At 43.6% G+C, this 124,123-nt stretch overlaps 4 protein-coding genes and 1 pseudogene across 9 annotated transcripts; 3 read left to right on the top strand and 2 right to left on the bottom strand.

The window, feature by feature from the left end:
- Positions 1–37,701: 37,701 nt before the first annotated feature.
- On the bottom strand, positions 37,702–50,714 carry LOC106601272 (calmodulin-1). The gene is made up of 6 exons (XM_014193357.2): positions 50,492–50,714; positions 46,081–46,111; positions 45,485–45,628; positions 42,776–42,882; positions 39,432–39,567; positions 37,702–38,685 (listed from the first exon to the last, which is right to left on the bottom strand). Exons 1-6 carry the CDS (start codon positions 50,492–50,494, stop codon positions 38,657–38,659), a joined length of 450 nt encoding a protein of 149 aa, XP_014048832.1. The 5' UTR covers positions 50,495–50,714; the 3' UTR covers positions 37,702–38,656.
- A 1,100-nt stretch (positions 50,715–51,814) lies between these two features.
- LOC106601253 (epithelial cell adhesion molecule) lies at positions 51,815–75,090 on the top strand. Of its 6 annotated transcripts, none has more exons than XM_045717250.1 (19): positions 51,815–52,560; positions 52,920–53,022; positions 54,284–54,431; positions 56,749–57,080; positions 57,292–57,683; positions 63,991–64,190; positions 67,324–67,447; positions 67,933–68,109; positions 69,574–69,799; positions 70,052–70,328; positions 71,848–72,629; positions 72,947–73,120; positions 73,353–73,593; positions 73,695–73,766; positions 73,867–73,930; positions 74,032–74,133; positions 74,347–74,529; positions 74,628–74,684; positions 74,769–75,090. In XM_045717250.1, exons 11-19 carry the CDS (start codon positions 72,551–72,553, stop codon positions 74,829–74,831), a joined length of 1,035 nt encoding a protein of 344 aa, XP_045573206.1. In that variant the 5' UTR covers positions 51,815–52,560; positions 52,920–53,022; positions 54,284–54,431; positions 56,749–57,080; positions 57,292–57,683; positions 63,991–64,190; positions 67,324–67,447; positions 67,933–68,109; positions 69,574–69,799; positions 70,052–70,328; positions 71,848–72,550; the 3' UTR covers positions 74,832–75,090. The 6 variants fall into 6 exon arrangements, with proteins under 6 accessions (XP_045573206.1, XP_045573205.1, XP_045573203.1 ...); XM_045717249.1 differs by having other exon boundaries at positions 70,052–71,986; positions 72,107–72,629; XM_045717247.1 differs by having other exon boundaries at positions 70,052–72,629.
- LOC106601249 (26S proteasome regulatory subunit 4) lies at positions 75,039–89,245 on the bottom strand. The gene is made up of 11 exons (XM_014193312.2): positions 89,162–89,245; positions 88,851–88,904; positions 88,556–88,652; positions 88,242–88,366; positions 87,834–88,019; positions 87,571–87,699; positions 87,209–87,305; positions 86,434–86,623; positions 76,837–76,988; positions 75,625–75,779; positions 75,039–75,459 (listed from the first exon to the last, which is right to left on the bottom strand). Exons 1-11 carry the CDS (start codon positions 89,162–89,164, stop codon positions 75,325–75,327), a joined length of 1,323 nt encoding a protein of 440 aa, XP_014048787.1. The 5' UTR covers positions 89,165–89,245; the 3' UTR covers positions 75,039–75,324.
- Positions 84,277–86,254, top strand: LOC106601264 (intelectin-like; annotated as a pseudogene).
- Positions 89,246–91,135: 1,890 nt separating the features above from the next.
- On the top strand, positions 91,136–98,506 carry LOC106600833 (melanoma-associated antigen C1-like). Its single transcript, XM_045694728.1, has 6 exons — positions 91,136–91,198; positions 93,722–93,900; positions 94,134–94,898; positions 95,302–96,314; positions 96,364–97,427; positions 97,505–98,506. The coding sequence occupies exons 1-6, from the start codon at positions 91,136–91,138 to the stop codon at positions 98,504–98,506; spliced, it is 4,086 nt and encodes a 1,361-aa protein (XP_045550684.1).
- Positions 98,507–124,123: the final 25,617 nt, after the last annotated feature.

Genomic DNA, 124,123 nt, shown 5'->3' with positions numbered 1-124,123 from the left:
AGAATTTGGCAGTACGTCCAACTGGCCTCACAACCGTAGACCACGTGTAATCACGCCAGCCCAGGACCTCCTCATCCGGTTTCTTCACCTGTGGGATCGTCTGAGACCAGCCATCCAGGCAACTGATGAAACTGAGTATTTCTGTCTGTAATAAAGCCCTTTTGTGGGGGGAAAATTATTTCTGATCGGCTGGGCCTGGCTCCCAAGTGGGTGGGCCTATGCCCTCCCAGCGCCACACATGGCTGCGCCCCTGCCCAATCATGTGAAATCCATAGATTAGGGCCTAATGAATTTATTTCAATTGACTGATTTCTCCTTTGCCAAGATAATCCATCCACCTGACAGGTGTGAACTGTAACTCTGTAAACTATGAACTGTAACTGTAAAATCGTTGAAATTGTTGTATGTTGCATTTTATATTTTTGTTCAGTATACATGGTGGGGAGAGGGAGGGGGGGGGGGAGTTAGCTGTACAGGCTGGCTACTCACTTATCCATCTGTTTTCTCTGGCTGTTGATTGATGGGAGAGGAGACGGAGGGTGCAGAGGGACTTTCAGGCAGACGGAGTTGCAGAGGTTTGCATTCCAGATGACATGGACAATGTAGTGCTATGCAGCGGACAATGGCTGGCCACAGTGGTACATACCATCACCAGACCCTGCCCCATGTCTGTGCTGGTGCATTGTTGTAGCGTTCAACCCAAATTATGCTGACTGTGTTTAACCTGACAATGCTTGTATGTATGTATGTATGTATGTATGTATGTACGGTATGCGTGTCTGTGCGTGTGTATATATGCACTTGTTTGTATGTGCGTTTGTACATTTGCGTGTTCTAAAGGCTTTTCGTTATTTGTTCACGGGGGAAAAAAACTGTTAAAGAAGTTACACACTGTCACTTGAAAGATGTATATTTTATGGTGAAACTATAGTTTACATGATATCCCACACTCTGAGTGTGGAAGGTCTCACGCGTGTGTCGTGAGGTTGTGTCCTTTTGCTGTTCCTCTGCATCCCAAAATGCAACAGTTTAAAAACAGGTGATGCTACTGTGTTTGAAATGAGCTCCTCCTCCTCGATAAACTTCATCAGATGCACCCTCAGCGGGTTGGTATAACCGGAAACATCTGATTTACCGTATCTTCAACTTAGCTTTCTTTTCCCCTGGAAACAGGATGTGGGGACCCCATTCAGGCATGTGTTTTATGCCTGCTACATTAGGTTACATCAGATGTAGTTATTTCAGTTACTGTAACCTTAAATCAGTTAGTTAGGTCACCAGCTCACTGATGTGAATGCCAAAAACAGTGATTCTAAAACACTTAATGTCTTGTCTATGGTTTCTTTCTGTCAAAAACAAATGAAATATTGTTTTTTGTTCACATTAACTTTGATTATAAGTGCAGATGATTATTGTTATTATTTCTGACTGATAATTATTAGCTGTTCATTATTTTAGACGTTTAAATTATATTTTACAGTGAATGACATTACGGAGGCGTCACAAACACTGCAATATGTTTCTTTGAGTAGATTGTACTTGAAGTATACAGCGGAGAGGAGCTGACTGTTTTCAGCTCAGTTATAGGGTAAATATATAAATGTTTCTAGTCTGCTGTAGTACTTCTCCGAATGCAGAATCTACCTAGCAACCACAATAGGAGCCTGCATGGCATGTCCCGTTGTGTATGGCCAGTATGCCCCAGGCCTCTGGTTTGATATGGTCCAACCAACAGCAGCATTGCGGAAGCATGTCTGTCTGTCTGGTCCTATAGCACATATATGATACAACTGGACAAACTATAATGATGTCAATAAAAAGTGATTGGAATAAATACAGTGACGTAATGTGATCAGGTATGGTTATGTATCGGGCACACAAAAATTCAGGGTATCATCCATGTTGAGAATCCCTTGCCCTTTGAAACACATCAGAGAGCAAGACACTACTTGGGCCTGTTGTTACGGTAACATCCAGTGATGTAAGACATTTCCAGGACTTCAGTTTTGTGTGTTGCTGGAGTAAGAAGACGAAGGCCGTGTGTGTTTGGGAATCTAGTGGCAGCCAGGTTCTGTCTGCGCTGTTGTCTGTTCTGTACTAGAAAGACCAGAGCAGTCAGTCTGGATAAGAACAAACAGTCAGTCTCACCAGGGAATGAATGGCTTACATGTTAGATGGTGATGGCAGAGTGAGTTTAATTTCCCCTAATCTTTACTCTTTCAAGAGAAGCCTCATCACCATTCATGAATATTGGATGAGTTCTGAGTCTCACTGATTTGTTGTGTGTGTGTGTGTGTGTGTGTGTATGTACTGTATGTGTACGTTTGCACATACCTTGTTATAAGTTCTCAAAAATATCATAGATTGATGTAGACATTTCAGGAGTTCAAAAATAAGTACAAACCGAGGGGAAAGACGAAGTGCTTCCAGAAAAAAACAACGAAGGAGGAACATAAAGGATGAGGGAGGGTTATAAAACCATAAGGGTTGACAGGTGAAAGGAGGGAGGGAGTAGAGGAATGAAGGAAATGGGAGGAAGGGTGTGAAGGGGATGATTTAATGCACAACAGCCCTGCCTTAAACTTATGAGAGTTCCCTGCCTGGCTCGACTCTGCTCAGGACGGAGCATGCGGCGTCGCGCTGTGTAGTAAATCTCCAGGGGAATGCCGGGCTGTGTTCTGTAATTGAAAATGTATAGAAGTGATTGAGCAGGAGGTTATTAAGAACATTGAGAGAGAGAGTGCGGTGGCGGTGAGGACAGCAGCGTTATTACAGTGCCAAGGCCCCTGGGAGACCCCACTGCCTGGCTGTTTGCTCTAAATCTGATACGGCGACACAACACACACACACACACACACACACACACACAGAGCAGTGCGGCAGTGCAGTGCAGTGCAGCACTCTCGTCTGCCCAGAGTTACCCAGGACTTCAAACTCAGTCACCTCACAGCTCAACTCACACTGGAATAGACTCAGTGGGCTGAGGAGACTCGGCAGCAGCCTCAACCATATAGACAGCCCATTTAGTGCCACTGAGTCTCTCCTCTCCTCCCTGGCTGCTCTTGCTAGGTGAGAAGAAGCACCCATGCACCTGTCTGTCACAGCAACACTCAGTCCTCCCTCCGCTCCAACCCTCCTCCTCCTGTCGTCCTCACTCTCCCTTTCCCTCATTCTCCTTCCTTCCTTCGACATACCAGACAGGGTTGCAATGCAGTTCAGTTCAGAGGTAGCTAGCTCTTTCTCTGTAGCTAACACATGCAGCTACATTTGAGCTGGACAATCATCTGTTCATTTATTTGTAAGTAAGGAAAGGGGAAACGAAGAGTAGTGACCTTGGGTTTATGCTGAGGTAACAACCTAAAAACACAAAGAAGGAGAGGGTGAGGAAGGGGTAGAGAGAAAGACTGACTGAATGAGAGGCCCTGCTGCAGTCCCCCCTCCTATCCCCACAGGTCTTTGCTGCTAACAGGGAATGGTGAGTGAAACATAGACCGGACTCTCCTCCTCCCCCCTGACCCCCATCCCTGCAACATACACATACCCCTCCTCTCCCCACCCTGCAGTCCAGTCCACATCACTTCTGCTGGCTCATCCCTTTCTGTCAGCTGCCACTCTCTCCCTCCCTGCCTGCCTCCCTCCCTGCCAGCCTCCTTGCCTGCCTCCCCGCTGAACCAACGCTAATGCGGCACGGCGGTCTCCTCCAGCCACACAGCCAATTACACACACACATACCCACCCACAAACACGCACACCACTCCCCCATCGTCCGTCCCTGACCTGGGCACCTGCCAACTACCTCTCTCAGATGTACAGCTGAACTGCTTACCCACCAATCACAGCTCTTTCACACTGCTGCGTTACGTCCCGACCAATCACAGTGATTGGCTGTAGCCCTGGACTGTTTACTGGTAAACCACAGCTCAGTCTCGTGAGTTTGCCAGCCAATCACAGCGTTCCACACTGTGGCATGCTAAAAACCTCTTGCCCAATCACAGTGCTCCACAGTGGAATCTGAACTGGGTTAGCAGTGCAGTGACAGGCTGCTCTACATACAAGCCCTCTGGGATAAGTTCATTACATATACTTAGAAAGAGAGAAGTCGGTACCACTTACCCTGAATGGAGAACTCTGTAATAAAAGACTGATTAAATCTCATTGACATATGACACACACATGGCCACGGTATATCCTCAGTCATAATGTACTGGATCTCTATATATGGCTCTGACAGGGTGGGTTAAATGCGGAAGACATTTCGGTTGAATGCATTCAGTTGTGCAACTGAATAGGTATACCCTTAATATTCTCTCATCATGTTTGTGGAATGTCAATGATTTATTCATTTCTGGATCCATTGTGGGTGCTGTGTGCACCAGAGTCTTGTATTGAGATGGATATAACTGTGGTGGGTTCTGTTTGTGTACCATCTTGGGAATTCCCATCTGTATGTATGGAGCAACTCACCACTACCCGTCCTCCATGTTGGTCCTCCTTTGTTTGCTTGTTAGTTATCTCAGAGGGCCAGGTCTGTATGGAGAGAGGGGCTGGACGGGCCTAGTATTTTTTTGGCAGGGGCTGGTGTTGTGTTGGAGGTGCCAGGGGCACCCTGGGATACGGAGTGGGGAGCTCAGAGGACTTGGCAGCTGTCTTGTGATCACTCCGTGGCAGTCTGTTCCTGGTTCTGTTTCCACTACCCCCTCAAAAACACAAATTATCAGATCACAGCAACAATGCATCCTGGCTGATGAAAATAAACGAGAAACCTGCCCTTGACACTGACAGTACTGATGAGAATGTACTTTATTTTTTATGGTGATGTTCTGTGTCAGGCTGCATTAAAGACATTGAGATCTTGTCTGTAGAAACAACCCACTGGGCACAAACAGTGTCATTTGTCAACGTATTGTGACGTGGAATCTATGTGGAAAATACATTGGATTTGGAAAAAGTCATCAACAGTGCAATCTGAGCTGGGTTAGCAGTGTAGTGTCAGGCTGCTCGACATACAGTGGCAAGAAAAAGTATGTGAACCCTTTGGAATTACCTGGATTTCTGCATAAATTGTTCATCAAATTTGATCTTTATCTAAGTCACAACAATAGACAAACATAGTGTGCTTAAACTAATAACATACAAATTATTGTATTTTTCTTGTCTATATTGAATACATCATTTAAACATTCACAGTGTAGGTTGGAAACAGTATGTGAACCCCTAGGCTAATGACTTTTCCAAAAGCTAATTGGAGTCAGGAGTCAGCTAACCTGGAGTCCAATCAATGAGACGAGATTGGAGATGTTGGTTAGAGCTGCCTTGCCCTATAAAAAACACAACATTTGAGTTTGCTATTCACAAGAAGCATTGCCTAATGTGAACCATGCCTCGAACAAAAGAGATCGCAGAAGACCTAAGATTAAGAATTGTTGACTTTCATAAAGCTGGAAAGGGTTACAAAAGTATCTCTAAAAGCCTTGATGTTCATCAGTCCACGGTAAGACAAATTGTCTATAAATGGAGAAAGTTCAGCACTGTTGCTACTCTCCCTAGGAGTGGCCGTCCTGCAAAGATGACTGCAAGAGCACAGCGCAGAACGCTCAATGAGGTTAAGAAGAATCCTAGTGTCAGCTAAAGTCTTACAGAAATCTCTGAAACATGCTAACCTCTCTGTTGATGAGTCTGCGATACGTAAACACTAAACAAGAATGGTGTTCATGGGAGGACACCACAGAAGAAGCCACTGTTGTCCAAAAAAAAACATTATTGCACATCTGAAGTTTACAAAAGTGCACATGGATGTTCCACAGCGCTACAGGCAAAATATTCTGTGGACAGCTGAAACTACAGTTGAGTTGTTTGGAAGGAACACACAACACTGTGTGAAGGAAAAAAGGCACAGCACATCAAAACCTCATCCCAACTGTAAAGTACGGTGGAGGGAGCATCATAGTTTGGGGCTGCTTTGCTGCCTCAGGGCCTGGACAGCTTGCTATCATCAACGGAAAAATGAATTTCCAAGTTCATCAAGACATTTTGCAGGAGAATGTTAGACTATCTGTCTGCCAATTGAAGCTCAACAGAAGTTGGGTGATGCAACAGGACAACAACCCAAAACACAGAAGTAAATCAACAACAGAAGAAAATACATCTTCTGGAGTGGCCCAGTCAGAGTCCTGACCTCAATCCGATTGAGATGCTGTGGCATGACCTCGAGCAGTTCACACCAGACATCCCAAGAATTTTGCTGAACTGAAACAGTTTTGTAAAGAGGAATGGTCCAAAATTCCTCCTGACCGTTGTGCAGGTCTGATTCGCAACTCCAGAAAACATTTGGTTGAGGTTATTGCTGCCAAAGGAGGGTCAACCAGTTATTAAATCCAAGGGTTCACATACTTTTTCCACCCTGTACTGTGAATGTTTACACGGTGTTTTCAATAAAGAAATGAAAACGTATAATTGTTTGTGTTATTAGTTTAAGCAGACTGTTTGTCTGTTGTGACCTAGATAAAGGTCAGAAAAATTGAAACACTGATCAAATTATGTAGAAATCCAGGTATTTCCAAAGGGTTCACATACTTTTTTTGCCACTATACAAGCCCTCTGGCATAAGTTCATTACATACAGTACCAGTCAAAAGTTTGGACACACCTATTCATTCAAGGGTTTTTCTTTATTTTGACTATTTTCTACATTGTCGAATAATAGTGACGACATCAAACATATGGAATCATGTCCTAACCAAAAAAGTATTAAACAAATCTAAATATATTTCAGATTCTTCAAAGTAGCCACCCTTTGCCTTGATGACAGCTTTGCACACTCTTGGCATTCTCTCAACCAGTTTCATGAGGTAGTCACCTGGAATGCATTTCATTTAACAGATGTGCCTTGTAAATTTGTGGAATTTCTTTCTTAATGCGTTTGAGCCAATCAGTTGTGTTGTGACAAGGTAGGGTTGGCATACAGAAGATAGACCTATTTGGTAAAAGACCTAGTCCATATTATGGCAAGAACAGCTCAAATAAGCAAAGAGAAATGTCAGTCCATCATTACTTTAAGACATGAAGGTCAGTCAGTATGGAACATTTCAAGAACTTTTAAAGTTTCTTCAAGTGCAGTGGCAAAAACCATTACATTTTACATTTTAGTAATTTAGCAGACGCTCTTATCCAGAGCGACTTACAATAGTGAATACATACATTTCATTTTTCATTTCATGCATTTTTTTTTAAGATAAGTTCATTAGAGTTACCAGCATCAGAAATTGCAGCCCAAATAAATGCTTCACCGAGTTCAAGTAACAGACACATCTCAAAATCAACTGTTCCGATGGGACTGCATGAATCAGGCCTTCATGGTTGAATTGCTGCAAAGAAACCACTACTAAAGGACACCAATAAGAAGAGACTTGCTTGGGTCAAGAAACACAAGCAATGGACATTAGACTGGTGGAAATCTGTCCTTTGGTCTGATGAGTCCAAATGAGAGATTTTTGGTTCCAACCGCCGTGTCTTTGTGAGACGCAGAGTAGGTGAACGGATGATCTCTGCATGTGTGGTTCCCACTGTGAAGCATGGAGGAGGAGGTGTGATGGTGTGGGGGATGCTTTGCCTTTGACACTGTCTGTGATTTATTTAGAATTCAAGGCACACTTAACCAGCATGTCTACCACAGCATTCGGCAGCCATATGCCATCCCATCTGGTTTGCGCTTAGTGGGACTATAATTTTGTTTTTCAACAGGACAATGACCCAACACACCTCCAGGCTGTGTAAGGGCTATTTGACCAAGAAGAGAGTGATAGAGTGCTGCATCAGATGAACTGGCATCCACAATCTTCCGACCTCAACTCAATTGAGATGGTTCGGGACGAGTTCGACCGCAGAGTGTAGGAAAAGCAGCCAACAAGAGCTCAGCATATGTGGGAACTCCTTCAAGACTGTTGGAAAAGCATTCCAGGTGAGACTGGTTGAGAGAACGCCTAGAGTGTGCAAAGCTGTCATCAAGGCAAATGGTGGCTACATTGAAGAATCTAAAATCTAAAATATATTTTGATTTGTTTAAAAAAAAATGGTTACTACATGATTCCATGTGTTATTTCATATTTTTGATGTCTTCACTATTATTATACAATGTAGAAAATAGTAAAATAAAGAAAAACCCTTGAATGAGTAAGTGTGTCCAAACTTTTGACTGGTACTGTATACTTAGAAAGAGAGAAGTTGGTACCACTTACCCTAAATGGAGAACTCTGTAATAAAATACTATTTAAATATCATTGACATATGACACACACAGGCCCACAGTATATCCTCAGTCATAATATACTGAATCTCTCAAAAAATATGGCTCTGAATATCCTTTCATCATCTTAGTGGAATTTCACAGCTACACATCGTAATGATTTATTCATTCCTGGATCCTCTGTGGGTGTTGTGTTTTGAGGGTGAAATTTCAACCACAGGATTATGTCATCATGGTAACCAAATTTCAACGTAGACAACCCTTGTGTAAAATATGTCGAATTTTCTACCTTTAAAACAACTTCAGATCTTCAACGTTATATCCACAATCAGAATTTTGTCTGGGCAGCACCTCCTACTAGAAAATTGATCGATCTACAGGTACCCTTTGATCTCTAATGCAGGGTTTTAACCAAGCCCAGCCCTTATTAGCTATGATATTTATCACTGACTATTACCAATGTGATATTGTGAGAATGATTGTTGAGAGATCTACACTTAAAAACTAAATAGAGTCACTATTGCTATCTAAGTCATTCCAAAGGGTAGGTTTAACAGAGAAAAGGAAAATGTAACCATAATTTGTCACTCATATATCATCAGTGATGCTACTGAGGCCTATACAGGGCCTTCAAAAAGTATTCGCATCCCTTAAATAAATCGTTTAAATAAAAAATAACTTGGCTACTCAGGAACATTCAGTCTTCTTGGTAAGCAACTCCAGTGTAGATTTGGCCTTGTGTTTTAGGTTATTGTCCTGCTGAAAGGTGAATTAATCTCCCAGTGTCCGGTGGAAAGCTTAGCTTGTGCTTAGCTCCATTACGTTTAGTTTTATCCTGAAAAACTCCCCAGTCCTTAATGATTACAAGCATACCCATAACATGATGCAGCCTCCACTATGCTTGAAAATATGCAGAGTGGTACTCATGTGTTTATTGGATTTGGCGCAAACATAACACTTTGTATTCAGGACAAAAAGTAACATTTCTTTGCCACAATTTTAGCAGTATTACTTAAGCGCCTTGTTGCAAACAGGATGCATGTTTTGGAATATTTTTTATTCTGTACAGGCTTCCTTCTTTTCACTCTGTCAATTAGGTTAGTATTGTGGATTAACTACAATGTTGTTGATCCAGCCTCAGTTTTGTCCTTTCAGAGCCATTCAACTCTGTAACTGTTTTAAAATCACCATTGGCCTCATGGTAAAATCCCTGAGCGGTTTCCTTCCTCTCTGGCAACTGAGTTTGGGAACATTTAAAAAACAGACTAAATGTGTTCTGGGAATGTTATTGTAACATCAGGTGAATGTTTTTTGCACACTAAAAGAAACATTGTAGAGTCATCCACACAGTTGTACAGTTTTTGTGTTTTGAGACCATATCTTTTGTGATGTCCCCACAATGTTTTCACCAGACTGTTCCCACAACTCAATACAAACATTCTATAATCATTAGCACAACTGGACAGCTTTTGTGTCATGAGAACATTTGCCACAACATAACGAATGTTCTGGGAACTTTTACAGAAACAATTTTGGTTTGTTAGGCTGGCACTCTGGAAATATATCACGGGCACAATTATGGAATCAATCTTCAAGCTGCTGAAATATTCCCACAGTCAGAGGCTGCCCCCTCTCTCTCTCCTCCCTCCCTCTCCTTACTCTCTCCTCCCTCCCTCTCACTTCTCTTTTATTTGGTTATAAAGTACCCAATGTACTGTAATTGAGTGACAATCAAAGGGATGTCATCTTGGCCTTGCAATGTTAGCGGTCTTCACAAAATGGTTCAACAGGGAAATGGCCCTGCAGAGTTTATCTTTATGAGGAGAAGGCAGGGTTCGTGCATGTGAGCTCAACCATAGTGGTGCTAGTACTGTGTGTCACTGATATTCTACATCTCAGATCCCATCAATGTGTTTAAAGGGAATTTCTGATCAATATGTTCTCTCCCGGGAACCCCATACAGCCTTCTTAGTAAATGTCTCAAAATGGTGTGTGTTTTGTATTTGTTTGTGTGTGTGTGTGCGAGTGAGTGCGTGTGTGCGCATGTGGACGTGTACAATGTGCGTATCTCTGCTTGGGGACACTGCAGTGTCACAGTCTGTACTGATGCCTCAACAGTTCACTACTACCATCAAGACAAGTGATATGGATAACACCGCTTACAAGCATTTAGACTCTTGAATGTAGACTGAAGATATACAAGTATACACATAGCAATCATTGTCAAAGACTTCTACAGAGCAAATGTGTATTATGATCTTTGGCCTGTGAAGTGGTTTAAAGATGAGCTTATCTAATGACAGATGGGCAGTTTGTGTCTTTTTGAGAGAATAAAAGCCAGGCTCTAATGTAATCTCTGTGTGAAGCCAGAGGTGAACTAAGAATAGAGCTGAGCCAGGTATTAATAGAGCTGTTCTATCTGGGCTTCTCAGAGCAGCTAGCCGCAAAACCAGGAGAATCCAGGAGAGACCTCTATTCTCTCTTTATTTACTCTCTGTCTCTCTCTTGCTTGCTCTCTTGTTTTCTCTCTCGCCGTTTGTCGCTCTCTTTCTATTCTCGCTCACATTCTTTCTCACTTTTCTCCTCTCTCTCACACCTCTCTACCTTTCTCTTTCTTTTTTCTCTATCTCTCTCTCACCTCCTGTAAGTGCTGCTTTCTAAGATATCTGACAAAGTGGCTGCCTAGCAACATCCCTCTGGATGGACAAATATATTTTTCTCAGAATGGAAGTTAACATGAAAACCGGGTTCATTATTACACCAACTTAATTACCAGTAAAGTACAATTATCTCATTTAAAAAATGTCCACCTGAGTTGGAAGCCTCTTCTTTTAGGTGATAATAGATATTGTGCCCTGTTGACAACAGAGCAGTGTGTGTGTGTGTGTGTGTGTGTGTGTGTGTGTGTGTGTGTGTGTGTGTGTGTGTGTGTGTGTGTGTGTGTGTGTGTGTGTGTGTGTGTGTGTGTGTGTGTGCGCGCGCACGTGCCTGTTTGTGTGTATGAGGTATAGTAGATCCCCCCCAGACCCCATAGTTCATGACCCAGCGACCTGAGGATGGACAGGGGATGGCACCTGGCCCTGGCGGTCGCTGACGCTGTCATCAGTGGATTAGCACGCTGTTTGTGACGGTGCTGACGTGACGCCCATTGTGCGGCCGTGTGACGGCTGTGACGGCCCCCACTGTAGCCACATTGGCTGGTTCACCACCACCTAGGATACAGCCTCATCAGGGAGACAGGGTCAAGCTGGGGCCACACACACTGCCTGCGTGCGTGTGTGCCACAGCCCTGACCACCAGGCCCAGGTTTTAGATTTCCCCCTGAGCACAGTGACACCTGGGGGCCATGAACTTTTCACACCAACCAACCCTACCCTGCATCCTCTTAGAACCACGTCCTTAATTGCCCTCCCGCCTCTCGAGACTGATTACAGACAGATTGAAGTGTACTGGATGTACGTACAGTCAGGTCAAAAATGATTGGCACCCTTGATCAAGATTAGCAAAAACACAGTATCTAATAAATAATACAAATACTGAGTTATTTTGTATGCAATTTTGGGGGGGAAATCATAGAATTTTATACTAATACGATAAATATTTTTTCCCAAAAAAAACATAGGGGTTAAAATTGTTGCCACCCCTGTTTTCAATACCTTTTAATACCTCACTTTGCAAGGATAACGGCACTGAGCCTTTCCCAAAATGTTTCATGAGTTGGAGAACACATTGGGAGGGATCTTAGACCATTCCTCCATACACAACCTTTCCAGATCCTTCATATCCTTCGTCTGTGCTCATGGTCCCTCTTCAAATCAAACTAAAAACAGCATCACCCTTTCACTATCCCTCTCCCCCGGCCCTGTAGAGAGTGACCAGTGAGTTGTACAATAACACTTAAGAAAAGCCACAAGCTACAATAAAGCTGCCACCCTTTTATGTCTATAGCCCTATGGATGTGTGCCCCATGTATAGTCCTCTCTATCTCTCTAATACACATGCATACATTACACACACACACTCACACATTCACGCAGACATACTCACACTAGGCCCTTTTAGACACCGAAAAACCAATTGTTTTCAACACTTGCATATTGCGGTAAAATGTCAACAGACAGGTTTTATTAAGGTAGATGTGAGTTAACTTGTTATGGATAGGGGGCAGTATTTTCACGGCCGGATAAAAAACTTACCCGATTTAATCTGATTATTACTCCTGCCCAGAAACTAGAATATGCATATAATTATTAGCTTTGGATAGAAAACACTCCAAAGTTTCTAAAACTGTTTGAATGGTGTCTGTGAGTATAACAGAACTAATTTGGCAGGCCAAAACCTGAGAAGATTCCAAACAGGATGCGCCCTCTCTGACTATTTCTTGGCCTTCTTGATCATCTCTATCCAAAACAGGGGATCTCTGCTGTAACGTGACATTTTCTAACGCTCCCATAGGCTCTCAGAAGGCGCCAGAACGTTGAATGATGACTTTGCAGGCCATGGCTGAAAAACAGTAGCGCATTTGGATAGTGGTCGATCTGAAAACAATGAGACTGGGGGCGCGTGCACGAGACGACTCCATGTTTAAATTTTTTCGTCTTTGAACGAAAACAGGGTTTCCCGGTCGGAATATTATCGCTTTTTTACGAGAAAAGTCGCATAAAATGTGATTTTAAACAGCGTTTGACATGCTTCGAAGTACGGTAATGGAATATTTTGAATTTTTTTGTCACGAAACGCGCCGGGCGCGTCACCCTTCTTTACCCTTCGGATAGTGTCTTGAACGCACGAACAAAACGCCGCTATTTGGATATAACTATGGATTATTTGGAACCAAACCAACATTTGTTATTGAAGTAGAAGTCCTGGGAGTGCATTCTGACGAAGAACAGCAAAGGTAATCCAATTTTTCTTATAGTAAATCTGAGTTTGGTGAGTACCAAACTTGCTGGGTGTCAAAATAGCTAGCCATGATGGCCGGGCTATCTACTCAGAATATTACAAAATGTGCTTTCACCGAAAAGCTATTTTAAAAAAGGACACCGCGATTGCATAAAGGAGTTCTGTATCTATAATTCTTAAAATGATTGTTATGTTTTTTGTGAACGTTTATCGTGAGTAATTTAGTAAATTCACCGGAAGTGTTCGGTGGGAATGCTAGTTCTGAACGTCACATGCTAATAAATATGAACTTGATTGAACAAAACATGCATGTATTGTATAACATAATGTCCTAGGAGTGTCATCTGATGAAGATCATCAAAGGTTAGTGCTGCATTTAGCTGAGGTTTTGTTTTTTGTGACATTATATGCTAGCTTGAAAAATGGGTGTCTGATTATTTCTGGCTGGGTACTCTGCTGACATAATCTAATGTTTTGCTTTCGCTGTAAAGCCTTTTTGAAATCGCACAGTGTGGTTAGATAAAGGAGAGTCTTGTCTTTAAAATGGTGTAAAATAGTCATATGTTTGAAAAATGGAAGTTTGGGGATTTTTGAGGAATTTGTCATTCGCGCCATGCCTATCATTGGATATTGGAGCAGGTGTTCCGCTAGCGGAACGTCTAGATGTAAGAGGTTAAACGGTAGGAACCATGAGTTTTTACTCACCAATGTAACAAACCAGTGTAGTCAAAGACTCGTAACTTAGTTGTAGTCACGATCTGTTACCTATAAGTACAAACATAATAATGTTTTGGGGTTTTTATAAATATTTATTAATCTACTTCTGGATATCTTCAAAACTAACCACAATGCACTATTTCTCAACGTCATATGGAGAATTTATTCTGTGCTACCGAGTTCGTATGCTACACTACATGACCAAAAGTATGTGGACATCTACTCTTTGAACATCTCATTCCAAAATTATGGGCATTAATAGGGAGTTGGTCCCTCCTTTGATGCTACAACAGCTTTCGCTCTTCTGGGAAGGCTTTCCACCAGATGTTGGAACATTGCTGCGGGGTCTTGCTCCATTCAGCCACAAGAGCATTAGTGAGGTCGGGCACTGATGTTGGGCAACTAGGCCTGGCTCGTAGTCAGCGTTCCAATTCATCCCAAAGGTGTTTGATGGGGTTGAGGTCAGGGCTCTGTGCAGGCCAGTCAAGTTCTTACACACTGATCTCGACAAACCATTTCTGTATGGACCTCGCTTTGTGCACATGGGCATTGTCATGCTGAAACAGGAAAGGGCCTTCCCCAAACTGTTGCCACAAAGTTGGAAGCACAGAATCGTCTAGAATGTCATTGCATGCTGTAATGTTAAGATTTCCCTTCAGTTGAACTAACCCTTATTCCTCCTCCATCAAACTTTACAATTGGCACAATGCATTCGGGCAGGTAGCGTTCTCCTGGCATCCACCAAACCCACAGGAGTTTTGTAACTTTTTCCACCTTGGCTTAGTGCTAGTGCACTAGCTGATGGACATCTATTTTGGATTTCCCTGACTCTCTCTCAGCCCGGCGATGTGCCTGCCTCCCCCTCACTTTGGTAGCTAACTCTGCCTGCACTCTTTTAATCTGTAAATCTGCTCTCTCTTTGATTTTAATCTGCAGTTATGTTTTGATTGTGTTGTGTTCTAGCTGGTCTCCAATAGTTGGGCTCCAGCTTGCCGACCATAACAAGTACGGGTAACTGCATTCGTGGAGTGTGTCTGAAAGTGGGCATGTCTGCAGAAGTGGGAGGATCAACAGCGATAGGCGTTACACCAGCGCTCTGTAATTGGTTAGATGGTTTTGATTGAGCATGTTCTTTTTCGTTCCTTAACACATTTTTGGGTCAGTTTCCGACCATGTGAAACAAGACTGGGAGAGCTAAAAGGCGATCTATTCTTGATAGAGAATCATAATGTGGCATTTGAATGTTAACAAAACAAACAACAAACACCTCCCTTATAGCCTAAATATGATATCTTTATTTACCAGTTTTTCATTTACTACCAATAAATCTGAATTATTAGGCCAAAACGCATTATGGCGTCTGTTCGGCTGTCAAATGATGATGACAATAAATGTGTGTTTTGTGAATAAGGCTTATTAAAATGACTCTTGTATAATTGGGCAGCAAACAGCCTTCAGTTTTTTCATTTACCAATAAATGTATGTTTGATTATTATAACTCATGGCATCTATTTGACTATCATCATGACAATTAATTGTGTTTGGCTCAATATAATTACTCTTGTAGAATTGGGCAGCAAGCCAGCTTAGAATGAAAAGTATTCAAGGACAAGGGTTAACAATTAAATCCATTACTAATATAACTCCCACCAGAAAACAGACGAAAACACAACTGCAAAAGAACTTAATGACTTTTAAAGTTTGACTGACATTACTTCTCTGACAAGTGTGTTAACATGCTCAACACCATTGTTATTGATGGCTGTGACCCCAAGTTAGAATTTAACCCTAGAGAGGCCACAAGAGTCTTTAAGCAAACTGGCAACAGGCCCCCTTGGCGTCTCTACTTTGTGCAGAGGAACTTCCACCAGCCTGGTCTGTACATTCCCACACAGTTCCACTCATGTGGAAGAAGGCGATCATCACCCCTCTTCCCCAAAAGCCTTCTCCCAAAGAAAACAAAGACTGTAGACATGTTGCTCTGACCTCCGTTATAATGAAGTGTCTTGAAAAAAATCAAGCTTCCTACATACTAAACACGCTGTTGGACCCGTATCAGTTTGCTTACAAACACAAATGTGGCACTGATGTATCAATCCTCAGCATAGTGCATCTCATGCTCCTCATCTGGAGAACCCCAAGGTCGACAGCTATTTGTGGATTTTAGTTCAGCATTGAACATCTTGAAGACACACATCCTCCTCAGTAAACTCAGACAGGTGTCAGTGAACCCCTATACCATCAGATGGTATCACTCATTTCTGACCAACAGGACCAAGCAGGTCCGAGGGAACGAGACCTTGTCTGAGCGCAAGGTCATTAAGGTCCCCCCAAAGGCTGAGTTCACCCATCCTATTCGCACTGTATACAAATGAATGTACAAGTGCACACGCTGATAACTATATTGTCATGTTTTCTGATTATACTGCCATTCTGGGTCTAATGTATAGACCCTGACAGTACTGTGTAGAGGTCAGAGGTCAGAGATACAGAGGTTTGTGCAGTGGTGTGATGACCACCACCTCATCCTAAATGTCAAGCAAACAGAGGAAACAGTTTCTGACCCCAAATCTGTTGGTGACCACTCACCTGTGGTGGTCTATAATGTAGACATTACTCAGGTCCTCTCTTACAAATGCTCTAGGGTCCAACAACGCCTTTATTTTCTGCGTAGGTTCAGGGTTTCAAACAGAAGGTCATGCTCCTATTCTGCCAAGCTGTCATAGAGCGCATTCTATTCTATGGCATTTCAGCCTGGTTTGGCAACTTGTCTGTTACCTTAAATTCACAAATGAATCGCCTGATCCAGACAGCCATGAAGGTGACGTGTGTGAGGTAGCCCCCATCACTGCAGACTGTCTTTGAACAAACAGTCATGAGACAGGACAAGAAAATAATGACAGACCCCTCCCATGTACTCCACCTAGAGCTTCTCCCCTCAGGCAGACGGAACAGGGTTCCTCAGTGTAAGCTGAACAGATATAAGCACTCATTCATCCCCCAGTCAAACTCTTAAATAGCAGTATGTTGGGGGAGACCATGTACAATGTGATATATACAGAATATATTGTATACAGTATATATAGTACCAGTCAAAAGTTTGAACACACCTACTAATTCCCCCCAAAAATTTTAAACTATTTTCTACATTGTCAAATAATAGTAAAGACATCAATACGATGAAATAACACATATGGAATCATTTAGTAACCAAAAAAGTGTTAAACAAATCCAAATATATTTTACATTTGAGATTCTTCAAAGTAGCCACCCTTTGCCTTGATGACAGCTTTGCACACTCTTGGCATTCTCTCAACCAGCTTCATGAGGTAGTCACCTGGAATGCATTTCAATTAACAGGTGTGCCTTGTTAATTTCTTTCCTTCTTAATGCGTTTCAGCCAATCAGTTGTGTTATGACAAGGTAGGGTTGATATACAGAAGATAACCCTATTAGGTAAAAAAAACACGTCCATCAAATAAGCGAAGAGAAATGACAGTCCATCATTACTTTAAGACATGAAGGTCAGTCAATACAGAACATTTCAAGAACTTTGAACGTTTCTTCAAGTGCAGTGGCAAAAACCATCAAACGCTATGATGAAACTGGCTCTCATGAGGACCGCCACAGGAAAGGAAGACCCAGAGTTACCTCTGCTGCAGAGGATAAGTTCATTAGAGTTACCAGCCTCAGAAATTGCAGCCCCAATAAATGCTTCACAGAGTTCAAGTTACAGACACATCTCAACATCAACTGTTCAGAGGAGACTGCATGAATCAGGCCTTCATAGTTGAATTGCTGCAAAGAAACCACTACTAAAGGACACCAATAATAAGAAGAGACTTGCTTGGGCCAAGAAACACGAGCAATGGACATTAGACCCCGTGGAAATCTGTCCTTTGGTCTGATTTTGAGGTTTTTGGTTCCAACCGCCATGTCTTCGTGAGACGCAGAGTAGGTGAACAGATTATCTCTGCATGTGTGGTTCCCACTGTGAAGCATGGAGGAGAAGGTGTGATGGTGTGGGGGTGCTTTGCTGGTGACACTGTCTGTGATTTATTTAGAATTCAAGGCACACTTAACCAGCATGGCTACCACAGCATTCTGCAGCAATACGCCATCCCATCTGGTTTGCGCTTAGTGGGACTATCATTTGTTTTTCAACAGGACAATGACCCAACACACCTCCAGGCTGTGTAAGGGCTATTTGACCAAGAAGGAAAGTGATGGAGTGCTGCATCAGATGAACTGGCATCCACAATCACCCGACCTCAACTCAATTGAGATGGTTGAGATAAGCTTTACACCTGATGAAATGTTGTTAAAATGTGTCTGTTGTTTTAAATGTCTGTTTGTCCATAATGTTGTCATGTTTATAATGCCTATCCAGCTTAAGCTGGACAATCCTGAACCACAGATTTTGCATGTAGTAAAAATAGATGGACTCTCAAAATCACACATACATTATTAGCTTGGTCTGATGGTTTCCCATGTGAACAGCATCTAAACGTATCATGTAGGACAATAATGAAAGACAAAATTAAATTACGGAAGAGGGCATTTTAATGGGAGATATTCATCAAACAAAGTACCGTCCCAACAGAATGGCATTTAGAGTATATTTGAGGAGGTACTAGGTCTTGACTTGGAGGGGTGTGTTATTATGTCAGTGTTATCATCATGACTAAACCAGTTCGTAGATTACAAGCGTCTATGCCTAAACTGAATCCTAAAGAAACCCACCCCTCGTCACAGACCTCTTTTTATACACTTGACATTTCTGACAATACAATGTACAAATTCTAGCTTGGCATGGGAACATGACAATAATGAACGCCAGAAATGAATAATGAAAGAGATTTTTTTTTACTGTGCAATATTTATAGCATTTCCATGACTTATCAACACTTGTTCTTTCTTGTCCCTCTGCAGCAGACATACAGTATAGTGTGCAAAATGTTTGGAACATTGAATCACAGTATTGAATCACAATACATATAGAATCGCGAGAATCACAATACATATTGTATCGGCTGTCGTGATATGGTATTGTGAGGTCCCTGGTGATTCCCAGAAGAATGCCATGATTTTCCCCCCTTTTTTCCTGGTTTGACACAAACTGTATTCCCACATACACGTCTTTTAGAAACAACTGCTCTAAAATATGGGCATTGTGTGTGTGTGTGTGTGTGTGTGTGTGTGTGTTTATGTTTGGTTCCACAAATGGGAAAACATTCCTTCTAAACTTAAAGGATATTAAAGTACAAAAGAACAGAGAACAGTCTCCTTCGAAAACAGTCTTTAAACAGTCTTTAAGCAGTCTTTAAACAGCCAGACTGTCTAGAGCTCCATTATATCATCTATGCATGACGTCTTCCTCTCGCTGGGGAGGCCAAAAGAATCCTCACCATGTTCTCCTTTATGGAGTCCTTCACTATGAATTTAGTGATGACAACATCTCTCTTCTGGCCAAGGCAGTGACAGCGGTCCACACACTGGTCCTCTGTTGCTGGGTTCCAAGCTTGGTCCATGAGGAAGACGCGCAAGGCGGCTGTGAGGTTTAGCCCCACCCTTCCGGCTTCGAATGACAGCAGCATGATCAATGGTCTTCCAGGTGCATCGCTCTGGAACTCCTGGATCACCTGAGCCAGCCTCTTCTGGCTCAGTGCCATCCAGACTCACAAACTTGAAACCCTCCTCCCTCAATGGGACCTCCAGTTAGAGTGAGGAAGCATGTGAACTGAGAGACAACCAGACTCTTGATGCAGTTGTCCTTACTGTGCAGTCTTTACACTGTTCCTGGAGAGCTACCCTCCTGTAGGTTTTTGCTACAGCCCCAGTTGTAACTAAGCTGATTCAGCTTATCAACCCAGCTAATTATTAGAATCAGGTGCACTAGATTAGTGTTGGAGTGAAAACCTACAGGACGTTAGCTCTCCAGGAACATGGTTGGATAGCCCTGCATTAGAGCCTCCACCTTGGAGCTGCTCCTCCAGTTCTCTGAGAGGTTGTTCTCCTCCTCTTCCTGAGGAAACTCCACCAGCTCACTGGGCTTGATCTGGCCTCTGCACAGAGGGCACACCTGTGCCTGACCATGCAGCATGACCTCTGCGATGTGATGACGGACAGACAGACAGTCCAGACACACAGCACACTCCTCATCAGAGCCACTGCCCAGCACCAGCCTCAGTCTCTCTATCAGACGTTCTCTCAACTCTGCAGGAGTCACAGCTACCACACCTGTGTGTAGTGGTCTTGCCCCGTAGGTCAGAGTGGCAGCAGAACTACCTCAGCCTGATCAGGATGGCCAGAACATCTGCACAGTTCCTGACGCCGGTCCCCTCCGCAACATACCTGCTGATGGTGGTGCATCCCTCTGTGCGTGCCAGCTCATATTCCTCCCTCTCTTTGTCAGCTTCACCTCTTCTACACTAACGCTCTTCTCCGGCAGAGAGACCAGAGGCTGCCCACACACACAACTGGTCTTCGTACAGCGTGATACACTTCACCAGAGCTTGTAGGTTCTGAAGGCCGGTCCTGTCCCCCTGTGTGACAGGTCTCTGTATGACTCTGTCCCACCACTGTCTCATGTCGAACGGCTTCAGACGCAGAAATGCCACCAGCATCCACAGATCCCTCTGAAATTGAAAAAACCCCACTAAGTAAGTGTTCATGGAAGGGGATGCAAATAGCCTGGCTAGCCTGTATTAATCATGGTATCATGTAATGACAGGTGCTGACCTAGTCTAATGGTCGCCTTTATGTGGCTGGTAGGCCTATGTGTAGCTAGCTATCTGTAACAATATTATCCTCCCCCCCCCAACTGGGAAATCCTAATTGTTTTATACGATAGCGCAATTACTGTTGCTTCATGTGCTTACCTCTACGCAGCACAGCCTTCAATATGTGAGACTCAATGTGTGCCCACAAATGGGTATAGTCTTGGGGCTTGATAATGGAGAAATTATACAATCAGCACTTCTGGCACTGGGATAAAACCATGCAGCCAAGAGGCGGCTTTAAAAACTGTGATATGCTGTCAAACACAAACATAAATGACAAATAGTTTAGTAAGCTAGCTAGCTAGTTAGTTAGATGAGTTAATCATGTTGGCTAACAGTCACTCACAGCAAACAGGACCCTCTGTGATGATAACTACTTTAACAGACTAGGTTAGCTAACCTTAGCTTGGTAGATTATAGCCACATCAATGATAGACAGCAATAAAAAGCTAGTATACTATGAATATCTACGAATAACTTAGGTAGCTACACCAAAGACACAGCTCAAAGTGAATGGAAAAATGTTAGCCTAACTGAAATTCCATCTCTGCTGACCAAGACCACACTCAGCAGAACACAGCAGCCACGCAAAACGTCTTGAGTGGCAACAAATCTGCCCAATTAGCTGGTTTGTTTTCCATACACCCACTACTTTTGATCCTTCCACTTCTGTTGACACGTCCAAAACTTTTGGTTTACTTAATTGTAGCTATAAGCTAGATGTTGATAGCAACTGGCTGACTCATGCACAGACTGGTAGGGCTTGTAACAATAAATATTGGCTGAAAATGTAATTGAAACCAATAGTCATCGATACAAACGATTTGGTTCAATTTGAAGTTATACATTTGAAGTCATTTCTGTTGGAGTTTACATTATAGAGAATAGGCTGGCTTACCGGGTCCTCTATATTACATCACACCCGGGAAAATATTTTCCGACATTACTTTGGCATTCTTTGGAATTTTATGTAATAACTTGAAAATTGAAGTGAACTTTGCATTGGGACTTTTGATGCGTATACTAATGCAAATCCATATGTTACATGTGGTTACGTTTATGCTACCTACCCTTTAAGGACACTGACACACATGTATGTCACAGCCCGGTCTTCCCTCCTTAACTAACCCCCTTCCCTGGGGGGCTATGGTGTGCTGGGTGTGGGACTGCCCTTTCCAGGCATATGTGGGTTTGGTGATGCGGAGCGACTCAAGCCCTAATGCCTATCCCGGAAAGACGCCGGGGGACAGGGGAGGAGGATGAGCAGATGGACGAGTAGGGGGATGGGAGGAGTACAGGGAGGGATATGAGGAGGGAGGGGGAGGGGCAAGGGAATCCTATGGGAGCCCAGACAATGGAGAGAGAGAGGAGGAAGGGCTCTGAGCAGTGAGCACAGCCCAGATCAGCAGAGTAGTGGAGAGCAGAGCTGGAGATAAAGAAGAGAGTAGGAAAATTTGAGTAGGCATAATTCATTTAAACCGTATTCATTTTAATTTGACGTTAGTAACAACAAGGGCTTTGTGTTGGAGCCTATTTTTTCCTTTTTAAGAAATAAGAGGTAGGCCTACCTGTTTGACAGACGGAATTAGGCTATAAACTGCTATATCCAAATTTGTAGGTAAATTCCTCCACCCACCATGCACTCTTTAAATAGCCTACCTCCATGTGAATGTCTGTTAAAACCAAGACTTGAATTGAGGGAGTATGAGAGAGTATGCCTACCTTTTATTAAAGAAAATGGCAAAAAGCACAGGCTAGTGTCTGGCTAGACTGTAAACTCTCCTTCCAGACTCACATTAAGCATCTCCAATCCAAAATTCAATCTAGAATCGGCTGCCTATTTCGCAACAAAGCTAACTTCACTCACGCTGCCAAACATACCCTTGTAAAACTGACTATCCTACCGATCCTCGACTTCAGCGATGTCATTTACAAAATAGCCTCCAACACTCTACTCAGCAAACTGGATGCAGTCTATCACAGTGCCATCCGTTTTGTCACCAAAGACCCATATACCACCCACCACTGCGACCTGTATGCTCTCGTCTGCTGGCCCTCGCTACATATTCGTCGCCAGACCCACTGGCTCCAGGTCATCTATAAGTCTTTGCTAAGTAAAGCTCCGCCTTATCTCAGCTCACTGGTGACCATAACAACACCCACCCGTAGCACGTGCTCCAGCAGGTATATCTCACTGGTCATCCCCAAAGCCAACACCTGCTTTGCCCGCCTTTCCTTCCAGTTCTCTGCTGCCAATGACTGGAACGAATTGCAAAAATCGCTGAAGTTGGAGACTTATATCTCCCTCACTAAATGTAAGCATCAGCTATCTGTGCAGCTTACCGATCGCTGTAGCTGTACATAGCCCATCTGTAAATAGCCCATCCAACTACCTACCTCATCCCCATATTGTTTTTATTTACTTTTTTGCTCTTTTGCACACCAGTACTTCTACTTGCACGTCATCATCTGCACATATATCACTCCAGTATTCATTTGCTAAATTGTAATTACTTCGCTACTGTGGCCTATTTATTGCCTTACCTCCTTACTCCATTTGCACACACTGTATAAAGATTTTTCCTATTGTGTTATTGACTGTACTTTTGTTTATCCCATGTGTAACTGTGTTATTGTTTTTTGTCGCACTGCTTTGCTTTATCTTGGCCAGGTCGCAGTTGTAAATGAGAACTTGTTCTCAACTGGCCTACCTGGTTAAATGAAGGTGAAATTAAAAAATAAAACAAGGCCTAATCCTTGTTATTTTAATATTTTGAAGAATATAAAACATCTGATCATATAAAGTGATCTAGAACTTTATGCTAGAAACAAGCTGTAAAATACCAGGGAAAAACTTGACTCTGATGCGTAAGGGGATATCATTGTTTTGATTCTTTGACATTCAGAGGCTGATCTACAACCTTCTATAGCCGAGGAGACTTTGCTTGGAAAGTAATCTAATTTTGTCACTATCAACTGATTAAGCTATTCCCTTTCTGTACAATAGAATATGTTTAAACCCATAAATATTTTAGGGAAACACTTGTGACCTTCTCTCGTTGGGTTAAGCCACGGAAGAAGAGAAGCCAGCAGTTAAACCTTACATTTTACTGCCTACGCCTGGCCCACCACGGGAGTCGCTAGAGCGCGATGGGACAAGGACATCCCGGCCAGCCAAACCCTCCCCTAACCAGGATGACTCTAGGCAAACTGTGCCCCTCCTCATGGGTCTCCCGGTCGCGGCCGGCTGTGAAACAGCCTGGGATCAAATCCGGATCTATCACTGCCTTAGACCGCTGCACTACTCAGGAGGCCATGCTCAGATTCTTAATGACATCTCAGATTTAATTATTTGCAAACAGGGACAGTTTCATCGCAAACAAGACACACTGATGTGGCATTGGAGAAATATGAATAGATGAACACATAGGCCTATCTCTCTGTCCATTCTTAGCCTGGAATTGGTGTGCTATCAAAAACGATTCTGCTAATATGTCAAATTAAGTAGAATTGCATGAAATGTTTATTAAAGGCACATTTTTTTCTCTGACCTGCAAATACGATGATAGATTCATGCAATGCTTTTACTATAAACGAGATCTTTCCACCCCTACTTTTGTCCACAGTGGTCTGCAAACCCTCAACGACAAAATTCCTTTATTGCCATGCTATGCTTAGTTTCTAAAACTGCATATCTAAGGCTCTGGTCTGTCCAAGACGTTAGGGTAAACAGTAGACATGTTCTCTGCTATCCACTTTGTTTTAATTATTATTTTGAGAATAGAGAATGGTCACTTATTTTTTTTTAAGCATCCAGGGAGGGTTTATAGAAGTCTGTTTTTCTCCATGTAACCCTTATTATAAATAAAGTTCACTCCCTGATTTTCTTTTCTTATATTAAGCACTTTAACATAGCACTTACTTTTGCAGCACTTAATCCCTTTTTCCCTTGGTATGATTTTTCATTATTTACTATATTATTTACTTATTAAATAATGTATCTATTAATTTATTGATCCAGCCTGCATGCTTTATTATTATTTATTTGTTTCTACTTGTTTCCCCCTCAGCACTTATTTAACCCTGGTCTTCCTCTTTTTGTTGTTTCCCTGTCATTGAACCGTTGCCGGTGACCCCTCTGAGCTCTCATGTCCACACCCTGGCTTAACCCTATCCCCTAGCTAACAGCCTTAGTTTCCCTCATCGGATTGACCCATTTTGGTGTGGTAGTAGGGGGTTGGGGGCAGCAGGGTGCAGGGGGGTTTTAAGGAGGGGCTAAGTGCAGGGGGGAGAGGCGTGGCAGGCGGAGCAGCTGGAGTTAAATAAAGCTGTCAGCTGGCATTCCTGAAATTCTCCCTCTCATCTATGATCAGTTAGTCTACATGAGTGTGCTCCCTCCCTTCCAACATCCTCATTTCAGGACATGAAGTCATGCGGTGCGGTGTTGGTGTGTGTGTGTTTGTTGGCTGACAAGATAGAGAACCCGTGTTGAGGGGTCAGAGGTCAAAGAGTTGGGACGGTGTCAGAAACAGACCTGACAGACAGACTGCAGAGCTAGGGGACAGTTATGAGAACAGGGAAATAGGATGGAACTGTAACCTCTGTCTTCTCTGTCTCTGGAGTAGGAACCATTTAATTTCCCCTGAGCCTCTTCAATCATTCTTATTGTGAGGAGAGAGAAAGGAAATAATTAATATGCTATTCTCCACTGATCACTAACGTAACGTCCTCTGCAACCCAAGCAAAGTCATGCCCCCTCTCAGGTCGGCTCATGGTAGCTCATTTGTTTATCAGATATACAGTACGAGGGAGACTTTCAACTAGGGTGTTTATGAACTGGAAAAAGAGATTTACCCATTGTGCCCTAGGAGTTCAGCTCAGGCTAGCTACGTGAAATTTGTTTATCAGATATACAGTATGAGTGAGTTGATGAACTAGAAAAGGAAGACTGAGTTTACACTTTTTGTCCCAGTTTACATGGTGTAAATAATGTATGATACATACAGTTAGGCCTGGTGTATGGCTCTAAGGGATTTACAGTAAGGCTAAGGGGTTTTGTTCTACCACATTTGATGATAGCGTGCAGTTATTTTCTCGTGGCCAATGTATGAACTGAAGTTGCATGGTCAATATGCTGTGTCTGTAAAATAGCTCGCAGTTGTTAGCCACTTCATGTACCCTACATGGCCAAAAAATGTTAGATTTGGCTATTTCAGCGACACCCGTGAACTGCACACAAGCCTAAGATAACCGTGCGCAATGCCAAGCGTCGGCTTGAGTGGTGTAAAGCTCACCGCCATTGGACTCCAGAGCAGAAGAGACACCTCTGGAGTGATGAATCACGCTTCACCATCTGGCAGTCCGATGGACGAATCTGGGTTTGGTGGATGCCAGCAGAATGTTACCTGCCCGAATGCATAGCGCCAACTGTAAAGTTTGGTGGAGGAGGAATAATGGTATAATGGAAATCTTAACGCTACAGCATACAATGACATTCTAGATGATTCTTTGCGGCAACAGTTTGGGGAAGGCCCTTTCCTGTTTCAGCATGACACGGTCGCCAGGAGTGCGGTGTTTCCTCCGACACATTGGTGTGGCTGGCTTCCGGGTTAAGTGGGCATTGTGTCAAGAAGCAGTGTGGCTTGGTTGGGTTGTGTTTCGGAGAACGCACGGCTCTTGACCTGCGCCTCTCCCGAGTCCGTACAGGAGTTGCAGCGATGAGACAAGACTAACTACCAATTGGATACCACGAAATTGGGGAGAAAATGGGGTAAAACATTTATTTTTTAAAGAAATGGTCTGTTGAGATCAGTGTGGAAGAACTTGACAGGCCTGCAGAGAGCCCTGACCTCATGCCCATGGAACACCTTTGGGATGAATTGGAACACCGACTGCTAGCCAGGCCTAATCTCCCAACATCAGTACCCGGCCTCACTAATACTCTTGTGACTGAATGGAAGCAAGTCCCTGCAGGAATGTTCCAACATCTAGTGGAAAGCCTACCCAGAAGAGTGGAGGCTGTTATAGCAACAAAGGGGGGACCAACTCCATGTTAATGTCCATGATTTTGGAATGAGATGTTTGACGAGCAGGTGTCCACATACTTTTGGCCAAGTGTATGTAATAAATGGCTTATATAAAACAGCCTGCAGGTGTTTTGTTGTATTACAGTAAAAGCTTGCTGTGGTTTGCAGTGTGAAATGTTTGGCCGACAGCTGGCATTTAATAAGAGTAATTTTGGGGGTGCTTATACTTGTCCTATTTCACACGTATGTATTTATACACCTGTGTGAATTGGAAATTAGTTTTTTGCATATCCCAACTCTCCGTGAGAGTGGGGCCACAGCCTGCCATTATCAACTGTGACCCTGGAGCAATTAGGCTAAAGTGCCTTGCTCAAGGGCACATTAACAGATTTTTCACCTTGTTGACTCAGGGATTCAAACTAGCAACCCAACGCTCTAACCGCTAGGCTACCTGCCACCACCATTTTGCAATGGGATCGTAGCTCCCATTTTATGTCTTTGGTGTGTGTGTGTTGGTTGCTGACTGTGCTCTGTGTGTTGCTGTGTGTTGTAGCTCCTACAACATCTCCTGCAGCTGTGATATGAGAGTAATCCCTCTCCCCATACTGCCCCTGCTGTGCACCGCTATGCATGCATGCATGCGCGCGCACACCACACACACACATCTCCGCTTACTGCCCCCACTGCGCTGAGCACGACTGCCCTACATGTAAAATATTGATGTCTATCTACCAGGCTTAATTTAACCCTGGGTGGAAGGTGGGTTGTCACTCATCCAACGGACCCCGCCCACCTCCCCTCTCCTGGAATCGGAGCAGCAACCTTTCCCGGACTGACTCTCTCTAGACATAACACCAAGAAATGGACAGGTTACTGGCCAGCTGGATTAGAGTATCTGTAAATACTCTGTCTCTGTCTCTGTCGGTTATAATTACTTGGCCATTGCTGTAAACAACAACCATTGTTTCCCACTTCCCACATTGGGTGTTATTGTGTGTGTGGTCTGAGCTTTCCAGCTTGGTCATATGGTGTGAATTAAGTGGGGTGGCAGGTAGCCTAGTGGTTAGAGTGTTGGGCCAGTAACTGAAAGGTTGCTGGATCGAATCCCCGGCTGACAAGGTAAAAATCTGTCGTTATGCCCCTGAACAAGGCAGTTAACACACTGTTTCCGGTAGACCGTCATTGTAAATAATAATTTGTTCTTAACTGACTTGCTAGTTAAATAAAGGTTAAATATATATTTTTAAATTGGCTGGTTACAATATTTATCCCAGTTTCTATGAATAATCCAGTAGGGATGGTTTCTCCCACCATGGAAAATAAGGTGAGGATGCTCCTTAAGTAATCTGAACTCAGCCTGACTCCTTTAGGTTATAGTGGAACTGAGGAGCGTTTGTGTGTGTGCTGGTGCGTATGTGTGTCTGTGTGTGAGGATGGTACTATTCTGAGGTCTTGCTCGGTATGGGAGATACTGATTGATCAAGGTGGTTTGTGAGAGAATGTAGTTTCCAGCTATACTGTAAACTGCTGATAAATAATTGATCCATTAAAGGTGATCAATAATGAAGAACATGCATTTGTGTTGTGTACATTTGACCACCAGGATGCTTCGATTGAGTGTTTTCCCTTTCACTAAGATTAAACATTAAGCCTAGTGGTACTGCTGTACCCTATAGGTGTGTCAATGGAAACAATGTCACTGTGGATTTTTGTTGAGTTATGTACGTACATTTATTCATAAACGCTGGAAATGTCTAAATTTCACAAGAATAGTCACTAGACATCATGCTTTGTAAACAACAGGTGTAGACAAACAGTGAAAATGCTTACTTACGGGCCCTTCCCAACAATGCAGAGAGAAAAATGAGTAATGATAACTTGGCTATATACACGGGGTACCAGTACCGAGTCCATGTATAAGGGTACGAAATAACGTAGTTATGTACACATAGTTAGGGGTAAAGTGACTAGGAAACATGATAATGAAACATTAATTAGCAGCAGTGACTGTGATGAGTCAAAAGGGGTCAATGCAGATAGTCGGGGCAGCTATTATATAACTATATAGCAGTCTTATGGCTTGGGGTAGAAGCTGTTCAGGGTCCTCTTGGTTCCAGACGTGGTGCATTGGTACAGTTTGCTGTGCGGTAGCAGAGAAAACAATCTATGACTTGGGTGGCTAGAGTCTTCGACAATATTTAGGGCCTTCCTCTGACACCGCCTGGTATAGTGATGTACTGGGCCATTCACACTACCCTCTTTAGCACCTTGTGGTCGGATGCCATACCAAGGAGTGATGCAGCCAGTCAAGATGCTCTCAGTGATGCTGCTGTATAACTTTTTGAGGATCTGAGGGCCCATGCAGCCTCTTGAGGGTGAAGAGACGTTGTCATGCCTTCTTCACGACCGTGTTGGTGTGTGTGGACCATGTTAATTCCTTAGTGATGGGGAAACAGAGGAACTTGAAGCTATCGACCAGCTCCACTACAGCCCCATCGATGTGGATGGGAGTGTGCTTGGCCCTCCGTTTCCTGTAGTCCACGATCAGCTCCTTTCTCTTGCTGACGTTGAGGGAGAAGTTGGCACCACACTGCCAGGTCACTGAACTCCCTATAGGCTGTCTCATCGTCGTCAGTGATGAGGCCTACCACCATCATGTCATCAGCAAACTTAATGATGGTGTTGTAGTCATGGGTGAACAGGGAGTACAGTACTTATAGTACTCATGTTGAGCGTCAGCGTGACAAATGTGTTTTTGCCTACTCTGACCATCTGGGGGCGGCCATCTGGTGGTCAGTCCCAGGGTTCTGAGCTTAGTGATGAGCTTGGAGGGCACTATGATGTTGAATGCTGAGCTGTAGTCAATGAAGAGCATTCTCACATAGGTGTTCCTCTTGTCCTAGTGGGAGAGGGCAGTGTGGAGTGCAATAGAGATTGCATCATCTGTCGATCTGTTTGGGCGGTGTGGGAATTGGAGTGGGTCCAGGGTGTCTGGGATGATAGTGTTGATGTGAGCCAATACCAGCCTTTCAAAGCGTTTCAGGCTACAGATGTGAATGCTACTGGCCGACAGTAATTTAGAGAGGTTACCTTTGCGTTCTTGGGCACAGGGACTATGGTAGTTTGCTTGAATCATGTAGGTATTACAGACTGGGTCAGGGAGCAGTTGAAAATGTCAGCACTTGCAAGCTGATCACAACTGCTCTGAGTACACATCCTGGTAATTTTATTTTAACCTTTATTTAACTAGGCAAGTCAGTTAAGAACAAATTCTTATTTTCAATGACAGCCTAGGAACAGTTGTTCAGGGGCAGAAGGACAGAATTTTTTACCTTGTCAGATCAGGGATTCGATCTTGCAACCTTTCGGTTACTAGTCCAACGCTCTAACCACAAGGCTACCTGCCGCCCCGTGGCCTTGTGAATATTAACCTGTTTGAAGGTCTTCCTCACATCGGCTATGGGGAGAGAGAGCACACAGCACACTGGTGCTCTCATGTATGGTTCAGTGTTGCTTGCCACGAAGTGAGCATAAAAGGCATTTAGCTGATCTGGTCCCATTTCGACAAAATGAACCCTCCTACCATAAGCACACGCGCACACAATATATATAGTATAGGCCTAGTGCACACTGAGTGTACAAAAACATTAAGGACACCTGCTCTTTCTATGACAGACTGACCAGGTGAATCCAATGATCCTTTATTGATGTCACTTGTTTAATCAACTTTAATCAGTGTAGAGGAAACAGATTTAAGAAGGATTGTTAAGCCTTGAGACAATTGAGACATGGATTGTGTATGCTTTCCATTCAGAGGGTGAATGTGCAAGACAAAATATTTAAGTGCCTTTGAACGGGGTATGGTAGTATGTTGTGTCAAGGACTGCAATGCTGCGGGTTTTTCACACTCAACAGTTTCCTATGTGGATCAACAATGGTCCACCACCTAAAGGGCATCCATCCAATTTAACACAACTGTGGGAAGCATTGGCGCCCGTATGGACCAGCATCCCTGTGGAATGCTTTCGACACCTTGTAGAGTCGTACCTCAACGAATTGAGTCATACCTCAGCGCATCTCAATATTAGGAAGGTGTTCCTAATGTTTTGTACACTCAGTGTATATGCCTCTTCAACAGGAATTGGCAGAGTTTCAAGCAACAGAAAGTTCCATCTTCTCCCCCCCCATCATGCACCATGCTCTTCTGCTCTACTGGACACCAACACACAGAGATCTTTAAATAATGATTTTGCATGGGCCGCTGCCTGCGCCTCGCATCCAGGAGAGACGGGAGAGAGTGCTTTAATTGTCCAGTGCGCTCCAGCGGCTCGAATACGAGAGGGGAGTTAAGGGTTCGCAACCTTCAATCATTTCTGAATTAAATATGCCCTGGAAGCACACTGTGCACGCACACACACAGACACAGCGCAGAGTTCATTCAGGAGCCAACGGTATCAGGTGCTATATTTCAGCACTGTGGTGTTAGAAAGGGAGGGAGACGTTGAGTGACAGAGTTATTCACCCACAACCACAGAGAGGTGACATACCAGGGTGACCAGGGCTGCATACCAAATGAAACCCTATTCCCTATATAGTGGACTACTTTTCAGGGCTCTGGTCAAATGCAGTGCACTATTTAGGGATTAGGTTGCCATTTAAGACACTAGGGAGGTCCGGTCAACAGTATGCTTTACACTACCTCTACGTCTCCCAGGCCAGAACAAGAACTAAACCCTCTCAACCCTTTCATTTCTCTGACTACATCTTTCACTGTGTTTTTGGTGCCTACTTGTTGTGCTGTTTTGTTCACAAAGCGCCTCTGTCATTGGGGATTACTGTTTCCTTTCCTTGGCTGGGTTAGCACTGGGCATATGAGGGAGGGAGTGAGCGATGGATGCACAAGAAGAGAGGGGAATAGAGGTAGGCAGAGGGAGGAATGCAAATGAAGGAGATAGTAGGCAATGAACCTCCAGCGCTGAATGCCAAATCGGGTGCATCTGATTGGTGCAATCACAGTCAGTCTCAGCGCAGGGATGAGCTGTCTTCTGAGCATGCTTTCAGCCAAGCATCATAAACTGTCTGGGGTTGGGGGATTAAAGCATGTGGGATTGAGTGTGAGGATAGTAGTGAGGCCTGCAGGTCCCGGGAAATGGAACAGGTTCCCTCTTAGCCCCCCAGTAAAGGAAATGGGACAGGTTCCCTCTTAGCCCCCCAGTAAAGGAAACGGGACAGGTTCCCTCTTAGCCCCCCAGTAAAGGAAATGGGACAGGTTCCCTCTTAGCCCCCCAGTAAAGGTCCCCTCTGTGGAATGGTACTTTTACATGACCGCCCGTGTTGCGTGCGCAAGCGTAAAATAAATGTACTGTACACATACATGTTAATCAATCATTTCACTCGTCAACGGGCCTCTGCGTAGCCAGGGGCTAAAATAGAACTTGGTTGTATTTTAGACGCTTGTCACACTGCAAGTCCTGCCTCTCCCATCTACTCATTGGTTTTTACGAGCATGTGCCCACGGGGGTGATTGCAGTAGCAGTGTGTGGGTCAAAATAACTGGGGAAGCCAAGCAAAAAAACTAAACATATTACAACCTATGTGTTGCGATAATTGCATTGTTTGCTCTATAACCTGTTAGTTCATATGCCTTAACACCGTGATATATAGGCCTAAGGCCTAGACAATAAGAAGACAGTGGCATAATAAACTCAACTACACATTTCATTCATTACAAAACCAGAGAGCAACATCTGTCTGGTGAAGTTCACAAAGCATATTGCATGTAACAAACAGTTATATGACCTACAGCGTGGTCAAGCATGGTAATATTTCTGACATTTTCGGACTACTAAACTATTGATTTAGAACCACAGAGAGTTACCGCAGGTCTCAAAGAGAACAGGAGCTGCCTCCACTATTCCAGCACCATTTCAACAACATCAAATCACCTCTGCTTACTCTAATACAGTGACAACTAAAAGATACCCCAAAAAATTTGGTCAACCAACGTAAGCTAAATATGATGTCTCTGTCCATGGTGCTGATTTCTGTGTGTGCGTGCAAGTAGAAAAAACATGTTGACTCACCCTACTCCTAGAGAAACGCCAATGCCATTTCTTCTTTCATGTTGCCTAAAGGGTCTATGACTGTCATACAGTACACACTTTTAGTTTTTGTTATCCTAGGCTAGGTGGCAAAAATGCTTGCTTGCTAGCCTAACTGCCTTTCATGCAACGATGCGCCAGGCCAGCTACTGTCATTAACATTAGCATAGTCCATCTAGCTACATATTGAACTTCCATCCTCTCAGGCCAGGGGCACAATGTATGAATTAATGGTTGGATCAGAATCGCCTTTATAATCATTAGCCAGTACGGAGAATTAAGTAAAAGTCCAAATCCCTATCTCCATCCATGGAAAATTTAGGAAAGGGACAACTTTAGCTAGCTAGCTATCCACCGGAGGACAACACCACAAGGAGATGCAACAATTCAAGTTTTTTTATGTCAATGATGTTTGGCTTCTGAGGTGATTGTTCTGAAGCCAAATCCAAACTGGTTTCCCTTGATACTTTTTTTTGGGTGCGCCAGGACACAGCTGAGCTCACTCAGTTTAGCTCAACGCCATTTGGCTATTATTGAATTTTTTTAAATAAAGGGAGGCCAAATGCTCACTGGCTTCCCTTGCTTTCAATGCTATGGGCGGCAACAATGTCATACTCTTTTTGACCAGAGAGCATCAGATAGATACGCTACACATACTGAGACAGAGGGGCGCTGTTTTGTTCGCTTGGACGCTTTCTCCGGTGAGTTACATTTCCAAGAGGCTGAATGTATGAAACACAGAGAGACGAAAGATTATTATTTAAAAATATATATATTTTTAATGTTTTGGGGAAGCCTGGCTTCCCTTGACATCCATGAATACACACCACTGGTTGATTGAAAGAGGAACGAGGTCCATACTCCAGTCCAGTTGGTGATGGTAATGCACCTTAAAGTTGGTTGCCAACCGCCATAAAATCCACAGAAGATTAATGAGGAGAGATTTATGAAAGAAAATGAACTAAAAACAAACTAGGTTTCCATTTTTTATCTATGTATTAATTGTCGGAGTAGAGAACACACGATTTTGTATGACTCAACATGGGTTCTACAAAGAACCACAAAAAAAGGACCATATGCATTTCAGGTAAAATAACAACCCAATTATAAAATACACTGTCTGTAAAATGTATATAGTATGTATAAGCTGGAAGTAGAAGCCTAAGTGTTGTTGTCTATTAGTCTACTCCAATTAGGAGAGGTAGGGTTAGGTGAAAATAATAAAGGAATATATATTTACAAAAAATATATAATGGGGGATTGGAAATGCAGACAATTACATTGATCAAAACTACAATCAGTAATGTTAAAGCTAATCTACTCCCTAAAAAAAATATATACACTACCGTTCAAAAGTTTAGTTTTGATGTCTTCACTATTATTCTACAATGTAGAAAATAGTAAAAAGAAAACCTCTTGAATGAGTAGTTGTTCTAAAACACACACACACACCCGTTCAAACATTTGGGGTACTTAGAAATGTCCTTGTTTTTGAAAGAAAAGCTATTTTTTTGGCCATTAAAATAACATCAAATTGATCAGAAATACAGTGTAGACATTGTTAATGTTGTAAATTACTATTGTAGCTGGAAATGGCAGATATGTGTACAGAGGCCCATTATCAGCAACCATCACTCCTGTGTTCCAATGGCACATTGTGTTAGCTAATCCAAGTTTATCATTTTAAAAGGCTAATTCATCATTAGAAAACCCTTTTGCAATTATGTTAGCAAGCTGAAAACGGTTGTGCTGATTTTAAAGAAGCAATACAACTGGCCTTCTTTAGACTAGTTGAGTATCTGGAGCGTCAGCATTTGTGGGTTCAATTACAGGCTCAAAATGGCCAGAAACAAAAGAACATTCTTCTGAAACTCATCAGTCTATTCTTGTTCTGAGAAATGAAGGCTATTCCATGCGAGAAATTGCCAAGAAACTGAAGATCTCGTACAACGCTGTGTACTACTCCCTTCACAGAACAGCGCAAACTGGATCTAATCAGAATAGAAAGAGTGTGAGGCCCTGGTGCACAACTGAGCAAGAGGACAAGTACATTAGAGTGTCTAGTTTGAGAAACAGACGCCTGACAAGTCCTCAACTGGCAGCTTCATTAAATAGTACCCGCAAAACACCAGTCTCAATGTCAACAGTGAAGAGGCGACTCCGGGATGCTGGCCTTCTAGGCAGAGTTGCAAAGAAAAAGCCAGATCTCAGACTGGCCAATAAAAAGAAAAGATTAAGATGGGCCAAAGAACAGACACTGGACAGAAGAAGATTGGAAAAAAAGTGTTATGGACAGACAAATCTAAGTTTGAGATGTTCGGATCACAAAGAGGAACATACGTGAGACGCATAAAAAATGTAAAGAAGCTGGAGGAGTGCTTGACGCCATCTGTCAAGCACGGTGGAGGCAATGTGATGGTCTGGGGGTGCTTTGGTGGTGGTAAAGTGGGAGATTTGTACAGGGTAAAAGGGATCTTGAAGAAGGAAGGCTATCACTCCATTTTGCAACGCCATTCTAAGTACCCCATCCTGTTGACGGCGCTTAATTGGAGCAAATTTCCTCCTACAACAGGACAATGACCCAAAGCACAGCTCCAAACTATGCAGAACTATTTAGGGAAGAAGCAGTCAGCTGGTATTCTGTCTATAATGAAGTGGCCAGCACAGTCATCGGATCTCAACCCTATTGAGCTGTTGTGAGAGCAGCTTGACAGTATGGTACATAAGAAGTGCCCATCAAGCCAATCCAACTTGTGGGAGGTGCTTCAGGAAGCATGGGGTGAAATCTCTTCAGACTACCTCAACAAATTGACAACTAGAATGCCAAACCTCTGCAAGGCTGTAATTGCTGCAAATGGAGGATTCTTTGACAATAACGTTTAAAAATCATTATTTATAACCTTGTCAACATCGACTATATTTTCTATTAATTTTGCAACTCATTTCATGTATGTTTTCATGGAAAACAAGGACATTTCTAAGTGACTCCAAACTTTTGACTGGTAGAGTATATATATATATATATATATATATATATATAAAATCATCAAGGACAAATTAGTTAGCAACAGCAAAAAAGCCAATTGCCCATGAAAGTTTGTGTTTCAACCTATCCCCAAATGAATATAGTTGGTTCACAGTTTTGGTATTTTAACCGGCGTGTCATGAACACATCTGGGCGCGATGGCGCATGCGCGGAGCCAGTCTGGTCAGCATGTTAGGTGTAGCTTAGGTCGAAACATTTTACAATAAACTACAGGAGCATTCATCAGTGTATTGGTCTCCATCTTAATTTTTAATTTTTTTGTACCCAGCGCCTGCAAGTTATCGGATGTGCGTTCTCTATATATTTGTGTTAGGACCAAATCTAGTGAGAGTGTTGTCTTCAAGTCATCTTCCATAGGAGGATCTGATCCTGCTTGAGCCAAACAGATTAATGGACCTGTTGTTGTGCTTTTCTGGGAAAAGAATGGCTAGTACACTCCTTTCGACCTTTCAGAAAATAAATGTTTCCAGTCTGTCAAACAGCCATGGTGGAGCTCATTAGGGCCCACGGCAAGGCTGTAGTGTGTGTGTGTTCAGAGGAAGACATTGTTAGTGCCATCATAACCTCTCATCATACCTGCTTTACGCATCTGAATTCTCTCCCTGGGTTTGCTAACCTGCCTCAGACAGGAAAGCTGAAATGATCAGTTGACACAGACAAATGGCGGGTCACGTGCTGCTTGTCAGAGGGGCCAAGAGGTGTGGGCCGCCAGCACGCCACGTTGAGAAACCCCCCATGCGCCTGTCATTGCGCTCCGTTCCCCACCACTGAACAGCAGCAGCCAGTACACACGCTACAGCAAAGCTCAAGTGAACACTGACACAAGGCAGAGAAAATGCCCATCCATGGTTGTCTACATCTTCCCTAATTGGCCAACTGTATGTAGCTGTCTTCAAGCCTTTGCCACACTCAGCTACATGTTGAGGAACGATGACTGGGGTTGAGCAGTACGTAGGGGAGATTACCAGCAGCACTTCTGAAAAGGACGTTAATAAACCGGTCTGATTACATCACTGGAAGCAGGGAGACATATGCTTCCCTACATCACTGGGAGGGGTGGGAAAATCTATTGATTCTGTGGCTTTACGTGCCGAGGGCCCTATACAACAGCAGATACATATTCTCCATTTCGCCCTTTACAAACTCCCACGTGCCTTTTCAAATCCGTCATCCCAGCCCCATCATGCGCCCTCCGCTGCTGTTGCTTGGCAACCCACGGTCTCGCTCTCTTTCTGTGAAGGAAGACGCTCTCGACATCCGACCGCTCTGCTTGGAAAAGTGACACAACATGTAATCATATTGAGTAACACAGCTCCCAAAAAAGATACGTGTTGCTATGGTGATCCCAGTCTAGCTCATTCTCTGCTGTAAGTGGTTCCTAGAGTATAGGCAGCAGTGAGCGGTAGATTTGGTTGGCTGGGAAGGGAAGCAGGCTCAGCTCAGGATCGTTGCAAGACTTTTAGGACAGCCATTAGTTTCAAGCTAACGTGTCGACATCTGGTATAGGGTGGAGAGGGTACTGCCAAATGAACAGTGGGGGGTTCGCACCAATCCATTCTGCCACTGTTAACTTCCTGGATAGTGATCTCCTTCAGGTTTCTGACAGATAAAAAGAAACAGCCCACGTTTCATGTTATCTAAAATTAGATGCCAGTCATCAAATCATAGGTCAGGCAATTATCAGAATGGGTAATTAATGTCAGTGAAGAAGCAGGGTGAGCATTAATAAGTTGAAGGACAGAATCGTCAAGAATGAGATATTTGGGTTAGCAAACCAGTCCTATTCTAATGTAATACAATTCCTTCACAACAGACAGATCCGCACGCACCATGCACACACACACACACACACACACACACATAAAGGAAAGGGAGGGAGTTAAAGGTTAAGTTCATGGTCTTTTATTGGAAAAAAAAATTAAAAGACTAGCATGTACAACTTGGAATGAACTAAACTGAACAAGATGAACAGTCTAAAGACTCAGGTGTTGAAGACCCTAGATGCGCTGTAGATCGATCAAAACCCACACTCAACCACGGTCAGAGTCGAGAAACAGAAGATAAAAACATTGACGGTACAACCGCGTTTCCTTGCCAAAAAGACTTCCCCTAGCAGGTAAAAAGAGTCCAGAAAAACCAGACTCTCCAGCTCACCTCCCACCCCCTCGAATCATACCCAAAGTTCAACGCATAACAAGGAAACAGAAATCCAAATATTCCCAACATGCCAAACAGTTCTAAAATGAGAATTTTTTTAAATGATAATTTTCTTAAAAATATATTTTTGTAATTAAGCAAAGGTCCCATTCATTTCATCTCTATGCGAGTTTAGTATGACCCCCCCCCTATATCTCTTATCTCTTTCTCTCAACATAGACTGTACCAAAACCCCACGGCGGTACCCTCGACACCGCTGTGGAATCAGAGTGAGCCCATTGGCTAGACTGCGTCGCCAGTCTCAAGCTGCATGCATGAAGAACAGAAACAGGAAAAGAAAAGAAGACGATTGGCCAGCCCAAACGTTACCATTAGCAACTGGAACCAATAAGCAGGTCGCCAAGTGCTTTCTTTAGTTGTTGACGGTTTTGTTTACAGGTATTATTTCTGTTATTACTGATGTCTAACTCATCTTTGGGGACAGGACCACTAACCAGTACATGCAGATAATGTTTTTTTAAATTTGTATTTATTTTTACGTGGACTGATTTTTTCATTTTTCAACATTCAGTTATGTTTTCTATACAGAAACAGTATGAATAAATGTATATTTTTGCAAGAGGTAAGTAAAACATTTGACTGATTTTTTTTGTCTTCTAAGGTCAGGAGAAGGGTAAGGGAGCTTCATTTTGCTGTCATCATTTGTACAAATTCTGTGAACAAAAGAACAAAACAAAAAGACATTAGGAGAATGAAAAGAAAACAGCCAACCACTGATCAAGGCAGCAATTTCATGTCAGATCCAGACAATAAAAAGAAAAAATTCCAAAGACAAATCATAATACAATTAAATTAATTCTCATGAAGACTGTTTACGTAAGCCAAATATCCTATTACAGAGAGATGTACCAATTCTATAAGAAAGGGATGAGAAAAGAAAAGGGATCAGGATGACAGAACAGGTGGATCGGGCAGTGAAAGGATGAGAGAAGAGGGGCAATCGGGCAGTAGAAAATAATGAGAAGAGGGGGATGAGAGTGGAAGAGTGAAGAGGGACCAGGCAGCAGAAAATTAGAAGAGAATCAGGGCAATAGAAAAGGGATGAGGCGAGGGGGAGAAATTAAAAAAAAAAAAAAAAAATACAAAAACAATAATAAAAAAATAAAAATAAATAAATAAATAAAAAAAAAAATCGGGATGGTAGAAAGGGATCAGGGCGCTAGAAAGTGAGAGAAGAGGGGGATGAGAGTGGTAGAGTGGGATCAGGTAGTAGAAATGGATGAGAGAAGAGGAATTGGAGCTGTAGAAAAGGACGAGGGGAGCGGCAGAAAACCAAGACTGGCTGTACAGTAGCATGGGAGTATGAGACAGCTCTACTGACTACAGGCCCCCATAGGGACACTGCTGAGATCTACTATACACTCCTACACAGCAGAACGAAGCACTGTCCTCTTCTTACCTTCATAGTTGACCTGTCCGTCTCCGTCAATGTCGGCTTCTCTGATCATCTCATCGACCTCCTCGTCTGTTAACTTCTCTCCCAGGTTTGTCATGACGTGACGGAGCTCTGCTGCACTGATGTAGCCATTCCCATCCTGCAAGGGAGAGGGTGTGAGTGTGTGCCACCTCACAGCAAACACACCTGCCTTTTCCATACTAATGTAATGTATGCTTGCAGTACGCTCACTCTAGGACTGGCATGCATACTACATGTTACAGTACACTAGTGTGGATATTGGAACAAAGCCATGATAGTCCCTTTGTAAAAAGATAATACCTTGTAACTGTATGCAGGAAGAGCAACCATACAGGATATCACTGATCATTAGGGATAACCCCATTTAGTCGACCGAGATCTTTGGGTCAAGCAGTGGGAATTTTTTTTTTTTTTAAATAACCTGAGCAACTAGTAAACATTCTGCCGTTTCAAATGCATTTCTCAAGTCCATTTTGCTGTCACGTTACGGTTCAGAGTTTGTTATAACCAATTTATTGATGTGATTATTATACGCTATAGGACAGGCCCCATTGGTGACATGCATGAGATACATACATGTACAACATAAAGGGAGTAAGGGTTGAGGGAATAGAGAATGTTTCGCATGGTACTTCGCACCGTTCATCTGTCCCTCGAGCATGACTAGTCTCCCAGTCCCTGCTGCTGAAATACATCCCCACAGCATGATGCTGCCGCCACCATGCTTCACCGTAGCGATGGTGCCAGGTTTCCTCCAGACGTGACGCTTGGCATTCAGGCAAGAGTTTAATCTTGGTTTCATCAGACCAGAGAATCTTGTTTCTCATGGTCTGAGAGTCCTTTAGGCAAACTCCAAGCAGGCTGTCATGTGCCTTTTACTGAGGAGTGGCTTCCGTCTGGCCACTACCATAAAGGCCTAATTGGTGGAGTGCTTCTGGAATGTGCCCCCCCCCTCCACAGAAGAACTCTGGAGCTCTGTCAGAGTGACCATCGGGTTCTTGGTCACCTCCCTGACCAAGGCCCTTCTCCCCCGATTGCTCAGTTTGACCGGACGGCCAGCTCTAGGAAGAGTCTTGGTGGTTCCAAACATATTCCACTTAAGAATGAAGGAGCCCACTGTTCTTGGGGACCTTCAATACTGCAAAAAGAAATGTGGTACCCTTCCCCAGATCTGTGCCTCGACACAATCCTGTCTCGGAGCTCTACAGACAAATCCTTCGACCTCATGGCTTGGTTTTTGCTCTGACATGCTTTGTCAACTGTGGGACCTTATATAAAACAGGTGTCCCTTTCCAAATCATGTCCAATCAATTGAATTTACCACAGGTGGACTCCAATTGAGTTGTAGAAACATCAAGGATGATCAATGGAAACAGGATGCACCTGAGCTCAATTTCGAGTCTCATAGCAGAGCATCTGAATATTTATGTAAATAAGGTTTGTTTTTATACATTTGCAAAAATTTCTAAAACCCTGTTTTTGCTTTGTCATTATGTGTTGAGGATATTCCATTTTAGAATAAATCTGTAACGTTAACAAAATGTGGAAAAAGTCAAGGGGTCTGAATAATTTACGAATGCACTGTACATAGTTGATATTGTATGAGATGAAGCTGTGTAAACATGTAATCCCTCCCACAAGTACAGTAAAGACTGTACACACACTATACCGTATTTTATGATATACCGGTATTGATGCAGGGACCGGTTTGGTTTTTACTTTAACTTCTATACCATTATTTTAATGTTTGGTTTGTTAAATGTGAAATGCCATCTGTAATGTTAATTTTTACTTTACTTCGCTACTTGACTCATCTCTGTCCACTCTCTCTCCGTGCCACTTTCCACACAGACCTAGCCACACCCCCTGTCACTCGAGCGCATTTGATGTTCCTCAACCAGGAGACACTTGCGTTCAGTCTGCCTGGTCAATGCAGCACATGCAACAATGTTGATGACATCAATGCTGTTTTCACTTTGCTTCTTAATATAAATCCACCAGCGTTCTATAAATGACACTATTAGTTGGTGTTTCTTACATCAAACAGATAGCAAGTTGCCCTAAGAAAAGACAAACTAAATCTTGACACAAATTGTTAACCACTAATGCTAATAGCTAGCTAATAAATGTACTGAGTAAGAGCAAACATAGCTAGCTAATACCAGTGATGGTGTAGACCTAAATCCGCATGTTGTTTGTGCAACAGTATCGTCTAAATCAAAGAGGAATATGCAAAGCAAGAATATGTTAGCTACATGGAGTAGCTAAGAGAAAACATGCAATGTAGCCAAAGCTTATAGGGTCCCCTAGGAAACGAGTATCAACACTAGTTTCTACCCTGTCAACTCCTCCCTGGCATTTTAATTCGTTGTCATCTCAAACACTGTATTGAAAGTGCCCACTATTCTATCTATAGAATTAGAATAGTCATTCTATTTCCATGATTCCAACATTGTCTAATTCGCAAGTGAAATCGCAATTGCAACATTTGGTTAAAAATAAGTCCTAGATTATTTGCCCATATCGTGCAGCCCTACGTGGCAGTGTGGAAATTCTCAATTGAGCAGTGGTGTAAAGTACTTAAGTAAAAACACTTTCAAGTACTACTTAAGTATATCTTTATTGGTATCTGTACATTACTATTTTTGATAACTTTTACTTCACTACATTCCTAAAGAAAATACTGTACTTTTTACTCCATAGATTTCCCCCTGACACCCAAAAGTATGTTACATTTTGAATGCTTAGCAGGACAGGAAAATGGTCCAATTCACTCACTTATCAAGACAACATCCCTGGTCATCTACTGCCTCTGATCTGGAGGACTCACTAAACACAAATGCTTTGTTTGTAAATGTCTGAGTGTTGGTGTGCCCCTGGCTATCCGTAAATAAAAAGAAAAATGATGCCATCTGGTTTGCTTAATATAAGGAATTTGAAATGAGTTATACTTAAGTACATTTACTCTAGTATTTTACTGGGTGACTAACTTGAGTAATTTTCTATTAACTCATCTTTAAATTATTCTCAAGTATGACAATTGGGTACTTTTTCCCAGCACTGCAATTGGAGTGCAGGAAATGCAGAAATGATAAGTGCTGAAATTTGTTTTGGTTGAAGTTGAACAGTATAAAAGAAAAGAATGAAGACTCATTGAAATCACTTAGAATGCATGTTGCCACCCTAGGATCACTCACTACTCAAAGCAAATGTACAACTTTTATTATTCCAAAACAAAAAAATACCGTATCTTTAAAAAAAAAAATATTTAAACGTGATATAATATTTGGGCCATGTCGCCCAGCCCTAACACACACTATCCTTACCTTGTCGAATACCCTGAACGCCTCGCGAATCTCCTCCTCGCTGTCTGTGTCCTTCATTTTCCTGGCCATCATAGTGAGGAACTCTGGGAAATCAATGGTGCCGTTGCCTGGGGGGAAAGAAAGAGAGAAGCTTTATTTTTTTAAACTTTGACAGAAAGAATTGAAAGTTGCTTATCAGGGATTTAAGCCCCTGTCGCAATGGGCCTTGCGTGGTCCAGAGTGGGCTGTGTACCACTACAACAGGCTCTGGAAGGGGTTGAGTTGCCTCTAATGCAAAGCAAAAGGGAGCCATGAAAGGATCACAGAGAGAGGTGAAGGCCACTGGATCAGAACTTCAGGGGGCCTGGCTAAACCCTTTGGAGCAGACACTCACACCACTACTGATCACATATAACCTGGATTAGTCGTGGCTCGTCAAGGGTGTGTGTGACGGCAGTGGCGGTTCTAGACCATTTCAACTGGGGGGGGGGCCAAGCTGGGGCCAGTTGTACTGTTAGAGGGGCCAGTTACATTAGACGTCATTGTTGTCATATCGTTTCCTTCACTGCATTGCAGGCAAATGACCATGTTCCATGTTGCCACTGTCTAATAACGGATGTAAAAAAAAAAGAACGATAGCAAAATTTTGTTATGTAAAAATTATTTCATACTCCACATTTAGGGGGACCACAAGCGGGTCCAAAATTGTCGTCACAGGGGCACTGGCCCCCCCGGCCCCCTCCCCCAGAACCGCTAGTGTGTGACGGGGAGGCAGGGCTCCAGGTACAGCGGAGTGAGTTTGTGTGTGAGATCATGTGTGTGATTCCTGGTTAAGACCATTCCTCTGAGCACAGAGCTGTTCCCTCTGACATACAGTTCCCCAGTGAATGAATGCATGTCTGTTCTGCACATGTCCTCGTTCGCCCGGTCTGTGTGTATGATATATACAGTTGAAGTCGGCGGTTCACATACACCTTAAACTCAGTTTCACAATTCCTGACATTTAATCCTAGTAAAAATTCCCTGTTTTAGGTCAGTTAGGATCACCACTTTATTTAAGAATGTGAAATGTCAAAATAATAGGAGAGAACGATTTATTTCAGCTTTTATTTATTTCATCACATTCCCAGTGGGTCAGAAGTTTGCATACACTCAATTAGTATTTGGTAGCATTGCATTTAAATTGTTGAACTTGGGTCAAACGTTTCAGGTAGACTTTCACAAGCTTCCCACAATAAGTTGGGTGAATTTTGGCCCATTCCTCCTGACAGAGCTGATGTAACTGAGTCAGGTTTGTAGGTTTGTAGGCCTCCTTCCTCACACACGCTTTTTCAGTTCTGCACACACATTTTCTATAGGATTGAGGTCAGGGCTTTGTGATGGCCACTCCAATACCTTGACTTTGTTGTCCTTAAGCCATTTTGCCACAACTTTGGAAGTATGCTTGGGGTCATTGTCCATTTGGAAGACCCATTTGCGACCAAGCTTTAACTTCCTGACATGTCTTGAGATGTTGCTTCAATATATCCACATAATTGTCCGTCCTCATGATGCCATCTACTTTGTGAAGTGCACCAGTCCCTCATGCAGCAAAGCACCCCCACAACATGATGCTGCCACACCCGTGCTTCACGGTGTTCTTCGGCTTGCAAAGAGGCACTGAGTTTGAAGGTAGGCATTGAAATATATCCACAGGTACACCTCCAATTGACTCAAATTATGTCAATTAGCCAGTCAGAATCTTCTAAAGAGGCACATCCTTTTCTGGAATTTTCCAAGCTGTTTAAAGGCACAGTCAACTTAGTGTATGTACATTTCTGCCCCACTGGAATTGTGATACAGTGAATTAAGTGAAATAATCTGCCTGTAAACAATTGTTGGAAAAATTACTTGTGTCATGCACAAAGTAGATGTCCTAACCGACTTGCCAAAACACACACACACACATAAGATTCCATTACGTATATAGGGCAGTATAGTACAGACTGACTATTCCCCAGTGTGTGTTACTGTTGCATTCTATATACAGGGCAGGCCGAGTCCCACCTCATGTATAACGCAGACTGGCTGTTTCAACTTCCCCATTGAGTGAATGGACGGCTACTACTGTGTGTAAACAGGGTGTACCACGGCTGCTCTGAGCTCCTTCCATGGGCACTCAGAGAATGTGCATCCCAGCAGAGCAGAGCTCAGAGTGGATTATGTCATGGATTTCACTAGGCCATTATTACCTGCTGCCATTATTCAACTGGCTTTGTTGCAGGCAGTCGCTAGGTCTGACTGACCTAAATAGTGCCAGTCAGTCATTATAATCAATGCAAGTACTCCCAGTCCCAGCACTAAGACAAGTTAGGCCGTGGCTAAACTTGTCAATAGCGCTATCAATAAGAATCAATGTTCATCACTGTTGGGTTGACTTCCAGAAGGGAGAGCAGGGAAGTGACTGAACACACCCACATTATAACATAACCCAAGGAGATGGAGTAGTACTTCAGTCTTGCTTAAATTCACAGCTTTTACAGAAATTCCTTTCTTGCTTATTGCCTCCAGTTTCCAGGAATCCACCACACGGGGATTTCTGGGAACTTCACAACCCTAGTTGGATCCACAGTGATGTTTCCCCATAGGTACATATCTAGGATCAGCTTCCTCTAACCTTAACTATTAGTGAGAAATATCCGCGTTCTGGTGCAACGTCACCCTACACCGTAGCAGGTGGAACTAACTCACCATCAGCGTCGACCTCGTTGATCATGTCCTGCAGCTCTGCCTCTGTGGGGTTCTGTCCCAGCGACCTCATGACGGTGCCCAGCTCTTTGGTTGTGATGGTGCCATCGCCGTCTTTATCGAACAAGGAGAACGCCTCCTTGAACTCTGCAAAGACAGCAACAGTTGGTTGTATCCAAAATAAGGAAAGATCACAGCTGAGCTCCATTAATCAACTTGATTAGACAGTCACTGACTTCATAACGTATGCAATTTAGCAGACACTTCTATCCAAAGTGACTTAGTCATGCGTGCATACATTTTACTAGGTTACATTTGTTCATTGGATTGAGTTAATTGTCAAGCAATAATAAATCACACCTCAGTTTGACCTCGTGGGCTATGACATGGCCTCGGCTTGAAAGGATTACATTTGTTTATTGTGAAGGTGAGTGGACAAAACATCTGGTCAACAACAGGTATGTCTGATAGGTCTCGCTCTGCCATTATGTCCAGAGTAAGATTCAAATCAGCCATCCGGAGCTAGCTAGCCGACATGCCTCACTCATGAAATATTCATACACAGCTGAAAAGTGAAATGTGTGCGTTGAACTGTTTACCGGCAATCTGCTCCTCTGTTAGTTGGTCGGCCTGAGAGGGAGGGGGGGGAAGAGGGAAAAAAAAATTATCAAGAAAAAAGATCAATGGCTTTGTATTGTGACTGAATACAAGCAGTACTACAGAAAAACGGACTTATTTCTTCCTTTCTCCTTCCCAGTCCACCTCTGAGCAACAGTACGTACACAGTGATCTCTGAGCAACAGATACACTACTACGTAGTCTAGGCAATGATCCAGCTAAGGCAGAGCAGAGAATACAGTGACCTGATGTTGAAAACACACGGTCAGGCTGCCTGCCTCTACTCTGTGCTGCTGAGCTACACTGCACATTAATGCCACGGAGGAGAGGCCAGGCATTTACCACTTGAATTTAATATAGTCCTGGCTTACATGCACACAATGCAGGAGTACAGTTAAGACACTGACAGTCACCTACACAGAATCATATAGACTTCAAGCCAAACCAGCCATGTTTCCCCACAAAATCTGATATCACTCATGCAACTACACAAGGGTAGTGTCCAAAATGACCTACAATAAGAAAGCAACAGAAGGGTAGGCTAACTGGTTAATCTAGACTAGAGACTGTTTTTCTGCTGACACCACCGGCATCCCTCCCCATCACACAACCAGTTTCAGCTCCCCTATCATTTATACAGAGGGCATAGTAGAGCTTGGGGACCTGAAACTCGCCAAAGTGCAGGTCGGTGAGGTCGGCCACCAGCTTCTTTGCCTTAGGCTGGTCCTGCCAGGTGTCCACCTTCCTCGCATCTGGCTTGCCGTCCAGGCATAGATTACCCTTCGGCTTTCCATTGAACACCCCAGCCTTGGAGGAGAGGGCATCCATGGCCTCCCGCACAATCACCAGCCCCTCGGCCAGGCACTCTGCCCGCTTGGCATTTATGTTGCCTTGGCGCCTGACGTCCACCAGTTCAGTCTTGGTAATATGCAGGCCGTTCTTCATGTCCTGGACCTCTTTGACCACGTTGTCAATGCGACTGTTGAGGGAGTCCACCAGCATCTGTAAGAAGGTCTTGAAGTTCCTCTCCTGCTGCTCAATCAGCTCCTTGTAGAAGAACTGCTGCTGGTCCAGAAGCTCATACACCATGGACAAAGAAACCAAGTCATCATCCTGGTAGCAGGATGCCTTCTTGGGCAACATGGTTCTCTTATGTCTCCTCAGCCTGCCTGTTGGTCAGGTCTCTGGCTCCTAGATGTGGGGAGCGGTGTCAAGCCTCTGGGAGTGGGGCTCAGCTGGCTGAACTTAACACCAGACAGAGGAGGTCTAGACTGACCGATAGTGAAGCAGGGTTTACCTGACCTGAAGCAGGCTATTGTGGCAGTGATGTGACTGACTGGCTACCTCCCACTGTAGTGGCAGCCTAACAAGCATTGGGGCTGCTGTCTGTATTGGATATCTTTGGGAATCCTAACTTCCACATGGGTCGTGTCAACAGAAGCTCTGGGGTTGATGTATCGTGTTGTGCTTTTCGCCACCTCGCAATCTGGGCTGTCAGCGTGGTGGTATGGTTACAGAAACCAACAAGGGACCCTGAAGGATCGTTTCCATGATTAAAGCCCGGTCACGTAGTGCTTAGGGCCCCCCACCAGGTTGGTTGGACAGAGAGAGCATCTAGGGTCTGAGGCTAGATGCTGATGGCTCCTTGTCTGGCAGCCCCCCACACACACGCTGAACACCCAGAGCCTGGCAGTGGCTGACTGTCACATCAAGGTGTCAGGTCTATTGTACAGTCTCTGTCAACTAACCTCTCTGATATATTGGCTTTCATCAAAGCTGTACCTTGGCTTTGTTTCTCTGAACCATCAGCAGTATTCTTTGGCAGTGTCCCCAGAGGAGAGGTCCTCCTCCTTACCCCTGCTGGCTCCTCAAGGCTAGCCCAGTACAGCCCCAGCCTACAGGACCCCAGCCAGGAACACCCTTCTTCCCTCCAGCACCCCAGGCAGGGAACAGGACCACTAACACACACACACGCCACTATACGCACAGCCATCTGCCAGGAATCTGACCTGGATTCACAATCGCCACACAACCTCCCCAGGAATCTGGCCTCGATATGAGAACTAAAAACAGCATAGCTGCTGATCAGCGTGGTATTGCCACTTTCACACAACATTGACAAGTGGTCCCCGAGGGCCATGTGGTGGTAGTGTAGTGCCACAGAGAAAAACATTTGTGAGTGATAGGCTTCTTGTCACTGCCATGTCCCGTTTGTGTGTCTGCCCACATGACTTGAGCTCCACTTTCCTCCTGAACACATCACATAGGCCTGTAGCAGAGGGATGGAGTTCATCAGACACTACCACATATGAGCGTGTGATATGTGCAGTGATATCATGGGGCATAGTAATACTCTAGGCTATATGATCACATACACCAATCCCACCCTTGCTCATCTGTCTCTTGCAGAAATATTCAACACATTGGTTATTGCTGCTTATTATTGAATGGCATGACCATGGTAAATGTGCAACTTATTGTCACAGAATGGTATATAGCAAAGGCTTTTTTCATGCATTAGAATCACCCTACTTTGGATAAGTAATATAATTTGAGCTGGTTGTCCGCACTTGAGTTGGGAGGCACTGCTAAGACAGTCAGTCACCCTGCATGTACACTAACAAAGCCTGTGGCCATTCAATGCCAGTAAATCGAGAGAAAAAATAAATAAAAAAAAGAATCCAGTCACAGTGCAATCGCATTTTTTTCCTACATGGTGTCAAAATACTAACTAATAGAGCAGATAATCTCAGAGTGTGTCTTTTAGCCATTTCTGCATGGAAACACACATTCATTTCCTGGTGATGGCACACAACAGGACGCCGTGTAAGGGTCAATGACTCCACAACTACAGCAGAGAGCACAGAGGACCCACAATCTTTCCGTTCACGCCTTCACAGCACAGCAGCACACAAACAAACACACACATCTAAAAAGATTTCTGATTGCCCACCACACCCAATCAAACATCCGAGCAAGGGCCAAAACAGTGGACCCAATGTAACCAGGCCAGTGGGCACACTGATGTGCGTGTCCATATGAAAGGCTTGATTCAGAGTCTACAATCAATAGCTTTGTTATCACCACTTTGGTGGAGACATTCCTTCCATGCTTTCGGAGAAACAATGTGTGCATTGAGCACACGAGCATAATTTACTTAGAGATGAATGTTTCCACGCTGTCCTCCCGCTGCTTAAACAACACAATTAAGCCCTCCCATTTAGGCAGGCGAGAGAAATCTCATGGACGTTGATCCTCCTGTGACAACCATAAAGTTAATTACTAACAGAAAAACACATAATATTCAATACATTGTTCTCCATCCGTGTATAAAAAAAAGGTGATAAGACCAAGGCATAAGTCAAGCATCTGCAGGTCCTGTCAGAGACAGGGCAGCTATTCTAAAAGTATTACCATGTAGGCTAGATCGTCACTTTCGATCTCACACAATGGCGCAGATGACATTTTCGATTAAATAGAGAGTCCATAAATGACCAGAAACCGTGATAAAAATAACAAAGTTCATAAATGATTTGTAAGCATTGATGAACATTGAAAAGTGGGATAAGCAGATTGAATCAAACGCCATTAATATAGCACCAAGTAGCCTATAATTCCATAGATGGGGTTCCCCTGCTGTCTCCTGAGGCCAAAAGACACATGAAACGACACATTTACATCGTTCAGACTAGTAACAGAACCTGAAAAAGATTGATAATATATCAAATGATACGATCAAGTGCATTGCTGAATCAGATCAAAGTCGCCTAATCAAAAAAAAAAAAGCAACATCGTGTCAAATGTATTTAATCATTGATATAATTCTGAATGATAGTGATTTTCTGGGGGGAGGGGGATGTGCGGTAGGCACAGCAGCATGCACTGGTCCCTCGAACAGCATCAACAGATAGCTACATTCGTTCGTCTGCCTGTGCATGTGGAAATGACAGAAATCTCAAGGGTTTCACAGCTTCCGTTTGATCAAAATTGGATAGCTCACATTCTGTTACATGACCTTAACACGTAACATTACCGGCCATAACACCGATTTTGTTAAACATTAAAATCACAAACTGCGCCTGATTCACGGACGCGTATAGTTAGGTCTGACTCGCTGACATGTGAAGTCATTGCATCGCTTATCAGCCTACAAATCTACTTTTTAAAGAGTTATAATGCGTCTTATATCCGACCAATATGAATTGTAGCCTCCGATACTCAAAGATATGACACCCAACAATCTGACAAGCCAGCACCGACGCATGATCACTCGAACCGTTCAACGTTTCACGCGAATCCTCCTCTGCAGGAAAACTTTGCATTCCTGCCTTTCATTATATTTGACTTAAAAAGGATAACATTTCGAATTGCATCACAAAATACTATACTTACCATGTCTGACGGCGCTGGATGGGTTGGTTTTCTAAAACTAGACTACGAGACTGACCAGCTCCCGTGGACCTCTAACGATGGGCTGAAGTTGTGTATCTCTCGCGATCTGTGTCTATATAGCTTGGTGTATTCCTCCGCCGCTGAAAACCGTCCTCACTCACTTCCGCATTTTCCCACTGCAGGACAGGCAGCCTGGATCCCTCACTCCTCAGCATCAACTTGCCTAGCAGAGATTCATTGCCACTAAAAAAAAGCTATTGGCCACAGACAGCACAACAGTGACACTTACATGGTCAAAGTAGGCTACTTACACACTCAACTATTCATACATCTACATTTGACCAGCCATTCCTTTATTTTTTTGCATTGTAGATGAGCAGCAGCAGACAGAGATTTATATTCCAAACGAAAAGGCACACATATGCTTTACATTATTTTATTGGTGCATAAGGCGATAATGATCATCTGAGAATAATATAGATTTATTTTAACAGATGATAGAGCTGGGAAAGTAAAAACACATAGTGATTCAAAGTTTTCATGACAAATTAACAATTTAAACCTCTGCAACAGAAGTAGACTAGTGTATTAATATTGAATTAATAGTTTTTATAGTTGGAGTCCTTGGTAATAAAACTGGTGAAAATAAAATATTTATTGCCAATGTTTTGCAAACTCAGAACCAACTTGTTCCAGAAGATTTCATTATATCCCAAATCTGTAATTTCTTCTAATAATAAAATTATAGTGAGCATGCCTTAGTAGGGGATCCAGATTCAATATAAATAGCCTATTCTTTGTTATTCTCAAATAAAGTGAAAAGCATATACTCAGTTCATGCATTTGTATTTTGATCAGTGTATGCAAATGATTACTAGGTTGTTTATCTCAATTCTGCATGCTGTTTGTGATAATAAAAAACCCAACACATAAGGTATCATAGTTGCAACAAAAAAAACAGTAAATTGTTGACATAAGCAGAGAATAGGTTGTGGCGGCGGCTTTGGTCATATGGCAAACAGTACAGATTGTAGTTTACTTCGACACATTTCTGTCTGTGTACTGTAAAGTACTCAATACAACCCGTGCCTTATGAATTGACAGATTTCTGATGAGCTCGAGCTAGAACACGGGCGCTCTACTTTTTGCAACGCACTGTTTTATCTCTGCGGAAGAACACTTTAAAACACACGGGCCTGTCTCTTTGTTGACGCTGGAGAAATTGCGGTTGTTTTTGAGACGGCGCTCGTCATTGGCTACCGTGGACCTGCAATATTCTGTTCACTGTACGAGCGCCTATGATTGGCTACGTTGGATCTGCAATGCGTCAAGCAATGGCACCTAATGTTACCTCCGTTGTTTTGGAAAACGGTGTAACCGGACAGTCTACATTGTAACACAGAGTATTTTTGCAATACTGTAATAATTGCTTACGGCAAGACGTTTCTTTCAGTCTTTGTAGTTTCTCAAAATGTTTCCTCCTCACCTGGCAAGGGCTCGATTTGAGTTTTTCGGGAGGAGTGGTGGTGATAGGCGATTGGTCACCGCAAACATACACGGAACATGTAGTCGCGGAACTTTAAATGACGGGTTTCGATGAAGGAATAGAGAATTACAATATTAGAAAGCTTGTGCTGATTACAAGTCTAATTTGTAAATTAGACCAGTACTGGATACAAAAATCAAGATTTACTATGGCTAAACAAACTGTTTAATAGTAATAATGATTGATTTTAGACAATTATCTCGCAGCCTGCAACAATCAATGGACTGGCAAACCATTGAATTAACGATGAGTCCCAACAATATTCACGCTTTAATCAGTCTATGGAAGTGACTGATTGATTCATGCTCAAAGATGAATAGGCTAAACTGAATCATAAAATGTGCAATCAAGATAAAATGATTTAGCCTAAAATTATAGCTACTACCCCCTCCAACAAACCACAGTCGCTTCCGAGATGACGTCATATTTATCCGACTGTTTACATGCAGAGGAGAACAACACATGGCTCTATTTCCAGCTTTTGCAGGATTATCAAATACAAAACCTGAGAATGCACCTAAAGGTAATACCAAAAATGTTTATTTAGGCTTAGTGGATGTGTGAACCAGCTAGCCCTCTTTCTGTGATGGTCCGGCACTTCGAAAGAGAGATCTAGTGAAAGTAAACGCAAGTGCAACGTTTCTGCCTTTGACAGAACATATTAAAAGAGCTGTCAGTGTCAGCTTGATAGTTTCTCTAGTTTGTTAGCTAAATAGCTCACAACACAGTTTTACTAGAGCTAGCTAAGTGTCTTTGATATCGGTAACACAGTCTGCTCGTAACATAGCTAACGTCCCCCCAAAATGCAAAACCCAAAACCCATGGACACAGTGCGAGAACAAATTGCGATTGATTAGACATGCCTCCTCTGTCTCTCATCAGAACTAGAATGGCTGAGCAATCAACGTTTCTGCACCGACGATGTTCTTTCTGTCCACCAGCGAGCCACTGAGAAAGCCAATGATACACAACCAGCAGAAACAAGGTGTTGTGTTATTATTATAAAATTGTTAAATCGTTATTCAGTTACTTCCCTTTCTCTGTGACGGAATAGTATTTCATGCTCCATTGTACAGGAGACAGGATAAGGCATTCCACCCTCTTTGAGAAGCACTGGAGGTTTTATCTAGTGGCTTTGAATGTTTTTGCACAGTCTTGTTGTTATTACACAATTATAAGAAGTTCACCTCAAAATATCTCATACTTTTGTGGGATGATATGATCTGAGCATTGACCGTTGTTGAGAGTTTCACCCAAAAGTCAACGGCTTGTGGTATTTGTACTTAAATGTTTACTTCTAACATTTCTGGACAGACAACAGATAGGGAGGATAAGAATGAAGTCCCATCCAAGAAGAATAAAAGAAGGAGAAGAACAATAATAAGAGGAATCACAAGAAGAAGAGTGGAGAACTCTCTACAGCAAGCAGTGGCTCATATTCAAATACTTTCTACCCCAGTGATCTCCTGAAAAATGCTGAGAGCACTCCTCACACGTATGACCTCACTCCCTTTGTTCCCAGTGAGACCCAGTCAATCAGGTCTACATGCTCTGGTAGAGATTTCAGGACTGGGCTCAAATGTATAAAGCATCTCAGAGTAGGAGTGCTGACATAGGATCAGTTGGACAAGGGGCGAACTGCTCCTAGACCAGCACTCCTACCCTAGGATGCTTTTTAAATACTCGCCCATGACTGGTAAAGCTGTACTAGTTGTTGCTGGGTAGGAGTGAGATTCAGTGTCTGTGGCTCAGTGCGTTACAGGAGGTCTACTCTGGGTGTCTAGGCTGACTGCCAGTTGAAGGAGCTCTTCTTGACATACTCTGAACTAACTACGACACACACACACACATACACACACACACACACACACACACACACACACACACACACACACACACACACACACACACGTCTCTATACTTCTCTTTCAGGGACTGACTCCTAAACAGGAGACTTGTGTAACTCATCTTTGAAGCTACAGTTAAATTAGCCTAATGTTAGGATTATGTTTTGGATCTGTTCTGTACTGTACTACCAATATTTTACAACTAATCTGTGCTGTACTATCAATGTTTTCTGACTTAAAGTACACCATTATATTTGAGCTCTGTACTCTACTCTTATTGTATTTGTATTGTATTTTTATACAATCATGAAAACGCTAACTTGCTACATGTCACCCAACCCTTCTTTAGAGGTGTATACTCTGCATTGATCCTAACGGTGTTGTTCTTTCTGTCTATAGTGAGGAGGTGCAGTGTCAGCTGGAGGGGTCTTTTGTGTGGCTGGACGACCTCTAGACCCTCACCGATTGGCCCTTCTGCGTGGACAGAAGAGCAGACCTCTCCAACGGGGAGTATAAATTGCTCTACAGAGAAGACATCGCTAGGCAGGTAACCTCCCTTCCACTGCACCACTGCACCACCTTCCACTCTCCGCCTCTCCCCTTCACTCCCCCCTTATCTCTGCACCACTACAGCCATATCAGCTCTTGTGTAGCCACTCATCAGCCATCATCTGCCCACTCTTACCCTGTCCATGCTAGTGAGCTGAACAGAGCTGAGCCAAGCTAAACTATACTGCACTGGCCTGGCATAGAAAATATCTAAGCCAGCACAGTCCGGTTCAGGTTGGCCAAATAGTGTGAAAAGGGTATCTGTTGGCCAGCAGCCTGGTTCTGCTCCCAACTCAAGGTCAGTCAGAGAGGGAGTCAGTCAGCTCCAGCTCCAGCTGCAGGTGCCAGAGCCTTCATTACAGTACGCATCATCACGGGGGGGGTTGATAATAAATGCTGCACTGAGAGTTTTGGGTCTGCAGTCCTGCAGTAATCCATATCTCACAGACGGTTTTACTGCTTCAGCCCTCTGCCTGCCTGCAGCCCACAGTCAGGGTGCAGAAATCAAAGTGTTCACCTGCTGTAAATTCCTTCCTTTCTGTCAGAGCGCTTCTTAGATATAAGCTCTCTATGCCCTAGTGAATTTAATAATAGGATGTATGCTTGTGGAGGGGTATATAGAAAGTCTCTATGGAAAGTCTACACCCCCTTGAACTTTTTTCACATTTTGTTGCGTTAGAAAGTGGGATTAAAATAATAGATTTAATTGTAATTTGTTGTCATTGAGCTACACAAAATACTCCATAATGTCAAAGTGAAAAGACAATTATACAAATCTTTACAAATTAATACAAATGTATTAACTAAAATATAATTGTTGCATACTGTGACTATTCACCCCTTCTGTTTAGGCAAGCCTAAATTAGTTCAGAAGTAAAATTTGGCTTAACAAATCACATAAGTTATATGGACTCTGTGTGAAATAATAGGGGTTGACATGATTTTTGAATGACTACCCCTTCCTCTGTCCCCTAAACATTCAACATCTGTAAGGTACCTCAGTAAAGTATTGAATTACAAGCACAAATTCAACTGCAAAGACCAGGGAGCTTTTCGAAAGCCTCATAAAGAAGGGCAGTGATTGGTAGATGGATAACAATAACAAATCAGACATTGAATATATCTTTAAGCATGGGACCATTGGAGATTTTAATAGCTATAGAGTTCATTGGCTTTGATAGTAGAAAACTGAGGATGGATCAACAACATTGTAGTTACTCCACAATAATGACCTAAATGACAGAGTGAAAAGAAAAATACAAATATACAGTGCCTTCAGAAAATATTCATACCCCTTGACTTATTCCACCTTTTGTTGTTACACCCTGAATTTAAAATAGATTAAATAGATTTGTTTCTGAACCAGCTCCAAAGTTCCTCTGTGGTGTTGGGAGAAAGTTGTCCTTCTGGAACGATCTCTGCAGCACTCTACCAATAAGGCCTTTATGGTAGAGTGGCCAGATGGAAGCCACTCCTCAATAAAAGGCACATGACAGCCCGCTTGGTTTGCCAAAAGGCACCTAAAGGACTCTCAGATCGTGAGAAACAAGATTCTTTGGTCTGATGAAACCAAGATTGAAATCTTTGGCCTGAATGCCAAGCGTCACGTCTGGAGGAAACCTGGCACCATCCCTGCGGTGAAACATGGTGGTGGCAGAATCATGCTGTGGGGATGTTTTTCATCGGCAGGACTTGGGAGACTAGTCAGGATTGCGGGAAAGATGAACAGAGCAAAGTACAGAGATCCTTGATTATGCTTTGAGTGGCCCAGCCAGAGCCTGGACTTGAACCCTATCGAACATTTCTGGACAGATGTGAAAATAGCTGTGCATCGATGCTCCCTATCCAACCTGACAGAGCTTGAGAGGATCTGCAGAGAAGAATGTGAGAAACTCCCCAAATACAGGTGTGCCAAGCTTGTAGCATCATACCCAAGAAGACTCAAGGCTGTAATCGCTGCCAAAGGTGCTTCAACAAAGTACTGAGTAAAGGGTCTGAATACTTATGTAAATGTGATGTCCACTTTTTTATTAACTTCTAAAGGGCAACAAATAGAGCTCCTGGCACATGTCCAGTTGATGTCGGGTTTAATGCGCTGTCGAAGTGGCATCTGTATCTTAAGAGACCTGCAATCAATACCTGTTAATACACTCACTCACTCACTCACAGTAAGCTAAGAGAAATGTGATCAATATAGCCAATGATTGGACTGGTGCTTGGTGTATAGCTGCAGGGGGGACTTAGGTTTTACCTTTTGGATGAGGTCAGGTGATGCAGCACCCCTTTCACAACTTTTCTCCCTCACCATCCGCCAGCTGCTGAGGTCAAATCCACGCTGCCTAGACCACCACCAGAGGTCACTACCACCCTACCCTTCATCCCTGTGCCCCCCTGCCTGGAAGATGAGGCTGAGGGGGGTGGTTCTGCACCGGGCCAGGCCCCCTGGGTCAACCCGCTGGGGGTGTATGACTCCTCCACCTCCCTGTGGCTTCAGGGGAAGGCGGAGCAGGGCAAGGCAGAGGAACAACCCTCTACTCCCAGAGACAATGTTGCCGCCCTGCTGGCTGAACAGGTGGAGGACTTCAACAGGAGGCTGAGGGAAACTCCCACAGACACACACACCTGGCTGCAGTTTGTCCACTTCCAGGTACGGTATTCAACGTTAAAACCCCACAATTACACACCACACCAATCAGTGTCATCATATCACATGAGACTTCACTAGGATTTCAAAAGAGTTTTTGTGGGCCTTTTCACCAGGACAGGAAATGTGTCTTGATCCAAAAAAAATCACATGATTATGTACTAGCTACTATCATGACTTTTAAATTATAATAACTTCCCGATCTGTATTACAGGACGAGGTGGCGAGTGCCCCCGGGGTGTTTGGTGACATCTCTGAGAACGAGACAGAGCGCCAGAAGAGGTCTGTGAGGGCAGTGAGGCCATGCATTTTGGATTGAGAGGTGGACAGAAACCCCAGCTGTGTGGAGCTGAAGCTGGAGCTACTGTGTCTGTGCAGGGAGCTGTGGGAGCCAGCAGCTCTGTTGAAGGAGTGGAAGAAACTGGTATTCCTGCACCCCAACAGCGCCCGCCCACTGTGGAGGAAGTACCTGCTGTTTGTGCAAAGCCACTCAGCACCTTCTATGTGTCAAAGGTCAATATGGTGTACGGGAAGTGTCTGAGCACGCTGGCGGTAGTGCAGGACGGGAGTATGTTGTCTCACCGGGCACTGATGAACACATGCTGGGTAATGGTCCAAGCCACATGCAATATACACTACATATTATTATGTTTTAAATTCAATTTAGCATGAATAACTTCTAACTCATTTAAGGTAGACTCAGCGATATGGCGTCGATGCAGAAAGTAAACGGCATAGTGGGGCAATTTCCGCAGCAACTAAGAGCGTTGACGCGTGACGCTCAATTTCGCCGCTGTTTTGGTGATCTGGCTACCACACTGTGAACAGCGCGTAGCGAACCCGTGCACGTACAGATACTGTGTGAGAGGGAAGTCTTGCATCTTATTCATCTCAATAGCTGCGTTGCTGCTCGTGGCAACATAATTTCTCACTCACTGCCTGCTCTGTGGACATAATACTGTACGTTCAAGCCTGTTTTCATTTTCTGTTCTTCTCATCCTTAGTTCGCACAGGGCCGTCCTGTAGAGGGGCTGACACTTTAGATGTATATATTTGTAGAGGCGAGCAGAGAGCGAGAATTATGGTTCAAGTTTCTCCTCGTCAGTATGTTATGTGCTGGTGCTGTATTGAACTGTTTGTGGTTCATTCTGCATGTTTGGACTGTTACCGTGAGAGTGGAAGAGGAGTTGATGAGTCGTCATTTTGGTGGAAGAGAAAGGTGCCGTTGTCTCTAATATCATGGCGTAGGGATGGTTTCGATGGTCTAGACATGGAGAGAGTGATTGAGAGCTATGTCATTCTTCTACCGGGGTCAGCTAATAGATGACGTGTGTGTGTGTGTGTGTGTGTGTGTGTGTGTGTGTGTGTGTGTGTGTGTGTGTGTGTGTGTGTGTGTGTGTGTGTGTGTGTCTTTCAACTCCTTTCAGAAGCCTTTGGTATGGATTTGATGAGCTTGTAATCTCTCGTGACAGACTAAATTGAGTTAGCTGGCTAGCTGGGCTCCCGGGTGGCTCAGCGGTCTAAGGCACTGCATCTCAGTGCTTGAGGAGTCACTACAGACACCCTGGTTCGAATACAGGCTGTATCACAACCGGCCGTGATTGGGAGTCCCATAGGGCGGCGCACAATTGGCCCAGCGTTGTCCGGGTTTTGGCCAGTGTAGGCCGTCATTGTAAATAAGAATTTGTTCTTAACTGACTTGCCTAGTTAAATAAAGGTAAGAAAAAAAAGAAGAAAGCTAGTTACATTATTGTGGTTATATGTCTATCATGATGTCATTGCCAGATGTCTATGGGTGTAGCAGAGCCATAGTACCAGGGCCTCAGCAGCAGGCGAAAGTTGTGGAATGGTGCAGATAGACATCATAAATAGAACTGACATGATTCCTTCTACATGACAGTTATATCTGCAACTTTCTGTAACATCTTTCACCTTCCTGAAAAGAACCCTAATCAGGTTTGTGCTGTGTCATGTTTCTGACCAGTGACAGGAGAAAAGGACCCGAGAGGAGAGGGAGGGAGGGAGAAGGAGAGACGAGAGAGGGAGTGGGAGAGGCAGAAAGAGGGAGGATAATGGATATCCAGTGTCCATGCTGCTGATCCATGATATGAATACTGCAGCGATGGCTTAGCCTCCTGGCCCTCTGGCAGCTGCCCCTCAATTTGTCTAATGAAACTATTATCTAGTTAGACTGGCTGGCCATCAGTCAGTCTGGGTAGGGCTGCCACTGGGCTGATCCTGGAACTATCCTGTCAGGGCTTTAGCCTGTTGAACAATGATAAGGATTGGACGCACTCCAGGAACAATGCAAGCCTTTTCCCTCCCAGTCTAAATAATAAGATTTAAACAAACAGAAGCCAGGCATTCATTAGCCTACTGGAACAATTTGTCTGTCTACCACAGCTTACTGTTATTACAACAATGACTGGTTGTCTAAGGGTGGAATAACATGATATAGATGTGATGTTATCCAGTGATGCCTCGCTTATTCAAATCACCTGGAATTTTGTTTAACATACTGGAACTATTTGGTTGACAGATCACCTGCTGCAACTCAGAAAACAGGCTAGCTGTTTCCGGTTCGACACATGTACGTAATCACTTGTGGAATCTTTGGTATTCTCAACTCGACTTGATAGGTACAGAAAGCTCTTTTATTTGAGTGATTCTCTTATAATATGATGGTCACAGACTCCCTCTTGTGGTTGGATAGTACATATTTGAGCATTTCTGCAGCTGCACTGTTGACAGATTAAACAGTGTGGGAGATCGAAGCATGGAATAAGCAGCATGTGCTAAAACTGGACCATAGCCTCTGCTTACATAAGAATGCTGGTCATATATCTACACCGGGCTCCGTGCATTCCGCTGAGGGAGACTGTCAGTATCTTTGACTGTTTGTTTCCTTTTAGAACATGCTGACGGCAGGTAGCCTGGTACCAGATTTGTTTGTGCTGTCTTGCCAACTCCTATGGTCATTGTCATGCCAATGATTATAGGTGTTGGGCAAGACAGTACAAACAGATTTGGGACCAGGCTACAAGCCAGGGCAATGAAAACCCCAAATTGTAGGGAACATCTGCAGGAGATGGCAGCATTAATTATAACTTGATAAGGATTTAATGAATAATGAAGACCGCTTTTGAGAAGCTGACTTTTCATGTGACCTCAGGGTGTGTACCTTTTAATTCGCCTACTGAATTTTTCATTCAGGAAAGATTAGCTATCTGTTATTACTTTTCAAACATTTTTTCCTGCCATCTCTCACTTTATTTTCCTCATCCTACTCAGTTTTTTCTTCACTCAAAGTCTGAGGATACAGTCATCTTTAAAAGCTCGTACTAAACTAATGGACCTGTGCTGGTTCTAATAGGTGGGATTGAAGTGGGTGCTTTGTGTGACGGCAAGAGTCAAAAGGCCTCCTGTGGGGCAGGGGGCGAGAATACAAAAAAAGTAAGACAAGACGGACAACACAGACGGAAGACACTTGGCAACAGCACAGATGCCTCAGCAGACAGACAGTGGAAACAGCACTTCACGACAAGAGACATCATCACACTACATGAAGGGAGACCTATGACAACAAAAAGATACATGGCACAAACAACGTTAAGGCCAGACAACAGCACGAGGGAAAAAGACTGTCACACCACAGTACAAGCAACATAGCCCTACTGAACAGACAAATAGACAGACCGCACCAACAAATAATGGCAGCGCAAGCGGACAGACAGCAAACAGACACCACAATCAACAGTATAGGTTATTGGCTCGCGTAACAGCTACAGCTGTCAGTGAGAATGTCCACCATTGAGTCTTTGAAAGCTGAGACAGTGACACAACTTTCCAGCTTTATCATTTGTTGCAGATGGTTCCAGTCGCTATCTGCAGCGAACTGAAAAGAGGAACGACCCAGGGATGTGTTTGCTTTGGGGACTTTTAACAGAAGGTGGCAGATCGGTTACTGTATATAGAGGAGGATGGTTGCAATAGGTATCTCGGGTAGGGGGGAGTGAGGCCTAAGAGGGCTTTGTAAATGAGTATCAACCAGTGGATTTTCCATCTAGTATAAAGAGATGGCCAGTTTACAGAGGAGTACAGTGTGCAGTGATGCGTCCTATAAGGACGTCATTCTCAGATCGGCAGGTAAGGGTGCACTTGATCGGCCAGATGTTCTGTACCATTCTGCTATCCGATTTGCAATGGCAGAAAGGTACAGAACATCTAGCTGCTCAAGTGCACCCTTACCTGCCGATCTGAAAATAACATCTCCATAATCTAACATGGGTAGGATGGTCATTTGATTCAGGGTTAGTTTGGCAGAGGTGCGATTACAATATAGAAAACCAAGCCTAGATTAGATGGCCTGGTTAATGATGTGGTATTGAATGTTCTCTGTCTCTGTCTTTATCTCTGCAGTCATCTTCCTCCAGCATTGTCATTTCCTCAGGCATGCAGGCCACTCAGAAAAGGCTGTGCCAATGTACCAGTGCCTGCTGGACTTTACCTTCTTCAAGCCAGACACTGTCAAGGACCTATCCACCAGACAACAGTCATTCCCCATGTACCTCTGCAAAGAACACACATGCGTCCAGCTGGTTGCTCTCTCCAGAATAGAGTCATGATGAATTTGGGGTCTGTGTTACCGTACTGGCTGTTTATCCAGAGCCAGTGCCCCAGTGGGATGTGTTTACCTTAGACTAGGGCTGTGTGTTTTCCGTCACAGGCATTAAAGAGCTGTGCTGGGGACCCATCCAGAGAGTGCCCTTCAGGCTATGGTCTGGGCCTTGTCACTTTACTTTATGCTCTACATGGAAACTTTGCTAGGGGGGCATTTAAAATGCATGACCAACTTTTAATAGAGGCTGTTTACCAGCTGTGGTGCATTCTAATTCCTATCCAACTGAGCCCTGGCTTTCTCAGCCAAATCCCTTTCTGCTGAGAGAAAGGTAGAAGAAGGAATATTAACTTTATCAAGTACTGGGAGAGACAGGTCTCCCTTTCCTCTGTGAGTTTATACTGACAACTAGCTGGCCAAATAGAGAGGTACAATAGAAATCATTTTGAGAGGTTTCATATTCATGGAATATTCAAGCATGGAATACGAATTAGTGTTTAATAATTTAGCTACTATACATGCTGAATTATGAACAATGTTGCTTGCGATCCTCCGAAGGAGGTGTCTGGGCGCTAAGCTTCTGCGCACTGTGGCTTCTGTGTCTCTCTCTCTCTATGTGTGCGTGCGTGCGTGCGTGTGTGCGTGCGTGCTAATAATGGCCTGTTTGCAGTGGCTCACAGCTCACTCTCCCCCCAGGACATGTTGCTGTGTGTGTCTGCATGGTAAACACAGCATTAACTGTTTTAATTGATCAGAGATTCTTTAGTGGATATTGGAACATAGTCTAGGTCAATTGAGCTTTGTATAGTTAAAATGTAACACCATATAGGATCTACAGGTAGTGATATTTCTCAACCAGATTTGGAATTACTGATACCCAAAGCCCCATGTTCAGGGCCCGTCTGTCTTTTGTCTCGGAGACACTGAGATTTAATAACAATATGAATGGGTTGGATCCCAACGCTGCAGCCAAACGTAAGATGGCTACGGTGCATTCGGAAAGTATTCAGACCCCTTGACTTTTTCCACATTTTGTTACGTTACAGCCTTATTCTAACATTGATGACATTTTTTTCCCCCTCATCAATCTACACACAATACACTATAATGACAAAGCGAAAAAAGATTTTTAGAAATTGTTACAATTTTTTTTTTAAACAAAACAGAAATACCTTACATAAGTATTTAGACCATTTGCTATGATACTTGAAACTGAGCTCAGGTCCGTCCTGTTTACATTGATCATCCTTGAGATGTTTCTAGAACTTGATTGGAGTTCAACTGTGGTAAATTCAATTGATTGGACATGATTTGGAAAGGCACACACCTGTCTATATAAGGTCCCACAGTTGACTGTGCATGTCAGAGCAAAATCCAAGCCATGAGGTCGAAGGAATTGTCCGTAGGGCTCCGAGACAGGATTGTGTCGAGGCACAGATTTGGGGAAGGGTACCAAAACATTTCTGAAGCATAGATGGTCCCCAAGAATAGATTGTCCTCCATCATTCTTAAATGTAAAAAGTTTGGAACCATCAAGACTCATCCTAGAGCTGGCCGCCCGGCCAAATTGAGCAATCGGGGGAGAAGGCAGTGATGTAAAGTACTTAAGTAAAAATACTTTAAAGTACTTCTTAAGTTGTTTTTATAGGTATCTGTACTTTACTTTACTCTTCATATTTTGCCATCTTTTACTTTTACTTCACTACATTCCTAAAGAAAATGATCTACTTTTTACTCCATACATTTTCCCTCACACTAAAAGTACTTGTTACATTTTGACAGGAAAATGGTCCAATTCACACATTTATCAGGAGAACATCCCCGGTCATCCCTACTGCCTCTGATCTGGCGGGCTGCTTCATTTGAAAATGATGTCTACAGACCCTGACACTCCTCAGTAATAGGCATATGATAGCCTGCCTGGAGTTTGCCAAAAGGCACCTAAAGGACTCTCAGACCATGAGAAACAAGATTCTCTGGTCTGATGAAACCAAGATTGAAAAAACCCTTACCAAAGTCTAAAACGAACATAAACGACACAAAATGTCTTCATATTATATGCACAAACTCTTCCGAACTGTTTCGGCTGGGAAGCATGCGGACGCCTTTACTGCCCTGATGACACAGATGGCTTCAACACACGTAATGTGTTATGTGAAAAGTTGTATTAAAAGAAATACCAAGCTTGATAAACTAGTGGGCTAGTTGTGAAGTGCATTAGCAGAAAACTTTGTCTTTTATGTAGAACAAAATGCAATTTACCACTTGGCTGTCTATTATATCACCCTGTCACAGGCCTTCCCAGTCAACACCACCTCATAAGATTGCCTGCTGCAGTTGTTCGAGAGATGTCCAGTTTGCAGCCGAACATGCAGCATAGAGAAGTCCAGAAAGGGGGCCTTCATCAGCCACATGTTGGCAAGTATCTGGCCAGCAACCTTCACCTGTCAGCAGCAAAAGCTTTCACAGGCTCATCATTTGTACAAATATAGAAGGTAACCCACATCATTACTTTGATACATTTGTAAACCCAATTGTGAAACATAATTTATGTAAACTGACATTATTTGTTGACACATACAGTTGAAGTCGGAAGTTTACATACACCTCAGCCAAATACATTTAAACTCAGTTTTTCATAATTCCTGACATTTAATCCTAGTAAAAATTCCCTGTTTTAGGTCAGTTAGGGTCACCACTTTATTTAAGAATGTGAAATGTAAGAATAATAGTAGAGAGAATGATTTATTTCAGCTTTTATTTCTTTCATCACATTCCCAGTGGGTCAGAAGTTTACATACACTCAATTAGAATTTGGTAGCATTGCCTTTAAATTGTTTAACTTGGGTCAAATGTTTCGGGTAGCCTTCCAGAAGATTCCCACAATAAGTTGGGTGAATTTTGGCCCATTCCTCCTGACAGAGCTGGTGTAACTGAGTCAGGTTTGTAGGCCTCCTTCCTCACACACGCTTTTTCAGTTCTGCACACAAATTTTCTATAGGAATGAGGTCAGGGCTTTGTGATGGCCACTCCAATACCTTAACTTTGTTGTCCTTAAGCCATTTTGCCAGAACTTTGGAAGTATGCTTGGGGTCATTGTCCATTTGGAAGACCCATTTGCGACCAAGCTTTACCTTCCTGACTGATGTCTTGAGATGTTGCTTCAATATATCCACATAATTTTCACTACTCATGATGCCATCTATTTTCTGAAGTTCACCAGTCCCTCCTGCAGCAAAGCACCAACACAACATGATGCTGCCACCCCGGTGCTTCGCGGTTGGGATGGTGTTCTTCGGCTTGCAAGCCTCCCCCTTTTTCCTCCAAACATAAAGATGGTCATTATGGTCAAACAGTTCTATTTTTGTTTCATCAGACCAGAGGACATTTCTCTAAAAAGTACGATCTTTGTACCCATGTGCAGTTGCAAACCGAAGTCTGGCTTTTTTTATGGCGGTTTTGGAGCAATGGCTTCTTCATTGCTGAGCGGCCTTACAGGTTATGTCGATATAGGACTCGTTTTACTGTGGATATAGATACTTTTGTGCCTGTTGTACCATCTTCACAAGGTCATTTGCTGTTGTTCTGGGATTGATTTGAACTTTTCACACTAAAGTACGTTCATTTCTAGGAGACAGAATGCCTCTCCTTCCTGAGCGGTATGACGGCTTCGTGGTCCCATGGTATTTACACTCGCGTACTATTGTTTGTACAGATGAATGTTTGTAAATTGCTCCCATGGATGAACCAGACTTGTGGAGGTCTACAATTTTTTTTCTGAGGTCATGCCTGATTTCTTTTGATTTTCCCATGCTGTCAAGCAAAGAGGCACTGAGTTTGAAGGTAGACCTTGAAATGCATCCACCGGTACACCTCCAATTGACTCAAAAAATGTCAATTAGCCTATCAGAAGCTTCTAAAGCCATGACATAATTTGTTGTTTAAAGCTGTTTATAGCCACAGTCAACTTAGTGTATGTAAACTTCTGACCCACTGGAATTGTGATACAGTGAATTATAAGTGAAATAATCTGTCTGTAAACAATTGTTGGAAAAATTACTTGTGTCAGGCACAAAGTAGATGTCCTAACCGACTTGCCAAAACTAAACTTTGTTAACAAGAAATTTGTGGAGTGGTGGAAAAAGCGAGTTTTAATTACTCCAACCAAAGTGTATGTAAACTTCCAACTTCAACTGTACACTACCGTTCAAAAGTTTGGAGTCACATAGAAATTTCCTTGTTTTTGAAAGAAAACCTTTTTTTTTGTCCATTAAAATAACATCAAATTGATAAAAAATACAGTGTAGACAGTGTTAATGTTGTAAATGACTATTGTAACTGGAAACGGCAGATGTTTTTTTAATGGAAAATCTACATAGGCGTACACAGGCCCATTATCAGCAACCATCACTCCTGTGTTCCAATGGCACATTGTGTTAGGTAATCCAAGTTTATAATTTTAAAAGGCTAATTGATCATTAGAAAACCCTTTTGCAATTATGTTAGCACAGCTAAAAACTGTTGTCCTGATTGAAGAAGCAATAAAACTGGCCTTCTTTAGACTAGTTGAGTACAACGCTGTGTACTACTCCCTTCACAGAACAGCGCAAACTGGCTCTAACCAGAATAGAAAGAGGAGTGGGAGGCCCCGGTGCACAACTGAGCAAGAGGACAAGTACATTAGAGTGTCTAGTTTGAGAAACAGACGCCTCACAAGTCCTCAACTGGCAGCTTCATCACATAGTACCCGCAAAACTCCAGTCTCAACGTCAACAGTGAAGAGGCGACTCCGGGATGCTGCCTTCCAGGCAGAGTTCCTCTGTCCAGAGTCTGTGTTCTTTTTCCCATCTTAATCTTTTCTTTTTATTGGCCAGTCTAAGATTTGGCTTCTTTTTTTTCAACTCTGCCTAGAAGGCCAGCATCCCGGAGTCGCCTCCTCACTGTTGACGTTGGGACTGGTGAACAAGGGTGGGCAAGGTTCTGACAAGCTTCTGGGTTTTGTTGGTGGTGGCAAGGACACACCCAAGAAACACTCACATCAAACCACTCCCCCAAATCAACTCACGTTTGGCTTCTGTCATGGCCGCCAGCATTTCTTGAGGAGCGAGCCAAAAACTATGCCAAATCAGCGGGTGCAGTTCCCCTTTAATGAGGAAGAGAGAGACTCCCTATGGCTTTACTCTGTAATCATCTGATTATTAGAAAATGATCTGAGCAATTTGTTCAGAAATTAGAGCAGTATTAAACAGTACCACCTTAAATTCTACACTAATGAGTTTCTGCTGTTCTCCATGGAGGTCTGGTTTGCTAATCACTGCAGCACTCTGTTGATGGCAGCCAGAGACGTGCACTGGCAGCATTATGTTGATGGCAGAGAGACACATGCTGTCCTGCAGTGCAGCCTAATGTTCTTCCTGTCAGGAGAACTGCTGACCTCAGCGCAGACAGAGACAACTGCCCTCAACCCATGAAATGATTACATTGTTGAAATAACCAACATTCCCACTCCTCCACCCACTCTGTGATTGTGCTTAGTGTTAATTACTGTTTAGGAATTGATTGATATAAATATATGTTTTGTATTGTATTAAACCATACCATTGACCTTTGCCCTTTGTGGTCCCCTAGGTGGAGTTCTTTGAGCCCTTCTGGGACAGTGGGGAGCCCTGTGTCGGGGAGAGGGGGGTCAAGGTGTGGAGAGCCTAGATGATGCAGCAGGAGAGAGGAGGCTGGCTCCAACCCAGTGAACAAGGTCAGTCACATTATAGCTAGCCTATATACTAAAACCTGTGGTAACACGTTACATGAAGTTGGCTTTCAAAACGACTTCTAACTTCCTTCATACTGGACACAGAGACATACAAATGGTATCCACAAGTGTCCCTTTAACCTTCCTGTGTTGTATCACTAATTACAGTAGTAACATCATAGTATAAGGACATTTTGGCGATATAAGTCATAGTGTTGTAATGTTAAAGGAATACTTCAGGATTTTGGCAATGAGGCCCTTTATCAATTTCCCCAGTCAGATGAACTCGTGGATACCATTTTTATGTCTGCATGGGATTTGAAGGAAGTTGCTAACTAGCCTTAGTGCAATTGCTAACTAGCGTTAGCACAATGCCTGGAAGTCTATGGGTATCTGCTAATGCTAGTTAGCCTTGGCTCACAAAGCGACTTCTAACTTTCTTCATACTGGACACAGAGACATACAAATGGTATCCCTTTAACCTTTAGAACCGCTGTGTGACGGATGATGAAGATGATAAAGATCAGGAGGAATCAGAGGTGAAGGATAAGACCTGGCTCAAGTGGAGGATCTGGTTGGACGTGGAGACGTCACATGAGGCTATCTATTGGCTGCCGTGGAGGGCAGACCAATCGGTGGAGGACTGTGAGGACCCGGACTGACAGGTATTGGCTGTAATCACTGGTGATAGTGGTGCCAAACCTGGGATATATCTACCATTAAAAATGGGTCCTAGCGTTGCTATTTACAGTGCATTCGGAAAGTATTCAGACCCCTTGACCCTTTCCACATTTTGTTATGTTACATCCTTATTCTAAAATGTATTAAATAGTTTTTTCCCCTCATCAATCTACACACAATACCCCATAATGACAAAGCAAAAATAGGTTTTTAGAAATGTTTACAAATGTATAAAAATAAATAAAACTGAAATATCATATTTACATAAGTATTCAGACCCTTTACACGCTATTTTCTTGAAGCACCTTTGGCAGCAATTACAGCCTCGATTTGAGGAGTTCCTCCCACTCTTTTCTGCAGATCCTCTCAAGCTCTGTCAGGTTGGATGGGGAGTGTCGCTGCACCGCTTTTTTCAGGTCTGTCCAGAGATGTTTGATCGGGTTCAAGTTCGGGCTCTGGCTGGGCCACTCAAGGACATTCAGAGACCCGAAGCCACTCCTGTGTTGTCTTGGCTGTGTGCTTAGGGTCGTTGTCCTGTTGGAAGGTGAACCTTCAACCCCCGTCTGAAGTCCTGAGCAGGTTTTAATCAAGGATCTCTGTACTTTTCTCCGTTCATCTTTCCCTGCCGCTGAAATACATCCCCACAGCATGATGCTGCCACCACCATGCTTCACCGTAGCGATGGTGCCAGGTTTCCTCCAGACGTGACGCTTGGTATTCAGGCGAAAGGGTTTCATCTTGGTTTCATCAGACCAGAGAATCTTCTTTGTCATGGTCTGAGAGTCCTTTAGGTGCCTCTTGGCAAACTCCAAGCAGGCTGTAATGTGCCTTTTACTGAGGAGTGGCTTCCGTCTGGCCACTCTACCATAAAGGCCTGATTGGTGGAGTGCTGCAGAGATGGTTGTCCTTCTGGAAGGTTCTGCCATCTCCACAGAGGAACTCTGGAGCTCTGTCAGAGTGACCATCGGGTTCTTGGTTACCTCCCTGACCAAGGACCTTCTCCCCCGATTGCTCAGTTTGGCCAGGTGGCCAGCTCTAGGAAGAGTCTTGGTGGTTTCAAACTTCTTTCATTTAAGAATGATGGAGGCCACTGTGTTCTTGGGGACCTTCAATGCTGCAGAAATGTTTTTCTTTGACCTCATGGCTTGGATTTTGCTCTGACATGCACTGTCAACTGTGGGACTTTATATAGACAGGTGTGTGCCTGTAATTGTAATTTACCACAGGTGGACTCCAATCAAGTTGTAGAAGGATGATCAATGGGAACCGGATGCACCTGAGTCTCATAGCAAAGAGTCTGAATACTTATGTAAATTATTTCTGTTTTTTATTTTTAATACATTTGCAAACATTTCTAATAACCTGTTTTGGCTTTGTCATTTGGGGGTATTGTGTGTAGATTGATGAGGAAAACATTTATTAAATCCTGCTGACACTTCCTGTTATAGCCTACAGTTCCTGGAGCCAGCTGCTGGACGACCTGGCTCTGCTGGGAGACGTTCATAATCCTGACTCACCTCTGACGACCTTCCCGTCAGCCCCGTGGGTCACATGACTTCGCTGCAGGGCACCAGGAGGGGGGCTTGGCTGTGCAAGCAGGGGGAGGAGTTTCTGTTCTCTACTCAGGAGAGAGCCGTCTTCTCACTGCACTGGATCCAGTATGAGAAGCTCAAGGTAACGCCAGGTTACCCTAGCTACAAGCTTTAGAGTCTGGCAAGCATATGCTCAGCCAAGGACAATTCCTTTTGGTTTGAAAGGCTTTTTCTAATTGTGAAGGAAATAACAGTAATTGTAAATGTACATGTCTTCAGTCCTTTTTAATGCCGAACTATGCGTCCTTCCCCCTCTCATTCTCCACTGAGATTCTCCCACTAATGCTCATGTCTCTCTGTGTCCCTTCTCCTTCGCTCTGTATGTAACATGAAGGTGCTGAGGTACGTGCGTGGAAGAAACAAGAAGCGTGTGAAAGCCCAGGGAAAGAGAAGCAAGTGCCTGGCCGAGCCTGTTGCGGGAGTACGCCCACCTGGAGTGGCTGCTAGGGAATCTGGACGAGGCCCACAAGGTGTTCGACACGGGTCTGGGCGTGGCAGGGGGGCTGGCAGACCCTGCCCTGTGTGACCTCTGCCTGCTCTACGCCCAGCTGGAGGTGGAGGAGACCTGGAGAGGGAGTACGGGCGGAGCAGTGGCAGGGAAGACTCACTAGGTTTACATTTACATTTACATTTAAGTCATTTAGCAGACGCTCTTATCCAGAGCGACTTACAAGGTTAAGTAGGCTCTAGTTTTGTCTAATCTTGATTATTGTCCAGTCGTGTTGTCCAGTGCTGCAAGGAAAGACCTAGTTAAATTGCAGCTGGCCCAGAACAGAGCACCACGTTTTGCTCTTAATTGTAATCAGAGGGCTGATATAAATACTATGCATACCAGTCTCTCTTGGCTAAGAGCTGAGGAGAGACTGACTGCATCACATTAATCTGTTGAAAATCCCAAATTGTTTGCATAGTCAAGTTACACACAGCTCTGACACACACACTTATCCCACCAGACATGCCACCAGGGGTCTTTTCACAGTCCCCATATCCAGAACAACTTCAAGAAAGCGTACACTATTATATAGAGCCCTTAATGCATGGAACTTCCTTCCACCTCATATTGCTCAAATAAACAGCAAACCTGGTTTCAAAAAACAGATAAAGCAACACATCGTGGCACAACGCCTCTCCTCTATTTGACCTAGATAGTTGGTCTGTATGCATTGATATGTAGGCTACGTGTGTCTTTACATTTTTTTATGTAGTTCTGTCCTTGAGCTGTTCTTGTCTATTGATGTTCTGTATTATGTCATTCTGTATTATGTTTCATGTTTTGTGTGGACCCCAGGAAGAGTAGCTGCTGCTTTTTCAACAGCTAATGGGGATCCTAATAAAATACCAAATACCACTACCGCCATGTCTTCACCAGCGGTCTACATCCTCACCAAGCTAGCAGAGGGTAGTTCGTATGCCCCCTTCACTGGACAGGTGGCTCCAGTGGCCGTTCTGAAGCCCAGGAAGGCATATGAGCAGGCGGTGGTGAGCTCCCTGCCGGGCAGGTCAAAGGTCTAGTGGGGTGTTATGCCCTGTTCCATTACCTGACTGTGGGGGGTTGATGATGCAGTCTACAGCCTGGCGAGGGAAAGGCTGGAGCAACACCCCGGTATGTCAGCCCAAGGGTCAGCTAGCAGCGAGGCTAACAGTGACACACAGACACAGAGCTCTGCTGCCTCAGAGTGTGAGGCCCTGGCTGTCCAGCAGGCGGCACTGCCGTGCTACCACAGCAGCACCAGCGTGTACCCAGTCAGCCATCTCAGACTGGCGCTGACCTCGGCGCTAGCCTGCTCTGCCTCGAGTGCCCCCCTGTGGCAGCTCTATGTGCAGATGGAGAAGCGCTACCACAGCGACGGCAGGGCACGCCGCTTCTTCCACAGCGTGACCAAGGCTAGTGCCAGTGTCGTGCCACGCCTGTTCGCCATCAGTGCAGAGGAAGCAGCTGGTGGACTCTACAGACGTGGGAACACTGAGGATGGAAGACTTTAATCAGTATCAATTTAATCAAATAATGTTGATAACAGAACACACACACACAGAGATAGTACTAGTCTGCAGTAGCTCACATTTAGATTGAAGTTCATTTGGTTAGCTAAGTGGATGTTTTTTCACGAGTTGTTATTGCTTTCTTGGCAGGTCTGGTTGCTATGGCGACACCTCCACCCTTCCAGAGAACGGCCTAAGCAACCGTATTCGCTCACTGTTTATGAACACCATAGCAACAGAGCACGGGGTCCTCTGTCCGTTGCTGTGGAGGATGTACATGAACTTCCTGGTATGACACCTCTTTAAAACATACCCCTAAATCATCCAGTTATCAGAACCTCAGACAGAGTTCCCATGGAGGAGGTGGACATACTGCTGGAGGACTGAGGCTCTAAAACTCTTCCCACAGTGCAACAGGGGCCTGGCTTCCTCAGACACTACTGTGGACACCCAGACGTCATGCACTGACCAATAGAACAGTGTCCTCCAGAAAAAAATGCATTTTACTTTTCAAACAGTGTGAATAAATTATTTTACATACACTGTATTATGTGTTAATTCAAAAATGTCCATATTTTGATGTATTTAATATCTATTTTTATGTCAAGGACTTGAGTTTAAACTGATAAAAAATAGATTACTCTGATAATTTAAAATGAATGTTTTGTTTCCCAACACTGGTCTGCCAACCTTTATTTAAAAATAAGCTCTAAGCCTTTCACGCATTGTGAATCCTGAGGGATGCTTGTGTGCATTTCCTGCGGATAACGACATCACAGCTTAATGGTGTGGCACGGAGCACACCGGAGTGTACACTTTAGAGTCAGGAGGGAAGGAGAGAGGAAACACAGACATGAGGGTAGAGAAGCTTTATATAGTCTCGTCACTGCTTATCCTTCAGAGTAGTAGAGCATCCACTCTGGCTGTCTCAGGTGAGTCTGACACTTCTGATGACCTTTAACCTATTATAATGTGCCTCTGAGTTTACTGGATTGCCCTCTGCCTTTACATGCTACTAACTATATGCTACATTTCTACTTGATACCAACTACTCAGGCTGTGCTATGGTGATGTAGAATTTCATTAGTGAAATATATGGTAACGTGGATATCATGTAGTCTTGCTGATCCTATGTAGTTATTTCTCATAGCTGTATTTAATTTTTTTTCCTGAAATCAGATCAACAGACCTTTTATCTTATATATTTTAAAATAACTTCCATTCATGATGTTCTTTATTCTGATCACAGATAAAGAATGTAATGATGATGCATTTCCTGTCCGGGAAGACTGTGAAGTTGACACAGTGTGTGGAGAAGCTGTATGTCATCACAACCAGTATGTCACCTGCCATGTCAACCGCTGTGGCACCTGTGAACCTGTGTTCCGAGGCTATGACAACATCACTGTCAACTGCACCCGGTGTAAGACCATCTTCTGTAGTATTGGCTTATATCTCTTATCTGCAATGGGATTTGTCTTGTATATCAGTATGATTTTAGACATTTAGGCTTGGACATAAATTAAGTGGTTCAATTGCTTCCTTTGTATAAATCCACACCCATTACTCTGTAGGCTATGTCTATCTGATATCTGAGTAAGTTTGGAATGATACATGAAATTGGAAATATCTCATGTTATTGAACTCTTCATCAGTGACTCCAAAGTGTCGTCTAATACACCTGGAGATGTTGAGCAAGCACAGGACAGGAACCATGTTAACTGGGGGGAGTTTAGGGACAGAGTACCATCCAAACTGTGATGGAGCTGGTATGTTCAGACCTAAACAGTGCAGAGAGGAGGACACCAAACTATGCTGGTGTGTTAACAAGGCTGGAGTCCCAGTCTCTGACCAGACACATGACCCCCTCAAATGTGACAGGCTGGTCACAGTCCAGTGAGTGAAATCATGAAGTAAACTATATATTTTATTATAAGTATTATATATTGTTTCTAAAATACATAAGTGATCAATTATGTTCTCTCTTTCATTTGTAGTGTCATTGATATTCAATTCACATTTAAAGGGGAGTTCACACCTGTTGCAAAAACCATGGATGAGATACGAAGGTATGTGTCCTTCCTCTGTAGTAACCCATTGATATGCAGTTTTTATTAAATACATTTTTTATTGAGAAGTTATGTTGTCACGGCACCATTGTTGTTTCAGGCAGTTGGTATTAAAGCTGGACAGGGAATATACGCTGGATAAAACACAGATCTTAGACATAACTGTGAGTAAGCAGGCATGTTTCCTCATAGATTATCGTTTGAGATTGTGAGTGACCTCTGTCTTTATGAATGTGTCATCTTTGCCGGTCGGCCACCTCCTCAGGTGCGGGAACTGTACCAAGTAGTGTCCATCCGCCTGACTGACAACAGGACAGACAAAGAGCCAGTGGACATAGCAACTGTGGCCTACTACATTGAGCGAGATGTAAGACATTTTATGAGAGCTGTATCTGCTTTCAGACATTTCAAAAAGGCTGTTTGCTTGTAAAGTCATTGAATATCTCTAACAGTCGGTGGAGGCTCCATATTTTAAGAAATAATATTTTTTTGTATAAAGGTCTGTTCAATCTGGCATGCCAGGTGCTAATATTTTGCTTTAACTATGCAGTAAAATGTAACTGTTTGCCATCCCCTCTAGTTGAAAAGCAACAAGTTTGGGTTTGAGGTGGACGGCCGGAGACTAGAGGTGGCGAGGGACTCTGTCAAGGTCCTGTTCTTTCACTATGACCACCCACACATGGACATGATGACCATCAATCCAGGCTTTGCTGCCCTCATCGTCATCATTGCTCTGGCCATTATCATTGGTGTTTGTGTGTCTGTGAGTAAGAGCAAAACTAATTGTACACTAGATTCAGTACAATACCACTGCCATCCTCACATCACAACTTCCCTCTCTTTCTCCATCACTGTTGTCAGGTGGTGGTACGAAGGAAAGCTCTGCTGGAGAGGAGATTCCAGTTTGAAGTCATTGAGGTATAGTCTGATACAGCAAATTGCTGCATTCGTCTGAACTCTTAATGTATTGTCCTGTGTTTTACTCTCCCTTTTTAAATGTAGGTTCAGGGGCAGGACAACCACCTGGAACAGCAAGAAGCTACCATGACCTACTTTGTTATGTAACATACTTTATCTTTGTTGGTTATAGTAGATTTGTTTATTTTTTAGTTGTCATTCAGTTCATTTATATGCAAAGTTGTTGTCCAATTATCTCTGTCCCTGACAAACAATAGTCAGCTGCACATTATGGAAATATTGTAATTGGTTGATTTCTTAACATGGATTCGAACTTGTTGCTTTAATGAAATATTAAACAAGAATTGACCATGGTTGAAAAAAAATATCAATATGTACTTTATTTGAAATAAAAATCTGAATTGTTTCAAATTGTTTATTTACTATTATTGTACTTCAAGAGGTGATACTTAGAAGGTTATGGTAACAGACCATAATACAAGATTGGTATTCAATAGCTGCAGCAATTAAAGAACAAACAGCTGGCTACATCAAGTCCAAACTATACAATGAACATGTATGAAAGGTTTTACTAGGCAATAAGTTTCGAAGCAGTAAGTGAAAGAACAGGACATTTCTGAAGTGCGTTCCGCCCCTGTTGTTAGAGGTATAGTCCCTCTGGTGTCCCTTCCTGTTTCTTATACAACACGTTCTCCTTCGACTTCTTAAAGTCCTCGTTCGTCACCTTCATCCTGCGCTCTCTCAGAGCCATCAGCCCTGCCTCTGTACAAATGGCCTGAAATGAGAGAAATAAGTTAAACACTTCAGTGAAAATTCTTTGAGGTGCCGCAGGATGGCAGCAAAACCAGAAGGTAAAAGTTAAATAGAAGAGCAGACAGTCTTTCTTTTGAGTAGTCTAATTACTATCTCCCAGCTTGGTGCTGCAACGTCAGTACTGCACCTTGATGTCAGCTCCGGAGAGGTCATCCTTGGCCAGGATCAGTTCGTCCAGGGTCACATCGTCTGCCACAGTCATCCTGCTGGTGTGGATCTGGAAGATTCTTCGCTTGGTCTTCTCATCCGGCAGGGGGAACTCTATTTTACGGTCAATACGGCCTGAGGAGTGGGGGACAAAAAGATATACCAAATCAGAGGACATGCTCCTTGGGGCAATCACATAAGATACGTGATCTTCCTGTCTGGGTTGGGTTTGTGCAGTGGGGGAGATCTTCATGGGCTATACTCGGCCTTGTCTCAGGTAAGTAAGTTGGTGGTTTGAAGATATCCCTCTAGTGGTGTGGGGGCTGTGCTTTGGAAAAGTGGGTGGGGTTATATCCTGCCTGTTTGGCTCTGTCTGGGGTTATCGTCGGACAGTGTCTCCCGACCCCTCCTGTCTCAGCCTCCAGTATTTATGCTGCAATAGTGTGTGTCGGGGTGCTAGGATCAGTATGCTATTTCTCCTGTCTTATCCTGTGTGAATTTAAGTAAGCTCCCCCTAACTCCATTCTCTCGGAGAACCTGAGCCCTAGGACCATGCCTCGAGACTACCTGGCCTGATGACTCCTTGCTGTCCCTAGTCTACCCGCTGCTGCTCCAGTTTCAACTGTTCTGCCTGCAGCTATGGAACCCTGACCTGTTCACCGGACGTGCTACCTTGTCCCGGACCTGATGTTTTCGACTCTCTCTCTCCCCCGCACCTGCTGCCTCTAACTGAATGATCGGCTATGAAAAGCCAACTGACATTTACTCCTGAGGTGCTGACTTGTTGCACCCTCTACAACCACTGTTATTATTCAACCCTGCTGGTCATCTATGAACGTTTGAACATCTTGGCCATGTAATGTTATAATCTCCACCAGGCACAGCCAGAAGAGGACTGGCCACCCTCAGAGCCTGGTTCCTCTCTAGGTTTCTTCCTAGGTTTTGGCCTTTCTAGGGAGTTTTTCCTAGCCACCGTGCTTCTAGAACCGCATTGCTTGCCGTTTGTGGTTTTAGGCTGGGTTTCTGTACAGCACTTTGTGACATCGGCTGATGTAAAAAGGGCTTTACAAATTGATTTGATACTGCATCTCCAATCATTACTTGCTCAAAGTCAGGATTAATTTAGGTTGGCACAGGCTGCATTGTAATTTCAATTGAAGATTCATAGTCGTATATTAATGTTATCGTGTACCTGGTCTGATGAGTGCGGGGTCCAGGGTCTCTATCCTGTTGGTGGCCATAATGACCTTGACATCACCTCTGGAATCAAAGCCATCCAGCTGGTTAAGCAGCTCCAGCAAAGTCCTCTGGATCTCCCGCTCCCCTCCTGAGTTAGAGTCATACCTGCAGAGGACACAGTACTCAGCCCACACCCACACCCTCAACCACACCATAATATTGTAGAGATTACCTCCTATACATGGAGGTTCATTGAAGTATACAAAACATAGTACTGTAATCCAGTGGTGGTCGGTGCCGTTTAAGATGAGGGAGGACAATTTTTTTGTTGTTGAGCATGGCCTTATTTCCATTACTGCATATTGGATGACTGTCATTCATATTCCATTCACCCAGTTCAATGTAACAGTGATAGGTTTAGGCTACTACATGATACTCTAATTTCCCCTGTACTCATCATGAGGTTGCTACAACCTAGCCTACAAATGAACGTTTACAACGTACGTGCACACAGGTCAATACCGCCTTGCACACTCTTGCCTGCATCTACATACAAACAGAATGTACATTTTAGTCATTTAGCAGACACTAGATAAGAGCGACTTAGTGAGTGCTAGTGGTGTAACGGACCGTAGTTGATCCGTACGGATCACCCCCCCCCCACGGTTCGGCACGCATTTGAACCGCAGATCAATTACAAAGTTTAATCATCATAGTGTGAAACAGTTTTTCTGCCGCTGTTACTTTATAAAGTAATAATTCCCTAAATCTCAATGCAGAGTTGCAGTGAAAAGATAAAGACAGATGCGTGCTGTGTTTTACTCTGAAGTCTGATTTGATTATTTTTGGCATGTTGAATCCCAACGAATCAATCCTGGATGCTCGCGTTGCAAAAAGCAAAGAAGAAAAATGTGCAGTGACAGCCATGGCTAGCGGAGGAGCTGAAGAACTGGAAAAGCCTCCCGCTTCATTTAAGTCTCATGTATGGGAGCATTTTGGTTCCCTGTCAAGAAGGGTGGTGGACAACACCATTACGATGTGTAGGCATTGTGCCGTATGATTATGGAAATACATGGAGCATGGTCACACATTTAAAGCGTCATCACTCTGGTGTGTCAGTGACAGGAACCAACTCAGCCAAGAGACAACAACTTCTCACTGCGGCATTTAAGCAGCCCTTTGCTGCAGAATCAGACCGGGCTAAAGCCATCACCAAATCTATTGGGATGTTTATCACTGCAGACATGAGGCCATACTCTGTTGTGGAAAACAAAGGGTTGAAAAATATGGTGAAAGTGCTTGAGCCACGCTACGAAATCCCCTCTCGCACCCACTTCAGTATGAAGATCGTGACAGATCTTTATGAACAGGAAAATATCAAAATTGTCGACGAATTATCCAAGGCCTCCTCTGTTGCCCTCACCACAGACTGGTGGACCTCCAGGGGAGTGGGAGATGCCAAGTCCGGTGCTACATACACGCCCCCTCTATGAGAGTCACACAGGCACAAATCTGGCGCAGGTATTGCTAGGAGCAGTAGCAGAGTGGAAGCTAGAGGCACCCAATAGCAATATCCCAACCACCACAGATAATGCCAAGAACCAAGTAAATGCAGTGATAGAGGCTGGACTGGGGCCACAGATAGCTTGCTTTGCACATGATCAATTTAGCATCCCAAAGGGGAATCTCAGTGAACCAGATGGACCGCCTCCTTGGGAGAATCAGGAAGGTGGCTTCCTTTTTCCACCGAAGCACAACAGCCGCTCATGTGCTTAAGACCAAGCAAGAAATGCTACAGCTACCGACCCACAAGCTCATACACCATGTCACAACAAGATAGCTCTCCAACATGTCAGAAGTGGAGTTCCATCTTGAGCAGCAGGCAGCTGTATACTCTGCACTGACAGACAAGACCCTAAAAAAACAAAGACATCGTCACCTTGTCTGATGATGATGTGAAAGTGGCAGAGGAGGTCCTCCAGGTGCTCAAACGCCTCAAAATAGTTACAACTCTATTGAGCACTGAAACTGCACCATCTGTGTCCATGATCCTACCTCTGAAAACAAGGATTCTACAATCCATGGCCCCAAGTGAGGAAGACAGCACCATCACTAGAGATGTGAAGGCTGCCATTAGAGAACCCCAGATACCCCCCTAATGTACAGGACTACCTTCCTAGATCTACTGCACTGGATCCAAGGTTCAAGTCCCTGTCTCACCTAGACCCTGCCCTTCGCCGGAGGACATACAGTGATCTCACCACTGAGATTGTGGCCACTGAAGAGGTAAAACAATAAAATAAGTGTGAATTACCTAAATAATAAATATACTGCAGTCTAATGTTAGTCTATGCTATTGCTATTAGAATCATCCATTATTGATTTGGAATAATAATGGCTTTTATTAAATGTTATTGCCACAATTATAGTTCTATGAAAATAATGAGTTAGTTTAATAGATCAAGTCATTTTTTTCTGCAGGGTCAAGCCACAGAGCCGACAGGAGCAGACTCAGAGGCATCTCCTCCACAAAATCATTTGGCCATGAAGGAGCTTTTCAGGGAGACCTTTGTGAGCAAGGACACAGGCAAGACGTTTTCCAACACCATCAAAGAGGAGGTGGCATCCCAGTGGATGGTGATCCACTGGCATGGTGGAAAAGCAATGAGTGCAAATACCCTCACACTGCCATGATGGCAAGATGCTACCTGGCTGTGCCTGGCACTTCAGTTCCTAGCGAGAGGTTGTTCTCCAAGGCAAGGGACATAGTGACTGCAAAGAGGTCTACCCTCTCCCCAGACAATGTAGACATCCTCATCTTTTTGAAAAACTATTTGAAGTTATAAGCTCAGGTCTGCTTTGCTTTGATGACGTGGACACAGGCTATTTTTTCATTCACTATTGTTCAAAGGAAGAAAGTAACACGCCTCATATTGCACTTTAATTTAACAATTGAGTATGGAATATATTTTAAGATTTTATTTAAACATTGAAAAGTTCCTTGCTTTAAGTGTTCTTTAAGTAATAAATGGAAAGCAAAGTTATATTTGTCTCCCTTTTTTTGTTTGTTGCTGATCCGAAAAATGATCTGATCGTGACTCAAAACCGTGAGTTTTGTGATCCGTTGCACCACTAGTGAGTACATACATTTTTCATAATGGTACCCCTTTGGAATCAAACTCACAACCCTGGCATTACAAGTGCCATGCTCTACCAACTGAGCCACAAGGCATGATTCCTTTGATCGTTGTACAATTCCTTCTCGCATCTATGCGCTCTCACCTTTTCCCTTCACTTGTGGACTTCAGTTCACAACACATCAGCTGTCTGTGACCAGGCAAAAAATTATTTCTAAGCCAAACCTTTATATCATAACTGCTAACTGCCACACACAGGCTACATTGTTGTCACCATATTAACGTCATAGCTACTAGAATTAACGCGTTAGTAAACCTGCTACAATCATGCTGTACAGAGTACAGTCAGCCGCAAACAGTTTAGCAGTTACACTAGCGGGTCCCGGCGGCAATACATTAATAAAACCAAAAGCTTACCTTGATTTGGAAGAGTTCCAGTGTTGGATATTCATAGCCAGCTAGCTAACATAGCATCCCTCTCTGTTTGAGCTGGGTGTTTGAGTAGGCTAAACTAGCTAGCTGCATTTGCTTGCTAAGTAAGTTAATTTGGGTTAATTTGGGTCTCTCTTGCTTCTTCATTTTTTGAAGAAATTAATTTGTTCATAACTATTGTCTTTCTCTCTGAGTCAACTACTAACCACATTTTATGTACTGCAGTGCTAGCTAGCTGTAGCTTATACTAGATTAATTCTCTGATCCTTTGATTGGGTGGACAATAAGAGCTCCTATAGGTTGGAGGACATCCTCCAGAAGTTGTCCTAATTACAGTGTAAGTCTATGGAAGGGGGTGAGAACCACGAGACTCCTAGGTTTTGTATCGAAGTCAATGTACCCAGAGGAGGACGGAAGCAAGCTGTCCTCCGGCTACACCATGGTGCTACTCTACAGAGTGGAAAACAGTGTTTTATTCAATTATTTGGTGACTTGAATATATTTAGCATTGTTTAATCTAAAAAGGATAACTTTAATGTTTCACTATTTTTTGTTTTATGAAATTCACTGAGGATGGTCCTCCCCTTACTCATCTTAGGAGCCTCTACTGCTGTAATCACATTGTGTCCACTGTACTGCTAATTCCATCACTTAGCAATAGTAAAGCAAGTAAGTAAGCTTTGTACGAGCCAGAACGGCCCTTAGGGCAGGCGCCTATCTCCTGTTTCTGTAGCGAAAGGCAACTTAATGTCGGCCTACACTCCCTGGACATACAGAGATGCATCAAGGTTTTGGTATGACCCGACCGGGGATGGAACCCCCAACCTTCCAATCTCAAGGTAGACACTATGGACATATATTGGGCGACCAATGGAAAGTTGGGTGATGACTATTTATCAGAGTTCACATACAATGCCTTCAGAAAGTATTCACACCCCTTGACCTTTTCCACATTGTGGGTTACACATTTTTTGTCAATGATTTACACAAAATACTTTGCAAAGTCAAAATAAAAAAAGGAAATACATTTAAAAAAAACACCAATACATCTTGATTAGATGATTATTCCACCCCCTGAGTCAATACATGCTAGAATCACCATTGGCAGCGATTACAGCTCTCTGCACTGATTACAGAGTCTTTCTGGGTAGGTCTCTAAGAGCTTTGAACACCTGGATTGTATAATATTTGCCCATTATTCTTTCTAAAATTCTTCAAACTCTCAAGTTGGTTGTTGATCATTGCTAGACAGCCATTTTCAAGTCTTGCCATAGATTTAAGCCGATTTAAGTCAAAACGAACTACTCCACTCGGGAACATTCAATGTCGTCTTGGTAAGAAACTCCAGTGTATATTTGGCCTTGTGTTTTAGGTAATTTGTTCTTAACTGACTTGCCTAGTTAAATAAAAGGTAAAAAAATACATTAAAAAAAATTGTCCTGCTGAAAAGGTGAATTTGTCTCCCAGGGTCTGTTGGAAAGCAGACAGAACCAAGTTTTCCTCTAGGATTTTGCCTGTGCTTAACTCTAGTTTATTTTTATCATAAAAAAACTCCATAGTCCTTGCCATTGACAAGGATACCCATAACATGATGCAGCCACCACCATGCTTGAAAATATGAAGAGTGGTACTTAGTGATGTCTTGTGTTGGATTTGCCCAAAACAACACTTTGTATTCGGGATAAAAAGTGAATTTCTTTGCCACATTGCCATCAGCCATCTACCAATAGGTGCAATTCTTTGTGAACCATTGGAAAACCTCCCTGGTCTTTGTGGTTGAAAGAGGGACATTACATATAATTGTTTTTGTGGGGTAGTCATTCAAAAATCATGTTAAAACACTATTATTGCACAGAGTGAGTCCATGCAACTTATTATGTGACTTGTTAAGCACATTTTTACTCCTGAACTTATTTAGGCTTGCGTTAACAAAAGGGATCAATACTTATTGACTCAGGGCATTTCAGCTTTTCATTTTTTATTAATTTGAAACCATAACTCCACTTTGACTTTATGGGGTATTGTGTGTAGATCAGGGACACAAAATCTAAACGGTATCAATTTTACATTTAGGCTGTAACACAACATGTGGAAAAATTCAAGGGATGTAAATATTTTCTGAAGGCACTGTAGGTCTCTGTGATTAAGCAACCAGGAAAATAAGGAGTGCTCAACAAATCACAACATACCTTTTTTTTTGTATTTAAGAAAAACGCCAAAATTATTGAAACCCTTGATGAAGATGAGCAAAAAAATACTGAACTATATTGTATGCTCCCCTAAAATTGGGAAATAATATTATTTTATACTAAAACAATTGCACAGAGAAAAAGTTTGTTTAACAAGTAATAAAACAAATCTCAAAAGCCTCCACTGGTCCTGTTGCCTTTAAGGTCAACAGCATCCTGAACTTTACCAAGTACTGGGATATTTTAGTCAAAAACCTGGTTGCCTCTGCCAGGAGGCTGGCACTTGGCCGCAAGTGGATCTTCCAGCAAGACAATAACCCCAAGCACACATCAACATCCACAAAGAAATGGTTAATTGACCACAAAAAGTAACATTTGCAATGGCCATCTCAGTCTCCGGACTTGAATCCCAAATGAAAACCTGTGGTTTAAATTGAAGAGGGAAGTACATAAGCACAGACGAAGGATATCAAGGATCTGGAAAGATTCTGTATGGAGGAATGGTCTAAGATTTTCCCAATGTGTTCTCCAATCTCATAAAACATTTTAGAAAAAGGCTCAGTGTCATTATCATCACAAAGGAAGGGTGAAGGAGTATTGAAAACAGCGGTGGCAATAATGTTGACCCCTATGTGTTTTAGATTTTTTTTTGTGCTGTTAAACAAAATTATTTCTCTGAGCAATTTTTCCAACCGATACTCATTGAAACCTTGGTACAGCAGTGAAGGGAACAGGGAGAGGACTGCGCCTAGGCCGAGGGTGGGCCCTATTAGCAGAACACATATGTACTTGTTATTGCTAAATAACGAGGTGAACACAAGGACAACGGTCAAAAGACAAGGGTGGGGAGGGCATGGTTCCTGTTTTGCGGATTCTGTTTTGCAAGCAGTGGCTTCTTTACATAGGTGATAGTTATAGAGAGAGAGAGGATGCAGACTATCGTAGCGATGACATCCTATACACATTGAGGTATACAAAACATAGTAATGTAAATCACATTGTGTCCACTGTACTGCTAACTCAATCATTAAGCAATAGTAAAGCAAGTAAGAAAGCCTTGTCTGAGCCAGAACTGCCTTTAGGCTCCTGCCCCATCTCCCGTTTGAGTAGCGAGAGGCAACTTAATGTCGGCCTACCAGTACACTCCCTGGACAGGACGCTAATGCTGAGTGCTATACAGAGAGGCATTGGAGTCTTTGGTATGACTCCACTGGGGATTGAACCCCCAACCTCCAAAACTTAAGGCGGACACTAATAAGGCTACTGAGTTTGTGCAATAGCACAATAACATATTTGCCAATAGGCAAATATTGGTTGAGTAAGCATTGTTTCCTTGTTATTTTGGCATAGGCAAACATAGACCCTAAGTAGTAGCTTTTTTCACAGATTTCAACCAAAAATCTACTTGTGCCTAAGAACAGCCCTTAGCAGTGATATATTGGCCATATATGACTCCCCCTCGGGACATATGCTTAATCAATTTTCAGTTTGTTGCTAACCTAATCAAATACCATGGAAATGTGGGTGTTGGTAGGTCTCCGTGATTCAGCAACCAGGAAAATAGGAGGGGTGCTCAACTTCAAGGTCTTACTCATGAAAAACTTGTAATTGCTAAATAACAGGAGTGAAAACAAAAACATGGGTCAATAGACAGGGGGGGGTCATGGTTCCTGTTTTGCAAGCTACAATATTGCCTTTTCACTCTATATCGGTCACCTACGTTAATGATGCAGACGGCTTCGCACCGGTTTATGTAAATTAGTTTGTGGTTAACGAAACAGACCTATTAGCGTGCAACAAGTATAACTCATCTGTGAACCCAGAGTATAAATATTGGCTCACAAGCTGAGTGTGCCTCTCGAGTGTCTCCAGAAGCTGACGAAGTATTGACAAAGTATTGGAATTGACAAAGTAACTGCTGTGTTGACAAAAACTAGCTATATAAGCCTTCCCTACTCGAAGCCCTGCCTAGTGTCATCTCGGGAGTCCGGTCCAGCCTTCAGCAGACATGATGTACTGTTCTCTTCTGCTGATGATCCGTCTCCTGATGGCGCAACACACGTCATATACAAACCCTTCACTTCTGGGTAAGGCTTCAGAAGTTCCCAAGAGAGAGAAGTTACTAAGAGATAGGTCCCTTTACGTCGCCAGAAGCTGCCAGGAAATAAGGGCGCACTATTTTGAATTTGAAGACGGGCTGTACTACCTGACCACAGAGAACGGGGTGGTGTACCAAACCTTCAGGAAGCGTGTCTCGGTGTGGTAGCGCAGGATGGCAGTGGGGTGGCTGGACGTTGGTGGCGAGCGTACACGAGAACAACATCTATGGGAAGTGCACGCTGGGTGACCGTTGGACAAGCCAGCAGGGCAGCAACCCCTTTCGGCCAGAAGGGGATGGCAACTGGGTCAACATAAACACTTTCGGAAAAGCTGAAGGCGCCACTGCTGACGATTACAAGAATCCTGGCTACTATGACATCAAGGCATAAGACATGTCGGTGTGGCACATTCCCAACAATAAACCGATGAAAGACTGGAACCCCACCGCCATCCTGGGCTACCCACCGAAACACGCTTCCTGAGCCAATACGGGGGAAACCTGCATGAACTCTTCCACAGGTACCCAGTGAAGTACATCGCTGGTGCACCTTTGATCAACAATGGACCCTCGATTCCCATAGTTTATGACCATGGGGACAAACAGACCACCAAAGCGTTTTACGGCCCTTACGCTCAAAGGGAGTTTGAACCAGGCTTCATCAGTTTCAGAGCAATTAATTGGGAATGGGCAGCCATGGCTATTTGCTCTGGGACCAAACCCAAAGGCGGACAGGTTGATGCATACTGTATTTCTCTGAGGCGGCCCCAAAACAGTGTGGGGGACTTCACCTCCTTTGCCTGGAATGGCTATGGGAACCACAAAGGCTGGAGTGTATCAAAAGACATGCTTGAGTCAGCTGTGTTACTCTTCTACCGCTGACGGCCAGGCCATTTTACTTTTCTACAGTAATTTTGTCAATTATATTACTGTAAACTAAAGCAGTACTATAAAACAGTGGGCTCCAACTTTTTCTAGCATGAGAGCTACTTTAACATTTTATTTTTTTACTTGTCACTACAAAAAAAAAAAATATAGCTTTCAAATAGGCACATTCTTATCCTCCCCCCTTCAACTGTCAATGTTTTCTGTCAATGTACCTGGTAAAATAATGGTTAATAAACAACTAAGGGGGTCCTATAAAACCTGCTTATTTCCCCAAATTGTGTTCTCATTCATTTCCTAGTTTTAGAAAAAAATTACAATTGTTCATAGAGAAACAACAAAATGGGATGTTCTGAATCCACGTTAACGCTTAAATCATATAAGTTTTCCAGACTTTTTTTTTTAATACACATTTAGATTTGAGTGTCATTCCCCTTTAATCGCGCATCTATCGCGTCAGAAATGTCCCATCTAATGTGCCAGTTTAGCAATGGTTCTGTACTGTTGCTGCTAATTTCATGGCAAAGTTTACAAATAACAAATAATAGATATTCAGTACCATCACATGTAATCTTTAAGTTGCTGATATTGTGATTTGTTCTAGGCCAGCCCAAGATAATGTAAAACACTTAATGACAACTGTTGTATTTAGGGGGATGGCGGTAGGAAAGTGGGTTTGTGTGTGCTTGTTTGTACTTTTCCCCCCAGTGTGCAATAATGTAACAATAAAGTAGTCTATAGATTTGTGAACATGAAATGAGCCTACTGTATTTTTTCATTATAATTATGATGAACTCCTCATCAACATAAGACACATACTCCTGCACACAACCTCAATGACCACGGTCTGAAAACCCCTCTAGCCTTGCCTTTTAGTCCCGATGGCGTCGATCTCATCGATGAAGACGATGGAGGGTGCGTGTTCCTCGGCCACCCTGAACAGCTCTCGGACCAGCTTAGGCCCGTCCCCCAGGTACTTCTGGATCAGCTCAGAGCCCACCACACGCAGGAAAGTTGCGGACGTCTGGTTAGCCACCGCCTTGGCCAGTAGGGTCTTCCCTAACACATCATAAGAACAGTGTCAAACTATGCCACTTTTAGAGGCGGTTTCTAGATGTAGTTTTGGACTACAAAGCAAGTTCAATGGAGAATCTCCCTTTTAAATGCTTTTTAGTCCAGGATTAGGCCTAAAGGTGCAATCAGCAGTTGAAACTATAACAAAGTGTTTCAAGTAAAAAGCTGAAGGATGGGGCTGGAGAAATGTAACCACTCTTAAATTTGTAGACAGAGCTATGGACTGACCATCCATGATATCAAAATTATAGTTTTAACCATGTTGAGGCTATACAGTGTTTGTTTACATTTACTTTGTTTACAAACATTGGAGTAGAACAAGCTCATATTTTGGGTTCTGATGGGATGTGACAGTTGAACTAAGTCCATGAGACATTTATAAGTTATATTCTTGAAGAATCAATGGGAAAATATCCTTAATTAATAACTCTGAAATCAAATGTAGCAACTGCAGATTGCCTTTTTAATCTGTGCACAGGAAAACACCCCTTTAAGTATTACCAGAGAAAAGACATATCCAAATGCTGTTCTATCTTAAATGTTTGTCCGCAATTGTTTTAGTTGTTTTACCGGTCCCTGGTGCGCCATACAGAATGACTCCTTTAGGAGGTTTGATGCCCATCTCTTCATAGTACTCCGGATGGGTCAGAGGGAGCTCCACAGACTCCTGAGAGGAACACAGGGAACCACAAGTACAGTTGTCAGTCAGGAAAAATGGTTACCATGTGTTTGATATCGTTCCATATAAGCCATTACAATGACTCTGTACTCCAATTTAAAGTGACACTAGCCTCCACGGACCCAGATGTAACCATTTACATTAAGAATACAGAATAGTTGGCTTGGAAAAATCTTGGGAGTCTAATGCATTGAAACGCTATGCCTGAGTAGAGCATTAACATGAACTGTTGTTCTGTGCTCTACTGCTCTACCTTAATTTCCTGGATCTGGTTATCCAGTCCACCAATGTCAGCGTACGTCTCCTGTGGGGCCTTCTCCACCTTCATCACTGTCACCAGAGGATCAGTGTCATCCATTAGGACCCCAATGACGGCATGGACCTGTGAACACACGTCACTCAATGGAAATGTACAGTAAATATCAGCTTTTCAATGAATGTTTTGCCAGAGTCAGGGCAACAGCCAAACACAGCTTAATGGCAGACTCCGTCAGTAATGGCAGACTCAGTCAGTACCTTGTGGTTGAGAAGGACGGAACAGCCCGGCTCCAGCAGGTCCTTGTCTACAAAGGAGAGGATGCTGACATAGTGCTCAGAGCCCACAGACGTAGAAACGATGGCGTGGTTGTCATCGATGATCTCTTCCAGGTTCCCCACTGACATGGGGGTTCCTCTCAGATCATCTACCTTAGACCTCTCCTCCTGCAGGACAACAGAGGATGGATGAATTCATTAATATTTAGTTAAAAAGGTGCAGTGTGAAGGCTTTATAGTGTTATGTTTTATAGGGATGCAAAGAGATCGACTGATATATATTTTACTGATAGGACCATATGAACAGTGTTTTATATGCTGCCTGTACATTAAGTGCCCTTCGGGAACAATAAAGATCAAGACTTTTTAATAGATTTTCTTGTACACTACCTCTTGTTTCTCCTCAAGGGGCTTCATCTGTTCCTGGTTCCTGATAAACTCCTCCTCCATCAGCAGGTAGTCTTTGATCCGCTCCTGCTTCAGCAGCTTCAGCCTGCAGTGTGTATGGGGAGTTACTGAGAGAGCGAGAGAGCGAGAGAGCGATCATTCAGTTGTATGGAACAGGTAAAATTGTCTGGAAAAACAGCAGTTGTAAAATTGTAAACAGCAGTCTGTTGCGGTTTACAATTCAACATCAGTAAGTAGAAAGGATCTCTGCCATGACAATGAAAAGTATAAAGTTAAATGTAGCCCAACTAACTTACCAAGAGGTAGCTTGCTGGCAGCATCAGGTCCCTTGCTCTTCTTCTTCCTCTTCCCAACCCTGGTGGGGATTGGTGGTTCATATTTCTTTTTCTTATCCTGAACAGTCCAGCAAAAGTTACAGAACAGTGTGACCAGTTATCAGACAAAGAGTCGATGTGTAGCAAACTGGTTAGATGAATATTCAAGTTTTCACAAGGTTAGCTTAAGTGTTATTAGCAACATGAGATAGCTAACGTTACTAGATTTTGAGACAGAGTAACGTTAGCTAGCTAGCTACTAGTATGGATTACTTACCTTGTCGTCTTTTTTTCCTCCCCCGGGTCCATGTCCTCCACTCTGACTTTGACCCTGTCAAATAAATCACATATCGGACACACAGTGAAGATACACTCAAAAGCACTTAGCTAGTAACAGTGAGTTAGCTGTATTTCAAAACTATAACAAGTTGCTAGCCACAATCTACCTAGCTAGCTAACATGTTTCCTCCTGCAAATGGCAGATTGGAATTACGCAGCAAACACGTTCAACAAAATGACAGTTTAGAATGCGATCATAAATTAAGTTAAAATACTAGAAATATTGATTTGGAGAAACTGCTGGCTCACCATAGCTTGCTATCCGGTCTGTCAGCGTCGCTTACGTAATACGTCAGAGTATGGCAAGCGAAGCATATCAAAATGAAGAAAAATCGACCATATGAAAACTGATGGAAACTGATGGCTGTTTTGTGAGAACCAAATCAATGGCGAAGACGCTGTCGCCAGGACATACAGAGTTATCAATAAATTAATATTCATGGTGATTAATTTGCATTTTAAACCAATTCCCAACACATCCAACCAGGCCTTTAAACATTTAAGTACATTCAATCGGCACATGAAGTCTATCATGCTCTGCAAATGGGTCCTGGCTAGGAGTACAGCTTTTGTCAAATTGAGATCAAAAGTAGATTTTGTTTAGTATTTTGGCTAACCCTAACCCAACCCTTTTCCTAAACTTAACCTAATTATCCTATCCTGCTATGTTAACTCTCCTTACCTGCTGGGTAAATTCTCCTTACCTGCTACGAAAAGTCAAATCTGACAAAATCTGTGTCCCATCTAGTCAAAACCCTGAAAATGGTGGAGACCTACCAGTGAGTAAAATTAGACATCTCTTCCAGATGTTGAAATTAGGTAAACGGTTCTGAATTAAAGTTGAAAATACATATTTTCCGGATGTTTAAAATATTTTTTCCGGATGTTGAAAAGCGTATTTTCCAGACATTGAGAAGACATCTTGCATGTCTAAATGCATGCTTTTGAACCGATCGCTGCCCGCACCCGCTCGACGGACTAGCATCACTACTCTGGACGGTTTTGACTCAGAATATGTGGACAACTACAAATACCTAGGTGTCTGGTTAGATTGTAAACTCTCCTTCCAGACTCACATTAAGGATCTCCAGTCCAAAATTAAATCTAGAATCGGCTGCCTATTTCACAACAAAGCCTCTTTCACTCATGCTGCTAAACATATCCTCATAAAACTGACTATCCTACCGATCCTTGACTTCGGCGATGTCATTTACAAAATAGCCTCCAATACTCTACTCAGCAAATTAGATGTAGTCTATCACAGTGCCATCCGTTTTGTCACCAAAGCCCCGTATACTACCCACCACTGCGACCTGTATGCTCTCGTTGGCTGGTTCTTGATTCATATTCGTCGCCAAACCCACTGGCTCCAGGTCATCTATAAGTCTTTGCTAGGTAAAGCCCCGCCTTATCTCAGCTCACTGGTCACCATAGCAACACCCACCCATAGCACGCGCTCCAGCAGGTATATTTCACTGGTCATCCCCAAAGCCAACTCCTTCTTTGGCCGCCTTTCCTTCCAGTTCTCTGCTGCCAATGATTGGAACGAATTGCAAAAATCACTGAAGCTGGAGACATATCTCCCTCACTAACTTTAAGCATCAGCTGTCAGAGCAGCTTACCGATCACTGCACCTGTACACAGCCCATCTGTAAAAAGCCCACCCAAGTACCTCATACCCATATTGTTATTTATTTTTGCTCTTTTGCACCCCAGTATCTCTACTTGCACATCATCATCTGCACATCTATCACTCTTGTGTTAATGCTAAATTGTAATTATTTCGCCACTATTGCCTATTTATTGCCTTACCTCCCTAATCTTACTACATTTGCACACACTGTATATTTTTGTATTGTGTTATTGACTGTACGTTTGTTTATCCCATGTGTAACTCTGTGTTGTTGTTTTTGTCACACTGCTTTGCTTTATATTGGCCAGGTGACAGTTGTAAATGAGAACTTGTTCTCAACTGGCCTACCTGGTTAAATGAAGGTGAAATAAAAATAAAATAAAAAGTCTTCTGCAGAAGAGGTCTTTTACAAATGTTGAAAATATGCCATTTTTTGGTCATTGTTTCTATGGCCAAAGTTCAACAGTATATTTTCTATGGCCAAAGTTCAACACTTATATCTACATGTCAATGAAGAAAGCATTATATCACTTTCAAAAAATTATGTTCCAATTAAAATTGAAAAAATGGAGTGAACTGAAGATTGCAGTATGGAATCTGGTTGCCAATATAGTCCAGGAGAGATCCCCAAATCGACCACATTGTTCGATTTGGTATAGAATCGTGAAAATTGGCACACTTGTATAATTTTTTGCTTTCAACAAAACCTGATATTGTGCTATTTCAGCGAAGTCTCGGGTCGGCCTGTAGCGCACCCTATAGTTCAATGGTGAAAATGCATTTGCCTGATTTTTTTACGTTTTGGGTCATGGCTTCCCTTGTGTTGGGTCGACATGGCCCCAAATTAGCGTTACATGTTTGTATTGGTTTGGGGAACACATTTAATCAACAACCAAAACCATATGGTCCTTGCTTTTACCTTGATGATTGAAACAATGATGAAAAGCCATCAGAAATCACAGTCAGATTTGTATATTCTCACTTTCAAAGTGGTGTATTACATAAAAAGTTACCTTTTACACACTAAAAAAGTTAGGTAAGTATTCCTTAAGTCTGCTGGTTACAATGATATATATATATATATAACTTTTCCCACATTGTGACATTACAGCCTTATTCTAAAAATGATGAAAAAAATTTATAATAAAAATTTTATTATGAAAAAATGCATAAAAAAAAATAAAACTTAAATATCACATTTACATAATTATTCAGACCCTTTACTCAGTACTTTGCGTAAGCACCTTTGGTAGCGATTACAGCTTCAAGTCTTCTTGGGTATGGCGCTACAAGCATGGCACCACTGTATTTGGGGAGTTCCTCCCATTCTTCTCTGCAGATCCTCTCAAGCTCGGTCAGGTTGGAAGGGGAGTGTTGCTGCACAGCTATTTTTAGGTCTCTCCAGAAATGTTTAATCGGGATCAAGTCCAGGCTCTGGCTGGGCCACTTAAGGACATTCAGAGACTTGTCCCAAAGCCACTCCTGTGTTGTCTTGGCTGTGTGCTTAGGGTTGTTGTCCTGTTGGAAGGTGAACCTTCACCCCAGTCTGAGGTCCTGAGCACTCTGGAGCAGGTTTTCATCAAGGAACTCTATGTACTTTGCTCCGTTCATCTTTCCCTCGATCCTGACTAGTCTCCAGTCCCTGCCGCTGAAAACCTTCCCACAGCATGATGCTGCCACCACCATGCTTCGCCGTAGGGATGGTGCCAGGTTTCCTCCAGATGTGGCGCTTGGCATTCAGGCCAAAGCGTTCAATCTTGGTTTCATCAGACCAGAGAATCTTGTTTCTCATGATCTGAGAATCCTTTAGGTGCCTTTTGGCAAACTCCAAGCAGGCTGTAATGTGCCTTTTACTGTGGAGTGGCCCTTCTCCCCCGATTGCTCAGTTTGGCTGGGCCGCCAGCTCTAGGTGTCATGCCTTGATCTGTTTCACCTGTCTTTGTGATTGTCTCCACCCACCTCCAGGTGTCACCTGTTTTCCTCATTAGTCCCTGGGTACTTATTCAAGTGTTCCCTGTTTGTCTGTTGCCAGTTCGTCTTGTTTTGTCAAATCAACCAGCGTGTTATTGCCGTGCTCCTGTTTGTTCCCTTTCTCTGTTTTTGCTAGTCCTGCCGGTTTTGACCCTTGCCTGCCTTGACTCTGAACCCGCCTGCTTGACCATACTGCCTGCCCTAACCTCGAACCTGCCTGCCATCCTGTACCTCCTGGACTCTGACTTTATAATCTTTTGCCTGTCCATGACCATTCTCTTGCCTGCACCTTGGATTATGATAAATATCAGAGACTTGAACCATCTGCTTCCCGTGTCTGCATCTGGGTCAAGCCCTGTGCCCTTATACTAGGAAGAGTCTTGGTGGTTCCAAACCTCTTCCATTTAAGAGTGATGGAGGCTACTGTGTTTTTGGGGACCATCAATGCTGCAGACATTTTTGGGTAAATTTCCCCAGATCTGTACCTCAACACAATCCTGTCTCTGAGCTCTACGGACAATTTCTTCAACCTCATGACTTGGTTTTTGCTCTGACATGCACTCTCAACTGTGGGACCTTATACACACAGTTGTGTGCCTTTCCAAATCATGTCCAATCAATTGAATTTACCACAGATGGACTCCAATCATGTTGAATAAACATCTCTAGGATGGAAACAGGATGCACCTGAGCTCAATTTCGAGTCACATAGCAAAGGGTCTGAATACTTATGTCAATAAGGTATTTCTGTTTTACATTTTTAATACATTTGCAAACATTTCTAAAAACCTGTTTTCACTTTCTCATTATGGGGTATTGTGTGTAGATGTAATCTATTTAAGAATAAGGCTGTAACATAAATGTGGAAAAAGGAAAGGGGTCTGAATATTTTCCGAATGCACTGTATGTATGTATATATATATACTGTACGTCCCCTGTCTATTACTAATGTTGAATAAAATTTCATTTGAACTTACTCTATCTGTTGTCCTCTGATTTAAGCCTTTTGTGGGTAGAAATGTATGACAAAATATCCACAGCCCAATTCTGATCTATGCCCAATTATTTATATTTTGACCAATCCGATATTTTGCCAATAACTCGACAAAAGATCACAACTGGGCTTCCTGTGTAAACGCACTCTAGATTTATTTTTCTCCGCACCTAAAGGAGGTGTTGTAAAGAATTTTTTGTTGTCAATTTAGAATTATCAGGGGGTGCTGCAGCACCCTCAGCAGCACTCAGAACAATCAGCAGCCCTCAGCAGCCTCAGCACGCTTAGCAGCCCTCAGCAGCCATCAGCACCCTTCAGCAGCCCTCAGCAGCCCTCAGCACCCTCAGTAGACCTCAGCAGCCTCAGCACCATCAGCAGCCCTCAACACCTGTAGCAGCCATCAGCACCCTCAGCAGCCCTAAGCAGCCTCAGCAGCCATCAGCAGCCCTCAGTATCTTCAGCAGCCCTCAGCAGCCCTAAGCAGCCTCAGCAGCCCTCAGCACCCTCAGCAGCCATCAGCAGCCATCAGCAGCCCTCAGCAACCTTAACACCTTCAGCAGCCATCAGCAATGTCAGCACCCTCAGCACCCTCAGCAGCCCTCAGCACCCACATGAGCCCTCAGCAGCCCTCAGCAAACCTCAGCAGTCATCAACACCCTCAACACCCTCAGCAGCCCTCAGCACCGATCAGCAGGCCTCAGCACCCTCAGCAGCCATCAGCAACCTCAACACCTTCAGCACTCTCAGCAGCCCTCAGCAGCCATCAGCAACCTCAACACCTTCAGCACCCTCAGCAGAACTCAGCAGCCATCAGCAACCTTCAGCACCTTCAGCACCCTCAGCAGCCCTCAGCACCCACAGGAGCCCTTAGCAGCCCTCAGCAAACCTCAGCAGCCATCAACACCCTCAGCAGCCCTCAGCACCTTCAGCAGCCCTCAGCACCCATCAGCACCCTTCAGCAGGCCTCAGCATCCCTCAGCACCCTCAGCAGCCCTCAGAACCCTCAGCACCTCTCAGCAGCCATCAACAGCCTCAGCAGCACTCAGCACCCTCAGCAGCCCTCTGCGCACTGAGCAGTCATCAGTAGCCCTTGGCATCCTCAGCAGCTCTCAACACCCTCAAGAGCTCTCAGGAGCCCTCAGCACCCCTCAGCACCCTCAGCACCCTCAGCAGTCCTCAGCAGCCTCCAGCAGCCCTCAGCACCCTCAGCAGCCCTCAGCACCCTCAGCAGCCCTCAGCGCCCTGAGCAGCCATCAGCAGCCCTCGGCACCCCTTGGCATCCTCAGCAGACTCATCACCCTCAGGAACCATCAGCACCCTTTGCAGCCATCAGCACCCTCAGACCTCAGAGCAGCCCTCAGCACCCTCAGCAGCCTCAGCCACCCTCAGTAGCCTGAAGTGCCCTCATCAGCCATCAGCAGCCATCAGCAGCCTCAGCACCCTTAGCAGCCTCAGCAGCCCTCAGCAGCCTCAGCAGCCTCAGCATCCACAGGAGCCCTCAGCAAACCTCAGCAGCCATCAACACCCTCAGCAGCCCTCAGCAGCCCTCAGCACCCTCAGCAGCCCTCAGCTGCCATCAGCAGGCCTCAGCAGCCATCAGCAGCCTCAGTGCCCTGAGCAGCCATCAATAGCCCTCGGCACCCCTTGGCACCCTCAGCATCCTCAGCAGACTCATCACCCTCAGGAGCCATCAGCACCCTTTGCAGCCATCAGCACCCTCAGACCCCAGAGCAGCCCTCAGCACCCTCAGCAGCCTCAGCCGCCCTCAGTAGCCTGAAGCGCCCTCATCAGCCATCAGCAGATCTCAACAGCCCTCAGCAGCCTCAGCACCCTTAGCAGCCTCAGCAGCCCTCAGCAGCCTCAGCACCCACAGGAGCCCTCAGCAAACCTCAGCAGCCATCAACACCCTCAGCAGCCTCAGCAGCCCTCAGCACCCTCAGCAGCCGTCAGCTGCTATCAGAAGGCCTCAGCAGCCATCAGCAGCCTCAGCGCCCTGAGCAGCCATCAGCAGCCCTCGGCACCCCTTGCACCCTCAGCATCCTCAGCAGACTCATCACCCTCAGGAGCCATCAGCACCCTTTGCAGCCACCAGCACTCTCAGACCCCAGAGCAGCCCTCAGCACCCTCAGCAGCGTCAGCCGCCCTCAGTAGCCTGAAGCGCCCTCATCAGCCATCAGCAGATCTCAACAGCCCTCAGCAGCCATCAGCAGCCTCAGCACCCTTAGCAGCCTCAGCAGCCCTTAGCAGCCCTCAGCAGCCTCAGCACCCACAGGAGCCCTCAGCAAACCTCAGCAGCCATCAACACCCTCAGCAGCCCTCAGCAGCCCTCAGCACCCTCAGCAGCCATCAGCTGCCATCAGCAGGCCTCAGCAGCCATCAGCACCCTCAGCACCCTCAGCAGCCCTCAGGAGCCCTCAGCAGCCCTCAGCAGCCATCAACACCCTCAGCAGCCTCAGCAGCCCTCAGCACCCTCAGCAGCCATCAGCTGCCATCAGCAGCCATCAGCAGCCATCAGCAGCCATCAGCAGCCTCAGCACACTTAGCAGCCTCAGCAGCCCACAGGAGCCCTCAGCAAACCTCAGCAGCCCTCAGCAGCCCTCAGCAGCCCTCAGCAGCCTCAGCAGCCCTCAGCAGCACTCAGCAGCCTCAGCAGCCCTCAGCAGCCCTCAACGCCCATCAGCAGGCCGCAGCAGCCCTGAGCACCCTCAGCAGCCCTCAGCACCCTCAGCAGCCCTCAATACCCTTAGCACCTCTCAGCAGCCATCAGCAGCCATCAGCAGCCTCAGCAGCCCTCAGCACCCTCAGCAACCCTCTGCGCCCTGAGCAGCCATTAGCAGCCCTTGACACCCTCAGCATCATCAGCAGCTCTCAACACCCTCAGCAGCCCTCAGGAGCCCTCGGCACCCCTCAGCACCCTCAGCAGCCTCCAGCAGCCTCCAGCAGCCATCAACACCCTCAGTAGCCTCAATAGCCTCAGCAGCCCTCAGCGCCCTGAGCAGCAATCAGCAGCCCTCGGCACCCCTTGGCAACCTCAGCATCCTCAGCAGCTCTCAACACCCTCAGCACCCTCAGCAGTCATCAGCAACCTCAGAAGCCATCAGCAACTTCAGCAGCCATCAGCACCCTCAGTAGCCTCAGCACCCTTAGCAGCCCTCAACAGCCCTCAGCACCCACAGGAGCCCTCCTCAGCCCTCAGCAAACCTCAGCAGCCATCAACACCCTCAGCAGCCTCAGCATCCCTCAGCACCCTCAGCAGCCCTCAGCAGCCCTCAGCAGCCCTGAGCAGCCTCAGCAGCCCTGAGCAGCCCGCAGCAGCCCTCAGCAGCCTCAGCACCTGTCAGCAGCCCTCAGCACCCTCAGCAGCCCTCAGCGCCCTGAGAAGCCATCAGCACCCCTCGGCATCCTCAGCATCCTCAGTGGCTCTCAACACCCTCAGGAGCCCTCAGCAGCCCTCAGCACCCTCAGAACTCTCAGCAACCCTCAGCAGCCTCCAGCAGCCTCCAACAGCTTCCAGCAGCCCTCAGCAGTCCTCAGCAGCCCTCAGCGCCCTGAGAAGCCATCAGCAGCCCTCAGCACCCTTTGGCATCCTCAGCATCCTCAGTGGCTCTCAACACCCTCAGGAGCCCTCAGCAGCCCCCAGCAGCCCTCAGCACCCTCAGCAGCCTCAGCGGCCCTCAGCAGCCCTCAGCAGCCCCCAACAGCCTCCAGCAGCTCTCGGTCACCCCAGCAGCCCTCAGCAGCCATCAGCACCCTCAGCAGCTTTAGCATCCCTCAGCACCCTCAGCAGCCATCAGCACCGTCAGCAACCTTCAGTAGCCTCAGCAGCCCTTAGCGCCCTGAGCAGCTATCAGAAGCCCCCAGCATCCTCAGCATCCTCAGCAGCTCTCAGCACCCTCAGGAGCCCTCAGCAGCCCTCAGCACCCTGAGCAGCCATTAGAAGCCCTCAGCACCCCTTGGCACCCTCAGCATCCTCAGCAGCTCTCAACACCCTCAGGAGTCCTCCGCAGCCCTCAGCAGTCCCCAGCAACCCCAGCAGCCATCAGCAGCCCTCAGCAGCCATCAGTACCCTCAGCAGCCCTCATCAGCCATCAGCACCCTCAGCAGCCTCAGCAGCCCTCAGCACCCTCAGCAGAACTCAGCACCCTCAGCAGCCCTCAGCACCCTCAGCAGCCCTCAGCAACCTCAGAAGCCATCAGCAGCCATCAGCACCCTGAGCAGCCTCATCACCCTTAGCAGCCTCAGCAGCCCTCAACAGCCCTCAGCACCCACAGGAGCCCTCAGCAGCCCTCAGCAAACCTCAGCAGCCATCAGCACCCTCAGCAGCCTCAGCACCCTTAGCAGCCTCAACAGCCCTCAGCACCCACAGGAGCCCTCAGCAGCCCTCAGCAAACCTCAGCAGCCATCAACATCCTCAACCGCCTCAGCAGCCCTCAGCAGCCCTCAGCAGCCCTCATCACCCTCAGCACCAATCAGCAGCCTCAGCAGCACTCAGCAGCCATCAACATCCTCAGTAGCATCAGTAGCCTCAGCAGCCCTCAGCATCTGTCAGCAGCCCTCAGCAGCCCTCAGCAGCCCTGAGAAGCCACCAGCAGCCCTCAGCAGCCCTCAGCACCCCTTGGCACCCTCAGCATCCTCAGCAGCCCTCAGCACCCTCAGGAGCCCTCAGGAGCCCTCAGGAGCCCTCAGCAACCCTCAGCAGCCCTCAGCACCCTCAGGAGCCCTCAGAAACCCTCAGCAGCCTCAGCAGCCCTCAGCACCCTCAGCTGCCATCAGCAGCCCTAAGCAGCCCTCAACACCCATCAGCAGCCCTCAGCACCCTCAGCACCTCTCAGCAGCCATCAACAGCCATCAACAGCCTCAGCAGCCCTCAGCACCCCCAGCAGCCCTTAGCAGCTCTCAACACCCTCAGGAGTCCTCCGCAGCCCTCAGCTACCTCAGCACCCTCAGCAGCCATCAGCAGCCCTCAGCAGCCATCAGTACCCTCAGCAGCCCTTAGCAGCCTCAGCACCCTCAGCAGCCCTCAGTAGCCCTCAGCACCCTCTGCAGCCCTCAGCACCTTCAGCAGCCCTCAGCAGCCATCAGTACCCCCAGCAAACATCAGCAGCCCTCAGCACCCTCAGCAGCTTCAGCAGCCCTACTTCCCACAGCTTTGTATTTTAATACCCATGGCACATGCACTTATAAAAAAAAATATCTTAATACAATTGCCTTTCCACCTTGTGAGACCTGGGAGATCATTTGAAAGCATTAGCATTTGTTCGTAATAAGAGTCTGGCAGTGAGACGCGACAGCATCACATTTATCTTTTCAAAAGCCAGAGAGAGATAATACCTAATAATGCTCTATGATACGGGAAGTAAGTACACCTCCAGACTGATGAAACATGGAAATGACTCCTGTTTGTTCAGTGAGGTCTGCATTTGCTGCTGACATTTCCAAACATAAAGCCACTGTAAGCCTATTAATTTGAGGGACATTTCAAATGAAAACTACTGTGGAACAGAAATAAGCTTCCTGTGTGTCATAACTTTTATGCAACAAACTCTTATGCTTAAATGAGGACATGCAGATGCTGAACTCTGTACAGTGCATTCAGAAAGTATTCAGACCCCTTGACTTTTTCTACATTTTGTTACGATACAACCTTATTCTAAAATGGACTAAATAAAAAAAAAATCCGAACCAATCTACACACAATACCCCATAATGACAAAGTCAAAACAGGTTTTTAGAAATTGTTGCAAATGTATTAACAAAATAAAACAGAAATACCCTTGTATACTTAAGTATTCAGACCCTTTGCTATGTGACTCGAAATTGAGCTCAGGAGCATCCTGTTTCCAGTGATCATCCTTGAGATGTTTCTGCAACTTGATTGAGTCCATCTGTGGTAAATTCAATTGATTTGGAAAGGCACACACCTGTCTATATAATGTCCCACTGTTGACAGTGCATGTCAGAGCAAAAACCAAGCCATGAGGTCAAAGGAATTGTCCGTAAAACTCAGAGACAGGATTGAGTAGAAGCACAGATCTGGGGAAAGGTACCACAAAATGTCTGCAGCATTGAAGGTCCCCAAGAACACAGTGGCCTCCATCATTCTTAAATAGAAGAGTTTGGAACCACCAAGACTCTTCCTAGAGCTGGCTGCCCGGCCAAACTAAGCAATCGGGGGAGAAGGGCCTTGGTCAGGGAGGTGACCAAGAACCCGATGGTCACTCAGACAGAGCTCCAGAGTTCCTCTGTGGAGATGGGAGAACCTTCCAGAAGGACAACCATCTCTGCAGCACTCCACCAATCAGGCCTTTATGGTAGAGTGGCCAGACGGAAGCCACTCCTCAGTAAAAGGCACATGACAGTCTGCTTGGAGTTTGCCAAAAGGGACCTAAATACTATCAGACCATAAGGAACAAGATTCTCTGGTCTGATGAAACCAAGATTTAACTTTTTAGCCTGAATGCCAAGTGTCTGGAGGAAACATGGCACCATCCCTACGGTGAAGCATGGGGATAGCAGCATCATGCTGTGGGGATGTTTTTCAGCGGCAGTGACTGGGAGACTAGTCAGGATCGAGGGAAAGATGAACGGAGCAAAGTACAGAGAGATCCTTGATGAAACAAGACAACAACCCTAAGCACACAGCCAAGACAACGCAGGTGTGGCTTTGGGATTAGTCTCTGAATGTCCTTGAGTGGCCCAACCAGAGCTCAGACTTGAACCCGATCTAACATCTCTGGAGAGACCTGAAAATAGCTGTGCAGCGACGCTCCCCATCCTACTTGACCAAGCTTGAGTGGACCTGCAGAGAAGAATGGGAGAAACTCCTCCAAATACAGGTGTGCCAAGCTTGTAGCGTCATACCCAAGAAGACTCAAGGCTGCCATCGCTGCCAAAGGTGCTTCAACAAAGTACTGAGTAAAGAGCCTGAATACTTTGGTAAATGTTATATTTAATTTTTTTATTTTGAGTAAATGTGCAAAAATGTCTTAAAACCTGTTTTTGCTTTGTTAGTATGGGGTATTGTGTGTAAATTGATGAGGGGGGACAATGACAATGAAATCCATGTTAGAATTAGGCTGTAACATAACAAAATGTGGAAAAAGTCTACGGGCATCATACTTTCCGAATGCACCGTATATGTAATCCATCCACACATTGTAAAAGGCCATGTACAGAAAAGTGTAATTCCCAAAGTCATTTCAATACATTAAGATACAGATGCAAAAATAATGATTGATTACTAATTGTGTCTTTCAGTAGAACATTCTATAGCTGAACCACCACAACTTCAGGTGAAACTCGTTGATGAACAGCATTTGTTCCAGACACATTATTTCAATGAACAATGGACCATCAAGTAGTTGTTTCTTTGAAATGACTCTAATGATTAGTTATTTGTTTACAAAGACTTCACTGCCTTAGCAGACTCTCTTTAAGGGCACATTATAGAGTACAAGTCGTTCCATAATTACATGTCAGATCTGTAATTGACAGTTGTAATGAATGAGATCAGTGTATATCAATCGTAGCACCATAATTGGCTTGTCATCCATCTCCTGCTAGGGGAAGAATTGGTCTGGACAGATGCACTTTGTCATATTCTCATCAGGGAGTAACTAATTAACTAGAAGACATTTGCACACCTGTCCTTCTGCTGTCTTGTCCTGCAGCTTGGAGCAAAGTACGGAATGAGAAAATACTGTATGTAGGGCAGAGAGCTTCTTGTCAACATGTAATCATCTGAGAATTCAGGTCAAGTCAGCAACGGGGGACAGATATCTATAAATGTCATGGTTTGGTTTATATATTCCTCTCCATTGTCATACACAAATTAGACATGAGGAACTAACACATTGTGCTCAATCATTTCTCCAGTAGATGGGGATGTGTTACTGTGGATAAATAGCCCGTCTATACACAATATGTGTTACCTTGGATCCTTGGGACGTCCCTACCCCTTTGGAGTTGACATTGTAAATGGTAATTGTAAGGGTTAAGGTTACGGTTAGGGTTAAGTAAGGGACATTTTAAATAGTTACGGTAAGGATTAGGGTTAGGGTAAGGGTAAGGGTAAGGGCAGGGGTTAAGGTTAGGGTTAGTGTTTAGGGTATGGACGTCCCAATGATCCCAGATAGCAATTCCCATCTATACACGACTCACTGGTTGGTATTTTTCCATTCTAGAACACAGCTATTTAAAGTAGCCTGCAGTGGCATTCCAAGGCCAGACAACATTCTGAAGGTCAGTCAGTTCCTTGAACACTCACCCCATAAAGGCACATCTACTACTCGCGCGATCAAGACACTACCCACTTTATATTTGTTAATACAGTCATACTTAGCACATTGATTACCTAGACTGTGTATCCTATTGTGTACATATCAGGCTATTACTATGCATACTATTACTAGTTATTTTTTATTTGGTTTATTGATATTGATTATTGTACTGCAATGTTGTGAGAGTTGGCGCATGACCACTTCGCTGCAACTTTTATACCTGCTGTAAAACTGTGTATGTGACTAATAAAATGTTATTAGAAGACAACACAGCTACCTGGAAATACCTAACAACTCCCATATGCCTGATATCCTCCTCTGACTGGGGAATTTAGCAAGCCATAGCAAGACCTGTGAAATGACAATAACTTTGGTGGGAAGGTTAGCATAGTCGTTGCAGACAGAAGAATTACAATTGGGAAAGGATGTCCTATAATTTCATTGTCACTCCATTCCCGATCACATTGTGATGAGGCCTCTTATTTCATTGTACCGGTAGTTCAACACTTTAGTGTCAAACATAGTAACACAGTATTGCAGAATCACCTAGTAAAATGAAATTCATTTGATAGGGCGTAGAGTCTCACTGTTTCATATCTTTGAAAGAAAATGACTTTTTCATGACCGTCAGAGGATCTTTTGGTTTTTCTTACAGCCCTTCTGTGTCTGGTGGTCCGGATGCCAACAGGGGCGGAGGGCAGAGGTCAAGGCAGCCTATTTGGAGCACTTTTCACCAGTGGTGGAAAAAAAGTACTCAATTGTCATACTTGAGTAAAAGTAAAGATACCTTAATAGAAAATTACTCAAGTAAAAGTGAAAGTCACCCAGTAAAATACTACTTGATTAAAAGTCTAAAAGCATTTGGTTTTAAATATACTTAAGTGTCAAAAGTAAATGTAAAAGTACGAATAATAAAAAAAATCCTCATATTAAGCAAACCAGACGGCACAATTTTCTTGTTTTTTGTTTACTTACGGATAGCCAGGGTCACACTCCAACACTCAGACATAATTTAAAAACAAATCATTTGTGTTTAGTGAGTCCGCCAGATCAGAGGCAGCAGGAATGACCAGGGATGTTCTCTTGATAAGTGTGCGAATTGGACCGTTTTCTGTCCTGCTAAACATTCAAAATGTAACGAGTACTTTTGAGTGTCAGGGAAAATGTATGAAGTAAAAATAACAATTTTCTTTAGGAAGTAAAAGTAAAAGTTGTCAAGAATATAAATAGTAAAGTAAAGTACAGATACCCAAAAAAACGACTTAAGTAGTGCTTTAAAGTATTTTTACTTAAGTACTTTACACCACTGCTTTTGACACAGCATACCTTCCTCAGCCCCCTGTTGGCATCCTCAGCCCCAGCCCTATTACCTGCAACTATGGGGATTTCACTAGCCTTTGCCAAGTCAGCCTCTAGAAATGTAGACTACTTGGATGGTGCTGTTCCCTTCAGAATAGAGTCTTTCTCTGCATTGAAACTTTTTTTCTCTCTCTCAAGGTTTCACCTATTTACTAAGCGTGCCAAGAATGAGAATGAGCGTAGTTCATGTGGTTGGCTGTCACTGGAATAGCGCTTTAGTTTTACATGCATATGTACTCTTCTTTGGATTGTGTTAGTTATGCATTTGCATGGGTATCTTTAATACATGCATCATCAATGAAGTAGCTAGACAATAGACACATACTGTAACAGTTATCTAGCAGCTTTCCCAATCTTTCACAGTTGGTCTCCAGCCCGTCATTATGTGTCTTACTCCTACGATTCTATTAATGCAGCGAATCAGCGACCTAGTATTCCAGACTGCAGTACTTACATTCTAAACCACAGACTCCTGGCTGGAGAAACCTGGAGAGATCATGTAAGATGTATGAGGCTTGAATCCTTGGTACTGACACTGTGCTTGTCACTGGCATTAACTCTTCACCTCTGTCACCCTACTCTGCAATTACTAAGGATCCCATACCTAAACTCCTCAAATAGAGGGCAGAGAGGACCTGACTTATCCTATTAAAACTACTGCACCTGAGATGGGTTAATAACCGTTCGGAAATTCCCAACAGCTCAATTATTTACATGAATCTAGTTACTCTCACTCTGTATAAATGTATGGAGTGCACACTTACCACAAAGCCTGTTTTAGCATGGGCAACACCACTGTCCTCTTACCATAACAATCTCACATGAAAAAATACTACAGTTTACTATAGAATTATATACAGTGAGGGAAAAAAGTATTTGATCCCCTGCTGATTTTGTACGTTTGCCCACTGACAAAGAAATTATCAGTTTATTATTTTAATGGTAGGTTTATTTGAACAGTGAGAGACAGAATAACAACAAAAATATCCAGAAAAACGCATGTCAGAAATGTTATAAATTGATTTGCATTTTAATGAGGGAAATAAGTATTTGACCCCCTCTCAATCAGAAAGATTTCTGTCTCCCAAGTGTCTTTTATACAGGTAACGAGCTGAGATTAGGAGCACACTCTTAAAGGAAGTGCTCCTAATCTCAGCTTGTTACCTGTATAAAAGACACCTGTCCACAGAAGCAATCAATCAATGAGATTCCAAACTCTCCACCATGGCCAAGACCAAAGAGATCTCCAAGGATGTCAGGGACAAGATTGTAGACCTACACAAGGCTGAAATGGGCTACAAGACCATCGCCAAGCAGCTTGGTGAGAAGGTGACAACAGTTGGTGCGATTATTTGCAAATGGAAGAAACACAAAAGAACTGTCAATCTCCCTCGGCCTGGGGCTCCATGCAAGATCTCAACTCGTGGAGTTGCAATGATCATGAGAACGGTGAGGAATCAGCCCAGAACTACACAGGAGGATCTTGTCAATGATCTCAAGGCAGCTGGGACCATAGTCACCAAGAAAACAATTGGTAACACACTACGCTGTGAAGGACTGAAATCCTGCAGCGCCCGCAAGGTCCCCCTGCTCAAGAAAGCACATATACATGCCCGTCTGAAGTTTGCCAATGAACATCTGAATGATTTCGAGGACAACTGGGTGAAAGTGTTGTGGTCAGATGAGACCAAAATGGAGCTCTTTGGCATCAACTCAACTCGCCGTGTTTGGAGGAGGAGGAATGCTGCCTATGACCCCAAGAACACCATCCCCACCATCAAACATGGAGGTGGAAACATTATGCTTTGCGGGTGTTTTTCTGCTAAGGGGACAGGACAGGACAACTTCACCGCATCAAAGGGACGATGGACGGATGTACCGTCAAATCTTGGGTGAGACCCTCCTTCCCTCAGCCAGGGCATTGAAAATGGGTCGTGGATGGGTATTCCAGCATGACAATGACCCAAAACACACGGCCAAGGCAACAAAGGAGTGGTTTAGAAGAAGAAGCCCATTAAGGTCCTGGAGTGGCCTAGCCAGTCTCCAGACCGTAATCCCATAGAAAATCTGTGGAGGGAGCTGAAGGTTCAAGTTGCCAAACGTCAGCCTCGAAACCTTAATGACTTGGAGAAGATCTGCAAAGAGGAATGGGACAAAATCCCTACTGAGATGTGTGCAAACCTGGTGGCCAACTACAAGAAATGTCTGAACTCTGTGATAGCCAACAAGGGTTTTGCCACCAAGTACTAAGTCATGTTTTGCAGAGGGGTCAAATACTTATTTCCCTCATTCAAATGCAAATCAATTTATAACATTTTTGACATGCATTTTTCTGGATTTTTTTGTTGTTATTCTGTCTCTCACTGTTCAAATAAACCTACCATTAAAATGATAGACTGATCATTTCTTTGTAAGTGGGAAAATGTACAAAATCAGCAGGGGATCAAATACTTTTTTCCCTCACTGTAGTAAACTTAAATTATATAGCAAACTGTAGTATACTGTAGAATACCATAGTAAATACACTTTTTAACTACAGTAAATACTACAGTATTTCATTGTCATATACCCTGCCATTCCCTTCCCCCCATATCACAATCTGTGCACCAATAAGGGAGAAACCTACATGCCAAGTGAAGACCATATAATGTGTTCCCAACAGGTCATACATAAAAGCAGAAGCTCTGATCTCTCCGTTCACACCCCAGTACTATCTACCTACAGGTTATAGAAAATGTGCTCTTTTAATATTTCTCCAGTAGGTCTCCTCAAGGAGAAAGCCTTCACTTCTATGTCAAAGATAATAAAATAAAAACACTATAGTAAACACTACAGTAAATACTACAGTATACTACAGTCCGCAAAAACACTACATTCATTGCTATAGTATTTACAATAGTTTTCTTTTACTACAGTATTTATACTATACTTAACGTACCTACTACAGTATACTACCGTAAATACTACAGTAAAGTCCGCAAAAACACTACAGTGAATACTATAGTACTTATACCATAGTTAACTGTAAATACTGTAGTATTTTTTTTTATGTGGGATGTCCTTGGATGTCCACTATGTACAGTCAGGAGCTGGAGAGTTTCATGGATTTGAACAGCCTTTGCCAATGACAGCTGGACGAGCTGAGATCTATCTTTGATGGGAGGAAGCTGGGCTCTGGCAGTTTATTAGAGTCATCAAAAGAGATGGGTTATGGGTAATACCACTGCCCTGGGGGTCAGGGGAAATGGAGCCACTCTCCTTCTTCATCAAGTCATTATATGCTGTAAGATAGTACAGTTAGATTGCCTATTTGTAGAACATTGTTTAAATTGTATACTGGAAATGCAGTTTTTCATATTTACTTTCTCAGAGACAGATTAAATAGTGGGTTATGGATGCACAGTATTTATCATTCACTTTCACAAACAAAACCATACAATAGTTTTCAGCTAAAAAGGGCACTATAGAATCATGGAAACTAAAAACATAACCTTGAGGTTATATTGTGATGTTTTTCAACTTTTCAGCACATTTTTCATAAATTAAAATCCACGGAGGCGGAATTAAATATACTTACAGTAAAAAAGCATTGTGAAATTCAGTTACAGTTTGTCACTTTGCCACAAAATATAATCAACACATTTTTTCCACACTGAAAATACTTTAGAGATTTAGAGACAAAAGCTTTTATACATAATTCATAGTAAATCAAAACAGTACCTCTAAACGGCTATGTGTTGAGCTGCCTGCCTTCCTCTCACCCCCATTAACCATCCGATGGGTTGACACATACATTTTCTCTGCTAATTTTATGTGGGGTATGAAGTCATTGCACATGGTAGATATTACTTACTCCATTGCCTCATATTCATCAATGACAGCGGCAGCCTAATTTATTGCATCTTATTTCGCTTGATCTGCTTTCTCTTCATTAAAGGAAAATAAAAGGGCATAAGAACAGAGGCTAATGTAAGCCCGGATAATCTTTTTCAATTGTCAATCTAAGATTTGGTATAGAGCTATGCAAATGTCAGCCTACATATTCTGATAACTTAATAGGCATATATTCTTTCAAGTCTTTTATGTTTGAAAACTTATTTTAAGTTATTACTAAATAATGAGCATTTTACAGTATCATTTCTTTGTAAATACCTGGTCATTTTGGTACAGTAAATAAAGTGTTACCTGTACGGTATGGCTGACAGTCATTGAAGTCCATTAGGCATTTGCCTTTACAGAGCAGAGAACACCCACCGACCTCTCTTTTCCTCTGGTATCAGATCAGTAAAGTTGGCTGTGTCAGGTCACTGCCAAGGAGCTGACTGTGCCACCTGTCTGCACTGTACCCAGGTGTTTTTTTCTCCTAATCCCACGCGTCAGTAGATCCCGCTACCGTGGGAGGGTTGTGATGAGGGGGAAGTGGATCACCCAGCCAGGAAGGATGACAAGAGAGCAGAGGGCAATCTGACACAAGGGAGAGAACAGTAATCTTTGGAAATGGTCACAGCTTTGGCATGAACACCTGTGTGCAACAACAAACCACATGATCTTCTCAGTTAATCAATAGGAATTTGTATGTCTTCTACTAGTACCCACTTACTACTTTTCCCACCCGCACAACTACTGCTACTATATCTAATATAATGAGATATGCCACTTGTATCCTTACAGAACAGTGAGTGCATGCATATTCAGTATGTGTATGTGATCCCTGCTGGAATTGAACCCATGACCTTGGCTCTGCCAGTGCCACTCTTCCTTTCTGAGCCACACTGTCAGGTTGCATTAATCATCCTCGTGACTAGTAACACTGTTTCCCTGTCTTGTACGTGGCAGCATCGTGTTCAGGGGATTGGGGCTGCAGTGCTGCCGTTAGTACTGGATTTATTACAGTTGAAGCGTTACCTTGTCGATAGCAGGATGCTCTAACAGTCTAATTCCAGCTGTACATTGGGAACAGGGGGCTCAGTCAGAACACAACCTGCTGAATCCATTAATATCCAAATATGAAAGGAAAAAAATGATTGGTTGTAAGTCCGTGGGCTGATGATGCTGAACAAAAACATGGGGATTTATTAGTTTGGGTAGTTTGGAAAGGTGGTCATTGGAATGAGAATTGGTGAAATTAGAAGGTGGTTGTTGAAAGGAGAATTCTGGTACTTACTTGCATTGTATATTCACATTTGAGTATTTTAGCAGACACTCTTATCCAGAGTGATTTACAGTCAGAATTTCATGGTAAAGGTCAATATTGAGTGGATCCCTGGCATTCAACCCTTATCCAGTATTATTGTTTATTGATATGATACCATAAAGCAAGAACATCCTAGTATTAAGTCTTCCAATGGTAATGCCAACACTGTGTTAGACATTTCAAGAGGGGACTTTAAATCAGTTTTTATGGTCTTACTTTTCCTCTCTTTCCTCCATGTCATCTCTATCGATATAATTTACAGTACTGTTGTATTGATTAGTGTGTTAGGCCTGTTCTTCCTTTAATACCAATGACTATTTTATCCCTGTGTTCTTAGACTGTTGAATACACAGTCATGACGTATTGTTTTCATGTGGATGGAATGGGGAGTTACAAGGCCATAATTATAGACAGCTGACAACCCAGTCCTTCTGTGTGAGATGAGCCCGAGAGCCACATAATACAATAGCCAAGGTGATTTCTTCTGCATGTATTGATCTATTTTACAAGATGAAAATGGCAGATGAAAAAGGATGAGAAAAAGACAGAGAGGAAGAGCGAGAGGAAGAGTGTGTGAGAGAGAGAGGCAAAGTGTCCTTGATGTTGGTACAGCTTGGCAACACTGGCAAACTGCGAGCTATTCTGACTGAATTTATGAGTGTGTCTAACTGTTGTACCTTTGTTAATGACAATACAAATGATAGAGAGATAGCCACATTAGACTCACACACTTCAATGAACTCTCACAGAGCTGTTGGCTGAAGTGCAGCCTCCTATTCAAACTATCCTCCCTTAATGTGTCCACTGAAGTTATTAGTTGGATGTATTCCTATCTGACAAACAGAAGTCAAAGGGTTCGTTTGGGGGACACTCAGTCGGACTCTCTTTACTATAACATTGGGGTCCCACAAGGGTCAATATTAGGCCCCCTTCTGTTTACCATCTATATAGATGATCCCCCCACTTGCTTGCCCACAAGTTAACATGCAGATGTATGCTGACGATACAGTTCTGTATGTACACTCAAAAAATAGACAACTAGTTGTTAACTGAAGCTATGGTACATGTTTCTAAATGGATGACTAATTCTTGCCTGCATTTAAATATCGACAAGACTGTTTGTATGTACTTCTCCATTGATTCTTCCCAACGAGCTGTTCTTGTTAATGGGGAGAATCTGAAAGTTGGGTCTAACTTCAGATATCTCGGTGTCATTTTGGACTCCAACTTGACATTTAAGAAACATGTGAAGACGGTGGTTAAGACGGTTAAGTTTGGATTATCCAACTTTAGGTTTATAAGACCTTTCCTTCCTCTGGAGGCCGTCAAACTATATATGCTATGATCTTCTGACATCTGAGATATTGCCTCACATGCTGGTCCCAAGCAGGAGCTACTATTCTGAAACCAATTGAATCACTCTACAAACAAACACTTCACATTTTTGATAACAAAGCAAACCGTTACCACCATTGTCATATAATTTACAAACATAATATATTTAGTATTGATAGCTTTAAGCAGTCTGTAGATGCAAGCCTTGTCTTTAAGATCCTGCATGGTCTTTCCCCTCCACCCCTATGCCGGCATATCATGCTCAAGGAAAGCACCTCCAGGATAACAAGGGCAGTAACTAGAGGGGATTGCGTTGTCCCTTTTCGACACAGTAAAATCGGTCAATCGGCCTTCTGTGTTAGAGCTACAGTATACTGGAATGCAATACCCATGGACTTGAGAAGCTGCACTGATTATTGTACTTTTACATTTTTATTGAAAACATGGCTCAGATCTATCCAAACCTGTACACATGAGTTATCTGTGCTTCCTCATATGTAAGACGACAGTTGATGATAGTGTGGTTGTTGTTAGAATGATATACCATTGGATGTAATGTATTTGTATTTTGTATTGTTTTAGTGAGTGTAGTGGCTGTGTAAAGGCCCTTACCTGCCCGGGGACTACGGGTGCAAATTAGCTTTTGGCTAACCCCTGCACATTTATATGGATGTTGCATTATTGTAATATTGATGTTGATTAACGTGCATTGTCCCCTATAAATAAATAAATAAAACAAAACATTGATTTTCATAGCCGAATAATGATAAACATTGCAATTATCAAACCACACCCCTCCCTCATATACACACATACTGTACCTTTCTCCCATAAATCCACACATACAGACCATAACAGACCATGGGTGCTCAATAACAATCTGTTTTTCCTTGAGCGACAGGACAATCTTTCTGGATGTTTCAGAGAGCCCATGCACATACATACATGCCAAGGATATCAAGCAACTACTCCACAGTGGGGAATCTCTCTGGCTGCATGCCTGCAGGGATATTGGGGTTCCTAATAACAAACAGGCTGGGAATAAGAGTATCTAAAGCCCCAATCTACAGGAGGAAAATAAGGTTAGGATGCAGGGGATAGGGAGGGGATGGGGAAGCACAGCCTCAAGTGTTGTTGTGTCTTTGATGCTGCTGGCTACAATACACAAAATATCTGCCAGTTACAGAGGTTGTTATATCATTACTAACTTACGTTTATCTTGACAACGAATGGTTTAGCGGGGAACAGCACCTCACACTGTGTTGAGTTAGAGCCAAGTAAGGAAATTAGTTAGCGTCTAGTGGTGCCACTGCCTTAAGTCTGACCAATCCTTCAAACAAATATAAGCCTACGGCGCACACTGAGAGAGCGTGAAGGAGAGATTTAATAACTGACAAGCCTGGCAGTCATTTACTGCTGTTTTATTTAAATGTGGAGGAGAGAGATTACCTTCGTCATGCAGAGAGAACCCCTCCATCCACCTCTCAACACGGCAGCTTGAATATTTCCTGTCATTCTTCCTTTCAACCTTCAATCTATTTCTAACCCACAGGTTTCCCCACACAATCCCAGCATGCTTTGCACCACCCCTGCCTCTGCTTCTGATTCCAAAGGTTGTAAGACCAAATCCAGTGATAGAAAGTTGTTTTTCATAGTTTTGTTTTAAGCCTATCCCAAAACTTAACCCTTACCTTAACATTTGGAGTTAATGCCTAAACTTAACCCTAACCTTAAAAATGATTCGGAGTTAATATCTAAACCTAACCTTAAACACTTCGAAATTTGACGTTTGGAACAACTTCGAAATTTGACGTTTGAGAAACATGGATGAACTTCTAATTCTGATGTGAGACTGTGAGAGCTGGTAGTCTATTCGGTGGCCGAGCTGGAGATGATTAAATAGCTGTCCAGGGACGTTGTTTTTGAGAGCTGCTTTGGAGAGTCCACTGTGACATTATCCTATTAGGAATGGATCCAGCCCATGTTACCTTGGGGAGTTAGCTGCACCAGGATGCACTCAATCACACACCCACCCACAACACACATAGTCTCTCTCTCTTTATCGCTCTCTCCTTCACTTTCCATGGCTCTCCACCTCTCTCTCCCCACCTGTCTTTCTCTCTCCACTGCTCTCTGCCTCTCTATTTCTTTCTGCTCTCTGCCTCTCTACTGTATATCGTTCTGCTCTCCGCCTCTCTACTGTATATCTTTTTGCACTCTCCACTGCTCTCTGCCTCTATTTCTTTTCTCATAACTTCTCTGAGCATCGTGATTCACCTCTCTATATTCACACGCTGCAGTTAAAGGTCATGAAGAAACTCAGTGTGCCACCATAGAGCTCCATGCAGTTGTCAGAGTCTCCTTTATCTTCTTAATGGCTGATTCATCTAAGTCGTTGCTTGTCACACCAGCGTGTGAGGATTTGCAGTGTTGTCATTTGTGGACGTTTAAATCTATTCAAATCTTACACCGTATAAATATGGTTTGCTTTGATTTCCAACTCCAACCTGGATGGGGTTTGTATCCTGTTGAGATGTTAAATACAGACAAAACTGAGAGACGCCACTTTGTTAGACGACTGCCTGAGCCATCTCAGTCCACATCAATGTTGGTTTTCTTCTTCCTTCTCTGATCAATGGCTGCCTCAGAACTGCGAAACCAGGTGAGTGGACTTTCTGGCCAATAGATGATATTTACCAATGAACTACCAGGGAGAAAAGACAACCAGCAGTTAAGCATCAGTATGATATCAACTGTCATCACTGTAAGGTTCATGTACAGTGCCTTCAGAAAGTATTCACATTCCGTTTTGAAAATGTTGTTGTGTTATAGCCTGAATTTTAAATTGATTAAATTGAGTTCTGTCACTGTCCTACACATAATGTCAAAGTGGAATTATATATTTTAAATGAATAAAAAATAAAAAGCTGAAATGCCTTGAGTCAATAAGTATTCAACCCCTTTGTTATGGGAAGCCTAAATAAGTTCAGGAGTAAACATATGCTTAAAAACCTCTTAAGGATTGGACCCTTTTTTTAAATTTTCGCCTAAAGTGACATACCCAAATATAACTGCCTGTAGCTCAGGACCTGAAGCAAGGATATGCATATTCTTGGTACCATTTGAAAGGAAACACTTGAACAACTGAAGTTTGTGGAAATGTGAAAGTAATGTAGGGGAATATAACACATTAGAGCTGGTAAAAGATTATACAAAGAAAGAAAACAACTCTTTTTTTGTACCATCAACTTTGAAATGCAAGAGAAAGGCCATAATGTATTATTCCAGCCCATGTGCAATTTAGATGTTGCCCACTAGATGGCAGCAGTGTATGTGCAAAGTTTTAGACTGATCCAATGCACCATTGCATTTCTGTTCAACATTTTGTATCAAGACTGCCCAAATGTGCCTAATTTGTTTATTAATAACTTTTCATGTTCAAAACTGTGCACTCTACTCAAACAATAACATGGTTTTCTTTCACTGCAATAGATACTGTAAATTGGACAGTTCAGTTAGATTAACAAGAATTTAAGCTTTATGCCCATATCAGATATGTCTATGTCCTGGGAAATGTTCATGTTACTTACAACCTCATACTAATCACATTAGCCTACGTTAGCTTAACCGTCCTGGGGGGGGGGGGGACGACACCAATCCTGTAGAGCAAGTATTCCCAAACTGGGGTGCAATGCCGTCATGGGTACGCCAAATAAAAATGTGATTCACATTTATGTCCATTTATATTTTATTTTCCAACAGGGCTATTCACTTGGTTTTTTTCTCGCCTGAGTACCTTCATTTCACTGCCAAAAATACAATTAAACCATCTAGTGTTCAGAAAAATAACAACACAATGTCAAATACAGGTAGCCTAGTCAAATAATTAACATCCAGTCACATTAACCGTTACTCTCTCACGGGAATTTCACTAACGGTCCGCATGTAGCCAAATGTAGCTGCTGCTAATTCTGTTTGCTAGAAAATGGATAAATGGTAAAAAATAAAAATAAGGCCCGCGTCCATAGACACATACCAGCTCTACTGGTAGTACTGCTACTACCAGCAGTACTGGACCTGTCGACGACACAAGTTGTTCTGCTTCCACGAGCACATCCAATGCTATTATCAGTAATTCTACATTTGTTGTTCACTTATATTGGGAGTAGTGCCTTTCCTCAGCCACAGTGTGTTATATATGCAAAAGTACTATCTCACATATTAGGTAGTGCCTTTCCTCAGCCACAGTGTGTTATATGTGCAAAAGTACTATCTCACATCTCAATGAAACCTTCACTCTTGTGCAGACATTTAGAAACAAAACATGACAATTTGAAAAATAAGCCACGGGAGTTTTTTGAGTGAGAATTAAGATGACTTTCGACTAGTAAGACATGTATAAAAGCAACAGATACAATTAATAAGAAGGGGCTAGAAGCTTCTTATATGGTGAGCTACCAAGTGGCTAGCACATGCTAGCCCCATACTATTGTGGAGGACTTAATTCTTCCTGCTGCCGCGGATATGGCTGGGACAATGCTGGGGGAAAAGGCCCAAAAAACTATACAGACAATGACTTCATCAAACAACACTGTTTTGCATATCTGTTCAACATTTTGTATCAAGACTGCCCAAATGTCGCTAATTTGTTTATTAATAACTTCAAGTTCAAAACTGTGCACTCTCCTCAAACAATAACATGGTTTTCTTTCACTGTAATAGATACTGTAAATTGGACAGTTCAATTATATTAACAAGAATTTAAGCTTTATGCCAATATCAGATATGTCTATGTCCTGGGAAATTTGCTTGTTACTTACAACCTCATGCTAATCGCATTAGCCTGTGTTAGCTCAACTGTCCCGCAGGGGACCCACCGATCCTGAAGAGGTTTTAACAAGTCACATAATAAGTTGCATGGACTCACTCTGTGTGCAATAATTGTGTTTAACATGATTTTTGAATGACTACCTCATCTCTGTACCTGACATATACAATTATCTGTAAGGTCCCTCAGTCGAGCAGTGAATTTCAAACACAGATTCAACCACAATGACCAGGGAGGTTTTCCAATGCCTTGCAAAGAAGGGCACCTATTGGTTGATGGGTAAAAAAAGCAGACATTGAATATCCCTTTGAGCATGGTGAGGTTATTAATTACACTTTGGATGGAACACCCAGTCACTACAAAGATACAGGTGTCCTTCCTAACTCAGTTGCCGGAGAGGAAGGAAACCGCTCAGGTATTTCACAATGAGGTAAATGGTGATTTTAAAACAGTTACAGAGTTTAATGGCTGTGACAGGAGAAAACTAATGATGGATCTTAACAACATTGTAGTTACTCCACAATAATAACCTAATTGATAGAGTGAAAATAAGGAAGCTTGTACAGAATATATTCCAAAAACATACATCCTGTTTGCAACAAAGCACGAAAGTAATACTGCAAAAAATGTGGCAAAGCAATTCACTTTTTGTGCTGAATACAAAGTGTTAAGTCTGGGGTAAATCCAATACAACATTACTGAGGACCACTCTCCATATTTTCAAGCATAGTGGTAGCTGCATCATGTTATGGGTATGCTTGTAATCATTAAGGACAAGGGAATTTTTTTAGGATAAAAAAGAAATGGAATGGCGCTAAGCATAAGCAAAATCCTAGAGGAAAACCTGGTCCAGTCTGCTTTTCACTAGACACTGGGAGATGAATTCACCTTTCTGAAGGACAATAAACAGAAGGCCAAATCTACACTGGAATTGCTTTCCAAGAAGAGAATGTTCCTGAGTGGCCGACTTACAGGTTTGACTTAAATCTGCTTGCATATCTATGGAAATACTTGCAGTGATCAACAACCAATTTGACAGAGCTTGAAGAATTTTGAAAATGTGCAAATATTGTTAAATAACCTGTAATCGCCAAATGTGATTTTAACATGGGTGTGAATGCTTATGTAAATTAGATATTTCTGTATTTCATTTTCAATAAATTTGCAAAAATTTCTAAATACATGTTTTCACATGGGGTGTGAATACTTATGTAAATGAGACATCTACTACTGTGTGTAGATGGCACTGTAAATCTGTAGGACTATTATACTGATTCTCTCTCGCTCTCTCTCAACAGGCTTTATTGGCATTGGAAACATATGTTTACATTGCCAAATCAAGTGAAATAGATAAACAAAAGTGAAATAAACAATAAAAAATAAACATTATAGAATATAGACATTTCAAATGTCATATTATGGCTATATGCAGTGTTATAATTATGTGCAATTAGTTCAAGTACAAAAGGGAAAATAAATAAACATAAATATAGGTTGTATTTACAATGGTGTTTGTTCTTCACTGGTTGCTCTTTTCTTGTGGCAACAGGTCACAAATCTTGCTGATGTGATGGCACACTGTGGTATTTCACCCAGTAGATATGGGAGTTTATCAAAATTAGATTTATTTTTGAATTCTATGTGGGTCTGTGTAATCTGAGGGAAATATGTGTCTCTAATATGTTCATATATTTGGCAGGAGGTTAGGAAGTGCAGCTCAGTTTCCACCTCATTTTGTGGGCACTGTGCACATAGCCGGTCTTCTCTTGAGATCCAGGTCTGCCTACGGCGGCCTTTCTCAATAGCAAGGCTATGCTCACTGAGTCTGTACAGGTATTCTGCCAGTATGTACTCGGTTAAGGGCCAAATAGCATTCTACTGTAGTTTGCTCAGTTTTTATGTTAATTCTTTCCAATGTGTCAAGTAATTATCTTTTTGTTTTCTCATGACTTGGTTATGTCTCTATTTGTATCTCTCGCTGTGCCTCTCTCTGTTTCTCTCTCTCTCTCTCTCTCTCTCTCTCTCTCTCTCTCTCTCTCTCTCTCTCTCTCTCAACACTGAGTTAGAGCTACTGTACCCCCAAGAGCAAAACGAGACACCACAGAATGCTTGATCTTATATGCTCTCTTTAAAGTCAGGACTTTCTCAGGTTGGAGACACAGCATCGGCATGACAAGTCAGACAGCCGCCGTTTGAGAGTGCCAACTCAGTGCAGCAGGCACCTGTGAATGAAAGAGAGAAAGGGAGAGAAAGAGAAGGGCAGAGAAAGATTTGAGAGCGAGAGAGAGGGTGGAGAGGGAGAGAAAGAGGGAAGGAGAGAGAGAAAACGAGGGAATGAGTGAGGGAGAGAAAGAGAGAGGGGGAGAGGGCGTGTGGGGTGTGTGTGTGTGAGAGAGAGAGAGAGAGAGAGAGAGAGAGAGAGAGAGAGAGAGAGAGAGAGAGAGAGAGGTAAAAGCACCCCTGACTGAGATGTACTGAGTGACATGATGAGTTTACATGTACCTGCTCTCCTCCTCCTTTTGATCTTTCTCTTGTTTCCCCTCCTGCTGTGGAAGGTCAGGAGCGGGAGAGGGGAGATAATACATGGGGGTGTGAGTAGGCGTGTGGGAGAGTAGGTGTATGTTTGAGTGTGTGTCTGTACATAAGTGTGTGTGTAGGTGTGTGTGAGTGGGTTTGTGTGAGTCAGTGCAGTGAACTGACCCCTGGCAAGAGATGGCTGGTTGCAGTGTGCTATGTGATGTACTGTGGGTGCAGAGAGAGTGATGGGAGGCAGACGGGGGAGAATCCCTACAAGGTGGAACAGCAAACGGGGGGGGCAAGACCCCAATAGGTGGGACAGCATGCAGCGCTATAGAGGTGGTGGTGGTGGTGGGGGACACTAGGTAGAACAGCAGGTGATGGTGCAGGGATGGGTGTCAGGTTTGAATTGTATTTTATGTATTGTAAAGGGTCAACCAAGCATGAAGGATCAACTCATCCACTGTCTCTCAGGCTGGGACTGCTGCCTCGCTTGACATCTCCCTGTATTCTCCCTCCCTCCTCCCTGTATTCTATCTTTCTCCTCCCTGTATTCTCTCCTCTCCTAAGGGAATTCTCCCTCTCTCCAACTTGTATTCTCTCCTCTCTCCTCCCAATATTCTCCCTCTCTCCTCCCTGTATTCTCCCTCTCTCCTCCTTGAATCCTCTCCTTTCTCCTCCCTGTATTTTCTCCAATATCCTCCCTGTATTCTCTCCTCTCTCCTCCCTGTATTCTCTCCTCTCTCCACATTGTATTCTCTCCTCTCTCCACATTGTATTCTCCCTCTCTCCTCCCTGTATTCTCCCTCCCTCCTCCCTGTATTCTCTCCTCTCTCCTCCCTGTATTCCCTCCTCTCACCTCCCTGTATTCTCTCCTCTTTCCTCCCTGTTATCTCTCCTCTCCTCCCTGCATTCTCTCCTCTCCTCCCTGCATTCCCTCCTCTCCTCCCTGCATTCTCTCCTCTACTCCCTGTATTCTCTCCACCATGTATTCTCTCCGCTCTCCTCCCTGTGTTCTCCCTCCCTCCTTCCTGTATTCTCCCTCTCTCCTCCCAGAATTCCCCCTCCCTCTTCCCTGTATACTTCCTCTCTCCTCCCTGTATTCTCTCCTCTCTCCTCCCTGTATTCTCTCCTCTCTCCTCCCTGTATTCCCTCCATCTCTGTATTTTCTCCTCTCTCCTCCCTTTATTTTCCCTCTCAGAGAATTCCCGCTTTTGAATGTCTTGCCACAGTTGAGAACACCGTTGAGAGGGTGGGGGTGGTTTCTCTCTTTGTTTGCTTGAAGGGGTTTCCAAACTACATGGTGAGAGAGATAGACAGAGAGAGACAGAGAGAGAGAGAGGGGGGGTTATTATAATTTTTTTGTGCCTTCATTTTGTAGTAAAACAGAAAGTGTAATAAAGAACTGAAGCCCAGTGAGAGACAGCGGGACAATCCCCCCAACCCGCCTCCCCGCCGCTGTCCCTTGCTCCCTAACACACACATACACACACACTTACTCAGAGTTAATGCAGTTTGACCGCAGGAAACTGCCATTCATCTTTCCCACGCTTAATTTCACTGCATAAAACCACCCAATGAAAGCAGTACTCACACTTAAAAAAATTGTTAGTAATTACACCCTTTATTTGAAGTATTTTATCAAGCCTTAATTACAGTCTCTCTGCCAAACAAACACACTTCATGCCCAATCTAATGCTTTTATTGCTACTGCTTTGTTTATCTGGGCGAGATAGTTATAAATGGAGGATCATTTCTCTGTGAATATGCACCCCGTTGTTGTTGGTTATGGAGCTTTACTGCAGACTATCTTCTAACCCTTATCCTAACCCTAGACTTAACCTGTACCCTAACCCTAGCCCGAACCCTTATTCTAAACCTAACCCTAACCTTAGCAAACAGTTGCTTATCAACAGAGTTTGTTGATAGTCCAGATATATGCTCTGCAGACGGTCGTACTATCTAATATAAAGTGTTCTGGTTAACAATTAAGTACCTTACTGTGATTGTTTTCAATTAAAATGGTCAAAAAGCTATAATTTTGCTAGGACTGTCTGGGAGTGGTCTGAATTGGGAGGGAAAACTAAAAATGAATGGTTATTGGCAGAGAGGATTGGAACTCTCTTTCTTATTGATCTATTAACGTAGGCAGACCAGAACTCCACCCACCAGAACAGGCTGACATTGCAGGCAGTCTATTCAAGCTCTTACACTAAAGGGCATTATCATAATTTTCTCAATTTAACCTTTTCTGTATTTTTTGTCATTTTATCAGAGATTGTTTGAGCATACTACATTCAAAATGTGATAGGAACAACTTCCATCTGTCTGCTACAAATTGGTAAAGGTATTATCTCTAAATCAGACAAGGTGTGACTTTGTCTCAAATACAAAGAGTCAAATGTTACAATTTATCCCACCTCCCTGGTCATAATTCATAAAATGCTACAAAATATTGAAAGCCATTATTGAGAACATGAGAACAACATTGCCATGATTAACATTTTGTGTGGCAGAAATAATAAAATATTAATACAACTCATAAAATGTTTATTATTTTTACACTCCATTAACTGTCCCATCTCAACTCAACATCTGAACTAAAAAACGGAATGTTTGTGGTCTGTGTGTTTAACAGAGAGTTTAAGAGCGAGAGAGCGGTGTGTGTGTGTATGAGAGAGGTGTGTGTCGTGTGTGTGTGTGTGTGTGTGTGTGTGTGTGTGTGTGTGTGTATGTGTGTGTGTGTGTGTGTGTGTGAGCAGTGTGTGTGTATGAGGGAATGTTGTTGGACATGTTCACTCAGAGTCACAGTTGTGACTGTGGTATGAAAGTCCTGGGTTACAGACTTGGTGGACCCATCATTTGCATTCCTAGCACTGCACCCAGACCTCATTAGGCTTGTTACAACTAACTAACCATGAACCTTTCAGCCATTAGCTAACTTCAGTTTTAGCTACATGTTAAAACTTTACTATTGCTAACTTACATCAAATATAACTACACACACTGGTGGTTATAAACCTGATATATGTCTGGTGAATTCAGGTGATGCCATCACAAAAACAAATTTGTTCAAAATAATTACTTTCTTACCTTAAAATCAGATTTTTCTCAATAAAATTTGAAGTATCTATCAAAGGATCTTGCTTTTTTCCGAGGGTTGTGGAATAAACTGAGCATGTGCGCAGTGAGTCACATGATTCTAGCTTGATTGGAGATATTTTTGAGTGTTACAACTATCAGAATCAGAATTTCTTTTATTCGCCAAGTACATTGGTGATCCGTTTCAAGAAGCCAGGCGGTTGTCGAACTTCACTACTTCACAGGAGAGGCAGTTGAATGTACTTTTTATTTATTTATCAAAATGTTTTTTTTTTTTTTTGCAGAAATGTTCCAGAAGGAACATGTGAACTTTCATACAGTATGCTTTAATAACAAACTTGTATGCCATCTGTAAATACGAATAAAATTGTAAAATTATGAGCCTAGTTGGTTTACCCATGGAAAAAGACAGGAACCTTCCAACTAGCCATGATTGGCTGAGATAATGGATGGGCGGGACATTCCGAGAGATGAGATTGCATTGGTCTACCATGTAGCATGCTTCTGTTTATAACATTAGCTGCTCAGTATGTGTAGGTAATCCTTGCTACCGCTGCTTTAAAAAAAAAAAAACGTTAGCCATGGAGAACTGCAAAAGTGTTGCTGCTGTTCACAACGTTGCTGCCCTGAATTTATCATCGGCAAAGATCAGTGGGAAAAAGTTGTGAATGACTACTTTCTGCACTCGTTCAGTGTGAACCGGACTGACTTGACACATCGGACCAAACAAGCTGTAGCTACTAACACAGAAATGACACAGGACGTCTTACTTAGGGGTTCTAGTCTGCCGTGAAGCGTTCATCCAAGTATACGGGTAAGAGTATAGCTACATTTTTAGATATTTTATGTTTCTAATTTTGTCAGAAAGTCGTTTTCATTGCAAGTTAAAGCGCACTGTTAGCTAGCTAGCGTACATTAGCTTGCTGGCTCGCTAGCTAAAGTTACGTGTATGATCTGTCTAGTAATATTATTTGTATAACAGAAAGCGATTTGCATTGCCAGTTATAGCCTAATGTTAGCTAGCTAGCATTAAAGCTAGTTGGTTAGCTTTAGCTACCTGCAGATTCATACTATAGCATTTCATGCATGGAAGCTAGCTATGACAATCTGTTTGTATTGCTAGCTAGTACTGTATGGGTTGGGATTATGGTTCATTGTTTAGCTAGCTAGCTACATATCTAAACAAAAGACTCCACTTCACCAGTTGATTACATGACCCATCAAGTTAGCCAGGTGTGCTTGGGGGTGGTTACGGCCACCTATTGTTTTTCACAAAACATATGAACATGTCTAGACAATAGTGACCCATCCACTTAGCTAGATGTGGCTGGGGTGGGGGGGGGGTAAAAGCATTTCTTTCACATAACCCATCAATTTAGACAAGTCTGTCTGGGTAAGCATCATCTAATAATTATAAAATATTTATACAATACTTTTATATTTTTTATATTGCTACTATGCAAGTATGCAAGTAACCATTTCACTGTACCATTACCACCTTCTATATCCTGTGCATGTGACAAATAAACTAAGATTTTATTTGATATAGTGTGTGCTTACCAGAGATGGTAATGTGAAGAATGACATGAACTGCACCAAAGTCTGTGTCACGCCTGCTCCCGCTCTTCCCCCCTGGTGCTCGAGGGTGCCAGGCTCCCCAGCATTACGCACTCCTGCCACCATCATTACGCACATATGCCTTCCCCCGTCATGCACATCAGCGATTATCCGGTCAAGCTAGACCGGATGCTGGAGTGAGTAGTCGTGCTGTACTTCGCTCCGCGGGTAATATTACATTTCATTACATTACAACGGAACGATTTGATTAGTGTAATGTTAGCTAGCTATATAGTTGTCTTTGTATCAAAGATAAAGGTAAGATAAAGGTAAACGCAGCCATTGCTAGCTAGCCAACTCTAGCAGCTAGCAGTACTGTATCATTTTTAGTCAATAAGATTTTTGCAACGTAAGCTTAACTTTCTGAACTTTCGAGATGTGTAGTCCACTTGTGTAGCTAGCAGGACTGACTTTGTGTTAGCTAGTCAACGTTTAATCACTTCTGCGTTATGAAAGGAACTAGACACGGACACGTATGATCCATTGGTAGTTTGTTGTAACCAAGTATTGGTGCTAACATTGTGTATTGGTGCTAACCGTGTGTTATTGGATGCTAGCATGCTAGTTAGCTATGGCGTCATAGGACACGGGGCACTGGGTGGGTTCAACGGAAGAATTCTGTACCAAGTTATCTAGCTGAATAAACTAAGTTTGAGCCTATTCCTGGAAACATTGAACCACTGTAGTTTACATCAATTATATTTCTAAAGTGGAAGTTGTAAAAGTTATATGAGTGTTTCAGTGAATGGTTAGTGAGGGAGGCCCTGCGCTCTCGTTTCCCCAGTTGTTTAGTTAATTTTCATTCCAATCTCCTTTGCATTAGCGTAGCCTCTCCAGTAGCCTATGTGTCTGTCTATCCCTGTTCTCTCCTCTCTGCACAGGCCACACAAACGCCTCACACCGCGTGGCCGCTGCCACTCTAACGTGGTGGTCCCAGCGCGCATGACCCACGTGGACTTCCAGGTCTCCGGCAGCCTCTGGAACTGCCGGTCTGCGGCCAACAAGGCAGAGTTCATCTCAGCCTATGCTACCCTCCAGTCCCTTGACTTCTTGGCGCTGACGGAAACATGGATTACCACAGAAAACACTGCTACTCCTACTGCTCTCTCCTCGTCTGACCACGTGTTCTCGCATACCCCGAGAGCATCTGGTCAGCGGGGTGGTGGCACTGGAATCCTCATCTCTCCCAAGTGGACATTCTCTCTTTCTCCCCTGACCCATCTGTCTATCTCCTCATTTGAATTCCATGCTGTCACAGTCACTAGCCCATTCAAGCTTAACATCCTTATCATTTATCGCCCTCCAGGTTCCCTTGGAGAGTTCATCAATGAGCTTGACGCCTTGATAAGTTCCTTTCCTGAGGATGGCTCAGCCCTCACAGTTCTGGGTGACTTTAACCTCCCTACGTCTACCTTTGACTCATTTCTCTCTGCCTCCTTCTTTCCACTCCTCTCCTCTTTTGACCTCACCCTCTCACCGTCCCCCCCTACTCACAAGGCAGGCAATATGCTTGACCTCATCTTTACTAGATGCTGTTCTTCTACTAATTTCACTGCAACTCCCCTCCAAGTCTCCGACCACTACCTTGTATCCTTTTCCCTCTCGCTCTCCTCCAACACTACTCACTCTGCCCCTACTCAGATGGTATTGCGCCGTCGCAACCTTCGCTCTCTCTCTCCTGCTACTCTCTCTTCATCCATCCTATCATCTCTTCCCTCTGCTCAATCCTTCTCCAACCTCTCCTGATTCTGTTTCCTCAACCCTCCTGTCCTCCCTTTCTGCATCCTTTGACTCTCTATGTCCCCTATCCTCCCGGCCGGCTTGGTCCTCCCCTCCTGCTCCGTGGCTTGACGACTCATTGCGAGCTCACAGAACAGGGCTCTGGGCAGCCGAGCGGAAATGGAGGAAAACTAGCCTCCCTGTGGACCTGGCATCTTTTCACTCCCTCCTCTCTACATTTTCTTCCTCTGTTTCTGCTGCTAAAGCCACTTTCTACCACTCTAAATTCCAAGCATCTGCCTCTAGCCCTAAGAAGCTCTTTGCCACCTTCTCCTCCCTCCTGAATCCTCCTCCCCCTCCCCCCCTTCCTCCCTCTCTGCGGATGACTTTGTCAACCATTTTGAAAAGAAGGTTGACGACATTCGATCCTCGTTTGTTAAGTCAAACGACACCGCTGGTCCTGCTCACGTTGCCCTACCCTATGCTTTGACCTCTTTCTCCCCTCTCTCTCCAGATGAAATCTTGCGACTTGTGACGGCCGGCCGCCCAACAACCTGCCCACTTGACCCTATCCCCTCCTCTCTTCTCCAGACCATTTCCTGAGACCATCTTCCCTACCTCACCTCGCTCATCAACTCATCCTTGACCGCTGGCTACGTCCCT

This window comes from Salmo salar, chromosome ssa01 (assembly GCF_905237065.1).
Source record: "Salmo salar chromosome ssa01, Ssal_v3.1, whole genome shotgun sequence".
NCBI lineage: Eukaryota > Metazoa > Chordata > Actinopteri > Salmoniformes > Salmonidae > Salmo > Salmo salar.
Note: the sequence above shows the minus strand (reverse complement) of the source record. Positions and strands in the feature narration are given on the sequence as shown.

Coding starts and splice junctions, on each gene's coding strand:
- LOC106601272 (XM_014193357.2), bottom strand. Junction 39,568..42,775: donor CGTTCAGGGTATTCGACAAG/GTAAGGATAGTG, acceptor TCTCCCTTGCAG/GATGGGAATGGCTACATCAG. Junction 38,686..39,431: donor CGGACAGGTCAACTATGAAG/GTAAGAAGAGGA, acceptor TTTTGTTCACAG/AATTTGTACAAATGATGACA.
- LOC106601253 (XM_045717254.1), top strand. CDS start 72,551: ATGAGGGTAGAGAAGCTTTATATAGTCTCGTCACTGCTTATCCTTCAG. Junction 73,594..73,694: donor GACAGGCTGGTCACAGTCCA/GTGAGTGAAATC, acceptor TTTCATTTGTAG/TGTCATTGATATTCAATTCA. Junction 73,767..73,866: donor ACCATGGATGAGATACGAAG/GTATGTGTCCTT, acceptor TTGTTGTTTCAG/GCAGTTGGTATTAAAGCTGG.
- LOC106601249 (XM_014193312.2), bottom strand. Junction 87,306..87,570: donor ACCAGATCCAGGAAATTAAG/GTAGAGCAGTAG, acceptor TGTTCCTCTCAG/GAGTCTGTGGAGCTCCCTCT. Junction 76,989..86,433: donor GACGCCATCGGGACTAAAAG/GCAAGGCTAGAG, acceptor TGTCCTCTGCAG/GTATGACTCTAACTCAGGAG.
- LOC106600833 (XM_045694728.1), top strand. CDS start 91,136: ATGGAATCTGGTTGCCAATATAGTCCAGGAGAGATCCCCAAATCGACC. Junction 94,899..95,301: donor AGCAGCCTCAGCCACCCTCA/GTAGCCTGAAGT, acceptor CGCCCTCATCAG/CCATCAGCAGATCTCAACAG. Junction 97,428..97,504: donor GGAGCCCTCAGCAGCCCTCA/GCACCCTGAGCA, acceptor CAACACCCTCAG/GAGTCCTCCGCAGCCCTCAG.